Source organism: Camelus dromedarius, chromosome 27 (genome assembly GCF_036321535.1).
Source record: "Camelus dromedarius isolate mCamDro1 chromosome 27, mCamDro1.pat, whole genome shotgun sequence".
In the NCBI taxonomy this organism is placed as follows: domain Eukaryota; kingdom Metazoa; phylum Chordata; class Mammalia; order Artiodactyla; family Camelidae; genus Camelus; species Camelus dromedarius.
Window position 1 is genome coordinate 6,966,527 of NC_087462.1, and position 119,859 is coordinate 7,086,385.

General features: G+C 41.5%; 6 protein-coding genes across 16 annotated transcripts in view; 5 read left to right on the forward strand and 1 right to left on the reverse strand.

The window, feature by feature from the left end:
- Positions 1 to 722: 722 nt before the first annotated feature.
- Positions 723 to 15,034, reverse strand: LOC105104074 (zinc finger protein 14). 2 transcript variants are annotated; one of them, XM_064479874.1, is made up of 4 exons: positions 14,901 to 15,034; positions 3,068 to 3,194; positions 2,810 to 2,870; positions 723 to 2,426 (listed from the first exon to the last, which is right to left on the reverse strand). In XM_064479874.1, exons 1-4 carry the CDS (start codon positions 14,901 to 14,903, stop codon positions 821 to 823), a joined length of 1,797 nt encoding a protein of 598 aa, XP_064335944.1. In that variant the 5' UTR covers positions 14,904 to 15,034; the 3' UTR covers positions 723 to 820. The 2 variants fall into 2 exon arrangements, with proteins under 2 accessions (XP_064335944.1, XP_064335943.1); XM_064479873.1 differs by lacking the exon at positions 14,901 to 15,034 and adding an exon at positions 9,714 to 9,847.
- Positions 15,035 to 25,683: 10,649 nt separating this feature from the next.
- On the forward strand, positions 25,684 to 38,631 carry LOC105104073 (zinc finger protein 709-like). Its single transcript, XM_031437350.2, has 4 exons — positions 25,684 to 25,857; positions 33,870 to 33,996; positions 34,201 to 34,261; positions 34,654 to 38,631. Exons 1-4 carry the CDS (start codon positions 25,855 to 25,857, stop codon positions 36,206 to 36,208), a joined length of 1,746 nt encoding a protein of 581 aa, XP_031293210.1. The 5' UTR covers positions 25,684 to 25,854; the 3' UTR covers positions 36,209 to 38,631.
- A 1,906-nt stretch (positions 38,632 to 40,537) lies between these two features.
- LOC105104071 (zinc finger protein 709) lies at positions 40,538 to 49,357 on the forward strand. Its single transcript, XM_010997747.3, has 5 exons — positions 40,538 to 40,640; positions 44,865 to 44,996; positions 45,841 to 45,967; positions 46,183 to 46,243; positions 48,344 to 49,357. The coding sequence occupies exons 2-5, from the start codon at positions 44,982 to 44,984 to the stop codon at positions 49,245 to 49,247; spliced, it is 1,107 nt and encodes a 368-aa protein (XP_010996049.2). The 5' UTR covers positions 40,538 to 40,640; positions 44,865 to 44,981; the 3' UTR covers positions 49,248 to 49,357.
- A 5,414-nt stretch (positions 49,358 to 54,771) lies between these two features.
- LOC105104072 (zinc finger protein 709) lies at positions 54,772 to 88,144 on the forward strand. 9 transcript variants are annotated; one of them, XM_064479879.1, is made up of 7 exons: positions 64,215 to 64,398; positions 70,845 to 70,971; positions 71,160 to 71,220; positions 71,632 to 73,098; positions 75,025 to 75,070; positions 76,809 to 80,998; positions 86,769 to 86,903. In XM_064479879.1, the coding sequence occupies exons 1-6, from the start codon at positions 64,396 to 64,398 to the stop codon at positions 76,827 to 76,829; spliced, it is 1,725 nt and encodes a 574-aa protein (XP_064335949.1). In that variant the 5' UTR covers positions 64,215 to 64,395; the 3' UTR covers positions 76,830 to 80,998; positions 86,769 to 86,903. The 9 variants fall into 9 exon arrangements, with proteins under 9 accessions (XP_064335946.1, XP_064335949.1, XP_064335945.1 ...); XM_064479876.1 differs by lacking the exons at positions 64,215 to 64,398; positions 76,809 to 80,998 and adding an exon at positions 54,772 to 54,891 and having other exon boundaries at positions 86,774 to 88,144; XM_064479875.1 differs by lacking the exon at positions 76,809 to 80,998 and having other exon boundaries at positions 86,774 to 88,144.
- Positions 88,145 to 88,907: 763 nt separating this feature from the next.
- On the forward strand, positions 88,908 to 95,096 carry LOC116148417 (zinc finger protein 709-like). The gene is given in 2 exon segments (XM_031437359.2): positions 88,908 to 89,893; positions 89,895 to 95,096. Coding segments are annotated over 2 exon segments (1,002 nt in total). The 5' UTR covers positions 88,908 to 89,117; the 3' UTR covers positions 90,121 to 95,096.
- An 11,272-nt stretch (positions 95,097 to 106,368) lies between these two features.
- LOC116148418 (zinc finger protein 791) overlaps positions 106,369 to 119,859 on the forward strand; it is a 25,477-nt gene continuing 11,986 nt past the window's right edge. The window contains exon 1 of one of the 2 annotated variants that reach the window (XR_004131909.2): positions 106,369 to 106,729. Coding sequence is in view for 1 of the 2 variants with exons in the window: in XM_031437361.2 (XP_031293221.1) it covers positions 115,359 to 115,361 (3 nt within the window). In the remaining variant the exon portion in view is untranslated. Of the gene's footprint in view, positions 106,730 to 114,940; positions 115,362 to 119,859 lie in introns of those variants that run through there. The other variant, XM_031437361.2, reaches the window with a different exon arrangement.

Here is a 119,859-nt window from a genome sequence, read left to right on the forward strand (position 1 = left end):
ATTCTAACATGGAATCATAAAGGGGATGAATTCTATAAAATTTAATTTCTAACATTACCCACAGGGTCAGATAGCTGATCCATCACAGCTCTCTCTCTTAAAATCTATTCACCAAATACCAGTCAGAGGAAGGACAACAAGCAAAGGCGGAAATATGAAAATAATACTTCACATGAACCTCCAAAAAAGGAACTTTGTCATTAAGAAAGGTAGAATATATATAATAGACCAGATATCCAGGCAAAGCCAGAAGGAAAATTCCAGTAAGTACCATATTTTCCAACTCCCCCTTAACACAGAATGAAACTATAAAAAAGAAAAACCTGACTGCACATTAGAAATACATTTCAATTCACCCATGGATCCAACAGACTTCAAAATGGAGAGAGAAAATATTAACTGATTCAAGGAAAAAACATTACACATTAATCTCATGTACTATTGTTGAAAGACGACTTACAAAACTATCTCACCTCAATATTCATTTATGAAACTAATTAGTAGAAATCCACACTCCAATGATGTACTTTAAGAGGCTTGAGTAATGGAAGAGAATCTGAAAAAAAATCTATATATGTATATGTATAAGTGAATCACTTTGCTGTATGCATGAAACTAAAATTGTACATCAACACTTCAATAAAAATAAGAATTTAAAAATGAAAGAGGCTTGATAAACACAACATACTTACAACTTAATAACAATTCTTTCATGTTGAAAGTTTTCCAGAATATTGCACATGGATTAATTTTCATCAAGCTTTCTCATCTTACATTTATATTTATTTCTGGTGGGAGTGTTAACATGTAAGGATGAAGGTCAACTAAAGTCTTTCCCACGCTGTTTACATTCAAATGATTTTATCCTGCGAGTCCTTTCATGCCTTCGGAAGGAAGTGGGATGATTGAAGGCTTTCCCACATTCTTTACATTCATAGGGCTTCTCTCCAGTGTGAGTTCTTTCATGTCTTCGAAAACTCTGATACCACCTGAAAGCTTTTCCGCATTGCTGGCACGCATAGGGTTTCTCTCCTGTGTGAGTCCTCTCATGTGTCTGCAAGGAACTGTAACCTCTGTAGGCTTTACCACATTGTTTACACTCATAGGGCTTTTCTCTAGTGTGAGTTCTTTCATGTGTTCGAAGGTAACTCAGACACCTGAAGGCTTTACTACATTTTTTACATTCAAAGGGTTTTTCTCCAGTGTGATTCCTCTCATGTCTCCGAAAACTCTGATAACATCTGAAGGCTTTTCCACACTGTTTACATTCATAGAGTTTCTCTCCAGTGTGTGTTCTTTCATGTATTCGAAGCAAAGCTGAACAACTACAAGCCCTTCCACACTCCTGACACTCATACGGTTTCTCTCCAGTGTGACTCCTTTGATGTATTTGAAATGAGCTGGGAGAGATAAATGCTTTCTCACACTGCTTACATTTATAAGGTCCAATGCCAGTGTGGGTGATCGTGTGCGCTCGGAGGCTCGCGAGAGCTCTAAGGGCTTTCCCACACTCCTTACATTCATACGGTTTTTCCCCAGTGTGAGTTCTTTCATGTTTTCGAAAAGAACTGGGACAACTGAAGGCTTTACTACATTTTCTGCATTCATAGGGTTTTTCTCCAGCGTGATTTCTTTCATGTATTTGGAAACCTATGTTAGAACTGAAAGTTTTACCACATGGCTTACACTCATAGGGTTTCTCCCCGGTATGAACTCTTTCGTGTGTCTGGAAGGACGGATAGTATCTGAAGGTTTTACCACATTGTTTACACTCATAAGGTTTCTTTCCAGTGTGAGTTCTTTCATGTATTCGAAGAGAACTGGGACAACTGAAGGCTTTATCACATTTTTTACACTCACAGGACTTCTCTCCTGTGTGAGTCCTCTCATGAGTCTGGAAAGTCTGGAGATGTCCATAGGGTTTTCCACAGTGTTTACATTTATAGGGCTTCTCTCCAGTGTGGGCTCTTCCGTGTACCTGAAGTGAAGTTGAAGAACTGAAGGTTTTTCCACAATCCTTACACTTACAAGAGGCAGCTCCAGTATGTGTTACCATGTGTCTTCGAAAAGTTTTGAGCCACATGAAGGCTTTCCCACACTCGTTACATTTATAGATTTTCTCTCCTTTGTGATTTCTTTCATGTTTTTCAAAACACTGCAGATAACTAAAGCCCTTCCCACATACCGTGCATTTATATGGCTTCTCTCCGTATTTCTGATACCCATATGGCTTGCGTCCAGTGCGACTCCTGGTGTACCCATTATGGGATGGATGATCCATGAAGACTTTTCCACTCACTTTGTGTTCCCATTGTCTCACTCTGATAAGAGTTTTCTTCTTCAGACTGAGGTTTGGAATAAGGCTCAAGTTTTCTTCATATGGACTATCTTCTTTCTCTTCACAGATTCTCCCAACCTTACAACTTCTGTAAAACCAAGAAGGAATTATTAATGATTTCTTTATTAATGATTTCATCCTTATTAGAATATGTCAGCTACACTTTTATGATTTATAGCAAAAGTACAGGTTTTTCCTGTCTCTCATCTGAATTATTCAAAATTGAATACACTGAATGCAAAAGGACTCATCAAAACAGTAATACTCATATATACGGTTTATTAGAACTATTTCCAAGGGAATTATTTTGCAAACAGTGAACATCTATGTCACATATAAGAAAGTATTTGGAAGGAAATTTTCTGGGAGGCAATAAATGTAAAGCAGGGATTGTTTTGTTTCTTTCTAAAATTTGGAACCATAATGTAATTCTCACACGCGACACTGCTTTCTACTGTGAGCATCACTTACCTTAGTTTTCTCCCCTGGTGTTTGTACTGGTCTTCAATGACATGATCTTTCCATGTTTCCCCTAGAATGCAGACCCAAAAAAATGATTCCAAAGTTTTAGAAGTTGTATTATTAGACTCAAGTTCTCCAGTGAAGTGCAACCACGCCTAGCTTATTCCCCAGTGTCCTCCCTTCCACATCGCACCTCCTAGAACAACACTGATGGGCAGAAAAACTTGTCTTCTGAATGACAAGGTAAAGGGAAGTTGTCATCCTTACCTAATGAGGCCAGGTTCCTGAAGGTTTCCCCCATCACATCTCTGTAGAGTTTCTTCTGTGAGAAATCCAGTAAAGCCCACTCCTCCAGGGTGAAGTTCACAGCCACGTCTTCAAAGGCCACTGGGTCCTAAAACATCCCAAATATGTGTATGGTAGGGTAAGACAGACAGACAGCACTGGACACCTATACGCCACTTATAGGATTGTTATACATGATTCTGTTATCCCTAGACATCTATCCCAACTTGATCAACACAAACATACTCTCTGTCCACACTTACTTTCTCATAAACTTAACAGCATCATGAACACATGGAAATTATTTACATAGTTTTTACTGTGATCACATTACATCTCATTGTTCTCTAATGGGAGAGTCCAGAGTATGCTGGGAAATGACAAAAATGCTACATAAGCAAAATAAATACTATCTATTTAAGACCACTGATTCCTTGTGAGAAAACTCTTTCCTCTCCTTCCTTATTACCCACCATTTATGGCACTCTGAGGCAGAGGGACAAATCTGCATGAGCTTAAAATGAATAAAAACATAGTGAAGAACTATAAGCTTTTTGTTCTATTCTGATTACCAAACATGAGAGTTCAGGAGGCCTGTGGCATCCAACTTTTCACAAGGTCCAGCTGGCCATATTTTCCTAAGTTCTCTAAGTCACTGGAAGTAACCAGATGCAGATAACTGAAGGAAAATATTCTTGTGGAAAAGTATAGCTTTCACCTTGTGTAACTTTTATCACAGACTCAGTTTTTTCTTGTTCTCTCTGTTCAATTTGATGGGTTAGAAGGTTACTTGTAACTTACAGCTCAAACATGGGAAAGAAGGCATGAAAACCGAAGATTACAAAATCCCTACACTTGCGTATCTCAGAACTGTTGCCAGCCAATTTCTGGTGTGCATGTGCTCACATGTGTGCATATACACACCGACAAACACACACACACTGAGATAATAATATACCAGAAGGCTGCTTTCCTGCAGAACTGTTAACAGTGTATCCTGAGCCCTACTGACTTTTTTTTTTAAAAGTTAAGAGGCTGCACATCGCAAGAGAGTCCACTCTAGTCCACAATGGTTTGATGGTGAATTTGCCCACGATTATAAAATATGTAAAGGTGTCAGCAGTGCCTTCCTCCAAACGAACATAAAATCGCCATTCTCCAATCAGGCGGAGGTGTTCCCTGACCAGCCCCTCCAGAGGCTGCCCTCCTATGTTGTCATAGCCCGACTCCCCCAGGGAATGAAGGAGCATCACAGCTCAATCCCTGAGCTTAGGGATTCCTCAAGTGATGACATCACACACATCCAACATGGCTAGAAAAGGTTTATTCCTCCAAAATCGAGATCTCTGGGGACAAATAAGGTAGGTCTCTCAAGCAGGCATGAAAGCTTTAAGAACAAGGAAAGGTGCATGGACTCGGGTTTTACTGAGGTAGGGGTGGGCTAGGGTGAGAGTTCACACACAAGGACAGGAGCGTGCATTGATTCAATCTCCTGCAACTGCCAAAGGAAGGAGCGTGCAGATTTTCTTCCTGCCTTGGGTACAGGTGCATCAGAAAGGTAAGGAGGAATGGTGTGTGGTCTGAGGTGTTTGCATGACCAGCGACACGGTACAGTGTTCCTTGACAGAGGATGTGGCTGAGCTGTAAGAGTACACAGGAAACTCAAGGGCAAGCACTCAAAAAGTTCAAACATATATGTAATAGATATACTAAGAGAGGAGCAAAAAAAAATAAGAATAAAGTAAAATGCCAGAGAAGGCAGGAAAAAAGGGGAAAGATAAAAAGAAACAAAGGACAGGGGTAACAAATAGAAAAGAGTGAGAGGTGTGGTAGATACTAATCCAACTGTACTACCCACCACTTTCATCATCAGTGATCTCAGGACAACTGAAACATACTGTAATAACAGATTTTTAAAATCACACTTAAGTCATATGTTGATGAGAAACCTACTTTAAATAGAAACATAAATGAAAGTTAAAAGTATTGAGAAAAATGTCACATGCCAACACCAATTAAAAGGAAGCTGTCTGGAATAAGTATATGAATTTATGACAATGCAGATTTCAGATCATAAATTATAAATTCTAGCAGGCAGAAGATTAGGAAAGACAGCTGAAATCAACAGGCACCGCGGAACAACTGGATTTAACTGTAATCTATGCAAATCACATTCTTCTCAAATTCTTTTTTTTCCCCTCCTTTTTCAGTTTTATTAGGTAGAATTACTAGTTCAACTGCACATACACATTATATTGCATGTAAATACATATATTCAGTATATTGCACTTTTTTTGTTTACATGTATATACTAATTATTATTTTTAAGAACAGATTAGATCTTTAGTTTTTTTAAACTTACAAGTTTCTAAGGAACAGTTACCAAAATAGAACACATTCTGGGACATAAAACATGTGTTAACAAATTTGAAAGAACAGAAGTCATATAAAATATGATCTCATACCACACAGGCATTAATCCAGAAATCAGTAACAGGAAGATAGTTGAAAACCCTCCAAAATATATGTGGATTCAACAAGACATTCCTAAATAATACATGGGGTCAAAAAAGAAATCTCAAGAGAATTAAAAAATTATTCTAAAGTAAATGAAAATACAACTTATCAAAGGCTGTGGGATGCAGCAAAAGCAACAATGCCTAAAGGGAAATTTATACCACGGAACAAATACATTAGAAAAAAAGAAAAATCTATAATCAGCAATGTAAACATCTACCTCAGGAAGGAAAAGAGAAAATTAAACCCAAAGTAAATAGAATAAAATAATAAAAATTGGGGGGGGGAATCAATGGAGTATATTAAAAGAAAAAAAGCTGGCTCTTTGACAAGATTAATAAAACTGATAAACATCTGGTGAACATAACTAAGAGAAGAGAGAGACAGAAGTTACAAGGTCAGGCTTGTGGGTAACAACCCCAGGAGGTGTGGGAGGTGGGTGCCGAAGCCTTTATGGTGAAGGAGTCTCTGAGGACACTACTGGGTGTGCCCGTTATGGCAAATTAAACAGCCTTGAGCCTTTTATGGTAGGGGTGCCCATTCGAGGGGGGCCAATCTGCAAGTTAACAACATAAATGGACCCCAGTGCAAACAAGGGATGTGTTGCCTCCCAAACATCACAAGAATCTAGACCATGCTGCAGGTGCTGAGAGGAACGATCACTATTTCTTCCTGGTGTCAGCAGCCGCTCACAGAGCAGAAGCCTCCAGGCTCTCTCACCAGCCTGGCCAGGTAAGAGGCACTAGGGGGAAAGGGAGGGGCGAAGCTTAACTTTCAGCAGTCAGACATCAAATACGTGGACCCCTGACCGTCCATTATAAGAAATCCAGCAAGAAAAAAAGGCATTCCCACTGGCTTCTTTTTACATAAAGAAACACAAACGAAATGATCTAGAAGTATTTCAGGGTGGCTGGAGTAAGAGCCGAGGAGGAGAGCAGAATATGTGGGTTAGTTTTCTATCTTAGGAATTTTTTTAAAAATTCAACCTTTCCATGCACTACTTACTGAAAATGAGGAGAGAAATTTACAAATGCTGTATATTCCTACGATTAATCATTATTTTTAATTAGCTTTTGCTTTCTAAAATTCATTTAAACTTTTCTACATAGGAAACCACTTCAAGATTTAATCCTTTAAATACTAACAGATATGAAACTGCAGACTGTAAAAAACTGGACAAATCCCTTTCTACCTCAAAGAACAAGGGAGTTACCAAGATAGGCCCAACTTGCAATGCTTCAACTTGTGATTTTTCGACTTTACTATGGTGTGAAAGCAACGTGAATTGAGCAGAAACTGTACTTCCAAGTTTGAATTTCACTCTTCCCAGGCTAGTGAAATGCCTAACAATACCCTGTGGTGATGCTGGGCAGCAGCCATGGGCACAGCTCCCAGTCTGCCGGATACAACTACAACCATCCTGTGCCCAGACAGCCATTCTGTTTTTCATATTCAGTACAGTACTCAATAAAGTACATCAGATATTCAACACTTTATTATAGAACAGGCTTTGTGTTAGATGACTTTTCCCAACTATAGACTAATGCAAGCGTTCTGAGCACGTTTAAAGTAGACTAGGCTAACCTATGATGCTCAGTAGGTTAGGTGTATTAAATGCATTTTCAACTATCAATATTTTAAATCTACAATGGGATTATTGAGATGTAATCCCATCATAAATAGAGTAAGATCTGTAATAGTTCCTCCCTCCACTATATTTAACAGAAAATATTTTCAGTATGAGTAGCATATGATAATACATTAGGGGTTTCAATTAAGCCCTGAAATGTACTAGGAATTTCAAAGATTCCCATAAGCTTTGAGGTGAATTAAATAGAAATTCCCTCCTATGAATGAAAATAGAAATTCAACTGCTTTTTCCTCACATCCGTTAAAATAGGAATTCATTTGCCTGAGGAATAGTACAGACTCTAAAAAGTCAAAGTCAAGCACTGACCTAAAAATGGAAAAGGCACCCGAGAACTTAAACACCAAGATCACACATCTTGAGGTTCTCTTGCCTAAATGGAGCCAAAATTCTATTCGGTTCCACAATTTCCTTATCTTATACTGTATGTATCAATCAACTTACTTATTATAACCCCAAGTGCCAATGCAAACTAGTTTCAAAGGGCTACAATAGTCAATGGACAAAGGAATCCAAAGGAAAGAAGCACAAATATTGGAATCAAAACAGATATGCAGCATGCTTCTCTACAACTCAGGGGGGAAAAAACCCCAAACCCCACATTCAGAAAGCTGAACGTAATTGCAACTTGAGGTCTAAAGACTCCCGGTTGAGATGTAACACCTGGAGTGGGTCGGTCCCTGGTGAAAGAGGGTCGGACACCTGAGCAGCCACAGGAAAAGAACTCCAGGAGCTCCCCTACTCTCCCCTGTCTTGTAAGTATAGAAGCGCTCTCTTTAGGCTTCTGTTCTCACAAGTGAGGAAACTCTCAGCCAGATTCTGCTTAAGGTTCTGACCCAAATGAACTCCCAAAGTCATAAACCCTTTGTCCGTGAGACAAAAGAGCTGATCTTCAGGCTTTCTCAATGTACACCAATTACAGTCTGAACGCAAAACTCAAACATAAGGTCTAAAAGTGTCTAGACCTAAGGAACCACAACTAAAAACTCAGAAATAGCATCACTATGCCACCCCCACCCCTCCAAACACACACACCTCCACCCCGTGTGCACATGAAACCTCAGCATTCCAGGGTCTAGTAGCTTTCCTCGGTATAAAGGACTCCCGGAGGTAAGCAGGAAGGACACCTGCAGAAGGGGGCTCCCCAGGAAGGATACACAAGGCCTTCAGGTACTGCCCCATGCAGGCAAGGGGAGCCAAGCTTGTGTCAGCGACCACAGCTTCTGCTCCACTGTGCAGCGGCTTTAGAACACGGTTAACACTTTAAATGACACAAACCCAGTGTGTGAACAATCCAAAAAAGTCATTCAAACCCAGCATTTATGCAGAAACAAGGGGATAAAATTGTAAGGCACTTTGACCAGTTCAAATATCTATTCCTTTCAGAAAAAGGTGTCACGTAAGTATTGTCTCCAGTGAAAGAAATTGGTTCATAAATAACTAATTATACTGGAAGACTTCTCTGCAATTCTAAGCCTGAAAATTTACTTGTAAACACACAAAAGTAGAGAACAGGCCTCAGAAACTTCCTTTACATGCTCAGGGAAATAGAGTGAAAGAATCCCAAATAAATGGAACGTAATACTGGGATAGATTATTTTTTCTCAAATTCACCTCTTTCTTGCCTGTTTGGAACTATTTTGTACTGTCTTTCAAGCTCTATTGATTAAATACATTTTACCGCTATAGAAAAACTGAGACTTAAATTAGTGGAAAAAAACCTTCCCGAGGTGAAAAATTCAGGGAAGACTAGTGCTGACAGGACAAAACACTCAGGGAAAATTTCCAAAGAAGAATCTCCACCCAAAGCACTTTCCATAAGATGTGTGTCCAGGAAAGATCCTAGGGAGTAGAGTCAAAGGGATTTGATGCAACCTAGTTCCAGATGGTTATTCTCCGCTTTCCTCTCACAAAAACAGCCATAAGCAAATATAAATCTTTTTAAAAAGGGCATTCGACGGCTCTGGAACAAAAAAAGGTAAAATACTGGATCTGTCTGACATGCTGCGGGAGGACAAATAGTTGATTCCAACGTTGTGAATTAGAGAGGGGAAGTTGGCTTTGGGAAGGAGGTGAGGAATCTGAACATTAAGTGATTTATTATTAGTCCTAGGACGAGCTAGGGTCGGGTGACAGGAGCGTGGATTTGAGCCCCTGCTTTCCAACTATTTGGAAAACTCAAGAGAAAACAGGAGACCCCTAAGAGAAGAGAGGGACCAGGAATCCCACAAACTACAGCTCCTCCCACGCACGAACCCGACACCGAGGCCTGACTGTCACTAATTAGCCGCCCCGTGGTCGCAGCACAGCCTGGGGAGACGCGGGGATGCGGGCACAGGGGCCGGTCGCCGCTCAGTGACGTGACAAGACGCCCGGGGCCTCGGCGGCGGGCCCGCCCCACGCTACGAGCTGGTTGGGACTGAGATTCGAGTCCCGCCCCGCCTCCTGGGGCAGCACACTCACCATTTCTAGGTTTCCCGAGTCTCCCCGAGTCCTTCCTCTGTCTCCCAAGACCAGCGCAGATCACAATGCAACTCAGACCGCAACCGACTCACCAGGATCCGTGAACCACCGGTGACACACGACCCAAAGCTAGCCTGGAGCCAGTAAAGAAGTCCCCGCCCGTGCGGTGCGTCGCCCCCACCCACCCGCACCAGCGGCGCCCCTGATTGGGTAGCCTCAAATGCCACGCCCCCTCAGCTTGCCTGACAGCTGGAGGTCGGACACTCGGCTCAATCGAACCACCTTTCGCCAGTGGTTGGGAACATGACCCAGCCAGGCTTATATGTATTGAGAAAAAACTTTCTCCTGGCCTGAGGCTGCCTCTACAGTTTTCTCCCAGCTCTTTCTCCCATGTGGGCACAGCTGTTTACAGGTAATTCTTGGCTCAGTTTTCATAAAACTAGCACAGAGCACGAGGGTGCCCTAGGCCACGCAAGAACAGAAGAATCTTGTCTCTAGGGCTCAAGGGCTTGGCTTGGCGTAGGGCTATCCGGCTATTCACGGAACTGTGACCCTTGTTTAGCAACACAAGGTGACCTCACCATTTATAATAAAGAACCCGGCTCCATTTATCTTGATCCTTGCAAGAGCAGAGCCTTACACCGATTCCTTTCCCACTCTCCACTCATTTGGTACTTAAGTGAAAGAAACCCAGTGCACCTGGCACGGTGGGAAGATCGAACCCAGCAGCCCCAGCCTGGACGCAAGGACTCAGACTAACCACAGGATATGAGATGTGTTCGTTAGACTATCAGGTGATGAAATAAAAATTTGTATTCTAAGGCAAGAGAGGGAAAATTTAAACACTTTTCCTCTGCCCTTTGGCCTCCTCCCTCCCCTCTACTTGGCACTGTGTATCTGCATTATGCATCGACCAAACCTCCCCAATGGCAGAAATACCTAAACCTAAAGAGCAACATTCTCCTATCATCAAAAAGATAACTTCTTAGGAGATAACCTTCCTGCTTAACCCTGTATGGGGCCACAATGACCCACAACCTACTATTCATACTTGCTTTGTACAGGCAGAGCTGGATTGTGTAAACTGTCAGTAATATGTCATTTAATGTACACCCCCTGTCTCAAAACCTTTGGCCTCTAATGGGCAAAACAGTTCTCACAGCTTTCTGAGGGTCTGTTTCCAGGTTATAATCCTCAGTTTGCCTTGAATAAAATTTTCCACTTCTTTCTTAAATCTACTGATTACCCTTTTCATCAACACAGGTTTCATTAAATTTACATTTTACACTGGAAGGAAATTTAGATCAGATTTTGCCTGTGTTTCTAGAGAACCTTGAAATGTGCATGGCTATGATATTCCTAAGGCAACTGATTCAGATTTTCACTGATAGAAAAATAGTAAGTCTTTATGTAAGCAGGGGAAGTATCTGGAAATCCCCCTCCCCACCAGCTTTACTGAGGTATAACTAACTAATAAAACTGTCTGTATTTAGAGATTACAATGTGATGATTTAATGTATCCTACATTGTATACTTGAAGTCAGATAAGACAGTGGATTAAGTGATCTCACCACACACACAAAAAAGTAAACATGTGTGGTGATGATGGATGTTAATGAATCTGGAAACCTATATGTCTACAAGATTGAACTGCAAAACTCTTAATGTATCTATTTATATGAACACATTTTTGAGACATAATGTACATACCATACAGTACATCACATTGAAAAGTACAATTCGAAGGTTTTCAGTATATTCCCAGATATGTACAATCATTCCCACAGTCAACTTTTAAAGATTTTCATCACTTCAAAAAGAAATTCCTCTACACTTTTTCACTCCCATTATCCCATCTTCCTCCTCCAATATTCAGTCTTAGGAAATCTTAACCTACTATGTTTCCATGATTTCCTTATTCAGAGCTCTCAAATAAATGGAATTATATAATATATGGGTTTTGTGATTGATTCCATTCACTCAGCATAATTGTTTTCAAGGTATATCCATGTTGTAGCGCTGATCAATACTTTATTCAATTTTATGGCCAAAGAATATTCCATTAGAAGAATGAAATGTTTTGTTTATCCTTTCATCTGTTAATAGATATTAAGATTATTTCCACTTTTTTGGCTACTATGAGTAACACTGCTATAAACTTAATGTACAAATTTCTGTTTGACCATGTTTTCATGGAGAGTTAAGAGCTGCAATATTCAATATACACAGGTATATACAGGGAAAGAAATGCAAATATTTGAGTCAAGTGAGATAAGCAGTCGGTTTCCCCTAGTTCAGAAGAAAACCCAGATTCCCAACTAGCAGCCCAGTCTCCCCATGTTGGGCTACAATCCCTGGAGTCAGTTCCTGGTGATGGAGGATTGGGGGTACAGGGGAACACCTGAGCAGCTATAGGAAAGAACTCTGTGAACTCCACACACTCTCTTCTCAGGGTATAATGAAAATACTCCCTCTCTCTAAGCCTAAGGCTTCAGTTCTCACAAGTGAGAAAACTCTGGGCTGGATTCAGTTTAAGGTTGTGATCCAAATTGTTGCTAGCAATTGGGTTCTTGTCTCACACAAAGAATTCAGAGAATAGACACAGAGGTTAAGAAAGTAAACGAAGGATTTATTAAGGGATAGACAGTACACTCTCAAGAGGAGAGTGGGCAGGCTCAGGTGAGCTTTCTTCAGCAAGATGGTTACATAGGGTGTAAAAATGAATGGGCGGAATATTCATTGGGGAGGGAGGGGTTTGTGGTCATATCCCCGATTTTCATCCCAGCTCCACCTTTCTGAGGGGATGAGGGATTTTCATCCTTATTTCATCTGGATGGGAAGTGTCATGGCATCAGTGCATGACAGGCTCATTTTACTGTAATGAGGACATAATGAACAAAAGGTCATATTCGGACACTAGAGTATTCCCGCCTTTCTCCACCTTTCTTTGCCTGCCTCCAGGACACTTGCAACCCAAAATGTGTGGTTTCTTATCAGTCCAGAGGTTCCTGCTTTTCTTCTGCCTAAGGACCCCTGTTGTTCATATGCTGTACGGTTTCCTGCCATTTGGCCCGTGCCCCTCCTTTCTCTGCTCATATCTAACTACCTGTCTGCTCTAACAAAATGAACTCCCCAATTCATAAAACTTTTATCCAGAAGACAGAATTCCTGACCTTCACAGACTCTCTCAAGGTACTCAAATTACTCTGAGCGCACCTATGCTGTGGATGCAAAGCTCAAGCCCACCTCTCCCATAGTTACAACCTCAGAAAGGGTGTCACCTCCCCACCCCCTACACACCTTCCCATGTGCATCCCCAGTTGCCAGGGCTCTGTAGCTTCTCTCAGTATAGAGGCTACTTTCCATGGTGGGTGTGAACAAGTAGGACACTACAAGTGGAGGCTCCTCAGGAAGAAACAAGGCCTTCAAGTACTTTTCTCTGCAGGCTCAGGGGCGCTTTAGCTGGGAGACACTGACCTCAGGCTTCTCTTTCCACCTAGTTGCTCTGGACCGCTACTGGTACTTTAAATTGAGAAACCTAGTGTTTGAACAATCCAGAAAAATCATTCAATCCAATGTTTATGTGTAAAGCATGGAAGATAGATGTAAGGTAATTTTCTAGTTCAAAAACCCCCACAAATATCTATTCCATTCAGAAAATAAATATGTCAGTTAACTATTTCCATGCTAAGAAATTGTTTGGAAATAGTGTATGATTGCACTTAAACATGGAATCTAAAACACAAAACAAATGAACAAACATAACAAAACAGAAACAGACTCATAGACACAGATTACTGGTTGCCAGAAGGGAGGGGGATGGGAGATGAGTGAAACAGGTGAGGGAGATCAAGAGATACAAACTTCCAGTTATAAAACATATTAGTCATGGAAATACAGCAGAGAGAATATAGTCAATAATACTGTAATTACTCTGTATGAAGACAGACTGTAATTAGACTTACCTTGATCACTTTGTGATATATACAAAGTATCAAATCACTATGTTGTAAACTTGAAACCAATATAATTTTGTAAGTCACTTATACTTCAATAAAAAAGAAAGAAAAAAGAAATTGTTTGGAAAACAATCATATTGAACACACTTCTAGGTGTTGCAAGTCTAAGTCCTGATACTGTATTTGAAATCACCCAAAAGAAATGGCTAGATCTCAGAATATTCCTACGCTGTTCATGAGGAGGAAAAAAAAAAGAAAGAAACAAAAGTATTAACAAGTGGAATGTAATAATAAAATATTTACTTTTTCTTATATTCACGACTCTCTTGGCTCTTTAGAAATATTTCATATTTTCTATCAAGATCTATGATTAAATATTTAAATATTTATTTTAAAAAAAAGAGTTTAAAGAGTAAGTGACAAACTCATGCAGGGACAGTGCTGATATGGAACTGTCAGGAAAGGACACATCACTCATGAAAGTCACTAAAGACGAACCTCTACCCAAAGGACTCCCATAGGATGTCTGTACCCAGGGAGATTCTGGGGACAGAGACACTAGACCTTTATACAACATAGCTGAGGTGGTAAATCTCTGATTCCCCCTCATGTAAAATATCCACAGGTGAAAAATAAATCTGTGAAAAGAAGATTCATGGCCCTGTGGAGAAGTGATAATTAAAATACTGCCTGCATACTTAAAAAAAAAAATGCACCACAGAGGATAGTTAAAAATGAAGCTATGAACTGGAGAGGGGAAGATGGTGTTTGTGAATGTGGGGAAACACCTGGAAATTTAGGTATTTATTGCCAGCCCTAGGAAGAGCTAGGTGGGAGAACAGGCTCGTGGATTTGTGACCCTGTTTCTCAAACATTTGGAAAAGTGAAGGGGAAAAGAGTCCACCCCTGGGGAGAAAGGAGACACTGATGGCCCCACAGACCACAGCCCCTCCACCTCAGGTACCCCGAACACTGAGTCACAAATGTCGCCTGATAACCCTCTCCGTGGTCACCGCACAATCTGGAGCAGACACGGCCGCAGCAGCGAGCGGAGAGGCCGCCCTGCGTCCCGACTGCCGGCCGAGCCCGCACAATCCGTGCCGCGCCCCTGGCGGACTCGGGTCCGCTGGACTCGGGTCCGTTGACCGCAGGGAGGCCCGGGTCCCACCGTGGCCAGTTCCAGCCAGTCCCTCCGCCCCGGTCTCCCAACACTCGGCCCCCAACTCACCATTTTTCGTCTTCTCGATCATCCACCTCACGACTGCCAAGGCAAGCGCAGGTCACAGCGACAGAAGATGCCGCGGAGCCACCGTAAGCCTTTAAATGCATAATCCAGCGGCGCGGAGCGAGGCCGGACGCAGCAGCAACTGAGCCCACAATCCGTTAGAGCGTAGCCCACACACGTACGTAACCAGCGACCCCCTTGATTGGACAATTTGCAAGGCCCCGCCCTTCCGTCCCCGAGTGACAGCAAGGTGGAGGGCGTGTCTCTGAGCCAACCTTGTTGGGTCAGTGGGCGGAAACCGTCCCCATCACAGACACAGCTTTGGAACAGAAGTCCGCCAGTCAGGATACCGTGACCCTTCTTCACAAACATGGACACGTAAAAGTGACCTCGCCATACATAATAAGGAATCCAGATCCATTTTCCTCTTTGACCATTTCCTGTGAGGCCTCAGATGCTAGAATGTGTGACACACTCAGACAGAGAAACCACCGGAAGACCTTTCCAATGACATTCCATTAGTACTCACTTGTTGAAAGTTCAAGGTGGGAAAACTGAAGGAACACTGATGAGTGAAAAAGAATAGATGGTAAAGGTATGAAGACTAGACAAGGAATATCAGTGGACTATCACTGCCCAGGCCATTTATGAATTTTGATGATTCCAAGGACACGTGTATTGTTATTACCAAATCTTACCATAAAACATGTTGTACATTCTTTTCTGAGTGTTTTTAATGATAAAACTTTTAAGAAGTAATTAAGGTTAGAAACAACATAATTTACATAAGTTTGTTTGTCCTGTAATGTGGCAATCTGAGTTTTCGTTCACGGTTTTGGCAGCAGAAATTGTTAACAAGTCGAGGGTCTATTAAGAAAGAATGGGTTGCATAAATTCATCATCTACTTTTTAAAAACGAAGGGTATTGAAAAGATCTGGTGGATTTATCAATAAAACAAATAAGCAAAGTGTATTCATATATATATAAAATATTCAATATCACTAATTATCAGAGAAATGCAAATCAAAACTACAATGAGGTATCACCTCACACCATTCAGAATGGCCATCATTCAAAAATCCACAAATGACAAATGTTGGAGAGGCTGTGGAGAAAAGGGAACCCTCCTACGCTGCTGGTGGGAATGCAGTTTGGTACAGCCACCATGGAAAACAGCATGGAGATTCCTCAAAAGACTAGGAATAGACTTACCATATGACCCAGGAATCCCGCTCCTGGGCATATATCTAGAAGGAACCCTACTTCAAAATGACACGTACACCCCAATATTCATAGCAGCACTAATTACAATAGTCAAGACATGAAAAGAGCCTAAATGTCCATCAACAGATGACTGGATAAAGAAGATGTGGTATATTTATACAATGGAATACTATTCAGCCATAAAAACTGACAACATAACGCCATTTGCAGCAATATGGATGTTACTGGAAAATGTCATTCTAAGTGAAGTAAGCCAGAAAGAGAAAGAAAAATACCATATGAGATCACTCATATGTGGAATCTAAAAAAACAAACACATAAATACAAAACAGAAACAGACTCATAGATATAGAATACAAATTTGTGGTTGCCAGGGGACAGAGGGTGGGAAGGGACTGGGATTTCAAAATGTAGAATAGATAAACAAGATTGTACTGTGTAGCACAGGGAAATACATACAGGATCTTGTGGTGGCTCACAGCAAAAGAGAATGTGACAATGAATGTATGTATGTTCATGTATAACTGAAAAATTGTGCTCTACACTGGAATTTGACACAACATTGTAATATAACTATAACTCAATAAAACAAAATGTTACCAAAAAAACGAAGGGTATTGAAAAGATCTGGTGGATTTATCAATAAAACAAGCAAAGTGCATTCATATATATCTCATGTTAGCTTTTCTATTTCCTTCATAGACAGTTGGAACCTTGACCCCCCCCTCCCTCCAAGCGTTGGTTGAGTATTGGAGACACACACACTCACAAGGAATGTAAGAAAGGGTTAATTACTTCTATAAATGAGGTCTCTGGAGTGAGCAGTGCAGGCCTCCCAAACAGGTGAGAAATGCCTTCAGAGAGCAAGGAAAGGAGCCTGGTCTGCATTTTTTATTGAGGTTAGAGGGTGGCCTAGGATGGGAGTTCACAAGCACAGTGGGGAGTTCCTGGATAAATCTCATTCCAGGACCAAAGCAATGAGCAAAGAGATTTTCATACCCCCTGTACAGATGTGGGGCCCAAGGGGAAGAATGAGGAGTAAGACTTTAAAGTTGTCAGCTATCAGATAATAAAATTATATATACTGGTCTTTGTCCCCAGTTCATAGCACAGAGTTATTATAACTCTCGTGAACTCCTAAGGGATGAGATCATAGGAGCATTTCTTGTTCTAATATTTGGTGTTTGACCCTGTCCCTAACACAGAGCTTCTGATACCCTTATGAATTTCAAAGTGATAAGAGCAGTAGGAGCATCTTTTTACTGAAGCAAGTCTGGTTAGCCTCCTGGATGGGGCTGGTCACCAGGAAAACCAAGCCACGATTAGGAGCTTGGAATTTTCAGCCCAATCCCCCTTCCTCCAGACAAGGGAGAGGGGCTGCAAATGAAGTTCAAAACTGATCACGCCTATGTGAGGGAGCCTCCATAAAATCCTAACACTATGGGGTAGAGAGAGCTTCAGGTTGGTCAGCACGTCCACGTACGAGGAGGGTGATGCGCCCCAACTCCACAGGGACCCTCCCCGACCTCACCCTGTGGGTCACTTCATCTGGTTGTTCACCTACATCCTTCACCACACCCTTTAATAAACTGGTGAATGTAAGTTAAGTGATTCCCTGAGTTCTCCGAGCTGATCTAGCAAATTAATCAAACCCAAGGCGGGCGTTGTGGGATCCTCTGGTTTGTAGCCAAGTCAAGAGAAGTTGTGAGTAACCTGGGGACCTCCTCCTGTGACTGGCATCTGAAGTGGGGATGTGGGGGTGGGGGGGTGGGCAGCCTTGCAGGGCTGAGCCCTTAACCTGTTGGATATGGTGCCACCTCCAGGTAGTAGCGTCAGGATGGAGTTAAGTTGTAGGACACCCGCTGGTGTCACAAAGAATTACTTGTGGGGAAAAACCCTCACACATTTGGTGATCAGCAGTGTCAGAAGTGAAGTGTTCTGGGTGACAGTAAAGGAGACACACAGGAGGGAAGAACTGGGTTTTCTCTACTCGGGGACAATACAGAGTTTTCCCAACACATCGGCAGTCGAACATTTGAAAATGGTGTCAGAGAACTCTGGTTTCCAGTCTGGCAGATAAGGAGCTTAGATGGTAACAGTCCCATCCTCACTATAAAAAAGCAAACAAACTTAAAGTCAATGACTCTTCTTAGATCTCTCAAAGAATGCAGATCACGGGGCAAACCACTGTCTCCAAAACTGGAAAGAGACAGAAAAATAGCCATTTTGAAATATGCCCACCATATTCTGCTCTTCTAAACAAGTCCTGTCCTCAAAAGTTTCTGTTTCGCCAGAGCCTAAATGACTGGGATTTTTCCAGCACCTCACTGATATGACGGGTGAGAAACTGGCAAGCTGGGTCCCCTCTGGCCTTTCTACCTGACCTAAGTCTGGTAACACTTTGTTCAATGTCATAATAGGAACAACATGTTCATAGCTCTAAGCTTATAGATATGTGAAATGAACAACAGCAATGTTATGAGGGCAGGGGGAGGAGTGGGAATGCTCTGTTGCAAGGAACCTGCACATCCACTGAGTGGTAGAATGTTACTTTGGAGAGGACGTGGGTTAGTTGTAGATGTATACTGCAAAATCGTCCAACTACTTTAAAAAGTATAATAATGTGCAGATGAGGAGAAAAAACAGAATCAGTAGAATGCTCCATAAAAAGCAGAGAAGGTGGAAGAAATGTGGAAGACAAAAAGGAAACAAAGAACAAAGGAAACAAATAGCGAACAGTAAAAATGCAGTAAATGGTAACCCAACTATATCAGTAATAACTAAACATCAAAGGTCTAATTACAACAAGTGAAAAAAACCCTGCCACATTGGATAATAAAATAACAATTATATGTTGTCTACAAGATCCACACTTTAGATTTAGAGACACAGATTGACTAAAAGTTCAGGGATGGAGAAAGACATATCATGTCAACACTAAACAAAAGAAAACTGGCATAGCTATGTTAATCAGACAAAGCAGACTGCAGAGCAAGGACAATTCACAGAGATAAAGAACATTATTACATAATTATAAAGGCAACAGTTCTCCAAGAGGACATAGCAATACTTAGGGTGGACATGCATAACAGCAGAGGGACAAAATATAGGAGGGAAAAATGATTAAACAACAAGGAAAACAGATAAATCCACTATAAGAGTAGGGGACTTTAACCTCTGGCCCCATCAGTAATTAAGAGTTCCAGCAGGCAGAAAATCAGGAAGGACACAATGAAATTAAACAGCACCATTAAACAAGTGGATTCAAATGAAATCTATGCAACACTCCATCCAAACACAGCAGAACACACATTCTTCTCAGGTTCGCATGGAACATTCACGAAGATTGACCATGTTTCAGGACATAAATCACACCTTAACAAATTTGCCAAAAAGAAGTCATGCAAGATATGCTTTGGAGACCACAATGGTATTAATCTGGAAATCAATAACAGAACGATAGTTGGAAACCCCCCAAATACTTGGAGATTAAACCACACACTTCTGAAAAACACGTTAATAAAAGTGTGACGTCAGCAAAAAGGTGGAATAAGAGTTTTCTGCTGTCATATCCCCACAGAGTACTGATTCTGACAGCTACCCAAGGACAAGATGCCTCTGTGGAAGTCTGGGAGTCCAGAGGAGAAGTTCCAGCACACCACTGGAGCAAAAAATATAAAAATAGACACCATGAGAAAGGTAAAAAAAACAGTTCACTTCACCCCAAAGGTGGCAGAGCTCACTGCCAAGAAAGATGCTCTCAGCTCATGACTCCCCCCATGGGAAAAGTGAGAGCATACTGTTTTCAGCATTTGGATTCCCCAGTGATGTGGGTCACTGCCCAAGAGGCTCACCACTTTCTTGTCCCACTAAGAATACAAAGATCAGCACAGCTGAGCGGCTGGAAGGCTGGAAGCACGCAAGAGCTTTAAGGACCCAAAGCAGCCAGAGCTCAGAACTCAACAAATGGTTGCAGATCCTACTAACTACTGGCATAGCTCATCAGGAGGCTTGCACTTCAGCCACTTGGGATGCAGTACCTGCAGACACTCGCAATTGGGCACACCCAATGCTCTGCACACCTCACTCCATCACCCTCCTACCCAACAGCCAGTCCCCCATGCATGCCCCAGACAGCAAATGAAGCCCCGCTGATATCCTGTGAGCATGCGCATTCTGCAAAGGGCTTGCACCATTCAGTGGATAAAATTCAAAGGAAAGAAACAAATATTGGAATCAGCACAAGTAAGCAGACAGCACCTCATGGGACAGAAGAAGCCACTTTCAGAAAGTTTAACACATGCTAGGTTCTCCGGGTTGAGACAGAACCACTGGACAGGGTCAGTCCCTGGTGAAGGAGGGCAGGGACACCTGAGCAGCCCAGGAATGACCTCTGGGAGCTCCACTGTCCTCCTCACCCTGGGGAACAATGGAACCGCACCCTCTCTCAGGCTTCCATTCTCCCAGTGAGAAAACTCTCAGCAGGACTCAGTGATTAAAATAAGCTCTGAAATTCATAACCTTTAACACAGGACTCAGTGCTTGGAGATACTGACCGCGGGCCTCTGCTCCCAGTCACACTGCTACTGACTGACCACCACTGATATTTTAACAAACCCAGTGTTTGAAGAATCCAGCAAAATCATTTAATCCCAGTGTTTATGTGTAAAGGAGGGAAAGAAACTGTAAGGCATTTTGCTAGTTCAACAAGGAAAACAGTAAGAATCGATTACTTTCAGAAAATAATGATATTATTTCCATGGCATGAAACTGTTTCGTGAACCACCAATCATACTTGAACACTTCTGGTATTCAAGTTTAAGATTTGAAATTCTATTTGAACCACCCCCAACTGCCCCAAAAGAACAATCTCAGAATATTACTACACAAGCTCAGGGGAGGAAAAAGGGAAACAAGAATTTTTAAGACAGTCAATGTCATTCTAAAATGTATTCTTTCTTCTGATATTCACCTATTTCTCGCCTCTTTGGAAATATTTTATACTGGCTTTCAAGCTCTTGTGATTACATAAATTTTCAATTTTTGAAAAATTGAGATTCAAATAAGTGAATAAATCTTTTCAAAGTGACAAACCCAACGAAAGTCAGTGCTGCCAGGACAGATCACCAAGTTTCCAAAGAGGAAACTCCCCCCAAAGGACTTCCGGTAGGATGTCTGTGCCCTAGAAAAGATGCTGGGGTAAGAGGCACAAGGATTTCATACATGCAGTTCCAGGTGGTTATTTTCCGCTTTTCCTCTCAGGTAAGATATCCAAACAAAAATCAAGCCTTGTAAAAAGAGCCCTCGAGGACTCAGTGGGAAAAGAATAAACAATATATTGGATTTGTTTGAAATGCATCACGGAGGATGAATAGATGCTGTGAATCGGCGGGGATGCTGGCGTTTAGGAATGTAGAAAAGATCTGGAAATTTGGAAATCCCCCCCCCCCTCCGGAAGAGCTAGGCTGGCGGGACGGAGGGCGGGGAGGGAGGATTTGAGACACTGTTCCCCGAACATTTGGAAAACTCAGGAGAAAACGGCGCCTCCCTGAGGATAAAGGAGGGACTGGGGACCCCACAGTCTACAAGATCCTGCCACGCACGAACCTGGGACACCCATCAGGATGAACACTTCCATACCCTCCCCGTGGTCACCGCACAACGTGGAGCAGACGCACCCGCAGCGGTGGGCAGAGGGGATGCTCGGGATCCCACCAGCAAGCCCAGGCCCCACTTCGAGCCAGAGGGGACTGTGGCGCTCAGGCCGACTCAGGTCGCAGACGCCGGAGCTGACCATCCGGAGGCTGGGGTCGCGCCACTGCCGATTCCGACCAACCCCTCGTCTCCATCTCGGGACGCCCGGCGCAGCACACTCACCGCTTCCCAGCGCTCGCCGGCGTCATCGGTGACCCTGGTCACAGGTGCAGGTGACAGCGAGATTCCGCCTCCAGCAGAGACACCTGAGCCTGAGACCCGCTGGAGAGAGCGGAAAAAAGGCTCCACATGGTTTCCGAGAGTCGCCCCACCCACCTGCCCCTGATGCGCCCGATTGGCCGCAAGCCCTGCCCCCTTCCCAGAGTGACAACTGGGCAGGAGGTCACATGACTGAGAAGTACCAGCTTTTGCTGGTGGGCGGAAACCAGTCCTCTCCAAGGATATTTGCTTTTGTATTTTTTAAAACATTTGGGGAGAGAGAGAGGTAATTAGGTTTACTTTTAATTTAACGGGGGTACCCAGGATCAAACCCATGACCTCATGCAAGCTAAGCATGCGCTCTGTCACTGAGCTATCTCCGCCGACGGTTGCTTATAAACAAAACTTGTTACAGGCCGTAGAGGAATAGTGGTTTCGTCCTGCAGCTCCTTCTGAGCCGAGGGACACAGGTGTGCGGAGGGAATCCCACAATCGGTTTGTGGATGGTCCGACGCCCTTGTCCAAAGCAAGTGGGCTCCCAGGTCAGGCCAGCTGGGATTAGAGGGTCTGATGTCCTCGCCTGGTCAGGGGCTGGCATAGGCTGCAAGGCGACTCATGATACTGTGACCCTTGTTTACAAACACACTTAAAAATGACCTCAACACGTGACTCCCTTTTGATCTTTGTTAGCAGTGTTGAGGCTTTCTTCTCCATCTCCATACAGGTGGTACTTTAGCTAAAGAATTGCACGTCCTTCCAAGCACTTAGATCTGGTGGGAAGTTTGGATCCGGCAGCCCTAACCTGGGCACAGGGATTCTTCTCTGACCAATCATAAGCTATGAGATGTGTTCAGTAAAACTCTCAAGTGTACATTTTACACTACAGGGAAATTTCCTTTAGATAGTTTTTGGGTGTGTCCTTGGAGATTTTGAAATTGAAATGGCTTATAATATCGCTAAGGCAACTGAATTCCTATTTCACCAATATAAGAAAAAAAAAAGAAAATGTTATGAAAATGCGGGGTATACCTGAAAACCCTTAAGATATTTAACAGATTGGTTCAAAACTCTTAATGAATTATTTATTTGAATAGTTTTATTGAAATGAAAATATCATACCATACACTGCATTCTTCAACTGTGTACAATTCAGTAGTTTTCCACATATTCACAGGTACCTGCAATCATCACCACAATTTTTGAACATTTTTATTGCCTCAAAAACAGCCCCTGTACCCTTTAGATATCACTTCCCTGTCTTCCCATCCCCCTGCACCAAGAAACAATCCTAGGTAACTTTTAATCTTTTTGTCCCCTATAGATTTCAAGATTGTTTTGGCTATTTTGGTTGCCTTTTCAATCCTACATGAATTTTTGAAACAGCTTGCCAATGTCTATAAAGAAGTCAGCTGAGATTCTAATAGAAATGATATTGAACCTGTAGTTCATTTTCAAGAGTATTTCCGTCTCAAAAATGTTAAGCCTTTTGATGCATGTACATGAAAGGTTATTCAATGTATTTCGATCTTTATTAATTTCACTCAAAAATATTTTGTAGATTTCAGAACTTTTGTTTGGTTTCTCTTTTGTTAAATTTATTCCTACTTATTTTACTCCTTTTGATGCTTTTGTAATTTGATTTGTTTTCTAAATTAAATTTTTATTTTGTTCACTGCAAGTATGTAGAAATATACTTGATTTTTATGTACTGATCCTGTATCCTTCTAATACTTTTATCAATTCTAATAGTTTTTTAAAAAATCAATTATTAGTTGATTATCAATCTTTAGCTAAATTAACGCAGAGAAAAATAGGGTGAGCAGAGAGGATGCTTGAGGTCCTGCCTACAAGTGCTGACCCCACACTGCAAGCCAGGGGTGGGGGCCAACTCAGGGCCGACTAAGGTCCTCAGAGGCTGGAATTAACTAGTCTGTAGATACCTTAGGTGTACTACATGGTGCACAGTAAGAAATGTTTGAATGTTTAGATAGCAAGTGAGAAAGGAAAAATCTTTTTGCTCCTGGAAGGTCTTGTCTCCTTCCTGGTGGCTACTGATCAGGGTGGTGGTTGCTGAAAGCTGGAGAGCTGTAACAATTTCTTAAAATAAGACAACAATGAAGTTTGCTGCATCAGTGCACTCTTCCTTTCAAGAACGATTTCTATGTGGCATGCAATGCTGTTGGGTAACATTTTAGATACAGTAGAACTTCTTTCAGAATTGGAGTCAATTTGTTGTCAAACCCAAGTCCATGTGCCTGACACACAGTGAGGCCAAGCAAACCAAAACACTGGAGTCTGGAGCACAGAGAGGTTCATTGCGTGGGCCAAGTAAGGAGAATGGGCAGCTCCCGCTCAAAAGACCAGAACTCCCCAGTGGTTTTCAGGGCAAAGTTTCTAAAGGCAACATTTGTGGTGAGAGTTGCAGGGTGTATGACTTTCTTCTGATTGGTTGGTGGTGAAGTAACTGGAATCTCAATCATCAACCTTCTGGTTCTGATTGGCCTGGGGTCTCAGCATGTAGTCATCCTCTCCCCCTGGGCGGGGTCTTAGTTTCTGCATTAACAACTGGAAGATATGCATCAGATTGTTACATACATACCTTGAGGAGGAACTAGATACTCTGTTTTATCTCTGAACTATTGTTTCTTGATTGCTTTTCCTTTGTTTCTGCATTCCCTCACTTCTCTAATTAGTTCCTACTTATGTATATCTTGCTCTTGGAAAGGTTTAGGAGACTAAAGTATTTTTCTACAAACGAGAAACGGGGAACACGGAAAGTCTTTTGTATCCCGGAGAGTCATGCAGGGTCTTGCTCAGTTTCAAATCCTCTCAAACCCTGCCAATGCTTTATTAACTACATTTATGTAACATTCTAAACCTTCTGTCGTAATTTAACATACTCCACAGCATCTTCCCCAAGAGCAGATTGCATTTCAAGAAACAAGTTTCTTTGCTCATCCATAAGAAGCAACTGTTCATCTTTTAAAGTTTCATCATGAGATTTCAGCAATTCAGTCACATCTTTAGGCTCCACTTCTAATTCTAACTCTCTTGCTATTTCCACCACATCTGCAATTACTTCCTCCACTGAAGTCCTGAATCCCTCAAAGTCATCCATGAGGACTGGCAGCATCTTCCAAATTCCTGTTAACGCTGATCCTTTGGCCTCTTCCCATGAATCATGAATGTTCTTAATGACATTTAAAATGGTGAATCCTTTTCAGACGTTTTCAATTTTCTTTGAACAGATCCATCAGTTCACATTTGAAGTGTCTGCATTTCTTAACAAGAAGCACAGTTCCATGACTGGCCGCATAGCCTCACATCAAGCCCTTGACCCTCTAGGACATAAGATAGTCTTGTTTCAGGCAGATCTGGCCTGGGCCATCCTCTTAACTATACTTGCTCTTAACTATACTGTGAAACTGAATTAGAAATCCCTGTGCACGAGGAGCTGCGGAAGACAATCCCAGGCCAGGAAAAAGTTCTGTTACAAACCAAAGTGGCAGGCGGGGACAGGTCCCATATCCTACCTGCGGAAAGTGGCTCTGCTGAGCCAGGCTTGCTCCTGAAGGTTGTCATTCAGCCACCAGAGGGGCGGGTATTGGAATCTGTCCAATCAGGAGGCCGCTGAGGCAGGTGGGTGGGGCGAGGCGCCGAGCCGGCGTGGACGTCCTTTCTCCTTCCCGCCGCGCTCGCGGTTCGTGTTGCTTACCCTTCGGGGTCCGTGGTTGCTCCTCCGTATCTTCTGTGGCGCCCTGAGCTGCCCTTGTCGTTGGAGTCGAGGGAAGGACGCAGAAAGACCTAGGAAACCTCGCAATGGTGAGTGTGAGAGGGAGACGTGGCGGAGAGACTGACTGGTCGGAACCGCCTGGAGCCGGCCTCCTCATGGTCAACTCCGGAGCCTGCAGACCCGAGTCCCCCAGGGGGCGACGCTCAGACCTCAGTCCCATCGGGTTCGCAGCCTGGGGGCCGAGCCAGCAGCCTGAATCCCGGGCGTCCTGTCCGATCACTGCGGGTGGCGTCTTCCCCTCGACTCCGGAGCCTCTCCGGGCAGCTCTGCGCGCGCAGCGCGCTGTCTCTGCCAGATTGTGCGGTGACCTCCGGAGGGTCATTAGGAGACAATTGTGTTTACTGTAGCAACGGGACGAACTATAACGTCCCTTATCCCTTCAGTTTGAAAGAGGGTTTTCATTTTTTATGGATTGCAATTTTATAATCATTACTGTTTAAAGGATCAGATCTTGTGGTTGTGTCCTTTGTAGATAAGTTTAAATTAAACTCATAAGGAAGAAAAATAACTTAAGACTCCCTGCCCGCATATCCTCCTTCACGCCTCTGCTCTTAACTCCAGCCACACACTGTTACAGAAGAATTAGCCCGGCGGGAAGCGACAGAAGGCACTCACTCGGAGGATCAGAAAAGACTGGTTTATTCCGCACCGGTGCTGGCTCAGCGGAGTCACCTCCAAAGGCTGAGCACCCGGCTCGGGGTCTGATTGTCTTTTATACATGTCAAGCTTCCAGGTATTGTGTATTCAAAGCGGGGCTAGGAGCAGTAAGTTTTCCTCTTTCCCACTGCTGGGGGATGCAAGCAAAGCAAGCATAAGGGGTTTGTCCCTTCTTGATTTCCTTTGTCACCTCAAATAACCAGTTTTGATTACTACTTCATTATCCCTTTAGTGTTTCCTTACATAAAAACAAGCCACTGGGAATGTCTGATTTTCTTACAGTTTTTGTTATTGCAACGATTATTTGGGATCCACATGTTTGATGTCTGACTGCTGAAAGTTAAGCCTCGCCCCTCCCTTTCCCCCTAGTGCTTCTTACCTGGACAGGCTGATAAGAAAGCCCGGAGGCTCCTGCTTCGTGAGCGGCTGCTGCTGGGGCGCGTTTCCTGTGTGCTGTGCTGCCCTGAGTTGTGTTGTTGACCCCTCCGAGCCTGGGTTCTGTATATGGAGGACCCAGAGTTGGCAGTTTCTGTTAATTCCTTGTACTCTGGGAGCAGGAGTGTGAGAAGGGGGCCCTCCTCCAAGTAGTCCTGGGTGGATGTCTCAGCTGGAACCTATGTGCGTTTACAGTGAAGGGGTAACTGAGGCTGGGTTTGCCCAGACAATGCTGGGGGGGGGGGGAGCACGATTATACCCTGTGAATGAGGTGAACCCAAAAGATAGTACTTTAAAAAAAGCAATTATATCAGGGAATGTGAAAGAGAATAGGTGGTGAGATAGCAGAAGGATCACCAAAACTTTTAAGTAACTCTGAGGCTGTTGTCCCTGCATCTGTTGCAACAAAGATCCTTATGCTCTGGGTTAGGGTGGACAACACCCACAGTCCCAATTTGGCACAGCAAAGGGATTAGTTCCAACCCAACTTAAGCTCAAGGTCCTTAAATTCTATAAAGCGATCGGTGTCATGAAGCATCCTCTCACCCTGCAGGCAGGGATTGGAGGCTGTCTGGACAAGGGTGTTAATTTATCCATAGGCTTCTGATGCAAGGCACTGCCCCAGGCCCCATGGTAATATGCCATTAAAGCTGTGGTTATCCCCATGTGCTGGGTTCTCTAGAAAATAGAGACCTCTCCTAAGCACTGATCCTATGGAGGTGCTGTCATGGCTCTGGCCCTGGAGAAGGCAGCCCAGCAGCTCAGCTTGGCTACTGATACCTGCTTGTGATGTGGAGCCACACCTTGGCCCTTTGGCCCAAGCCTCTCGTTGGAGAGATGATGTTTCTTTCTTCAGTCCTTTGAGAGATGCTGTGGTGCTGGAGGAGGCACCCTTCTCCAACACCTTGGTTCCCTGGGTAGCTGCTTGGCATTAACTGAATGCACAGCTCTGGGGACTGCATAGACTACGGATGACAACACACCCTGGTACCTGATGGAGCTCAGTGGAGAGTTACTGCCCTTCACCCCTTAATTGGGACATTCTTGATGAAGAAGTAACCCTGGGAGTCACCACACCTAATGAAAACTCAGGCAGTCCACAGGGGTGAGCTGTACTGCTCTGTCTTCATCTTTTATATACACATACAGAGAGAGAGAGGTGGGGGGGACCAGCTTTAAAAAATTTTTTTTTATTGAAGTCTAGTCAGTTTACAATGTTGTGTCAATTTCTGGTATACAGAATGTTTTGGTCATAATATACATACATATATTCCTTTTCATATTCTTTTTCACTATAGGTTACTGCAAGATATTGAATATAGTTTCTTGTGCTAGACAGTAGAAACTTGTTGTGTATCTATTTTATATATAGTAGTTGGTATCTGCAAATTCCCCAATTTATCCCTTCCCACCCCCTTCCCCCCCCCATGGTAACCATAGTTTGTTTTCTGTCTATGAATCTGTTTCTGTTTTGTAAATAAATTCATTTGGGTCTTTTATTATTTTTTTTAAGATTCTACAGGTGAGTGATAATCATATGGTATTTTTCTTTCTCTTTCTGGCTTACTTCACTTAGAATGACAATCTCCAGGTCCATCCATGTTGTTGCAAATGGCTGAATAATATTTCATTCTTTTTTATGGCTGAATAATATTCCATTGTATATATACCACAACTCCTTTATCCAGTCATCTGTTGATGGACATTTAGGTTGTTTCCCTGTCTTGGCTATTGTAAATAGTGCTGTTGTGAACATTGGGGTGCATGTATCTTCTCGAATTACCATTCCCCCCAGATACATGCCCAGGAGTGGGATTGCTGGATCATATGGTAATAGACTTCAGCTTTTTTATAGCAGTCTTAGGTTTACAGAAAAATGGATCAGAAATTATAGAGAGTTCTCACAAAACCCATCTCCATCCACACAGCATTCACAATTTTTAAAATCTTGTATGACATGTCCATTTGTTCCAATTGCTGAACCATTACTGATGATTAAAGTGCAGAGAGTACATTAACTTGGACTTTTTTTATTGTATGATATGTGTGTATAATGTATAGGTTTGGGAAATATATAAAAATGTCTATCATTTATGCACATGTAGTGAATTTTAATTCCCTCAAAATCCTCTGTGCTTCACCTATTGATTCATCTCTTTCTCCAACCCCCAAATCCTTCAAAACCAAAGATCTTTTTATTGTCTCATGTTTTTGCCTTTTCCAGAAAATCATATACAATATATCATTCATATAGCCTTCTTTTACTTAGCAATATGCTTTCAAGCTTCCTCCACATGTTTTCATGGCTTGATAAACTCATTTTTTTTATCACTGAATAGTATTTCATCATATGGATATACCACTGATTATGTTTATTGGGCCCTTGAAAGATATCTTTCTTAACTCTAACTCTTGCCAATTATGAATAAAGCCCCTATAGCTATTTTTGTACAGGTTTTCTGGGAACATAAGATTTCAACTCATTTGGACAAATAGCAAGGAGTGTGATTGCTGGATCTTACTATACATAGTAAGAATAAATATATATATATATATATTTTTTTTAAAGAAAGCCACTGTCTTGCATTGTTGGGGTACCAAGTTCCTTTCCCCTCAAGCACTGAATGAGGATTATATTCACATCTCCACCAAAATTTGGTGCTCTGAGAGTTTTGAAATTTAGCCTTTGATAAATGTGTAGTGATACCTCATTGTGTTGTATTTTCCATTTCCTACTGACATTTGATGTTAAGTGTATTTTCCTGTAGCTTGGTTCTTTTTGGTATATCTTCTTTGGGGAGCTGTTTGTTCAGATCTTTTGCCCATTTTTAATTAGGTTGTTTTCTTTCTTACGGTTAAAGTTTTAGGAGTTCTTTGGATATGCTGGATACCAGTCATTTACCAGACAAGTGTTTTGCTAAGATTTTCTCCTACTCTCTGACTTGTCTTTTCATTCTCTTAACGCTGTCTTTCTCAGAGCAGGGGTTTTTTCATTTCCAAGAAGTGAAATTCTATTTTATTTTTTCTTTTCCAGACCTTGCATTTGGTGTTATCTTTGAAAATTCATCATTAAACTCAAAGTCACCTACATTTCCTTCTATGTTATTTTCTAGGAGTTTATTACTTTTGCATTTTATATTTAAATCTGTGATAATTTTTGTGAAATATATAAGACCTGTGTCTACATTTCTTGTGTGTCTATGTGTGTGCAGGTGTTTTATGTGGATATCCATTAATTGCAGCACTATTTGTTTAATAAAAGATTTCCTTTTCATTTGAATTGTCTTTCCTTCTTTGTCTAAGATCAGTTGAGTATATTTGTGTGGGTCTATGGGAAAGCAATTGGTTAACCTTCAGTCTTAGTCTCTTATTAATTCCAGGAATTATCTCTATTGTTATGGATTCTTTCAGATGTGTCACAGGGAGACTCATGTTATACAAACAAATGTTACCACTTAAGCTACAGGACTCATGAAGGTATTCTTTCTAAAGAAGTGAAAGTTCCCTCTATTACTAGTTTTTTTTTCTTAAGTGGATGTTAGATTTTATCAAATCCTTTTTAGTTTTCATTTTCCCCTCTGTTCCTTTCTGATATTAGTACTTTGTCTTCCCTCTATTTTTAGTTATCTTGACTAGATATTTGTCAGTGTTATTAATCTTGTCAAAGAACCAGAGTTAAATTTTTTCTCCTTTGATATCTCACAATTATGTTCATTTTTTCTTATTTACATTAGTTCTTTTGTTCTGCGTATTTACATTTTATATGCTCTTCTTTTTTATTGCTTCCTAAGGTAGATGCTTACATTAAGGTTTATACTTGATGTTTTTCCAGTGTACTTGTTTGATGGCATAAATTTCCCTCTACACACTGCTTTTGCTGCATCCCATATCCTTTGATACATTGTGTTTTCATTTCATTTCATTGAAATAAATTTTACTTTTTGATCTTACGTACTATTTAGAAATGTGTTGTGGAGTCTCCACCTAACGGGGTGTTTTCCTACTCTCTTGCTGTGACCGATTTCTAGATTAATGCCTGTGAGGTCTAAGAGCATAGTCTGTATGATTTTTGTTCTTCCAGATTTATGAAGGTATGTTTTACATCCCAGAATGTGTTCTGTCTTAGTGAATATTCCATGTGAACTTGTGAAGAATGTGTGTAGATTCCTTGTTGCATAAAGCATTCCATAGACCACAGTTAAATCGAGTTGTTTCACAGTGCTTGTTCAGTTCAGCTGTCTTTCCTGATCTTCTGCCTGCTGAAATGTACAGCTCGTGAGAAGGGAATGTGACTGTCTGCAGCTATAGGTGTGGATTCATGTATTTCTCCTTGCATTATTTGTGGTCTTGCTTTATGTATTTTGCCCCATTGTTGTTATGCACGTACACATGAAGGATTGTTATGCCTTCTTGGATCTTTTTGTCATTCTGTAAAGCCCCTTTATCTCTTGAGTTTTCCTTGGTCTGAAATCTCCATTGTCTGAAATTCACACATCCCTGGCAGCTTTCTTTTGATTAGTTTCGGCATGGTGCATTTTTCTCTGTCCTTTTACCTTTCATCTGTCTGTGTCTTCATATGTAAAAAGGAGTTTTCATAGACGAAATAGAATTACAATTTTTACAATCTCATACTATTATATTTGTCTTTCATTTGTATTGAGAGCATTGGTGATTGAAATAGTGATTCATACAGTGGGATTAATATCTATCACACCTTCTATTGTTTCTATTGGTTGCCCTTGTTTAGTCTTTCTTTGGTCTTCCCCCTTTTTTTCTGCCTTCTCTGGCTTTAACTGAGCATTTACCTGAGTCTTCAGTTTATCCTCTCTTAGCCTATCAATTACACATTAAGAAAAAAAAAAACCTTTTTAGTGGCTGCCCTTGAGTTTTCAGTATACATTTAGAACTAACCCACATCCTCTGTCAAGTAACACTATATCTCTTCAGTGGTTGTGTGGTTACCTCATACTACACTGTCCCAATTCCCCCAATTCTATCCCTTTTTACATGGATGTCATTTATTTCACTTATCCACAAAATTATCATTACCAATGTCATTTTGCTAATATTATTTTACACAAAGTGACACGTGTTACATGTGATAATTTAAAAGATGTTTATCTTTATTTATTCCTCTTATAACCCACCATCATCTGTATTCTTTCTTACGAATTTTGCAAGTTTTTTCAAAGTTGGTTGACTAATGACAAATTCCCTGAATTTTTGTCACAGAACGTCCGTATTTCTTCTTTATTATTAAGGATAATTGTGCTTTATATATAATTCTGAGCATGGTTTTTAAATTACCTTTAAGTATTTCAATCCACTGCATTCTTGTTTGTTTGTTTTCTGAAAAAAAGTCTGATTTAATTCAATTTGTTTTTCCAAAACTGAGGTCTGTTTCCTTCTTTGGTTTCTTAAAATATATTCTTTTTGCCCTTGATTTTTCTCTAGTTTTAATATGATATACTTTGGTCTCTATTTTCAGCATTTTCATGTTAGTGTTCACTGAGATTCGTGGATTTACAGTTGTTGTCTATCATTAAATTTAGGAAAACCTCAGTGCTTTTTTTCTTGTGTCATCTTTTTCTTTCTTTCCCTTCAGTTATTTTCATTACGTGTATTTCAAATCTTGTGCTAAGGAAGGTTATGCCAGGGTTCATGGATATTGTGTTGTATCTTTTTTGTTCCTTTTGTCCATGCATTAGACTCTAGTGAAACTTTTTTTTTTCTTTTTAGTACAGGCCTTAAGAACAGAATATTTGGGGCATATTTCAAAAAGTCTTTATTTTCTCTTTTCCAGTTTTGGAGACATCACTTTGCCCTTTGCAGTCAGTGGTCTCATGGCTCTAGGAAGACCTGTTTATTTCAAGTTTTTTTCATTCTCTTCTTTGAGATCAAGAATCACGGCTTGTAAATTCATAAATTCCAGACTAGATGTTGGCCCGGCAGCAGCTAGAGTGGCTGCTCAGGAAACACAACATCCTGAAATTGCAGAATTGAGACTTTATGTTGTTTTGGAGGAAACCACTGATGCAAACTTTACATATTGCATAATCATGGACAAATTCACCATCAAATCACATGGACTCCAGTGAACTCCCTTGCAAGGTGTAGCTCTTAACCTGTTCCTCAAGGGAACAGGGTTTGACCAACCAGAAAGAGCTATTCTGGCACAGTGTCTCACTATGTTTTCTAAACTTTGACTGGAAGAAACCCTGAGGCACAAGAGTGTAGGGATTTTGTGATCTAAGTTGTTACTCCTTTTTCCTCGGGTCTGAGCTCTAAGTTTAAATAACTTTCTAGCTGCATAAAATTACCTATATAAAGAAAGGAAGAAAAGAGTCTGTGATAATTATTATACAACTTAAAATCAGTGCTTCCCCAGAAGAATATTTATATTCAGTCAGGTGCATCTGATTCCTTCTAAAGAGCTGGAGGACTTTGGAACAATGTGTTCAGCTGGGCTTTAAAAATTTGATTTCTACAGGCCCCGTGGCCTCTCATGTTTGGTGATAAGAATGTGGGGGGGAGCTTTCAGTTCTTCTCAGGAAACTCGTTCACTAAAAACTCATGCAGACTTGACCCTCTGCCTCATGGAGTGCTGTGAATGGTGGATAATAAGGAAGAAGATGAAAGAACTTTTCTCATACGAAATCATTGTTCTTAAAAGGATATCTGTTTCACTTGTATGGCATTTCTGTCGGTTCCTAACAATCTCTGGGCTCTGCTGTTAATGAGGTATAAGGTATAATGTGATCACAGAAATAATGTATAATTAATTTCCATGTGCCCATGATGCTGTTAAATTTATGAGGAAGCATGGAGAGAGTTAAGTTTCTGATGACTGAGTCATACGGAGTCATGTGTAATCTTCCTGTAAGTGGAGTATAGATGTATAGTTCTGTCAGTCCCATGCATCTTACCCTACATATTTGGGATGTTTTAGGACTCACTGGCCACTGAGGATGTGGCTGTGAACTTCACCCTGGAGGAGTGGGCTTTATTGGATCCTTCACAAAAGAAACTCTACAGAGATGTGATGCAGGAAATCTTTTGGAACCTGACCTCAGTGGGTAAGAATGATGACTTTCCCTCACCTCCTCAATTAGAGAACAAATGCTTCGTGGTTACTGACACCATTCAAAGATGTGGAATTGGGGAAGGGAGGTTGTTGTTACATAAATTGAGCATGGTCACAGTTAACCATGTACATAGAATCAAAAAATTTGTATTAATTTCTAGTATTTTTGAATAATTTTTCTGGGTCTGCATTTTAGGAAAAACATGGGAAGGTCATGACATTGGAGATCAGTACAAAAGCCAGGTGCAAAAACTAAGGTAAGTCACACTCAGAATAGAAAGCGTTGTCTCATGTGAGGCTCCTGGTAAATTATGAAATTTTAAAAACAAGCAAACGAAACAAACAGCTCTGTCTTCAAATTTAGTACTTCTTAGAAAATTCCTACCAAAAACATTTTCTTAAGTGTGACAAAAATATTAGGTGTTTGCAAAATAGGTTCACTTGCAAAGAGTATTTAATAAACTCTGTATTTGAATATCACTTTTTACTAGTAGAAAGGGTGAAGTCCCATTGCAGTGCACAGTATATTCACTTTCTAATAATTCACAGAAGGTGGAAAACCTATCCTATTCCTATAAATCATAATAAATACAATAAATGTAAGATCAATAAGAAAATCATTAAAAATGTGCTTCTCATTTTTTTATAGAAGTCACATGGTAGAGAGACTCTCTGAAAGTAAAGATAGTAGTCTATGTGGAGAAAACATCAACCTCATTCCAACTCTCAATCTAAACAAGAAAACTCCTGGATTAAAACCATGGGAATGCAGTGCATGTGCAACAGTCTTCACGGATCAATCATCTCTTATTAAACACATGAGCTGTCACATTGAACATAAACCAGAAGAGTTTCAAAAATACGATGACAAGCTATATAAATGTAAGGAAGGTGGTAAAGCCTCTAATTATTTTACTTCCTTCCTAGTGCACAAAAGAAGTCACACTGGAGAGAAACTGTATGAATGTAAAACGTGCTCTAAAGCATTGAGTACTCTCAGTGCTTTTCGGAAACATGAAAGAACCCACACTGGAGAAAAACCATATAAGTGTAAGGAATGTGGGAAAGCCTTCACATGGCTCATAACCTTTCAGAAACACATGATTACACACACTGGAGATGGACTTTATAAATGTAAGGAATGTGAAAAGGTCTTCATTAGTTCCTATGCTCTTAAAGTACACCAGAGAAGTCACACTGGAGAGAAACCCCATCAGTGTAAACAATGTGGCAAAGCCTTCAGGTATCACAGTTCTCTTCGAACGCATGAAAGGTCTCACACTGGAGAGAACCCCTATCAGTGTAAACAGTGTGGAAAAGCCTTTCGATGGAAACAAACCTTTCGAGCACATGAAAAGAGCCACAGAGGAGAGAAACCCTATGAATGTAAGCAGTGTGGCAAAGGCTTCGGTTATTTCAGTTCCTTCCGATTGCACATGCTGCATCACACTGGAGTGAAACCGTATGCGTGTAAGACATGTTCTAAAGCACTGAGTAGTCCCCATTCGCTTCGAAATCACGAAAGGACCCACACTGGTGAAAAACCCTACGAGTGTAAGGAATGTGGAAAAGCCTTCACATGGTATCAAACCTTGCAAGATCACATGATAACACACACAAGAGATGGGCCTTATAAATGTAAAGAACGTGAGAAAGCCTTCATTAATCCCAGTTCTCTTAAAATACATGAAAGGAGTCACACTGGAGAGAGACCCTATCAATGTAAACAATGTGGAAAACGCTTTAGATCTAAAAAAGGTTTCCAACATCATGAAAGAAATCACACTGGAGAAAAACTGTATGAATGTAAGGAAAATGGGAAAGCATTGATTTTTACCAGTTCTCTTCAAACATGTGGACGCTCTCACACAGGAGAGAAACCGTATGTGTGTAAAACATGTTCTAAAGTGTTTAGTACTCCCAGACCTCTTCGGGATCGTGAAGGAACCCACACTGGAGAAAACTCCTGTGAGTGTAACATATGTGGGAAAGCCTTCAGTTTCACTTATGCTCCAGTGCATGAGAGAACTCACACTGGAGAGAAACCCTATGAGTGTCACGAATGTGGAAAAACCTACATTTGTCTCTCAAGCATCCGAAGGCACATGAGAGTGCACACTGGAGAGAAACCGTATAAATGTGAAGAATGTGGGAAAGCCTTCTCTTATCGCTTTGCTTTACGAAAGCATGAAAGGATTCACTAGATAAAACTTCTTGTTTGTAAACAGCCTGGGAAAGACTTCAATAGGCCCACATCATTACATATGAAAACTCCCATGAAGAAGAAGTGTAAGTGTAACATGAGACAACTTGATGGAAAGTAATCCACGCCTTATGTTCCAGAAGACCTTCAATATGAAAGAGTTGTTTTAAAAGTTTATAAATATGTTGTGTTTATTAAGGATCTTAAAGTGCATCCTTGGGTGGTTGATTTCTGCTATTTTCAGGAATGAATATTAATGTGAGTTAAATCTGTCAGTTGTCTTTCAACAGTTGTACATAAGGTTTAAAGGTAGTGATTTTTTTTGTTTAATCAAATAATGATTTTTTTTTCTCTTTCTGTTTTGAAGCCTGTTGGATCCATGGTTGAATTAAAGTGTAATTCTAATATGCAGTTAGGCTTAAATTTTTATAATATTCTATTTATTCTCAGATAAAGGGCCATAGAAAATAGCAGTTTGGTATTTGTTGGGATTTTCCTACTGGCCTTGGGTGGCATTTCCCAGATATTCTAATCTTTTATATATATGGTACCTTTTCTACTGAGAAAGATCATTTTTTGGAGGTGGTGGCTTTGGGGCCTTTTTCCATTTTCCTTTCTGTTTAGACACTTGGAATCCATTTTTATGTATGACAAGGTTATCAGAGAGTACACTTTTATGTAAATTATGATTTTCCCATTTGCTTTTTGTCTTTCCTTCTGACTGGCATTTGGTGAATAGAATTTGAATTAAGAGGAGAGACTTGTGATAGAAGAAAGAAGTCTAGAGTTGCAGATATCTTGGGGGAGAGTATAGCTCAGTGGTAGAGCGCATGCTTAGCATACACAAGGTCCTGGGTTCAATCCTCAGTACCTCCATTTTAAAAATAAAAATAAATAAACCTAATTATCTACCTGCTCCCCCCAAAATACACTGAAAGAGTTGGAGATATCTTGTCTGTGAATAAGGTTAGGACCTAGATTTTTCCAGAATTCACCCCCTATGTGGTTCATGTTAGAATTCACAAAGAGTGCCCCTTGAGTTGGGTTGAAAAGCAGATGGGGAGGTGTTCTTCAGACTTTGAAGCCACCACACTGGGAGAAGGCAGATGCATAGGAGATTCAAGGACGCCATCTTCCAGCTTACTTTACAGGTTCAGTACTCTTGTAGTTAAGAGTATCCTCAACCCACCAACAAATGGTTGATTTCCATTTGCTTAGAGGTGTAGTTTTCCCCTGCTGTCTTCCCAACTTCCACATCAAAGATCTGTCTGAGATTGAATTTTTCTGTAAGGTTTCTTGTGTGCCCTCGGAAGGTAATTTGGAGTTTCATGGTTGGGAGTATTGCCTGATTACCCTCTTCTGTAGATTATATCTTTACATTACCCTCTTCTGTAGGCTATATCTTTACAATGTCTAATTTGTGTAGGAAACACCTTATGCCATTAATAGTGCTATTGAGTATGTTTTCCTGATTTACTGTGACGTTTACAATGGTGCAGCCAAAAAGAATGACACAGGAGCTTGTTTCTCTGCTGTAGTGTGTTGTGGCTGCCTTGACCCGGTCCTTCCATGTGGGAATCAGCACCTTCCACGTTCCACATATCAGGAAGATGCTGGGCACTTTCTTTTACTTCTAGCTGAACATAATCCCTCTATGTTTACAATTATATTTGATTGAATGTGATTAAAAGTACATGTATTTTTTTAAATATGTGAATTTTTTAAGTATGTGCATTTTTGTGAAGCAAAAGTTTCTATAGTTGTTTCAGAGAAATAGTTTATCAACTCTTTTTGAAGCTTACACATGCTAACAAGTATTGTGGTTTTCATTTCCTAAGAGAATATATTAAAATGCTCATTATAATTATGGATATTCAAATAAACCTTGCAGTTTTCTTCATTTATTCATTATATATTATGAGTCAGTATTATCATGGGCATACAAATCTGTTTTTCCCTCAGACAAATTTGATTTTTTATTCTTTTTTCATTGTAACTTTTGTCATGAAACTAATTTCTTATTCACTAGCCCTACCAAAAGCTTATAGCAGATTTTTCAGCACCCTCACCAGTGACCCACAGGGTCACACTGGTGGTCAAAGAGGGGATGCAATGAATTCTAATAAAAATGACTGCAGACTTTAAAGGGCTGTGAGGTATAAGAGTAATGCGCTGCTGAAATAGACTTCTTATAGGATTGTGGCTTTTGTTAGAGGATGTGGTTGCTATTTAAGCGAGCTAGACGTTTTTCTGTATTGAATGATGTGAGGAGATAAAGTTATCCTCTCATTGGTGATCATAGTTGTTGCTTGCTAGAAGGCAAAAACTATGATTTTTATCTTAATTATGTTACTTGTTTCACATGGCTTTTCAATTAATATTCAAATTCATGTAAATGAGATGTGGCATCATTGAGTCTATAAACCTCAGGCGTGAACTGTAATAAAGAAATCCTTTTTTTTTTTTTTTTTTGATATTTGACTCCTAAGGCTTTAGGTACCTGCTCACTTGCCTGGACTACAATGGATAACTAAGTTAGGAAGGTTGACACATGCTCCTTTTCTTTTTGTGCCAGTGGGTAGGAGAGTCAAACCTTGAAATCCTGCAGCCTCCACTCCTATACACGTTAAAGGCCAACCCATTTGCACAAGCCACCTGAACTAGCTTACCCTTACACTACCCTCCTTAGAAAGTACCCTTGAGTAATAAACATCTTTGATGCCCATGACAAAATCATGGCCTAATTCCCTTTTAGGTGAACTGTTAATCCTGCTCTGAAAAGAGCAATGATAAAACAGAAGGTAATGCATGGAAAATGGCTTTAGAGTGACAAACAGGTATTCAGGGTAGGGAATTTTCAGAAGTGAGGAAAGAAATTCAAATGCAGTGATCCAAGCATGATCATAGAAGAAAAACTTTGAAACTACTGACATGTTCACTAGCAGAGGAATGAATACGTGAAAACAATGTATAGTCTTATAAGGGAAACACAACTGAATGGATGGTTCCTGCTCTGATATGTAAAGATCTCTGAGTGATCACTGTTATCTTCACAACTAGGGAAAAAAAGTAAACAACCTGAAAGGCAACACCTATTCCTAGACACATGAGAGATTTGAGATTACATGACCAAACTGTGCTCCCAGAATCAGAGAAAATACAGAGAATTGTCCCTTACCTGGAGGTGAAACATCTGGAGCCCACAGCCTCCAGGAACACGTAAACTGGTGACTTGAATTTGCTAGAGGCAAGCTGTTTCATAGTTTTATAAGGAATTGCAAGGGACCTAAATAGCCCAATCATTCTTGAAAACAAAAAACAAAGTAGTAGGGCTAACATGTCTTGCTTTCAAAAACTTTAAGCAGAGGTACTCAAGGTAGTGTGGGACCTACACAAGGAGAGACATAACAGTTCTATGTACAGATTGAGATTTGAAAAATAAACTCCTACATTTAAGGCCAACTGATCTTTGATAAAGGTTCCGAAAATGGGGAAAGAATATTCTTTTCATAAATTGGTGCCGGGTGAACTGGATGGCCATATGTAAAAGAAAGAAGTTCTACTCACGTCACACCACATACAATAATCTATTAGTAAGGAGGAAAGACGTAAACATAAGAAGGAAACTATAATAAACTTAGATAAAATATAGGAAAAAATTTCCTGAACTTGGATTTGGTGGAAGAAGTTGTTATATTGACATCGAGAGCAATTACACGGGGAAAAAAAAATGGGTAATTTTAACTTCAACAAATTAATGACTTCTGTGCTTCAAAGGACACCATCCAGAAAGTGAAAACATCCTTTGAAATCCTTGCACATTGTTGCTAGGAATAGAAATTGCACTGTCGGCATGAAAAACAACATGGCAGTTCCTCAAAAAATTAGGTACCGAGTTACCATCTGATCTAGCAATCCTACTTCTGGGTAAATACTATAATTTACAGTGGTCTGAAAGTCTCAAGCCAAGCCCTTGACCCTCCTGTTTCAGGGTCACCTGGTCTGGGCCATCCTCGTGTGCTGTACTTACTTGATTCATTTGGCCATTCAATCAGCATTTCCCCGTGCTTCCGCGTTCATAAAGAACTGGGCGAAAAGAGCACAGGCAATCCAGGAAAAAATTCCGTTTAAATGCAAAAATCCATCGCGGAGTCTGCTCACCGCCCAGCAGCTAGGAATTGCTCCCCAGAGCCATCGGATCCTCCTGCCCTGCTGTCACTCAAGCGTGAGGGGCGTGGCCTTTCAAACTGTCCAATCAAGAACCCCGCTGGGGAAGGTGGGTGGGGAGACGCACTGCAGCGGCGCAGACGGCTCTACTCGCTCCCAATCTCGTGTCCGTAGCGGTCTCTGGCTGCTTTACCGCAGTGTCTCTCGCGCTGCGGTCTGCGGTGGTTGTGGGAGTCATAGGAGGGACTCAAGGAAACCTCGATATGGTGAGTGTGCTTCCCCTCGATGTGGAGACGGGTGGTGGGACCTGGGTTTGCGCGCAGTCGACTCTGGAGTCTGCGGACGCGAGCACGCGGGTGTCGCCGCCCGGACCTCAGTCCCCTCGGGTTTGCAACGGCGGGGCTGGTGGCCGGTCCCGTCAGCGCGCGCGGCGGCGACTTCGACCCCGGAGCCTCTCTGGGTAGCTCTGCGCCCGCAGTCCTACATCTCCCCAGAGTGTGTGTGACCGACCACAGGGCAGATCATCAGGGGACTGTCGTGACTAGGTCTCCGGGGATCGTGCGTGGGAGGGGCTGTGCTCTGTGGAGTCCACAGTGTCTCCTTTCTCCTCGGAGGGACTCGTTTTCTTCTGAGTTTTAAAAGTGTTTTTGTTTTTGGAGCAGGGTCTCAAATCCACAACTCCGTGCCCCCAGCCTAGCGCTTCCTAGGACTGGCAATAAATGCCTCAGTTTCCAGATCCCTCCCCACATTCTCAAAGCCAGCTTCCCCTCTCCGATTCCCAGCATCACCATCAACTATTTAAAATTTAAAATTGCTCAGTGAATATTGATACATTATTGTACATTAAAGTGTACAGTTTACAGATACATTAAAGTGTACAGTGTTAAAAGGTCTGTGGGTTTTGGCAAGTGTTTAATGACGTGTATCTTTCTTTTCTTTTCATTTCTGTATCCTATAGGATAGTTTCATTTCCCTAAAAATTATTTATGCTCAACCTATTCATTAATTCTTCCCTCGAACCATCAAATCCTTCACAGAGATCTTTTCCTTGGCTCATAGTTTTGTCTTTTCCAGATTGTCATATACTTGGAATCATACAATGTGTAGCCTTGTGAGACTGGCTTCTTTCAGTTAGCAATAGACTTTTAAGTTTCTTCCGTATATTTTCATGGCATCATACCTCCTTTCCTTCTGTATCCTTCAACCTTGCTACACTCTTACTAATTCCAGGAGTTATCTCTGTTGCGGATTCTTTCAGATATTTTACATAGACAGTCATGTCATGTAGAACAAAGACAGTTTTATTTCTTGCTTCCCAATCTGTGTATCTTTTATTTCCTTTTTTTTTTTTTTTTCTTACTGCATTGACTAGCTCTTCCAGTACAATGTTGAATAGGAGCAGTGAGAGGAATCTTCTTGCTCTGTTCAGTAAAGCATCTAGTTTCCCACAACTAAGTACAGTATTAGCTACAGGTGTCATGTAAATGTTCTTCCTCAAAAAGAGTTCCCCTCTGTTACTAGTTTGTCATCATAAATGGATATTAGATGGTATCAAATCCTTTTTTTAGATGGCTGAGTAGAAATGTTGGTAGCCAAGGCACCCCATTTGTGTCTGGCATCTGAAGTACGAACGTTGTCTAGGACTGAACTCTTCATGTATAGAGTGTGATGTATGTGAGTTAGTGTTAGAATTGAATTGACCTGTTGGACATCTGTTTGGTGGCGGACAGTTGGAGAAGTGGCATTGGAGCACCACATATTCGTTGTCAGGATGGGGGAAAATCTATTATCTTTAGAAATGCCCCACCTTTGAGAGCAGAAAATGCTAAAATGGACTCAGGTTGACTATTTCCCTACCCCCAGATCAACTAGGCTCTGGCCAAAGCCCAGTCAATTAAGCACTTGTGAAATAGATTGTTTTCAGGACAGTCTTTGGTAAAAGAAGAGACTATCCTGGTGTATTTTTAAACGGCTACTTTTTTTGCCTCTGTTTCTAATTTGGAGACTGCAATTTACCCTGTGACCTCAATTCTCTGATGGAAGGGTTGTTGCTCTTAACTTGCTTGGCTTTTTTTTCTTCCGAGGACAAGTAGGTACTAGAAGGTGACTTCTAAACTCCTTTCGTACCAGACCATAGACAAGAAGTCTCCAACTCCTTTTTTGGGGTGTCTGACTGCTGATAGCTTTAAACCTTACATACTCTTTCATCTACTGGTGCCCACATCTGTACAGGGAGCTAAGAAAGCTTAAGTGTTCCTCCCTTTGGTTCTGGCAAGTGATTGAATTCACAGAAAGCCTTGTTCCTATACTTGAATTCTCACCCTGGCCCCTTCCGTAGGCTCCATAAAAAACTTGGGCCAGGCCCCTTTCCTTGATGTCGCAAGATATTTTTCACCTTCTCTAGAGGCTTGCTTTCCCTTTCCCAAATGTTTCCATCATAGAAGTAATAAACCTTTTCATGCTCTTCAGGCCCATATATGTTATCATCAGCACAGACACCTGAACTAAATCTCAGGCGAGGCTCCACCTGCCTGTACAGGAGACCATAGCAGTTATAGAACAGGTACCATCCTGCACTTTTTGCAGAACTCTTTGCTTTATTGTTCTGTTGATAAAACTTTCAGATCTTTTTAAAAAAAAATTTTATTGAAGTGTAATTGATTTACAATGTTAGTTTCACGTGTATAGCAAAGTGATTCAGTTATACATATACATACATACATATATTCTTTTCAGATTCTTTTCCATTATATGTTACTATAAGAAATTGAATATAGTTCCCTGTGTTATACAGTATGTCCTTATTGTTTGTTGTATATATATAGTAGTGTGTGTCTGTTAATCCCTGGCTCCTAATTTATCCCTCCCTGTCCTTTTCCCTCTGGTAACCATAGTTTGTTTTCTATGTCCATGAGTCTAAAATCTTCAGATATTTTGATATTAGTATATGTCACCTGTATATTTGTCTCCAAGTCAACTACGCAATAAATTCTGTGGACATTGTTGGAAAATTGCTGGGCTGTAAATAGTGATCAAGTTCAGACTCACAGGAAATAGCAGTGGAGTGTATGATTTGGTTGTTCCTCCATTTGTGCATAATATAATGATTTTTTTTCTTCACAATGGTCTTCAACACTTGGGATTATTAAATTAAATAGTTTTTGTTCACTGTGAAATGGGATTTACTGGACATTTTAGTGCCCTATTACCCAGTTGCCAAGGTGATGGATTTTTTTTTCGTATGTTATCCTTTTCATATCTGTTAAATATGTTTTGCTTCTTTTTTCCATTTTAAAATTATATCTGTTCATTTTAACTCTGCCAAAGTAGCCCTTTTATGTTCTTATGTCTGTGTGCATTGCAGATGTTTTTCTTCCCTTTTTTATGTATCTTCTAACTACCTTAATTTTAATTTTTTTGGATTTGTCTCTGGCTTTATGGCTCATTCTTTTTCTTCTATGAGAGGTATTCTTTCTATTCTTCTATCAATAAAACATTAACATGTGACTTCTAAAAGTGGCCTAGTTTTATTTTTCACATTTGAATCTACAATGAGTTGGCTATTATGTATGGAATGAAGGGAAATATGATGTCTTTTTCCAATCGGATAACAGTTTATCCCTGCCTTATGTAGTCAAGTGTTCGTGATGTTTGTGAGTACTCTCCTGCACTGTCCTTGAACAACTTTTTGTATTAAATGCTGGCCTATGGAAGACATTTTTCCTTTCCTTTGTTCTGTTTTTCTCTCTGCCAATACTCTCCTGTCTGAATTATCACAGAGCTGTGTTAGGTAGACTGCCATAGAAAACTTTGTCCATTTTTGGACATTCTTTCTTCCTATTATGTTTGGAGGAGTAGTTTTTATTGAGTCTTAAAAACTGTTTTAGGTATTTGTAAAATTTAATAAATACGTCATTTGGGAGAGGTGACATCTGAGTGACGCTGATTTCTTTCTAAGAACACATGCCCTCTTTACTTATTTCAGTCTACTTTGACATTACCCAATAATTTAAAAAATTTTTCCATGAGGGCCATTAAATATTTTGTAATAGTCTCATTTAGTATTGAATTAAGTTTGGTCTGGAGGAAGCCAGGAGCAAGCTTTCAAATGTTGTCCCTTGGTGTAATCCGATCGGATGGGCTCAGTTCTCCAAGTAACAGATTGTGAGTGTACACGTGTGTTGTTGTCTACCCAGGAAGGTCTGTAGAGACTCAGGGCCCAGAGTTGTTTTGGAGGGCTGATTGGGTAGGTACCATCGCTGAACATGAAACAAAATTACAGTCTCTCCAAAGGAAAATAGGAGCTTACCATATACCATATTGTTGGCATAAACATTTAGCACACTGAGGCACTTTTGTCTCTAAGGTTGGTGAGTTTACTCTCAAAATCACAGATCCAAGATACTAGTGAAAGATGAAATCTGTGAGCAAGCATTTCTAAGGATAAGCAGTCCTGGGCCTGCTAATGTTCACTGTGTTTTGCACACTAGGTAGCTGGACTTTGTTACAAGCAAGTGCTACTGTTGCAGTAGAAAGAGCCAGTAGGGCTGCCCTAGGCAGCTGCTCCTACTCCCTGGACCCACAACAAGAGAAGTGTTCCCACACTGATGTTGCTCTGCCAAGTAAGTGAATTCTAGCCTCAGAATGGGTGGATACGTGCCTTTTCTCTGTTCCCTCCACATGGACATCAGTGGGTAATTGATCTCTTTTAGGCACCAGCATTTAGGAAATTATGCCGCTGGGGGGTTCCTGTGGCTGGGGTGGGCTGTCATGGTGCTGTGCCTCACATGGGAGCTCAGAAGAGAGAAGGGTGGCTGGTCAGGTATCACTTGCTGCTGAAATGAGAGAAAGGCTATTTTAGGTTTTTTTGAGTAAAGCACTGTTGAACTCGTTGTGTATTTTGTAAATTTGTGCAAATTCACCATGAAACCATTGTAGATTTTAATGAAGCCCTTGCAAATTCCAAGTCTTAACCTGTTCCACAAGGTCACCAAGGCCCAGGTTATAGTTTTATGATTCTGCGGAAAAGAGGTCTTCTGTGATCGTACCATTTCAGAATGGGTGACTCTATGTCCTAAAAATCGTACAGAAGCCATCCTGAGGCCCCTGAACGTGGGGATTTAGTGGAGGTGAGACTTGTCACACTTTCCTCCTCATGCCTGGGCTCTAACTCTCAGCAACTTCCTAGTCCCATGAGATGGGGTAGAGAAAGAGAGGCAAATTGAGTACGTGGTAAAGATTATACAAATTTTAATCTGTTCTCCTCCACAAGAATATTTTTATTTAGCCACCTGGATCTGACCACTTCCATTGACCTGGAGGTGATTGTCATCACAGAGTAAGAGTCCCAATGACAAAATGTTTGGAGACCACAGAGTCATATGTGAACTTCCTGTGAGTTGAGTATAAATTGCCGTTGCTCTTCCTCCTTCCCATCCTCCCACATACGTATTTGGGGTGTTTCAGGACTCAGTGACCTTTGAGGATGTGAGTGTGAAGTTCAGCACGGAGGAGTGGGCTTTGCTGGATCTATCCCAGAAGAAACTCTACAGAGATGTGATGCAGGAAACCTGCAGGAACCTGACCTCAATAGGTAGGGATGACAACATTCTTACTTAATTACTTAGTCCGCTAGAGAACCAGTGTTTTTTGCTCATCAAATCTTTCAAGAGGTTGAATGTGGAAAGGGATTACATTGGTAAATAAACGAGGCAGGGTCATAGCTCATCATGGACCTGTCATGTAATAATTTTTCTATAATCTTTTGCAATTTATAATGATTTCTGTTGTTGTTGTTCTGCATTTTAGAAGAAAAGTTGAAAGACCCTGACATTGAAGATCAGTGTGAAAATCATGGGACAAATCTAAGGTGAGCGACACTCACATAGGAAAGCAATTTCCCATGACAGGATGTTAGTATGCCATGACATTTTATTTATTTAAAGTATAGTTGATTTACAATGTTGTGTTAGTTTCAGGTGTACAGCAAAGTGATTCAGTGAGATAAATATATATATCTCCATTCTTTTTCAGATCCTTTTCCATTATAGTTTATTACAAGATATTTAATATAATTCCATCTGCTATACAGTGGGTTCTCCTTGTATATTGTATATATAGGAGTAAGTATCTGTTAATCTCAAACTCCAAATTTATCCCTCCCCTCTCCTTTCTCCTTTGGTAACCCTAAGTTTGTTTTCTATGTCTGGGTCTGTTTCTGTTTTGCAAATAAATTCATTTGTATCATTTTTTTTAGATTCCACATATAAGTGGTATCATATATTTGTCTTTCTTAGTCTGACTTACTTCACTTAGTATGGTCATCTCTAGGTCCATCTGTGTTGCTGCAAATGGCATTATTTCATTCTTTTTATGGCTGAGTATTATTCCATTGTGTATATATATCATATCTTCTTTATCCAGTCATCTGTTGATGGACATTTTAGGTTGCTTCCATGTCTTGGCTATTGTAAATAGTGCTGCTATGAACTTTGGGGTGCATGTATCTTTTCAAATTCAAGTTTTCATCTTTTCTGGAGGCAGGCCCAGGAGTGGGATCGCTGGATCATCTGGTAACTCTATTTTCACTTTTTCATAGAACCTCCAAACTGTTCTCTATAGTGGCTGCACCAAATTACATTTCCACCAACAGTGTAAGAGAGTTCCCTTTTCTCCACACCCTCTCCAGCATTTATTATTTGTAGACTTTTTGATAATGGCCATTCTGACTGGTGTTAGGTGGTACCTCATCGTGGTTTTGATTTGCATTTCTTTAATAATTAGTGATGTGGAGCATCTTTTTGTGTGCCTGTTGGCCATCTGTATGTCTTCTTTGGAGAAATGTCTATTTAGATCTTCTGCCCATTTTTTCATTGGGTTGTTTGGTCTTTGATACTGAGTTATATGAGCTGTTTGTATATTTTGGAAATTAATCCCTTGTCTGTGTTTTGTTGTTGGTTTCCTTTGTTGTGCAAGAGCTTTTAAGTTTAATTAGGTCCCATTTGTTTATTTTTGCTTATATTTCCATTACTGTAGGAGACAGATCCAAAGAAATACTGCTGCAATTCATGTCAAAGAATGTTCTGCCTATGTTTTCCTCCAGGAATTTTGGAGTATCTGGTCTTATATTTAGGTCTTTAATCCATTTTGAGTTTATTTTCAAATATGGTGTTAAAGAATTTCCTAATTTCACTCTTTTACATGTAGCATTCCAGTTTTCCCAGCACCCCTTATTGAAGAGACTGTCTTTTCTCCATTGCATATTTTTGCCTCCGTTGTCACAGATTAATTGACCACAAGTACGTGGGTTTATTTCTGGGCTTTCTACCCTGTTCCACTGATCTGTGTGTCTGTTTTTGTTCCAGCACACACTGTGTTGATTATTGTAGCTTTGTCGTATTAGTATAGCCTGAAGTCAGGGATCCTGATTCCTCCAGCTGCATTCTTCTTTCTCAAGATTGTTTATGCTATGACATTTTAAAAGAAGGAAATAAATCAGCCCAGCCTTAAAATGAATGTGTCTTAGGATTTTTCCATCAAATCCTTTTTCTCAGCTGTGTCCTTAATGTTGAGTGTTTGAAAAATAGTACACTTAAAGTCAGTGTTCAGAATCACCATTTGTGAATATCACTGTTTTGATCATTGCTCTGATTGTGCTCTCTTGTAGAGCTTTAGAATATTCAATTTCAATCAGGATGTGCAGAAAACTCACACTTTCTTTGAAAATGGTAAAAATTTCATTGTCATAACTGTTAATAAATATAATTAATGAACAATTCATTAAAAATATGCTTCTTACTTTTTACAGTAGTTGTATGGTAGAGATACTTTGTAAAAATAAAGAAGGTAGTCAGTATGAGAAACCTTTAGCCAGATTTCAAATCATAATCAGAAAAAAATCAACTGGAATGAAACTATGTGAACTCACTGTGTTAGGATGTGTCTTCATGCATCATTTATCCTTTACTAGGCACATGACATCTCACAGTACACCCAACCCATATGAGTATCTGGGATATGAAGAGAAGCCATATAAATGCAAGGAATGTGGGAAAGGCTTCAAGCATCGTCAGTCCAGACATATGCATGAAAAGATTCACACTGGAGAGAAACCCTTTAATTGTAAGGAATGTGGGAAGGCCTTCAAGCTTCGCCAGTCCATTCAAAGGCATGAAAGGATTCACACTGGAGAGAAACCCTATGAATGTAAAAGATGTGGAAAAGCCTTCAGGTACTACCACAACTTTCAAAAACACGAACAAACTCACAATGGAGAAAAACCCTATAGATGTAAGCACTGTGGTAAAGCCCTCAGTTCTCTCAGATACTGTCGAATTCATGAAATAATGCACACTGGAGAAAAACCTTATAAATGTAAGCAATGTGGTAAAGCTTTCAATTGTCGCAGTTACTCTATAAAACATGAGAGAACTCATAGTGGATTGAAACCGTATGAATGTAAGCAATGTGGTAAACCCTTCAGCTGTGCCAGTTACATTCGAAGACATGAAAGGACACACACTGGAGAAAAGCCTTATGAATGTAAGGAGTGTGGTAAAGCTTTTAGTTGTTCAAGTTCCTTTCGAAAACATGAGAGAACCCATACCGGAGAGAAACCCTATGAATGTAAGCAATGTGGTAAAGCCTTCAGTTATTCCAGATCCTTTCGAAGCCATGAAAGGAGACACAGTGGAGAAAAACCCTATAAATGTAAAACTTGTGGTAAAGCTTTCACTTGTCCAAATTCCTGTCGAAAACATGAGAGAATTCATTCTGGACAGAAACCCTATGTATGTAAGGAATGTGGGAAAGCCTTCAGTTCTCTTACCAAATTTCAGACACATAATGAAGCACACTGGAGATGGACCTTATGAATGTAAAGAGTGTGGGAAAGTCTTTGATTGTTCCAATTATTTTCATTGTCATGAAAGGACTCACAGTGGAGAAAAGCCATATAAATGTAAGGAATGTGGTAAGGCCTTCAGGTTTCCTTGTTGTCGTCAAATACATGAAAGAAGCCATACTGGAGAGAGGCCCTGTGAATGTAGGCAGTTTGGTAAAGCCTTCACTTACCTCAGTTCCATTCAAAAACATGAAAGAAGTCATAGTGGAGAGAAACCCTATGAATGTAAGGAATGTGGAAAAGCCTTCATTTATCCCTCAAATGTCCAAAGACACATGATAACGCATACTGGTGATGGACCTTGCACATGTAAAGAGTGTGGGAAAGCCTTTAAGTGTCCCAGTTCATTACGAACACATGAGAACACTCACTCTGGAGAGAAGCCCTACCAATGCAGAACTTGTAGTAAAGCCTTCAGTTGTCCCAGTTACCTTCAAAACCATGAAAAAACTCATAATGGAGAATAGCACTATGAATATGAGGAATGTGTGGAGGCGTTTATTCTAGTTCATTCCAAATAGGTAAAAGAGCCTACGTTGGAGTTTGATAGCACAAGGGTTGGTTAGCAGTACTTGACAGGGGTGTTTCCAGTGAGGTTAAAGAGAGTTCTTCTGGAGGTGTCTTCAAATAAATGAAATCTCCATGTTGTAAGATGTGATCCTTAAGGTCTTCATTTCCTGAGGGTACCCTGTGAAAAGACTTTTTCCAAAACATGGTTACTTTTAATAGAAGCAGTTAAGCCTTTGCAACGTTGGAGTATCTCCCCTTTTATCAGTTGTCAGAAGAAGCTGTAGTCAAGTGCACTGTGTGTCCTGTGACTATGTCAAAGGGTGAGAGTTTATGAGGTCCAAGTGGGGTGGGTCTGAGATATGGAAGGACTAATGGCAATGCTTCTGGCCAAGGTATTTGTAGGGCCTCTACAAATTCTGCCAATCGAGTCTTAATTGCCATTCGTGCATTTGACTAAACCAGAGGATTGAGGGTCAGCCTGGTGATAGTGTTGTAAAACCAGTCATACAGCAGAGACTTGGCAAACACCTGGCCAGTAAAGCGGGTTCCCTGATCACTGTGAAATTTGAGAGGAGTTCCCTGGTAGGGATGATCTTTCCAAAAAGGACTTTAGCCACTGCAAGGGAGGGCTTCAGTCCAGTGTCTAAGCCTACAGACCATGATGACTAAAACGTGTTTCTATCCATTAGACCGAGGAAGTTGAGTGAAATCATTTGGCAGACCTCACATGCCCCATTAGGCAGTTGTAAATGTTCAGGAGCAGTACAGACAGGCTTCCCTGGGCTATATTTTGTGGCTTTGTTAATGTTTCTCCAGCAATACTGATTTATGAAGGACATCATTTCATCAGTTGACCAGTGGTTTAGTGCATGTATGCTGGTGAGGAGTGGGAATTTTAGAATCTCTGGTAGGACTGGGTTGGTATTTGACCCAAACAAGAACTTTCTCTTTTTATCAGACCAAAAGTTACTGAATTTCTAATCTTGTTTTTCCTTTTCTGAGGCCAATTGTTGGACCTCTCCAGCCCTTTTTCCTAAATAATTTGGGCAAATATCCCTTTGGTTATGACAGAGGTTTGGCTGCTGTAGATCCCTTTAAGTGCAGCATTCCTTGCAGAAGTATCAGCAAGATGATTTCTCCCACCTTCCAGAGAATCAAGTTAAAAATGCTTATTAGGAAGATGCAGAACTCTTTTGCAGGAGTTGATTTGCTCCACTCCTGAAATAAGTTGATTTGCAGACAACTAATGACATTTTATTTTTCAACATCCTATCTGATAAATGTGATCAGACAATTTGGTTTTTTTTTTTCTTTAAATTAAGTTCCTTTTTTTGATGTAAAAAAATGTTTAGGAATCTTAATAATAGCTAAAGTGGCAGGTGGAAGTATTGCCTGAACATGGGGGCCATTTTAAACTTTATTTCCACTGGAAGGAAATTAGCTGGAGCACCGCTTGTAACTGAAGAGAGTCTTTTAGCCTTTTGTGGTAGGGGTACCCACACAAGGTGGCAAATTTGCAAAAAACAACAAAAATGGGCTCAGGTAAAACTTGTAAACAAGGAATATGTTGCCATCAGAATGTGAAAAAACCATTTAGATGTTGCAGGTGCTGGTGGGGGCGGGGGGGAACAATAGCTATTTCTTTATGGTGTCTGGGAAGGAGGGGGCCTCAGCTTGTCAAATGATTTCCAGAAATTTAACAAAGTTGTCAGTTGACTCATTATATGCATGGCCCTATCCAAAAGAACCCCGTGGGAGTTTGCTCTCTCCTGCCCTGTGCAGTGACTGCTCTAAGTCCTTCTCAGTGGGAATCAGCACCTTCCTCATACCAGGCAGACTCCAGATTATTTCCTTCCAGCTGAGTGTAATCCCTGAATATGTTTTCCACTATGTCTGATTGTATGTGATTAAAAGTGTTGTGCTTTTTTTTCTCTAATGAGTGCTTTTGTAGTTTTTTTCTTAGAAATTTTTTTTTACCATTTTCCAAGCACTGTATGCTAAGAAATATTACTGTGTTTTTCATGTCCTGAGAGTATATATTAAAATATCCCACGTTAATGATGGATCTTCAGGTCAACTTTGTAATTTTCTTCATTTAATCATCATACATTCCGAGTCCTCATACATGGATGGTACAAATGAAAAATAGTGCAGCCACTTTAGAAAACAGTCTGGCAGTTACTCAAAAATTAAACCTAGAATTACCACATGATATATCAGTTTCTCTCCTACCTTTATGTTCAAGTGAAATAAAATACATATTCAAAAAAAACTCATACATTAATTTTTTATTTTTTAATTTTTATTGAAGTATATTTGATTTAGAGTGTTTCAGGTGTTTAGCAAAGTAATTCAGTTATACATAAATATATGTATTTTTCAGATTCTTTTCCATTATGGGTTATTACAAGATATTGAATATAGTTCCCTGTGCTATACAGTAGGTCCTTGTTTATTTTATATATGGTTGTATGTGTCTATTAATCCCAAATTTTGCCTTCCCCCACTTTCCCCTTTGGTAACCATAAGTTTGTTCTCTATGTCTATGAGTCTCTTTCTGTTCTGTAAATGTTTATTTGTGTCACTTTTTTTAGATTCCACATATAAGTGATATATGATATTTGTCTTTCTCTGACTTACTTAGTAGGATAAGCTCTAGGTTCATCCATGTTCCTGCAAATTTCATTATTTCATTCCTTTTATGGCTGAGTAGTATTCCATTGTGTATATATACCACATTTTCTTTATCCGTTCAGCTGTCGATGGACATTTAGGTTGCTTCTGTGTGTTGGCTATCATAAATAGTGCTGCTATGTACATTTGGGGTGCACATGTCTTTTCAAGTTAGAGTACATGAATTTTACACCAACATTATTCATAGCAGCCAAAGGTAGAAACATTCCAAATGTACATTAATGAGTGAAGAGATAAATGCAATGGGTTTTATCCATCCAGTGGAATATTATTTGGCCATAAAAATGAATGAAGTTTTGATACATGCTACAACATGACATTACCTTGAAAAATTATGCTAAGTGACTGAAGTCAATCCCAAAGACCATATATTGTATTATTCCATTCATATGAAAGCCTTGAGTAGGGAAATCTCAGTGAGAGATTAGTGGTTGTGTAGGCCTGGGAACTCGAGAAGGAAGTTGAGAGATGGTAAATGATAGCTAAAGAGCAATGGAGTTTCTTTTTGAGGGGAGGAAACTGTTCAGAAATTGGCTGTGGTGGTGATTGCATCTACCTGTGAAAATACTGACGCCACTGAGCAAGGGTTCGGGTGCCCACAGCACAGAAAGCCAAGCTCCGACGGCGGGTGTTTGGAGCAAAGTATGGGTTTTATCTGCAGGGTGCCAAGCAAAGGAATGGGAGACAAGTCTCAGATCCACTCCAACTTGGTCTTTGAGTTAGGGTTTTTGTTTTTTTTTTAAGGGGAAAAACAAAGAGGCTGGGATTAATCATCATCTTGGGACATTTCTGTGACATTTCTTAATCATAGTTTTGGAAGTCAGGATGTCTCTAGGTTATGATTCTCAGCCCAGGTGATCCATGACTTAGGGGTCTGTTAGCTTACCTTGCCCTGGAGAAACGACCTGAGTTTGTACATTAATGATAATCTCCATAATAATAGCAATTTTAGTACATTAACAATGTTATTGACAACAGCAATTTTAGCCATCTGACTAGTTAATTAGTATTCAGTTAGTACAGGATTGAGGGAACAAGAAAGGGAACAAAGTTTTGGATAGAGTAATCATAAACTCAGTAAGGGAACTCTGTTTTAGGAGGATTCAGTTTCACTGAAAATCAGTGAGTTGTAGGCATTAAAGGGGTCCATTGTATAGTATGTGTGTTGTATCTCAAAAAGTGTTCAAATAAGTGAATAAATGCATTAGAGTTTTGCAATGCGAAAGAGTTCTGCAGTTCAGGCACTTAGACATCTAAGGGTTTCCGGGTTATTTAACACATCCATCACCTCAAATTGTTATTGGGTGTGTATGTGCATGTGTGCGTGAGTTGAGAACTCAAAATCCACTCTCAGCAAATTTCATTCACACAATACAGTATAAGTATCTCATCATATTGTCATCCTTAAATATAGACCATTTTTATTAGTCAGTGATACTCAGCTTGCGGTTGGGGTAGTTTCCAGGTGCATCCCATATTTACGTTATGATTTGTTTTTTGTTATATTAGTGAAAATAGGAATTCGTTTGCTTTAGGGACCTTATAGCTGTTTACATTTAAAAGTTCTCTAGGGACACATGCTAGCACTGATCTAAAATAAGTTTCCTTCCAGTGTAAAATGTTAATTTAATGAAACCTGGTGGTTTGATGACATATCTCATACCCTCAGCTTAGAGAAGAGTCCCTGCCCCCAGCTAGGGTTGCGGGGTTCAAACCCCACTGGAGCCCAGTGCTCTGGGATTCTTTCTCTTAAGTACCAAATGAGAGGGGGTGGGGAAGAGATGGGTAGAAGGCTCAACGCTGCCAGATTTCAAAGATTAAAATGGAGCCTGCCTCTATTACAGATAGTGATGTCACCTTTAAGTAGCTGCGTTTCTAAACAAGGGTCACAGTTCCAGCAGTGGCTTCACAGCCTAAAACCAAGCCCTCTTGTTGCAGTCTATCCTGGTCTGAGCACCCTCTTGTTTATACTTGCGTCATCTTGAAACTGAATCAGGAATTCCCTGTGCACACCTGTGACCTCGCGTTCGGACCACGCTGCGTGGAAGACTACAGAGTCAGCCCTAGGACAGGAACAAATTCCGTTTAAATGCGAACGTTCCCGCGGGTACAGGTTGCGGCCAACGGCTGAAGCCAGTTCGCCTGAGCCTTGCGTCCTCCGGCCCCGCTGTCACTCAGGCACGAGGGGGCGCGTTGGAAACTGTCCATTCGGGGGCGTCGCTGGGCCCGGTGGGTGGGGCGACGCGCCTCAGGGGGCGGGGACGTAGCTAGTCGCGTGGGCGTGGCTCTGGATACTGAGCGTCTGCGCCTGAAGGTCTATTTCCTGCGCCGCAGGCTCTGTCGACCTGTGACCCGCACTGGTCTTGGGAGTCGTAGGGAGCCTTCAGGGAGACCCAGGAAACCTAGAAATGGTGAGTGTGCTTCCCCGTGTGGGTGCGGAGACGGAGAAGAGAGGCCGGTTGGAACCGGCCGCAAATGGCCGTGGCGGGCTCCGAGCCTCCCCGCGTTCGACTCCGGAGTCCGCTGACCGGAGTCCACCCGGGGCTCCAGTAGGACCTCAGTCCCTCCGGCTCGCGGCGCGGGGGCGGGGCCGGCAGCGGGGACCCGCGGGCGTCCTGTCCGGTCACTGCGCGTGGTGACTTCGGTTCCGACTCCAGAGCCTCTCTGGGCAGCTCTGCTCCCGCCGCCCCGTATCTCCCTCATGGTGCGTTGACCACGGGGAGAGTCATTAGACTCTGTGTCTGGGCTTTATGCGTAGGAGGAGCTGTGCTGTGTGGGGTCCCCAGTCCCTCATTTTTCCTTAAGGGATTCCCTTTAATCTTGAGTTTTTCCAATTCCAACACGACCCTGTTGCATCAGCGTAGCTCTTCCTAGGGCTGGCGATAAATCCCTAAATTTCCAAATCCCTTTCCTGTTCCCAAACGTCAACTTTCCCTCTCTGATTCACACATTTTCTACTATTTGTCCTCCGTAGTGCATTTCAAACAGCTCTAATATTTTAAGTGTTTAGCCTTTTTCAGTAGAGCCACAGATGGCTATTTAGTTTGTGTCTATTTTACACGAGAGAAAAGCCGAGAATGACCACCTGGAACTAAGTTGTGTGAAATCCTTGTGCCTCTCCTCCCAGGATCTTTCTTGGGCACAAACATCCTATGGAAAATCGCTTGGTTGGAGATTCCTTTTTGAAACTTTTTTGGGTGATCTATCAGCCTTGCCCTCGTTGTTTTTATTAACTGAAAGATTCATTGCTTTATTTAAGTGTCTATTTTTCAGTAGGGGTAAATACATTATTTACTTAATCAATAGGCACAAAAGACAGCATAAACCATTTCCAAAGAGACAAGAAAGAGGTGAATTTCAGGAGGGAAAAAAAGAGGTTCCAGTATTGCATTCCATTTAAGATCCTGGTTTCACTCTTTCTTGCTCTGACTGTAGTTGTTTCTGAGGGCTGTTGATTACTTTTAGATGATTTCAAATGAAATTCCAGGCTTTAGTCTTGCAGACCAGAAGTGTTCAAGTATGATTAATTGCTTACAAGTCTTGCCATGGAAATAATAATTTACAGACATCTTTTTTTGCTGAAAGGAATATATATTTGGGATTTTCTGGTTGAACTAATAAAGTGCATTCTAGTTTTCTTTCCTCCTTTCCACATAAACACTGAATTTGAGTGAATCTGCTGGGTTGTTCAGTGTGTTTGTGAGATTAAAATGTAGTAGTCGTGCCAAGAGACTCTAGTGGGAGTATGGCCTGTGGTTTGTGACCCAAACTAAGCTCCCCCCACCCCACTCTGAGCCTGCAAAGGGAAATAGAAATGAAAGCCCATTGGTTCTTCCTGGGGAACCTTACCCTGCGGATCCCAGAAGAAGCCTTTATGCTGAAAGAAGAAACACAGCCCTGGAAAGCTGGGGAAGCAAGTGCACCTGGGTGGGGGGACGAGGCGATTCGGTAATTCTCTTTCTGAGGTTGTAATTGTGGTTTCTTTAGGTGTAGACGTATGTTTGAGTGTTGCATCCATAATGTAGGTGCACTTAGTGTAATTTGTGCACAGAGAAGTCTGTGAACATCAGCTCTTCTTTCTCCTTGACGGAGTGTTTATGATTGTGGGAGTTCATTTGGGTCGGAACCTGCTGAGAAATTCCTCGCTGGTGAGAGTGGAAGCCTGGGGGAGGAGGGGCTTGCACACCGTCAGGCAAGAGGACAGTACCTGCAGCTGCCAGAGTTCATTTGGAGGGGGGCCCTACCCTTCTTCACTGGGGACTGACTCACTTCTAGGGGTCCTGTTTCCGTCAGGAGTGTCTGCACCACAATTTTAAGAATGTGTTTAACTTTCTGAATGTGGGTTTTCCTTTTGAACTATAGGGAAGCGGTCTGCTTATGTCAGCTGATTCCTATACTTGCTTTTCCTTCCTTTGGATTCCTTTATCTGTTGAGCATTGTGTTCCTGTAATTCTTCTTTTCCTTAGTAGTTCCCACCTGACCCCTCTGCGTCCACACAGTTTGCACTATTTTATACATTTTGTATTACTGCGATACATTTGTTAGAATTACTGAACCAATATTGATGCATTAAAATCCACAGTTTTCATTATCAATGGCTTTGTGTTGTAGGGTCTGTGGGTTTTGGTAAATGCTTAAGGACACGTATCCATCATCTCTGTATCATATATGGTAGTTTCACTTCTCTCAAGATCCCTTAGGCTCCACCTGTTCATTCACCTCTACCTTCAGGACCAAAGATCTTTTTACTGGCTCATAATACTATCTTTTCCAGAATGTCATATACTTGGAACCTTGTGTAGCCTTTCCAGATTGGCTCTACTTAGCAATGTACTTTTAAGTTTCCTTCATGTGTTTTCACAGGTTGATGCCTCATTTCATTTTTTCACTGAACAATATTTCATCTTATTACAGTGGTAATGACCCCGATTATCCATTTGACTCTATCCATCTGCTGATGGACATTTAGGTTGCTTCCATCTCTTGGCTATTGTAAATAGTGCTGCTATGAACGTTGAGGTGTGTATCTTTTCAAATTAGCAATTTCTCCATATATATGCCCAGGAGTGGGATTACTGGATCATATGGTAACTCTGTTTTTAGATTTTTTAAGGAATCTCCATACTGTTTTCCATAATGGCTGCACCGAATTATATTCCCACCAACAGTGTGGGAGGGTTCCCTTTTCTCCACACACCCTCTCCAACATTTATTGTTTGTGGATTTTTTAATGATGGCCATTCTGACCAGTGTGAGGTGATACCTCATTATAGTTTTGATACCTCATTATAGTTTTGATTGTATCAAATCTTTTTATGTTTATTTCCCCCTCCTTTCATTTCTGATATTAGTAATTTCTGTTTCGCCTTCTCTTCTCAGTTATCTTGACTAGATGTTAATCAATTTTATTATAATTAATATTTTCTAAGGATCAGCTTTTGGTTTTGAAAAGTAGAGTGTTTTTTTCCTTTCAAAAATTTAAATATTTCACTCTGCTCTCTCCCTGATTGCATCATTTCTGAAAAGAGGTCTGATTTAATTCGTCTTTTTTCTCTATAAGTAAGGTAGATATTCCCCTCTAGCTTTTTTTCAATATGTTCTGTTTGTCTTTGATTTTTCTCTAGAGTATGATATACATCATATGCATTTTGATGTTTAGTCTTCTCTGAGCTTTTCGGATCCACAGCATGCCATTTATGATTAATTTCAGGAAAATCAGTGATTATTCCTTCACTAATTTTTTAGCTTCCTTTCTGTGAATCTTTTCTTTCAGTTATTCCCATTTTGTGTATTTTAAACCTTCTGTCATCACTGCAGTTCATGGATTTTGTGTTCTTTCTTGATTTTTTTGTTTGTTTTTTGTTTTGGGGGGTTTTTTGCCTTTGTATTAGCCTCTGGAGAAATAGATTGTTTTCAGTACAAGCCTTGTGAAGAACAGATTTTGTTTTTGTTTTTGTTTTGTTTTTAATGGAAAGAGCAGGGTTTTATTCACAACTCGAACAATGAAGCAAGAAATACAGCAGGGACATGATTTGTGTCTGCATTGGCAATATTCCTGGCAACCCAGCCAGAAATCACAGTAACAGAGCAGCAGAGTTTTGAGCCCCCGATTTACATCTGAATGGGGCCACGACCAGTATCCCATTCAGGACCTTCCCTCGGTGGATACAGTCAAGCCATGTGGTCATAATGTCTTCCTGACTCATGGCCTTGCTTCTGCAGCATTTGCACCAGCTCCCTCCTATACTGGGTGTGAGGTGCTGGGTCTCTGAGGCTCATGCCCCAAGATTTCTTTTGCAGGAGGATCCTGAGCAGATCATGACCCAGCAGCAGGCTCTGGTCCCTCAGGGAGATGTGAGGAGCTGTCCCCAATAGGAATGGGCTGGAGGGCTTCAGGCTCTTCTTGCTCGTGAAGTGACCAGTGGCCCACAGGTTGCCCCGCAGGTGCACTCAGATCTTGCTGGCGGGACTTGGGACTCCGGGAGATCCCAGGGCAGCGCCCCCGGCCGGCAGGGTCCTGGCTGGACCCCCACCACACCTCTGCTCCAGCACACTTGGCAGTGGCTCGCATCCACGGCTCCCAGTGCTTATTTTTAAATGCCACCTTTATTTTCCCTTTTTCAGTTTTGGAGAGAGTGTTTTATCTGTGACCTCAATGCTTTGATGGGTTTAAGAAGAGTTGTTCAAGTTTTTTTCACTGTTTTCTTTTAGGCCAGGAATGATGACTTCTAAGTTTTTTAAATGCCAGACTAGAACCTGGAAGTCTCCAGCTTCAGTTTTGGATACTTGATGCTGACTGCTTTAAAACCTCATCTGTCCTCTTTTCCCTTTTACCCACATCTATGCAAAGTGATCAGAAAGCCTTGGTCCTCCTTCCTTTGGCAGTATCAAGAGATGCAATCCTCTTAAGACCCTGCTCTTGTGTGTGAACCCTCACCCTAACCCAGCCCCTAACTTTAATTTTTAGAAGGTCCAGATACCTTTCCTTGCTTGGTGAAGCCATGTGCTGGAGAGGCCTGCCTTACTTTCTTCAGATACATCGATTATTTAAGAAACAAACCCTTTCATACACTATTGGCAATGTGTGCTGTCATCAGCTAAGGGATTCTTATGCCCAGGGGTCAAACTGTCACGTTCCCTGTTTACCTTGTGGGAGCTTGGAATTAGGGAGACTGGCAGGGCAGCCTGTAGAATGGCTGATCAGGAAACACTTCCTCCTGCAATTTGAAAATGGAGATTTTATGTTCTTTAGGAGGAAAGCACTGCCGAAGGCTTCATGTATTTTATATTCATGAGCAGGTTCACCATCAAACCCTTGTGATTTTCAGTGAACACACTTGTAATCTGCAGCTCTCAACCTGTTCCTCGGAGTTAGAAAGGCATGGGCACAGTGTTCTAGATCTGCCATCAAAAGCTCTCCTGACGTATCGTCTCCCTCTGTGCCCTGGCGGCCCTGTGGTCCCCAAGTGTAGGGATTTCGTGGGCTGTTTTCATGCCATCTTCCTAGTGTCTGAACTCTAAGCTCCAGTTAGCTTTCTAGTGCATCACATCACACAGAGAAAAAGGAAAAACTGAGTCTGTGATAAATATTACACAAGTGAAAAGCAATACTTGCCCACAAGAATATTTCCATTCCATCATCTACATCTGACTATTTCTAACGGCCTAGAGACCTTTAGGGCCAAATCAGCCAGCTGGAGCTTATTAAAATTTTTACAGCTTTCCTGGACTCTCGGTTTTGGTGATAGGAATGGAAGAAAAGGCTTCTTCACTGTGTTCTTATTCATGAAACATTGTGCAGATTTAACCCTCTGCCTCATAAGTGCTATGCATGGTGGGTAAAAAGGAAGGAGATGAAAGAGATTTTTCTTCACAAAATATTTTTTGATGGTCTTAAAATGGTAACATTTGTATCATTTGTATAGCATTTCTCATTTCCCAACGTGCTCCAGACCCTACTATTAGTAAGAAGTAAGATGTAATGTGATCGCAGTAATTATCTCCACATTAAACACACTGGAGTTGGACCTCATCCATGCAAGAAATGTGGGAAGGCTTTCGATTGTCCCAGTTTATTACGAAACCATGAAAGAACTCACGCTGGAGAGAAACCATATGAATGTAAACATTGTAGTAAAGCCTTTAGTCTCCTGCGTTCTTTACAAAACCATGAAAGAACTCATATTGGAGAGTAGCCCTATGAATGTGAGAAATGTGCGAAAGCCTTTGGTTCTAACACCAAATTTTGAAGACGTGATGAAGCACACTGGAGAGGGACCTTATAAATGTAAGGAATGTGGGAACGCCTTTGATTGTCTCAGTTCATTATGAAATTGTAAAAGAACTCAGAGAGAAACTTTATGAATGTAAAAATAATAGTAAAGATTTCGATTGTCCCAGTTCTTCTGTTCAAAACCATGCAAACGCTCATAATGGAAAGGAGGCCTATGAATGTAAGGAATGTAGGACAATCTTATGCTGTAAGCCAGAAATTGACACAGCATTGTAAACTGACTATACTAAGGACAGTTTAAGAGACCTCTGAGACAACATCAAGTGTACTAATCATTATAGGGGTTCTCATTATAGGGGTCCCAGAAGGAAGGGTGAGAAAACGGGCAGAAAACATATTTGAAGACCTAACAGCTGAGAACTTCCCTAACCTGGGAAAGGAAACAGACATCCAGGTTCAGGAATCACAGAGTCCCAACAGGATCAATCCCAAGAGGACTGCACCAAGACATACAGTAATTAAAATGGCAAAAATTAAAGGAACAATATTAAAAGCAGCAAGGGAAAAGCAACAAGTTATGTACAAGGGAACTCTCATAAGGCTATCAGCTGACTTCTCAGCAGAAACTTGGCAGGCCAGAAGGGACAATACCCAAGATAGGGGAGCAATCTAAGTGTCCATCAGCAGATGAATGGATAAAGATGTGGTGTATATATAAATACATGTTTAGGAATATTACTCAACCATAAAAAAGAATGAAATCTTGCCATTTGCAACAACATGATGGACCTAGAAGGTATTATGCTAAGTGAAATAAGTCAAAGACAGGTATTGTATTTCACTTATTTGTGGACTCCAAACAAATGAGCAAACATAATGAAACAGAAACAGGGTGACAGATACCGAGTCCAACAGGTAGTTGGCAGAGAAGGGAGAGGTGAGTGAGGAAAGAAATAGGTGAGGGAGATTAAGAGATACAAACTTAGAATCACAAAATGAGTCACAGGTATGAAATATGTAGTGTGGGAAATAGTCAATAATTACATGTTACATCTTTGGTGACAGATCATAACTAGTCTTATATTAGTGATCATTTTGAAATGTATAGAAATATTGAAACACTATGTTGGGTAACAGAAACTAACATAATGTTGTAGGTCAGTTATTTTTCATAAACTCATAAGAAGAGATCAAATTTGTGATTATCAGAGATAGGGTGTTGGGTAAGGGGGAATTGGATGAAGGCAGTCAAAAGGTACAAACTTTCTGTTATAAGATAATTAGTACTAGGGATGTAATGTACAACATGATAAATGTAACACCACTGTTACACTGTATCTTACATATCAAAGTTGTTAAAAAAGAGTAAGTCCTAAGAGTTCTCATCAAAAGGAAAAATTTTTTTCTATTTCTTTAATGTTGTATCTTTAAGAGATGATGGATATTCACTAAACTTATAATAATTTCATGATGTATATAAGTTAAATCATTATGCTGTACACCTTAAATTTACACTGTGCGATATGTCAGTTATATCTCAATAAAACTGGAAAAAAAGAGTATCCTCAAAACCACCACAGACTAACTTCTATCTGATTCGAGCTATAGGTTTCAAATGTTTTCCAATGGGTATGGAGTTGCAGTTTGGGAAGACAAAAACAGTTCTGGAGATTGGTTTCACAATGTTAAAAATGATGAGAATGTAAATTTTTTATTGCACATATATTAATGCAATTAAAAGTAAACATTTTAAGGCAAGAGAGTGTACACAACCCACAGACTGGAAGAATTTTGGAAATTACATATATCATGAGGAACTTATATCAAAAATACTTAAAGACTTCTTATAACTTAATCATAAAAAGTCAACTCAATTTAAATATAGCAAAGAAACTGAATTCACATTTTTCCAAGGAAGACAGACAAATGGTCCAGAGTATATGGCAAGATGCTGGACATCAGTAGTCATCAAGGAAATGGAAATCAAAACCACAATGGGCTACTGCTCTACAATGAGGATGGCTAGAATGAAAACATAAGGTACTTAGTTTTGTTGAAGATATATGGAGAAATTTAAACTCTCATACACTGGTGGTGGATATATAAAATGGTGTAGCCACTCTGGGAAAGGTTCTAGGAGTTCATAAATAATTAAACCTAGGTTGACCAGTTATCCATCTATGAAACTACCCCCAAATGAAAACATATGCTTGAAGAAAACTTGTACATGAATTTTATAAAAATTACTCAAATACAATGGAATACTATTCAGCCATAAAAACCGACAACATAATGCCATTTACAGCAACATGGATGTTCCTGGAGAATGTCATTCTAAGGGAAGTAAGCCAGAAAGAGAAAGAAAAATACCATGAGATCGCTCATATGTGGAATCTAAAATAAATAAATAAATAAATAAATAAATAAATAAATAAATAAATAAATAAATAAATAAATAAAAAACAGAAACAGACTCACAGACATAGAATACAAACTTGTGGTTGCCAAGGGGGCAGGGGGTGGGAAGGGACAGACTGGGATTTCAAAATGTAGAACAGATAAACAAGATTATATGCTATAGCACAGGAAAATATATACAAGATCTTGTGGTAGCTCACAGCAAAAAAAAAAAGTGACAATGAATATATGTATGTTCATGTATAACTGAAAAATTGTGCTCTACACTGGAATTTGACAACACTGTAAAATGACTAGAACTCAAAAAAAAAAGTTAAAAAAAAGTATAGGTAATTGGGGAAAAAAAAGTTACTCAAAGCAGCCAAGAAATGGAAACAAACCAAATGTCCATTAATGGATGAATAGATAATAGACTATTATTTGGCCACAAAAATGAGTAAAGTATTAATAATATATGCTACAATATGGTTGTCCCTTGAAAAAAAATTATGGTTAAGTTACTGAAGTCAATCACAAAGACCATATATAATATAATTCCATTCATATGAAAGCCCCAAATAGGGAAATCTAGAGATAGAAAGGAGATCAGTAGTTCCCTAGGGCTAGAGTTGGAAGAAGACGTTGGGAATAGTGGGAGTGATAGCTAAAGGGCAGAGGAGTTTCTTTTCAAGGTTTCATTTGAGGGGAATTTTCAAAAATTGGCTGTGGTGATGACTGCCAATACACTGAGAACCATAAAATGTACACTTTAACTGGGTGCATAACATCTTAATCAAGTTGCTCAGATAAATTAATAATGCAACAAGGGTTCTGCAACCCAAAAGAGTTTTGCAATCCAGCCTCTTAGGCATATAAGAATTTCCAAGTTAATCGGTACATCCATCACCTCACATGGAGTTCCCAGTGCCCAAAGAGCTGCGGGAAGATATCAGAGCAGACCAGGAAAGAAAAAGTTCTGTTTAAAATCAAACGTGCCAGGCGGCGACAGTCTCTGCTTACTGGTCACAGAGAAACGCCTTCTCCAGCAGGCTGTCACTCAAGCGCGAGGGGGCGGGGTATATTCTGTCCAATCAGGCGCGCCGCTGGGGCAGGTGGGTGGTGTGACGCACGTCCCGGCGTGGACGTTGCCTCCCGCTCAGGCTGACCTCTAGGGTCACTAACGTGCGCTTCACCATCGCAAGTGGCTCTGCCCGTGTCGCGCTGTGTCCTGCGCGGGTCGTGGGAGTCGTTAGGAGGGACTCAGACAAACCCAGGAAACCTAGAAATGGTGAGTGTGATGCCCCAGGGTGCGGAAACGGAGAGAAACGGGGCTGGTTGGAACCAGCCGGAACCGGCCGTGGAGGGACCGGACCCCCACGCGGTCAGCGCTCTCGAGTCTGCGGACCCGTGGGGGGGACGCCGCTTGGACCTCAGTCCCCTCCGGCTCGCAGCTTCGGGGCGAGGCCGGCAGCCGGGGCCCCGGGCGTCCTGTCCCGTCACTGTGCGCGGTGATTTCGGCCCCGGAGCCTCTCTGGGCAGCTCTGCGCCGGCAGCCTCGCGTCTCCTCCACATTGTGTGGTGACCGCGGGGGAGGGTCATCAGGGAACAGTCGTTGACTCGGGCTACGGGGTTCGTGCGTGGAAGGATCTGTGTTATCAACCCCTCCTTTTTACCCAGCGGGGACCACTTTTCTCCTGAGTTTTCCAAATGTTTGGGAAACAGAGTCTTAAATCCACGAGCTTGTCCCTTAGAGTAGTTCTCTGTAGGGCTGGTAATAAATGACTGAATTTCCAGATCGCTCCCCGCATTTCCAGAGCACTCTTTCCCACACTGATTCACAACATCCTTATCAACTATTCGTCTTCCGGGGTTCATTTCAAAAAGGCTCAGGATCTTAACTACTTACCCTTTTCCAGAGAGAGCCATGGATGGCTTGTCTTTTTTTTTTTTCTTTTTTCTTTTTTCCTCCTTTTTTTGTTGTTTTGGTCTGTGGATATTTTACGTGAGAAAAAAGCAGAGAATAACCACCCGGAATATATCGTATGAAATCTTTTCTCTTCCAAGTTTATTTCCTGGAAACAGACACCCTATGGGAAGTCCTTTGGTGGAGGCTCTTCTTTGAAACTTTCCAGGGTGATCTGTCCTGTAAGCACTGCCCCCTCTGGGTTTGTCACCTTGAAAAGATTTATTCACTTATTTAAGTGTCTGTTTTTCAATAGAGGTAAAATGTATTTAACTAATAGAGCTTGAAATGCAGTATAAGTTATTTCCAAAGGGACAAAAAAGAGTGAATTTCAGCAAAAATAAAATATTCCAATGTTACATTCCATTTGTTAAGAATTTTTTCTTCTAAGAATGTGTAGGAAGTTTCTGAGACGTGTACTCTCCTTTTGGATGATTTCAATAGAAATTCCAGGGCTTAGACTTGAAAATCAAAAGTGTTCAAATGTGATTAATTATTTACAGTGTGTTACCGTGAAAATAATAATTAACTGACATCTTCTTTTACGGATAAATAGATATTTGGGGTTTGCTTGTTGAACTAGTAGAAGTGCCTTACAGTCTTCCGTCCTTTCCGAATAAATACTGGGTTTGAATGATTTTGCTGGATTGTCAAACACTGGGCTTGTGTCATTTAAAATACTATAGTAGATCCCAAATAACTCTAGTGGAGTGTGGAGGACTATGGTCAGTGACCCAAGTTAAGGTCCTCTTGAGCCTGCAAAGGGAAGTACTTGGAGGCCCCGATGGTTCTTCTTGGGGCGCCTCCCCCCGCAACCTGGTCACCTTCACCATGGAAGGGGGTGAAACTACAGAGCCCTGGAAAGCTGGGGAACCAAGTGCACATGGGGCTTAGAGGGTTGTAGTTACGGTTCCTTAGTCTTGGACGTTTTTAAGCAGTATGTTTGAGTGTTGCATCTATAAAGGAGGTGCACTTAGTGTAATTTGTGCACAGAGAAGTCTGTGACCATCAGCTCTTCTTTCTCCTTAACAGGGTGTTTATGATTGTGGGAGTTCATTTGGGTCGGAACCTGTTGAGAAATTCCTCACTGGTGAGAGTGGAAGCCTGGGGGAGGAGGGGCTTGCTCACCGTCGGGGAGGAGGGGCTTGCTCACCGTCAGGCAAGAGGACAGTACCTGCAGCTGCCAGAGTTCATTTGGGGGGCCCTACCCTTCTTCACCGGGGACTGACTCGCTTCTAGGATTTCCGTCTCCCTAGAAGAGACACAACATCAGGAGTGTCTGCACCACAATTTTCAGAATATGTTTAACTTTCTGAATGTGGGTTTTCCTTTTGAACTGTAGGAAGCGGTCTGCTTGTCTCAGCCAATTAGTGTATTTGCTTTCCTTTCCTTTGGATTCCTTTATCTGTTGAACATTGTGGTCCTGTAATTCTTTTCCTTAGTACTTCCCACCCAACCCCTCTGCATCCACACAGTTTGCACTACTTTTTATATCTCATGTTACTCCAGTACATTTTTAACAGTTGCTGAACCAATATTGATGTGTTAAAGTCTGCAGTTTTACATTATGCTTGACTATTTCTGTTATATTACCTATGGGTTTGCAAACATTTAATGGCATATATCCATCATTTCTGTATTATACAGAGTAGTTTCACTTCCATCAAATCCCTTATGCTCCACCTATTCATTCATCCATCCCCCAAATGCCTATCAACCAAGATCTTTTACTAGCTCATAATTTTGTCTTTTTCAGAATGTCTTACATTTGAAATCATACAGAATGTAGCCATGTCGATGGGCTTCTTTCACTTAGTGATATGCTTTTATGATTCCTCTATGTGCTTTCATGGCGTGATACCTCATTTCATTTTTTTTAACTGAACAATAGTTTATCATATTGATATGCCACTGATTGTTATCCATTCAACTCTTAAATAGTATCTTGCTTAGCTCTAATTCTTGCCAATTATGAATAAAGCACAGGCAAACATTCGTGTGCAGGTTTTTTGCAAACACAAGGTTTCAGCTCATTTAGGTCAATACCAAGGAGTGTGATTGCTGGATCTTACTATATATGTATGAGTATAATTAATTTTGACATGAAATTCCTGTCTGCCATTGTAGGCTTACCAAATTATGTTCCCTCTAGCAGTGAACGAGGGTCACCTGCAGCTTCACATCTAATAGCCATTTAGTAAGTGTGTAGCGACAGCTCTTTCCTTCTGTCCTGAGTGTGCTTTCATATTGCTTATTTCCCATTTGTATATCTTCTTTAGTGAGGTGTCTGTTCAGATCTATTTTAATTGGGTTGTTGGTGTTTTTACTCTTGAGTGTAAGAGTTCTTTGTATATTTGGGATACCAGTCATTTATGAAACTTTGTCAAAAAAAAAAAAAAACCAAAACTTTGTCTTACAGAGATTTTAGCCTTGTCTGTGACTTGTCTTTCCCAGGGCACGAGTTTTTCATATTAATGAAGTAAAACATCATTTTTTTCCTTCATGGATTCTTTTCTTCTTTTGGTGTTGTATCTGAAAATTCATCACTAAAGACAAGGTCACCTAGATTTTCTATCCTGTTATATCTAGGAGTTTTTACTTTTGCATTTTACGTTTCGATCAGTGATCTATTTTGAGTTAATTTTTATGAAAGACTTATGTTTACCTCCCCTTTGTGTGTATGTGTGTGAGTGTGTGTGTGTATGTGTATGTGTTTTGTATGTGGCTATTACTTCAAGCAATATTTTTTTTAAGATTTTCTTTTGTCCATTGAATTGCCTTTACTTCTTTGTCAGAGATCAGTTGAATACATTTTGTGTGTGTTTATAGCAAAGCAGTTGACATTTGTATCCTTCGACCTTGCCGTAGGATATGTACACTCTTACTGATTCCTGGAGTTGTCTGGTGGTGTGGATGCTCCAGATGTTTTACATAGACAGTCATGTCCCATAGAACAAAGACAGTTTTCTTTCTTGCTTACCAGTCTGCGTACCTTTTATTTCTTTTTCATCTATTACTGCAGTGGCTAGAGCTTCCAGTGCAACATTGAATAGGTGCTTCCTTGTCCTGTTACATTCCCAGTGAAGCATCCAGATTCTCACCATTAAGTATGATGTTAGCTACAGGTGTCCTGTAGCTTTTTTTTTTTTTTTCAAGAACAGAGTTCCCTTCTATTGTTAGTTTATTATCATTGTGAATGTTGGCTTGTATCAAATCCTTTTTCATTTTTTATCTCCCTTTCCTTTCACTTCTGATATTAATAATTTGTGTCTTCCCTCTTTGCTCAGTTATCTTGACTAGATGTTTATCAGTTTTATTAACCCTTCCAAGAACCAGGCATAATGCTATTGCACGCTTAGCAGACTACAGTACGGTGTTAACATAACTTTTATATGTGCTGGGAGACCAAAAACTTCATGTGACTTGCTTTATGGCCCTATTCACTTTATTGTGGCAGTCTGGAAACAAACCCAAAATAACTTCAAGGTATGTGTGTACCACTATACCACTTCACTGGTTGTGCAAGTTCCTCATACCACACTGTTCCCAATTCCCCCCTCCCATCCCTGTCACATTGCTGTCATTTATTTCACTTATCTATAATATTATTACCAAATACGTTGTTGCTAACATTACTTTAAACAAAGTGCCATCTGCTATATTAAATACTAAAGATATTTCACCATAATTTATTCCTTTTCTAATCCTCCACCTTTATCATTTACATTCTTTATGATAAATTTTTGAACATTCATTCAAAGTAGGTGTACTAATGATAAATTCCCTCAATTTTTGTCTCAGAAAGTCCTTATTTATTCTTTACTTTTGAAGGATAATTTTGCTTGACCCAGAATTCTAGGTAAATTTTTTTTAATTTCATAACTTTAAATATTTCACTCCACTCTGTTCTTGTTTGCACAGTGTCTGAAAAGAAGTCCGATTAATTCAAATCTTTGTTTCTCTATATCTAAGATGTATTTTGCCCTCTGGCTTCTTTCAATATATTCTCTTTGTCTTTGATTTTTCACTTGTTTGAATATGATACACAGTCGTCCCGTGGTGTCCTTGGGGGATTGATTCCAGAACCTGTCATGGACACCAAAATCCACAGATGCTCAAGCTCCATAGCTGGCCCTCGTATATGTGGGATCCTCATTCGTGGATATGGAGGGCTGACTGCGTATTTATTGAAAAAAATCCACGTATAGATGGACCCATGCTGTTCAATCCATGTAGTTCAACGGTCACCTGTAGTTGGGTGTGCAGTTTTGATGTTTTCAAGTTTATAGTGTTCACTGAGCTTCCTGTATTTATAGTTTGAAGTCTACCATTAATTTTAGGAAATTTTGGTGTTTATTAATTCACTTATTTTTACTATTTGTTTCTGATTTTTCCTTTATGTGTTACCATTATGTGTATTTTAAAGATTCTGTTGAAGAACATTGTCCTGGGGTTCATGGATATTTTATTCTGTCTTTTTGTTATTTTTTGACTTTGCATTAGACTCTGGTAAAATAGATTTTTTTTGAGTATAGGCTTTGTTAAGAACAGAATATTTAGGGAATATTTCAGAATTCCCTCTTCCTTTTCTCCTTCCCAATTTTGGAGACACTGGTCTGCCCTTTGATCTCAGTGCATTCATGGATCTAAGAAAAACTGTTCTTTTCAAGTTTTTTCATTTTCTTCTTGTGAGAGAAGAATGATGGCTTCTAAGTTCCCGACATTCCAGACCAGAAGTTGGCAGGGCACCATCTACAATAGCTTCTTCTTGAAATTGGAGACGGAGGTTTTATATTCTTTTGGAGGAAAGTGCTCCTGACACTTTTATGTATTTTATAATCATGGACTCATTCTCCATCAAAACCATCGTGGACTTCAGTGAACTCTTTGCAATCTGCAGCTCTTAACATGTTCCTCAAGTGCAGCCAGGCCCAGGGTGCACTATTAGGGACTGACAGGAAAGAGCTCTTTGGGCACATTATTTCACTGTGTGTTCTAAAAAAAAATGGCTGGAAGCAGCCTGAGGCAGGTGAGTATTGGGATTTTTTTTCCTAAATTGCCATGCCCTTTCCTCGTGTCTGAGCTCTGGGTTCCAAATAATGTTCTAAATCAGTCATATCAGAAGAAGAAGGAAAGACTTATGTCTGTGATAAACATTACACAAGTTAAAAGCAAGGCTTCCCCCTAGGAATATATACATTTAGGGAGCTGCATCTGATCACTTCTGATAGCCTGGGGGACTTCAGGACAATGTAGCCAGCAGGGCTTTGTTAAAAGTTTGATTATAACAGGCCTCCTGGACTCTAACGTTGGGTAACAGGACTAGAAGAATAAAACTTCCAGTTCTTCACTGTTTTTATTCATTGAAACCTTATACAGATTTGACCTTTGGCCTCTTGGAGTGCTGTAACAGATGGATAATAAGGAAGAAGATGAAAGAATTTTTCTCACAAAGAATTATTGGTCTTAAAATGATATTTGTTTCATTTGTATAGCATTTCCATCATTCCCCAACATGCTGTGCACTCTGCTATTAGACAGGAATAAGGTGTAGTAAGACAACTCTAAAAGTGTGTAAATAATTTGCATGTGTTCGTGATGCTGTTAATCTTATGAAGAAGTAAGTGGATAGAGTAAGTTTTTGATGATCAAATCATAGATAAATGTTTGGGGAAGACAGACTTAGACATAACCCTCCTGTAAATGCAGTACAGATGTCCAGTGCTGTCAGTCTCACTCATCCTGCTGTATACATGTGTGGGATGTTTTAGGACTCAGTGACTTTTGAGGATGTGGCTGTGAACTTCACCATGGAGGAGTGGACTTTACTGGGTCCTTCACAGAAGAAACTCTACAGAGATGTGATGCGGGAAACCTTCAGGAATCTGGCCTCAGTAGGTAAGGACAACAACATTTCTTCACCTTATCAATTCGAGAATGAATTGTTCTTGCTCAGTGAGGTGTGGGATGTGGAAAAGGAAAAATATTGGTAAGGAAATTAGGCATGGTCACAGCTCTAGGCATGGACCTAGAATCTAATAGTTTTTCTAAACCTTCGGAATTATTTTTCTGGGTCTACATTTTAGGAAAAACATGGGAAGATCATGACACTGAAGATCAATACAAAAACCAGGAGAGAAAACTAAGGTGAGTTGCACTCACAATAAGAAGTAGTGTCTCATGTGAGATTCCTAGTGTGTTACAAAATTTTAAAAAGAAGCAAACAACAAATGATCCATGCTTCAGTGTTTATGAGAAATTTTTCAAAAAACAAAAAAAGGAAAATTTCCCCCCAAATACTTCCTGAAATGTGACATAGTTGTTCAGTGTTTGCAAAATAGTTCACTTGGAAACAGTGTTAGTAAACCCTGCATGTGAATATTGCTGTTTAAATGGTAGCAAGGGTGATGTCCTCTTGCAGAGCATTCAGTATATTCAACTTAAACAATTCAGGCTGGGGGAAACTTACACTGTCCCTATAAATCATAATAAATATAATAAATGTAAAATCATTAATAAAGAAATCACTAATAATGTGCTTCTCATTATTTACAAAAGTTATATGGTTGAGGCACACTGTGAAAATAAAGAGGGTAATCAGTGTGGAGAAGACTTCAGCCTTATTCCAAATCTCAGTCTGAACAAGGAAACTACTGGAGTAAAACCATGTGAATGCAGTGCATGTGGAGAAGTCTTCCTGCATCATTCATCCCTTAATAGACACATCCACTGTCACACGGCACACAAACCATGTGAGCATCAGAAATACAGAGAGAAGCCATGGAAATGTCAGGACTGTGGGGAAGTTTTTATGTGTCTCGGAACCCTGCAAAGACACATGATAATGCACACTGGAGATGCTCCTTATAAATGTAAGGAATGTGGGAAAGCCTTCACTTGTTCTAGTTCACTTGGAATACATGAAAGAACTCACACTGAAAAGAAACCCTATCACTGTGAACAATCTGGAAGAATCTGCAGATACCAGACACATGGCAGGACTAGCACAGGAGAGAAACTCTATGAATGTAAGCCTTGTGGTAAGACTTACATCTCCCTTCAGGGCTTAAAAATACATGAAAGAAATCACACTGGAGAGAAACCCTTTGAATGTAAGGAGTGTGGTAAAACTTTCCGTTCTCATGTAGGTTTCAAAATGCATGAAAGAAATCACAGTGGAGAGAAACTGTACGAATGTAAAAAATGTACCAAAGCATTCAGTTACCCCAGTTCTCTTCGAAGACATGAAAGAACTCACACTGGAGAGAAACCCTACCAATGTAAGGAATGTGGGAAAGTCTACAGAGATCACGGTTCCTTTCAAACACACGAAAGGACTCACAGAGGAGAGAAACCCTATGAATGTAATGAATGCAGGAAAACTTTTCTTTCTCTTTCAAGCTTCCGAGCACACATGATCACTCACTCTGGAAATGGACCTTATAAATGTAAGGAATGTGAGAAAACATTCTTTTCTCCCAGTTCATTTCGAATACATGAAAGAAGTCACACTGGAGAGAAACCCTATGAATGTAAACAGTGTGGTAAAGCCTTCGGTTATTACTGTTCCTTACGAGCACACGGAAGAACTCACACTGGAGAGAAACCCTATGAATGTAAACAATGTGGTAAAACCTTCAGTTACTGCTATTCCTTACAAGTCCACAGAAGAATTCACACAGGAGAGAAACCCTATGTATGTAAAATTTGTGGTAAAGGCTTCAGGTGTTCTAGTCATGTTCAGGTACATGAAAGAACTCACACTGGAGAGAAACCCTTTGTATGTAATGAATGTGGGAAAGCCTTCATTTGTCATGAATACTTCCGAACCCACATGAGACTGCACACTGGAGAGAAACCATATAGATGTGAAGAATGCGAGAAAGCCTTTAGTCGTCTCAGTTCCTTCCGAAAGCATGAAATGAGTCATTGGATAAATACTCTTGAATGTAAAACGGCATTAGAAAGACTTCAATTGGCCCACCTCTTTACATGGAAAAACTCTCATGGAAAAGAAATAAAAATGTAAGTAACATTACAAAGCTCGATGGAAATTAATCTATGTATAATGTTTGAGAAAACTTTCAATGTGAAAGAATTATAGAAATTTAAATATTATGCATGCTAAGCCTCTTTAAGTATATCGTTGGATTGTAGATTTTTACCAGTTATTTTGATTGTTTTTATTTTAGTTTTTGTTGAAGTATAGTTACTGTACAATATAATAAGTTACAGGTGTACAGTATAGTGATTGACAATTCTTAAAGGTTATACTCCATTTGTAGTTAAAATAAAATATTGGCTATATTCCTGTGTTATACCATATACCCTTGGAGCTTATTTTATACCTACCCCACTTTTAGAAATGAAGATTGAAGTGAGGTAACTCTGCAAGTTGCCTTTCAACAATAATACATGATAATAATAGGTAGTTCTTTTTTGTTAAATGAGTTAATGATATATTCTCATTCTATTTTGAAGCCTTTGGGGTTCATGGGTAAATTAAAGTGTATTTATAATGTGCGGTTAGGCTTACTTTTTTTAATAACATTTTATTTGTTCTGTTAAGTGGTCATTGAAAACTGACAGTGTGGTATTTGTTGAGTATCTCCTACTGGCCTTGTGAACATTCCTTGATATCTCTACTTTATTATATATATTCTATCTTTCTTACTGATGAAGCTCCTTTTTTAGGATGACAAGTATAAGAAACTTTTTCCATCTCCCATGCTAGTAAGCAGTTGAATAAATATTTACATATGCCTCATTTACAAAAGAATATAGATCCTTGTGAATTACTATTTTCATATTTGGACCTTTGCTTTATGTCTTTCCTTCTGATTGTAATTTGGTGAATAGACTTTGAATTAAGAGTGGTCTGTGCTAGGACAGATAATCTAGAGTTGGAGGTATCTTCCCTGTGAGTAATGTGACAAAGTAGATTTTCCAGAATCTATCCTCTTTATGGTCCCATGTCAGAATTCACTAGTAGCCTCACTTGCGTGAGATTTGGAAGGAAGGAGCGAAGAAAGCATTACTGAAATTCTGTAGCCACCATACTCAGGGAGAGACGGATGCATAGGAGCTTTGAGGAAGCATATCTTCTAGCCCCTTTTCCAGATTCTTTGTCCTTCCACTGAAGTGTATACTCAAAACCATGACCAACTGTTTCATTTCCATTTTCTTAGAGGTGTAGGTTTCCACAGATGTCTTCACTAGTTCCACCTCAAAGGTTCATGAGAGTTTGGATTTTTTTGGAAGGCCTTACGTGTCCACCAGGAAACTAGTTCAGGCTTCCGTGGTTGGGAGTATTCTGTTTACCCTCCTCTCTAGATTGTATCTCTGTAAGGTCTCACTTGTATAGGGAACACTTCATGCTGTTAATAGCGAGTATGTTTTCCTGATTCACCGTGATGTTCATAATGATGTGGCCAAAAAGAGTGACAGGGTGTTTGTTTCTCTGCCACATCGTGCAGTGTCTGCCTTGACCTGGTCCTTCACGTGAGAATAAGCACCTTCTATGTGTCAGGAAGACTGTGGGTGTTTTGTGTTACTTGCAGCTGAATGTGTTGCCTCAGTCTGTTTTCAGTTATGATTCGGTTGTATGTGATTAAAAGTATGTGCATTTTTTTGGTCAAACAAATGCTTCTGTAGTTGTTTCATAGAAATATTTTATAAACTATTTCCTAAGCCATAGTATGTGAACAGGTTTTCATTCCTGAGAGAATATATTAATATATCTCATTGTAATTATAGATTTTGAAGTGATCTTTGCATTTTCTTCATCTAATCATCATACATTATGAGTCAACTTTACCATAGACATACAAGTTCAGGGTTTTTTTCCCTCAGGAAAATTTTATTTTTTTCTTCTCTTATAGTTATTTTTATCATGAAACTGATTTCTTATCCATTCTTAATACCAAAAACTTAAATCCTGGTTTTTTTCAGTGCCATCCTGCCAGTGATCCTCAGGGTCATACCTGAAGTCAAAGAGGTGGGTGTAATGAATTCTAATGATAGAATGACCACAAGTATACACGACGTGGGGTGTAACATACTAGGTGGCTGAGACTTCCATAGGGTTTGGCTTGCATTAGATGATTTGATTGCTGTTCAAGGTACCAAGATTTTTTGTGTGTGTTGAGTGCTGTGAGGAGGTAAACTTTTTTTGTCATTGGTAATCATAAACCTTTCTAGAAGGCAAAAACAATGTTTTAGAGCTAAACTTAATTCATAAGAAGCCCCATCCCTCAAATTAGCAAGAAGAGGGGAATAGTGGTCATTTCTATAATTTGTAATTGTCACTTTTATCATTTTTAGCGACATGGTTACAAAATGCCCTTCTTCTCATCATGATTTATCACAGTCACTGTGTACTTGGTCTCTTCAGCAGGGTGAGACCAGGCCTTGCGGTGAATGCAGGCCAGCTCCCGGGCCTCTGGAACAACTTTTGCCTTTCCTGCTTGTTATCTAAACACTGATATATTTCCCGCAGTGTGTTACACACCATTTACGATACGGTATCTCAGTTAAAACATATGTCCACTTCTTAGTATACTACATGGTAATTTTAATACCTCCTTTATGACTCAATTAAGGCCATGAGTTTAGGTAAATTGTGAGAGAACACAAACCTAGCAAGGCTAGAAAGGCAGGGCCACTGTTCCAATAAGGTCTTCTCTTCTCAGAGACTATCTCGGACTTTCTCAGAGACGCTACTCTTGATAGTTTCAACATCCCTCATTGCCATGCACTTTAGAATCAACGCACCCCACTTAGCGTAAATCAAGGCACGTAGGATTTGGTTATAGTGGCGTAAGACCAACAAGTTCTTGCAGTCCTGAGGCCTATATTTTTGTGGGAAAAAAAGAGATGGTTAACAAATGGTAAAGCTTTGATTTGTAAGATAGAAGTAAGAGCTTTGAAGGAAAGTAGAAAATGAGACGCTATAAAAGAGGTGTGTATATAGCTTTTCTATGCAGGTAGGAGGCTCAGTAAACGAAGATGTCATAAATCACTTCTATTTTTGCCATGTTATGTATATGAAACACTCTCCAGGAACTGGTTGAGTGTGGAAGTAGAAGGTGGGACATAGAACATCCTGCCTTCCTTGATTAACAGTAAAGATTCCCCATAAAGATAAAGACATGGATATGGTTCATTTTCATGTTTACGGTTGTTAGAATTTTTGTTTGTATAATGTGTGGTCATGAGTTTGGACATTGTTATCTGAGACTGGAGACTTCCTGTTGATTTGGGCACACGTATTTCCGCCGTCTAGTCTGGGTTAGGGTCAGGGTTGTATTTAACATCATTTGAGAAGATTTTCATTTTTATATAAATATTCAAAATATTATACTGTTTGGCATTTTCATTTTACTGCTGTACAGATTAACACAGTGTATACCCCCCATTAAAGCATGGGGTTCCTCCCGGTTGGAGAAAGAGTTACCTTTATCTGCAGTGTTGTAGCCCATCCTGAGTTAGTTCTATGAGTAGGTTTCCCCTGTAGTTCTCAATGGAAACACCAAAAAAAGACATGCTTGTTTAGAGGAAATCATTCAGTGTATAATTGAGGTGACCTGCAGAAAGAGGACGTATCATTTTGAGTAATATACTAATTGAGTATAAAAGGAGAAATGGGCAATTTTCAGTATCTCTTCGTTGCAGGAGCAGCTGGGATTCTCTTGTTTCAGTGATCCATAATCCATAGCCTGTTTTGCTGTTCACAGGTTTCGTTTCCATATGCTTAAACTTTCAGCATATGTTGTGGAAAAATGGAAAACAACAGTGAGAGTTTTAAAGTTTAAATCAGCAAGTGAAATTCAGTCTTTTCCTTTTTTTCCCCTCCTTTTTTTCATTCTTTCTGTTTTTTTTGTTTTTTTTTTTTTTCAGTAGTCGTACCTTATGTATTGGAGTGGTTTCATTTCCCTGCTGAGGGCAATAAATTTACTTGGTTTTCTGACCACATTCTTGTGCCTGAGAGGTAATGGTGTTAAATCTGACCTGTGAGTGCATGTAATCCATAACCATTTATTGGCATCTAATCTAAATGTTAGGCAAAATTCAAGGGACTTCTCTCCTCTGTCACAGCTAATTGAGTGTCTGACCAGTGCGCCAAAGATTAAAAAAACACACTGGTAATATAGTCGATGGACTTACTTTTCAGACCAAGGAGGAGCCCCTACAGCTATTGGCAAATAGACTTTATAGGGCCCCTCAGTCCCTCTGTTGGCTGCATCTTATTCTTTCACCACCACCAAAATGCAAGGAAGACACATTAGAAATTACTGATATTATCACTTGGATTCTGGGAACACCCCACACTGGGTTCTTGAAAACGGCATTCAGAGGACCTCTCGTGATGAGCTCAGGTTACAAGCCTCACAGATGGCCCAACGGCTAATACCTTGCTTCCCTGTAGATAAGTCTTCCTGCAGTTGGAGCATTAATTAGATTCAGTCACCAGTCTCTGTGGCCTATTTCTTTGTCCTGTTCACCAGGACTACTGGCACTGGATTACAAGTAAAACCTTCCCATACTAGGTGTTTCTGTTAGAGTGGTCACTCCTGCAGGTCTTTGTTTTATTGTAGTAGTGTACCCAGGCCCCCACACTTTATCCCACTCCGAGGCCCCCCTCCTGACATCACCTGTAGTCTGTGTACCCTGAGTGTCATATTTGATTTTGGGACTCCATCAAAGCCCTCCAGCTTACCCAGCACAAATTGCTGTTTTCCTCATTTGCACTCACATGCTGATTGTCATGGGAGTCCCTGGTACTTACCTGTGCACACATGATCTCTTTCCACAAATACATCATCAATGCCAATCATGAAATGTCCAAAACACTTAAAATACACGTAGCATACAGCTCATTGCAGGAAATGGGGGAAAAACATTTTGACAGATACATAGAAAGCATTCTTTTTCCTGTAAATTAGGCCATCCCTCAAGGAAAACTAGTTTGCCACAGCCTTATCAGACTGGGGAAGGAGCAGTCGGACAACTCCCTGACCCTTCGAGTTTTTTCTGTGACAGAAAGTGAGGACTAAAAGCCAGGAGCCTCTTCTGACGTGCGTAGTCCAGGGATTTTGTCCCATGAAAACATTTAACAGGTTTAATCACATAACAGAACATTTTCCCACCACACACCTGACTACTGTGTGAACAGGGCTCCAGTATAAAACCAGTGAAATAAAGCAGATATAGGGCACAGACTCTATTTTCAAATGAATTTCAAGGGATATCCAAACACAGCAGGGAGATAACAAGAACCCTGGAGGATGTTGAAGCCCTTGGCACTCACCACTACAGCAAATATTAAACTAATTCCTAGTCAGGGAAACATGAAACGTTACACTGAGGGCCTATTTACCTCAGATCTTACTGTGAAAATACATAAATAATTGGAATTTATAGAACACATATGCTTCCCGGTTTCACTTGGTTAAAATTATTGTTTTGTTTTAATTTTTCCATAAGCAAGCATTTTGGGTATTTTCCGTAGTCTCACGGTCCCTCATCAAGTATTAGCCAACCTTGGGAATTTTGAGCAGAAAACAGGTAAGTGTTGGACTTCAGAGCATTAAGGACAGATATCTTTATATGTACATGCACATTTGAAGGGGAAATACGTTTCTTGGTGTTTCAAACACTGTACAAATCAGATTAACTGCAAAAATAAAAACATGGATTGGAAGGTGGATCAAAAGGCAGAGTAGGAGGATGTGAAACTCACCTCCCCCCACAAACATATTAAAAATACATCTACATGTGGAACAATTAGCAACTGGAAACTGGCAGATCTCTTATACAACCAAAGCTTCAAAAAGGTCCCCACATAACCAAGTAGGAAGGGGACAAAATATGGACATGGGACAGGACCGGCACCCCTAGGAGGGATCTGTGAGTGAGGGAGGGTCAGCACAGGCACGTCTTCACCCTGTAAAGCCCCCCTGCTTGCTGGGCTGGGTAGAGGGGCTGGCACGTGCTGGCTTGCCAGCAATCAGGTCAGAGAGACTGATGGCAAGGGCTGCCACCTCCCCGTACTCCCCAGCCCATGTACCTCTCTTTCAACCCTAGTTTACAGCCTGCGTGGGGTATCTTAATGCCTACTTAAAGTTTGCTTGCTTTTTTTTTTTAACTCCCTTTTAAAAATTTATTTATTTTAATGGAGGTACTGGGAGTTGAACCCAGGAGTTTTGCAATCCAGTCTCTTAGGCATATTAGAGTTTCCAGGTTAACACATCCATCAGCTCACATTGTGTGTGTGTGTGTGTGTGTGTGTGTGTGTGTGTGTGTGTGTGTTGGGATGAGGAGGGGAGGTGAGAACTCTTAATCCACTGTTTTAGCAAATTTCAGGTATACAATATAGTATTTGTATATCAAATCACATTGTAATCTTTAAATATAGACGATTTTATTAATCAGTTATACCTCAACAAATCTGGGAGGAGTGTGATGGAAAGAGGTTCCAGGTACATCCCAAGTTTATGTAATGATTTAGTTTTCTTAATTAGTGAAAACAGGAATCAGTTGTCTTAGATATATAGCTGTTTACATTTCACAATTCTCTAGGGACAAAGGCAAAAACTGATCGAAAATAAATTTCCTTCCAATATAAAATGTACACCGGAGAATTTAATGAACATGTCTCACATCCTGTGGTTAGACTGAAAAGAGTCCTTGAGCCCAGCTGAGGGCTGTAGGGTTCAAACTTCCCACCAGAGCCAAGGGCTTAGGATCCTTTCTCTTAAGTATAAATGAGCAAGGTTGGAGCAGGGGTGGATGGAAGGCTCAACGCTGTCAAGTATCAAAGATTAAAACAGAGCCAGACTCCATTACAGATGGTGAGGTCACATTTTAATTTCTGTGTTTCTAAAAGAAAGGGAGTCACAGTTCCACGCATGGCCTCCCAGCTTTACACCAAACCCTTGACCCCTAGAGGACATAGACCCTCTTATTCCAGTGTGGCCTGGTGTTGGGCTGCACCCTGCAGATTTGCAAGCCTTGTAATTGCCCAGCCTCAAGACCAGAGAAAGACAAGAATCAGTGACAGACATCAGTGGTTTAATGGAGAGAGGAGCTTGCTTGTCCGAAGCAAAAAGGTCCTGGAGCTACACCCTACTGTGGGCAGCAGATGGCTGGCAGGACAAGGCAGCAGTCAATGCTGGGGGGAGTTTACCAATTATAAAGGAAATTGACCTCAGGTTGGCTACTCAGTTACCAGGGAAACCAGCAGAGGAGCACACCCCTCACCGCCCCTTGGATAAACTGGCAGTGGAGACATTCTGATCTAGAGATTAGAACAAACACTAGCCAGGGCAAGTTTACTGATTGGGCTCTGTGATTAAGAGAGCGGGTCAGTCATGTGAGTAGGGTATAGATGAAGCAGGGACTGGTAGGGCCCTGGATGCACAGAGAGCAAGAGAACAGCCGTCTTGGGTGGCCTGATCATACACCTCCCTGGGCGACCCTCATGTTCTTTCTTGCTCCACTTGGAAACGCAATCAGAAATTCCCTGTGTTCATGGGCTCACAAAGAGCTGAGCAAATACAAGGTGGGTAGCCCCAGGCCTGGATAAAGTTCTGTTTCATCGCAAACGTGTCAGGCTGTGTCAGGCTCCCCCTCCTGACGGAAGTTGGTTTCCAGGAGCTACGCGTCCTCCCGCCTAGCTGTCACTTAAGCACTAAGGCTGCCCTGCTAACTGTACAATCAGGGACGCCGCTTGGGCAAGTGGGTGGGGCGACGCACCGCCCCGGCGTGGACGTTCTTACTCCGTTAGGCCGGGCTAACGAGCCGGTTTTCTACCGTTAAACTGCGCTGGAGGCGCTGCTTCAGCCTTGTGGCGCTGTGACCCGCGCTGGTCGTGGGAGTCGTAGGGACAGAGGTAGTTCAGGGAGACCCAGGAAACCCAGAAATGGTGAGTGTGTATTTCCGGGGTGCGAAGACGGAGAGGAGGGGAAGAGGCGGTTGGTTGGAATCTACCCGAATCGGCTGCGGGCCTCCCCGCGGTCAGCTCAGGCTGCGGGCCCGGGTGCGCGGGGGGCGCCGCTCGGACCTCAGTCCCCTCCGGCCCGCAGCGTTGGGGCGGCGCCGGCAGCCGGGACCCCTGGCGTCCTGTCCCGTCTCTGCGCCTGGTGACTTCGGCCCCGGCGCTTCTGGCCAGCTCTGCGCCCCCAGCCCCGCGTCCGCCCCAGGTTGTGCGGTGACCACTGGGAGCGTCGTCGGGAAACAGTCGTGACTCGGACTTCGAGGTTCGTGCGTGGGAGCAGCTGTGGCCTTTGGGGTCCCCAGTCCCTACTATCTTCCATGGGGCATCTGTTTTTTGAGTTTTCCTGTTATTTGAGTAGCAGACTCAAATCCACGACTCTGTCCTCTCAGCCTAGCTCTTTCTAGGGCTGGCAATAAATCCCTAAATGCGCAGATCCCACCCCACGTTCCCAGAGCCAACTTTCCCTTCCTGATTCACGGCATCGTTATCAACTATTTATCCTCCGTGGTGCATTTCAGACGGACCCAGTATTTGAACTGTTTATCATTTTCTCTCAGAGCTCTGGATGGCTCTAAAATTTCATTTTTATCCATGGATATTTTCCATGAGAGAATGCAGGGAATAACCGCCTGGAACTGTGTTGCAGGAAATCCTTGTGTCTCTCCTCCCAGAAACACCTGGGCACAGACTTCCTATAGGTGGAGGTTCCTCTTTAAACTTTCCTGGGTGATGTGTCCTGTCAGCGTTTGCCCTCCCTGGGATTGTCACCTTTAAAAGCTTTATTCACGTGTTTAAATGCCTATTTTTTCGAAAACAGTAAAATGTAAAATCAATACAGCTTCAAAGACTATAAAATATTTCCAAAGAGCCGAAAGTGGCGAATTTCAGGGGGGAAAAATTCCAGGATTATATTCCATTAAAAGAAAATTCTTGCTTTGCTTTTTTTCTTTCCCTAAGTGTGTGTCATAAGTCTCTGAGGAATATTCCTTGCTTTGGGGTGATTTCAAGTGAAATTCACAGATCATGCAGTGTCTGCTTCAACTTGCAAACCAAATGGTCAAGTGTGATTAATTATTTGCAAACCAGTTTCTTACATCTTTTTTTCTGAAAATAGTAGATATTTGAAGGTTTTGAACTAGTCACAATGACTTACAGTTTTCATACCTCCTTTATAGACAGTGGATTTCAGTTATTTTACTGGATTGCTCAAACACCAGGTTTGTGTAAGTTAAAACATCAACCCTGTTCCAGTGCAACTCCAGTGCAGAGCAGAGGCCTGGAGTCAGTGATTCATGCAAAGGCCCCCTTGAAACTGTAAAGAGAAGTACTCACAGACCCAGGTGTTCTTCCAGGGGAGCCTTCCCCTTCGGGTGTCCTCCCTGCTCACACACACCACGGAAGGAGCCTTGAAGCTGAGAGAAGCTATGGAGCCCTGGAAACTGGGGACACACATGCACTTGCGGGGATGGGGCTGGGAGGGAGAGGGGGTGAATGGGGAGGTGATTCCCTTTCTAAGGTGGTAGTTGTGGTTCCTTAGGCCTAGACAGCTCTGGACGTTATGTTTGAGTTTTGCATCCACAGTGTAGGTGCACTTGGTACAATCTGTGCACACTGAAAGAGTCTGTCACGATTACTTGTTCTGGCTCGTGGACAAAGGGTTTATGAATTTGGGTCAGAACCTGAAACTGAATCAGGCTGACAGTTTCCTCACTTGTGAGACTAAAGTCTAGTGGAGGCAGAGCTTCCATGCTTACAGGACAGGGGAGGGCGGGTGGAGCTCCCAGAGTTCATCCCTGTGGCTCCTCAGGTGTACCCACCCTCCTTCTCCAGCCACTAGCCCACTCTAGGGGTGGTATCCCACCAGGAGTGTTTAGAACCCAAGTCTGGGAATTTGGTTATCTTTCTGGAAGCGGGGTTTTCTTCTGAACTGTAGCAAGTAGGCTGCTGATCTGTTTTGATTCCAGTATTTGTGTTTCTTTCTTTGGATTCCTTTCTCAACTGAAGATTGCAATCCTTTGATTCTAGTTTCTATTCACTTTGGGGTTTCTAATATGTAAGTTGATTGAGAGATAAGTGTGAGTAAAGCAAGAAAATTGTGGAACCAACTAGAATTTTGTTCCATGTAGGCAAAAGAACCTCAGTATGAGATGGATGTGTTTAAGTGCTCAGGTGCTTTTTCCATTAAATTTTTTAAACTTTTACTTACGTATTTTTATATAATTTTTAAAAGTTACATTCCATTTACAGTTATTACAAAACATTGGCTCTATTCTCCGTGTTGTACAATACATCCTTATAGCCCATCTTACACCCAGTAGTTTGTCCCTCACACTCCCGACCCCTACATTGCCCCTCCCTCCCCCTTCCCCACTGGTAACTACTAGTTGCTTCTCTGTATCTGTGAGTCCACTTTTTATTTTTTTTGTTATATTCACTAATTTGTTGTATTTCTTAGATTCCACATAGAAGTGGTATCATACAATATTTGTCTTTCTCTGTCTGATTTATTTCACTTAGCATAATGCCCTCCTGCCCATAGAGAACTTTGGCATTTAAAAGGCTGTACTGTTCCTAAAGCAAATGATTCTTATTTTAAATGATGTGAGGAAAAAGCCATTGAATTTATATTTTTGTTGATATGAAGAAAACACTTCAAAGCTTCTATACGTCTTTTAAATTCCTAGTCTATTTCAGGGTTTAATTGCAAACCCTAATATTTTTATATTACGCTGCTCATTTCCTGTGACGTGTCATGGAGGGACAAACTATAATGTTCTTGTCAGAAAGTTTTGTAAATTTTTTACAGTGTGCAGTTTTATATCTGTTAGCATTTAAAGGATTAAATCTTGGAGTGATTTCCTATGTAGGAAAGTTAAAATTAATTTTTAAAAGCAAAGATTAATTTAAAATAATTATTAAGCATAGGAAAATATGATGTACATAAATTTCTCTCCTGGTTTTAAATAAATAATGCATGTGAAAGGTTAAAATATTCTTAAGATGAGAAACTTAAGACTCCCTACCCACATACCTTCCTTCACACCTGAGCTCTTACTCTGTCCACCCTCAAATAACCAGTTTTTTAAAATATATATTCCTTTTCATATTCATCTTTATTATAAGCTATTATAAGATATTGAATATAGTTCCCTGTGCTATACAGTAGGACCTTTTTGCTTATCTATTTTATATATAGTAGTTAGTATCTGCAAATCCTGAACTCCCAATTTATCCATCCACCCCCTGTTTCCCCTCTGGTAACCATAAGTTTTTTTTCTAACACCTTTATTTCAGAGGTGCAATGTGATGGATTTTGATAGATGTATACACCAATGAAACCACCACCACAATCAAGATGGCTAACATTTCCATCACTCCCCATGAGGTGCAGTTTTTGAATTCCTGATTTATCTCTTGCCACCTCCTTTACCTTCTGGTAACCATAAGTTTGTTCTCTGTCTGTGAGTCTGTTTCTGTTTTGTAGATAAGTTCATTTGTGTCCTTTTTTTAAGATTCCACATATAAGCGGTATCATATGTCATTTTTCTTTCTCTGCTGGCTTTACTTAGTATGATAATCTCTAGGTCCATCCATGTTGCTGCAAATGGCATTATTTCATTCTTTTTTATGGCTGAGTAGTATTCCATTATATACATATATACTACATCTTTAACCAGTCATCTGTTGATGGACACTTAGGTTGCTTCCGTGTGTTGGCTGTTGTAAATAGTGCTGCTGTGAACATTGGGTACATGTATCTATCCAAATTAGAGCCTTTGTCTTTTCGGGATATATGCCCAGGAGTGGGATTGCTGGATCACATGGTAACTATTTTTAGTTTTTAAAGGAACCTCCATATTGCTCTCCATAGTGACTGCATCAATTTACATTCCCACCAGCAGTGTAGGAGGGTTCCCTTTTCTCCACACCCTCTCCAGCACTTACGGTCAGATAACTAGTTTTGATTACTTCTTGATCATCCTATGTTTCTTTATATAAAAACAAGCCTTGCAAAAGCATATTTTTCTTACGTGGGTTTGTTCTTGTAATGAGTAGACAGGATCCACATGTTTGATGTCTCACTGCTGAAAGTTAAGCCTCGCCCCTCCCTTTCCCCCTAGTTCTTCTTACCTGGCCAGGCTGATAAAGCCCGGAGGCTCTTGCTCTGTGAGCAGCTGCTGCTGCTGCTGGGCTGCGTTTCCTGTGCGCTGTGCTGCCCTGAGTTGCGTTGTTGACCCCTCCGAGCCTGGGTTCTGTATATGGAGGACCCAGAGCCGGCAGTTTAGGTCATTCCTTGTCCTTTAGGAGCAGGCGTGTGAGAAGGGGGCCCTCCTCCCAGTGGTCCTGGGTCCATGTCTGGATGGAATCTGTCTGTGTGTTTAGAATGAAGGTGTGACTGAGGCTGGATTCACCCAGACCTTGCGGGGGGAGGATCTTCAGGGGTATGAGAATGACTATACCCTGTGGATGAGATGAGCCACTCCATAAAGAGCAGATGGTCTCTCCCTCCATAAAGAACAGTTATTTCAGAGAGAAAAAGAGAGGGTAAAGGCAGCCCTTAAGTGGCAGGCTGAGCCCACTCTCCTAATACAGAAAGCTCCCCAGGAGCTGTAAGTCCCTCTGCTGCTGCAGCCCCTGCCTCTGCTGCAGCTAAGATCCTGGCCCTCTGAGTTATGGGGGATGTCGACTGAAATAAATGTGCAGCCTAGAAGTTGAGAGTTATGTTTTATTTGGTGGGAGAACTCAAGCCGGGGTGACAGCCTCTCAGATCGCTCTGTTCAGTTAAATGAAAGGTGTCCTGTTTCAGTCAGTTATCAGTATATATAGATACACACACACACACACACACACCATATATATAATGGAATACTACTCAGCCATAAAAAAAATTTTAAATGCCATTTGTAGCATTATGGATGGACCTGGATAATCATTCTGAGTGAAGTAAGCCAGAAAGAGAAAGAAAAATGACATATGACATCGCTTATATGTGGAATCTTAAAAAAAAAAAGGACACAAATGAACTCATCTACAAATCAGAAACAGACTCAAAGACATAAGAACAAATTTATGGTTACCGTGGGTAAAGAGGGTGGGAAGGGATAAATTGGGAGTTTGCAATGTGCACCCCTTGGGGAGCGATGGCAATGTTCGCTCTTGATTGTGGTAGTGGTTTCATGGGTGTCGACACCTATCAAAATTCATCACATTGCACATCTAAAATACGTGTAGTTTACTGTACAGGAACCATATCACAGTAAGGGTGTTTTAAAAATAGGAGGAAAAAAACAGATTATTTAGGATATATTTTTAAATGCCATCTCTTTCTCAGTTTTGGAAACAGTGCTTTTCCTGTAACTTCAGTGCTTTGATGGTCTAAGAAGAGTTGTTGATTTCTCACGTTTTCACTTTTTTCTGTGAGGTTAGGAATGATGAGGTTAGGAATGATCCAAGTTCCTTAACTACCAGACCAGAAACTAGAGTTCTCTGACTCCAGTTTTTGATGCTTGACTGCTGACAGCTTTAAAGTCTCATTCCCCCTCATTCCCCTTTGACCCTCAAGTCAAAAGAGTGATAAAAGTGCCTTGGTGCTCCTTCCTTTGGCAATCACAAGACATTCAGGCCTCAGAAGATCCTGTTCTAGCGTGTGAACCTTCACCCAAACCTACCCTCTAACCTTTTTTTTTTTTTTTTAAAGTCCAGGTACCTCTCCTTTCTCTCTCAAGCCATTTCATGACCGCTGGAGAAATATGCCAAACTTTCCCCCCAGAGACCTCAATTATGGAAGTAAACCCTTCCATACGCTACTCGCAGTGTGTGGTGTCACCAGCTGAGGGATTTGTGCATTCGGTGGTCAAGCCATCATGCTTCCGTAGACCACATGGAAGTTTGGGGATTAGAGAAACTGGGAGAACACCCTCTGGAATGGCCGGTGGGGAAACACTTCCTCCTGCAGTTTGAAAATGGAGGGTTTAGGGTCATGTGGAGGAAAGCACTGCTGAATCCTTCATATATTTTATGGGCAAATTAGCCACTAATCCACTGTGATTTTCAGTGAGCACACTTGCCATCTGCAGCTCTTAACCTGTTTGGCAAGGTCAGCAAGACCTGGGGCACAGTGTTCTGCTTCCCCGTAAAGAGCTATTCTGGCATCTTATCACACTTTGTGTGCCTGTGTGTTCCTCTCCCCAAGGCACACGAGTATAGGGCTTCGTGGTCTAAGCTGTGATGCCTTCTTCCTAGTGTCTGAACTCGAAGTTCCAGGTAACTTCCTAGCCCATCAAATCAGACAGAGAGAGAAAGGGAAAACTGCGTGTGTGATAAACATTACACAAGTTAAAAGCAAAACTTCCTGACAAGGACATTCTCGTTCTACGTGCCGCATCACCTACTTCTAAAGGCCTGGCCTACTCTGGGGACGAAGTAGCCGGCTGGACCTTATTACAAGCTGGATTTCTACAGGTGTCCTGGACTCTCATGTTTGGTGACAGGGACAGCAGTACAAACTTTTAGTTCTTCACTCTGTTTTTATTTAGTAAAACCTCACGCAGATTTGACCCCCTGCCTCACCGAGTGCTGTAATGCTGGGCGATAAGAAGGGAGAAGGAAGAGCTTTCCTCACAAGGAATCCATGATCTTAAAATGATAATATTTATTTCATATTTGTAGCATTTCTGTCATTTTCCAACATGTTTTGGACCTTGCAATTAGAGATAAATAAAATGTAGTGAGATCACAATAAAAGTGTGTAAATAATTTCTCTGTGTTCATGATACTGTTAAGCTTATGAGGAAGTAAGTGTGGACAGAGAGTTTCTGACCATCAAATCGTAGAATAAAGGTTTGGAGAAGACAGAATCATACATAACCTTCCTCTCAATGGAGTCAAGATGTCCAATCCTGTCAGTCTCACACATCCTACTCTACACATATTTGGGATGTTTTAGGACTCAGTGGCCATTGAGGATGTGGCTGTGAACTTCATCCTGGAGGAGTGGGCTTTACTGGATCCTTCACAGAAGAAACTCTACAGAGATGTGATGCGGGAAACCTTGAGGAACCTGGCCTCAGTAGGTAGGGATGGCCCCTTCCTTCACTTTGTCAATTAGAGAACGAGTGTTTCTTGCTCATTAACACTGTTCCAAGATGTCAAATGTGGAAATGCAGGACGCTGGTAAATAAACTAGGCAAGGTCACAGCCAACAATGGACTTCGAACCTAATAATTTTTCTATAACTTCTAATGTTTCGCACTGATTTTTCTCGGTCGATAACTTAGGGAGGAAATCGGAAGATCATGATATTGAAGATCAGTACAAAAACCAGGGGAGAAAGCTAAGGTGAGTCACACCCACAATATAAAGTAGTGGCTCATGTGAGTAGCCCTTTATGTTATGCAATTTTAACAGAAGGAAATAAAAGAAATCATGCATGCTCTAAGTTTAGTTATTCTTAGAAAATCTTCACCAAAATTAGCTTCTTATGTGATGTAGATGTTCAGTATTTGTAAAATACTTTACCACTGTTAATAAACTGTGTGTGAATATCACCATTTTGATATATCTTGCAGCTCATTCTTATTTTCAACTTGAAACCACTCAGACAAGGCAGGAAACCTACACTGTTGCTGTAAGGATAAAAATGTACTTGAAATACATTTATGAAATATAAGCTTGTTAAGGAAGAGCTCATTAATAATGTACTCCTTTTTTAATTTTTTTTGACGGAAGTCATGTGGCAGAGAGAGACTGTGAGAGTAGAGGGCAGTCAGTGTGGAGAAAACTTCAGCCTTATTCCAAACGTCAGTCTGGAGAAGAAAACTACCAGAGTGAAACCACGTGAATGCAGCGCACGTGGCAAAGTCTTTCCCTGTCATTCATCCCTTAACAGACATGTGAGATGTCACCCTGAGCGTAAACCATGTGAGTATGAGGACTGTGGAGAGAAGCTGTACAAATGTAAGGACTGTGGCAAAGCCTTTAGGTGTCGCCAGTTTTGCGAGGCACATGAGAAAAATCACAATAGAGAGAAAAAATATAAATGTAAGTCATGTGGGGGAAAGCATTCTATTGTCGCGCATCCTTTCGGGCACACGAGAGGATCCACACGGGAGAGAAGCCCTATGAGTGTGAGGAATGCGGGGACGCCTTCAGGTGGAGCACAGCCTTTCGAAGGCACGTGAGAACGCACGTGGGATGAGCCCCGGGTACGTGTCAGGAGTGCGGGAAAGCCTTTCACTGCTCCTCTTCACTGCGAACACACGCAGCCACTCACAGCGGAGAGAAACCCTATCAGTGTAAACAGTGTGGGAGATCCCTTAGGGATTATCACACTTTTCAAAGATACGGAAGGACTCACACAGGGGAGAAACCCTATAAATGCAAGCAGTGCGGCAAAGCCTTCAGTTGTCCCAGTTCTTTTCGAAAACATGGAAGAATTCACACTGGGGAAAAGCCTTATGAATGTAAGGAGTGTGGGAAAGCCTTTAGAGGGATCTCAAACCTCCGAGCGCACACGATCACCCACACTGGAGATGGACCTTATAAATGTAAGGAATGTGCGAGAGCCTTCATCTCTCCTAGCTCCTTTCGGATACATCAGAGGATTCACACCGGAGAGAAACCCTACAAATGTACACAGTGTGGTAAAGCCTTCAGTTATTACAATTCCTTACAGTCACACAGGAGAACTCACACTGGAGAGGAACCCTATGAATGCAAGGAATGTGGGAAGGCCCTCTCCCATCACCAAACCTTAAAAATTCACATGAGACTGCACACCGGCGAGAAGCCCTATGAGTGTACACAGTGCAGCAAAGCCTTCAGTTATTAGTTCCTTACAGTCCCACGGAAGAACTCACACCGGAGAGAAACCCTATGAATGCAAGGAGTGTGGGAAGGCCCTGCCCCATCACCAGACTTTAAAAGTTCACGTGAGACTGCACACCGGCGAGAAGCCCTGTGAGTGTGATTGGTGTGGTCGGGCCTTCAGGTATTACACTTCCTTCCAAAAACACAGAAGAGTTCACACTGAGAAGGAATTCTGTGAATAAAGTACATGGAAAAGCCTTTAATAGTAAATCAACTTCACTTTGAAAACATGAAGGAAGCCACACTGGAGAGAAAGCCTGTCCGTGTAAACAGTGTAGGAAAGTCCTTGGATGTGCTCTAAGTTTGCAAACACGTGAAAGGACTCACATAGAAGAGAAACCTTACAGATGGCAGCAACGCAGTAAATCCCGCCCAGGCTGCACTTCCTTAGAAACACGGCAAAGAACTCGTGCTGAAGAGAAAGCCTGTGACTGTAAGGGATGTGGAAAAGCCTTCAGGTGTTATCAGAGTTTTTTCTGAAGACATGAAAAAAAACCACAGTGGAAGGAATGTGGGAAAGCTTTCACTTGTCACACAACCATTTGAAGACACGTGAGTCCGCCCACGGCAGAGACACCATGTGAATGTAAAGAATGTCAGAAGACCTTCAGTCATCCCAGTTCCAGACGGATGAAAGGACTCACTGAATAAAACCTCCTGGGTTAAGCAGCCCGGGGAAGACTTCAGTGGGCCCACATCTTTACATGTGAAAACTCCCACTGGAAAAAAATGTAAATGTAAGTAACATGAGAAAGCTTGATGGAAATTAATCTATGTGTAGTGTTCCAGAAAACTTCCAGCAGGAAAGAGTCGTTATGAACGTTGTAAATATGTTGTGTTTATCGAGCCTCTTTCTGAAAGTGTATCACTGGACTGTGGGTTTCCAGTAATTACTCTCAGAAATGAATACTGAGATGAGCTTATTCACACACTTTTGATCGGGAAACAAATAGCTCTAGTACTTTTCTCACTGACAGCCGGTTCATTCATGTCTCCCTCCCCACATGCCTTTGCTATAAATAGGCTTTGGCAGCCTCCTGTTAATTATCCTAGAGTTTTTCAACCACCCATGGTGGATTTAAGCCCCTGCTGCACACAATTAGAGAAGCCACAGTTAGCAACTGACAGCCTTTTTGTAAAAGGAGTTGATCCTCCAAAGTCAGCTTTTCATTTGTCCTTGGGTCATGAATGCAGGACCCCTCAGGCTTCCTAACCAGAAGCCTCTTCACTGAGCATAAATCGGTACTTACAGAACAGAGCCAAGAATGGCTCCTCCAGCATGGCCCACCTGAGGAGGATGTGTGCTCCCCTGTTCGCTGACTGATGCATCCCGTTCTGGAAGAGGTCATCTTTCTAGACATATTGGCCACTTTGGGAATCACTCAGAGTCAGCACATGAGTTACCAGGGAGTTCACATTTTTACGGACATTGTGCTGCAACTGAATCTGATGGAGTCCATGTCAGAGATGCTGTGTTCTGTCTTTATTTTTGTTTGTTCTGGGGCTTTTTTTCTTACCACTTTAATTATTTGAGGTGGGTAAATTAGGTTTATTTATTTCTTACTATTGTTGTTGTTGTTGTTATTTAATGGAAGTACAGGGGATTGAACCCAAGCATGCACTCTGCCACTGAGCTATACCCTCCCCCAACTGTGTTCTGTCTTTAGATCAAACAGGCAGCTCTGATCAAAAACTGGACCCAATTTGACTAATATGGATTAGTCAAATTCCAGGCCATTGTGCTAGCACTAGAGAATTCCCTGGCCAGGAATCAGACTCATCTGCACACTGTTACAGATCTTTGGCCATTGACAATGACCTAGTTGTCTCATTCATCCAATAGCAACAACTTACCCAAGGTCGCCCTTTTTAGCAAAAAGAACTCTGGAAATATCTTGCCTCAAATACTCAAGTACAAATCAAGGTCACTCCTTACTGTAGACATATTACCTCAATCTGCAGAGGCTCATTTCATTGTTCAGGGTGGTCAGTCGACCGGAATTTCTGAGATGTATCTATACCTGAGATCTGACGGTATAAATCTTGGCCCTGTGAGCTCACGTAATATATAACCATTTAGAGGTTTCTAGCGTAAAGTTTAGGCAAAATTCAGGGAACTTCCCTCTTCCATAGCTAATTTATGACTGACCAATGCACCTGATGTATGAAAAGTCACCACTGCTAATATACTGTGTGCCTACTGTCCAGGCTGAGGAAGTGGTCCCTACAGCTGGCACCCCCTCTGCTGGACTACATGCTATGAGGGGACCATTTAAGTTACTCATATAGACAAATTACTCATTCTGTTATAAATAACCCTGCTGAAGTCAAAATGCAAGGACTCACCAAAACACTCTAGAAAATATTGACAGTATCAACTCATTTTTCAAAGTACAAAGCACTGGGCTCTTAAAAAAGGTATCCAGTGCGGCTTTGTACCTCTCTTCTGACCCCCAGCTACCCCCTCGGAGGATGGCCTGATGGCTTACCTAGACAAACCTTGCTCTCTTCTAAATAGGTCTTTCTGCTCTTTGAGGCTTTAGTTAGATTCAATCCCCAGTCTCTCGGGCCAGTGACTTCGTCCAGATCATTAAGTCTTACTGGCACCTTGTAAGTCAGGTAGAGGCCATTCTATACTAGACACTTCTGTCAGAATGGTCACTGCTGCTGGTCTCTGGTGTACTGTAGTAGTACACTCGGATCCCGCTCCCCACATTACCTGTATCTGTGTGCCCTGCGTGTCAGCATTTCATTTTGGGCGCCCTCCTTCAAAACTCCAGCCTGTCCAACACAAGTGTGCTGTTTTCTCTCCATTTGCACTCAACGTGCTTGCTGTCACAGGAGTCACTGGTACGGACCTGCGCACACATGATGACAAACATTATTAATGCCAATCATGAAATGTCCAAAATACATGTAGCAGAGAGCTAATATTTGAGGTGTTTTCCATGAAGGACAGCCCTCTGGCAGCCATGGTAGCTGATGACCACTTAGCTTTGGACTATTTATTAGCCAGAGAGAATTCTGTTCTCCTAAAAGGTCTGCATGCACCATGTGGGCAGGCTACACTGGCAAGGTGCCGCCGACAGCACAGGAAGTGAGACAACAAATTAGACAATAGCGTCATGAAAATATTTGAACATAGTTCCAGAATCATACTTACACGTTCCTGGATCTCTCCAACCCCCCGGGATGGACTGGATTCAAACGTGTTTTTGAAGCTTCATCATCCTAATTATAATACGTACTTGTGCTTTACATGTGGCTTTTTAACTAATATTCAGATTCAAAGTCATTCAAATGAGATGTGGCATCATTCAGTCAACAAACCTAAGAGTGAACTTTAATTAAGACATTGACCGCATTTTTGGTATGTGACCCTTAATCGGCTTCAGATGCCTGCTCACCCTGCCTGGCCCACAATGGGTAAAGTTAGGTTGGGTTATTTTAGTTATTTTTGTCAGTGGGTAGGAGGGTCAAACCTTGAAGACCTGCAGCCTCTACCCCTACACACCTCAAAGGGCCAAGCTATTAACCTTTGCACAAGCCACTTCAACCCACTAACCCTTGCCCTACGCTCCTTAGTGAGTACCTTTGAGTAACAAACATGTTTCTATTACCTTGATGCTTGTGGTGACATTTTCGGTAGGATATTAATCCTGCCCCCATTTTATCCATTGATAAACCCATGGAAAATGTCTTTATTGATGCAGAGAATTTTGAGACGATGAGGATAAGACATCCAAATGCAGACATCTGTCTCAGTGTGATCATGTTTTTGGATGCAGTGGTCACAAAAGAAAACTTTGAGACCGCCCGCATGGTCACCAGGAGGACAATCAATATGTGAAAATGCTATCGTCTCACAGGGGAAAAATACAGAGCAACACAAGTGAATGGATGGTTTCTGTTCTAATAAGACCCTGGAGTCAACATTCCCGTCTTCAAAACAAGAAAAAGATGCTGAAGAAACTGAAAATCAACACCTCTTCATATATCCATGAGCTATTTGAGGTTATATGGCAAGCCCGTGCTCCAAAAATAAGAGATTGGTGGACATAGAGAATTGCTGTTTACTGAGAAGACACTGGAGCAGCATCCTCTTGGGACACATATAAGATGAATTGCTGGAAACGGTATGAACTAGCTTGAGCTCTAACTGGAGGCAGTTAAGGACCACCTGCCCCCTGCAAAATTTGTGAATTTTTCTCGCAGGAGTCCAACCGGGTTCTCCCGAGAAGACTGGCAAACCGCCTCATGCAGGAATTGGGGGGAAGCATTTTGATATACAACAAAGCATTCTGTTCTCTGTAACTTAGGCCATTCCCTCAAAGGAAACTGATTTGCCAGAGCCTTATCTGACTGGGGAAGGAGCAGACAGCTCCCTGACCCTTGGGGTTTCTTCCCTGACCAAAGCGCTGTAAGAATAAACGCTAAGAATCTGTTCTGAAGTTCATAGTCCGGGGATTCTATCCCGCCAAAACATTACAGGTTTAATCCTGACATAAAAGAACATTATCCCATCTACATACCTTCCCACCATATCAACAAGGCTCCAGTAGAAAAACAGTGGGTTAAAACAGACTCCACTTACAAATGAGTTTCCAAGGATACCCAAATGCAGCAGGGGAGAAAAACACAAGGACCCTGGAGGACAGTAAAGGCCCTGACACCTACGGTGACAGCAAACATGAAACATGATCTAACTTCTAGTCAAGAAAACATGAAATGTCACACTGAAGGCCTATTTACCTCAAATCTTATTGTGAAAATTCAGAAATATGTGGAAGTGAAATAACATTTGCTCCCTGGTTTCACTTCTTTGTTAAAATTGTCTCGGTTTTGTTTTTCCATAAACCAAGTGCATTTGGGGTATTTTCCATAGTTTCAAGTTACCGGATCAGGTATCATCCACACCTTGGGAACTTCAACCAGAAAACAGGTAAGTGTTGGATTTGAGAACATTGAGGATAGACATTTTATAAGTACATCTGCATTTGAAGAGAGAACTGTATTTATGCTTCAAACACAAAAGCAGATAAACTGCAAAAATAAAAGCCTGGGACAAAATTCAAAATTGTAAGAATAATTAAACTTACTTCTCATACTGTAAAAATTAACAACAGCAATGTGCAGTTTTTCATCAAAACCTTATGTGGATGTTTCTTAGAAATATTCTGTTAGCTGCATTTTCAAACGACTGGTGTTCTAAAAACTAGTATCTTTATTTTTCACTTACTGGGAACATTTATTAAAATATCCCTTTACAATTATGGATTTTAATGTCCACTCTGATTTTCTTCACTTAATCGTTATACATTCTGAGTCAATATTAGCATGTAATGTGAGTTTGGGGAATTCATTCTCAGGCAAATTTAATTTTTATTCTTTTATAGTTTCAATTTTTGTGATTAACCTAACTTCTCATTCACTCATAATGCCACACACATGTTTCTGTCAGTACTCTCTTGCCAAAGAACACCAGGACGCACCTGTAGTCATATAGAAGTGGTGTATTTACTGGTTAATAATCATGCCCACAAGTGATGAATGACTGTGGGCATATAAGTAAGAGGGTGTGCAAAAGGACTCCTTAGAGAATTTGGGCTGATGGGAGGTGATTTGATATTTGATGAAGCAAGACGTTGCTCTCTGTTGGTTGCTGTGAGGGGGTAAATGTAATTCTGTGATTCGTGATCATAATCATTTGGAATTTGGTTATCTTTGTTGTTTGGACTGTGATCTATTTTACCATTTTTAGAGGCATGATCTTGTTTTTTTTCTTTGTTTCCTTAATCTTGTTTTTTTTTTTCTTTGTTAATTGCAATATAGTCAGTTTACAGTGTGTTAATTTCCGGTGTACAGCATAGTGATTCAGTTACCTACATAGACTTGATCTTGTTATGATCCATCACAGTCACCAAACAGCATTGCCTGATGGTGGAGGTCTGTGACATTCTCCCCTTCGACAGAATGTCTTGGTTTACTGCTGAGTGGGCCAGTGCTCACTCAGCAGTAAACCAAGTGCTGTCTTTCCTTCATCACTTATTATCTAAACATTTAAACATTTCCTTCTGTGTAGTTGACATTCTTAAAGTGTTTCCATACGGTAGCTTAGTTATAATATACAAGTGCATTCACTCCTTAGTAGACTCTGTAATACTTTCATTATCTATTTTGTGGAAATAAATTTCTAGGCCTCATTTGGAGCTGCTCCCGCCTGGGGAACCATATCAATAAACCAAAACTTAGATAACTTTCCTTTTCCTATAAATGCTCTGCCTGACCAGAAATACATTGTATCCAGCCAGCCGATCTCTAACTGCCAAGAATCGGTAATGACTTCTTTGTTCCGTATAAGGTCAGGTGTGCAGCCCCAGCTGGTGAACTGAAGCCACATCCTCCTCCCTTATTCCCCGAATGCCTTCCTCTACAAAAGCTCACAGCCTTGCTCCTTGGTCTGCACTTCTCTGGACTCTTAAGAGTGGAAACTGCCTATTTCATGAGGTTTGAAATAAACTTGCTTAGATCAATGAAACTGTTCTCTTTGGTTATTTTAACACTGTCAACTGAGGCATATATGTTTAGATAAAATGTCAGACATACATCCTAGCAAGGAACAAAGACAGACCACCATTCAAATCAGGTCTTTCTTGCTGAGGGACCTAGTTGGTTTTGTTTTCTTTTGTTTTGTTTAGATATAGTTGATTTACAGTATTATATTCGTTTCAGGTGTACAGCATAGTGATTCACAGATTTACAGATTATACTCCATTAATTATTACAAGATAATGGTTATAATTCCCTCTGCTATATGATATATCATTGTTGCTTATCTACTTTATATGTAGTAGTCTATATCTCTTAATCCCATACCCCTAATCTCCCCCTCCCCCCTCTCCTCCCCACTCCAGTAACCAGTAGTTTGTTTTCTATATCTGTGAGTCTGTTTCTGTGTTGCTGTATACGTTCATTTGCATTATTTCTTAGATTCTGTATGTAAGTGATACCATACAGTATTTGTCTTTCTTTGTCTGACTTACTTCACTAAGCATAATATTCTCTAGGCCCACCTGCATTGCTGCAAATGGCAGGGTTTTATTCTTTTTTGTGGCTGAGTATTATTTCATTTATACACACACACACACACACACACACACACACCCCTTCTTTATCCATTCATCCATTGATGGACACTTGGGTTGCTTCTGTATCTCGGCTACTGTAAATAGTGCTGCTATAACTTTGGGTTGCATGTATCTTTTCAGATTAATATTTTTCTTTTTTTTCTGGATATATAACCAGGAGTGGAATTGCTGGATCATATGGTAGTTCTATCTTTAGCTTTTATGAGGATCCTCCATACTGTTTTCCACAGTGGCTGCACCAATTTGCATTCCAACCAACAGTGTACGAGGGTTCCCTTTTTTCCACATTCTTTGTTATTTGTAGACTTTATGGTGATAGCCATTCTGAAAGAGATGATGTGATATCTCATTTTGTTTTTGATTTGCATTTCTCTAATAATGAGTGATGCTGAGTATCTTTTCATGTGCCTATTAACCACCTGTATGTCTGCTTGGGAAAAAAATGTCTGTTCAGGTCTCCTGCCCATTTTTTGATTGGGTTGTTTGGTTTTTTGATATTGGATTGTATGAGTTATTTATATTTGGGATATTAACCCCTTGTTGGTCATATCGTTTGCAAATATTTTCTCCCATTCCGTAGGTTATCTTCTCGTTTTATCGATGGTTTCCTTTGCTGTGCAAAAGCTTTTAAGTTTAATTAGGATTTTAATGCAGACTGAAGTGCCCTATGCTCGAAAAAAAAAATTACCCCAAAGGACATTAGTGAGGAGGAGAAGCAAGCACTAGGGTTTATGGCAGGAAGGGATAGGCTCACGCTACTGTTTTGTGCAAATGCAGTTGGGTTTATGATCAGGACTGCCTTTATCCCATAAAGCTGTTGACCCCAAGCCTTGAAGGGTAGAGAAACACCACCTGCCAGTCTTTTGGATACACAATAAGAAGGCCTGGACAAGGAGAACTCTTTTTCTGGAGTGTTTCCATTGATGCTTTGTCCCTCAATTCTGGAAGTACCTTGCCAGTAAGGGACCACCTTTTAAAGTTCTTTTGAAGGGAACCCTCCTACAGGTGTTGGTGGGAATGTAAGTCGGTGTGGCCACTATGGAGAACAGTATGGAGGTTCCTTTAAAAACTAAAAATAGAGTTACATATAATCCTGCAATCCCAATCCTGGGCATATATCTAGAAAAGATGACAACTCTAATTCAAAAAGATACATGCACCCCAATGTTCATAACAGAACTAAGTACAATAGCCAAGATTTGGAGCAACCTAAATATCCTTCAACAGATGACTGGATAAAGAAGATGTGGTCTATATACATATACAGTGGAATACTACTCAGCCATAAAAAAGAATGAAGTAATGCCATTTGCTGCAACATGGATGGACCTGGAGATCATCATTCTAAGTGAAATAAGCCAGAAAGAGAAAGACAAATATCATATGATATCACTTCTCTGTGGAATCTAAAAATGTTGTGTGATGAACTTATTTATAAAACAGAAACAGACTCACAGACATAGAAAACAAACTTATGGTTACCAAAGGGGAAAAGGGAGAGGGATAAATTTGGGGTCTGGAAACTACTATATATAAAATAGATAAGCAATAGGGACCTACTGTATAGCACAGGGAACTATATTCAATGTCTTGTAATAACCTATAATGGAAAAGAATCTGGGAAAAATATACATCTGAATCACTTTGCTGTACGTCTGAAACTAACACAACATTTTAAATCAATGATACTTCAATAAAAAATGAAGTTCTTTTGATATTGGACAAAGCCCCTGGCCACCCAGAACCCCATGAGCTCAACATTGAAGGCATCAAAGTGGTATACTTGCCCCTCAAACACCACATCCCAGTTCAGCCTCTAGATCAGGCCATCATAAGGACCTTTAAGTCTCATTATACATGGCACTCTATGGAAAGGGTTGTCAGTGCTATGAAGAGAATCCCAGTAGGGAGAACATCATGAAAGTCTGGAAGGATTGCACCATCAAAGGTGCCACCATTGTTATAGAGAAAACCATGGAAGCCACCAAGCCCAAAACAATACATTCCTGCTGGAGAAAACTCCAAATGTTGTGCATGGCTTCACAGGATTTATGACACAGCAAATCAAGGAAATCATGAGAGATTGTGGGTATGGCAAAAAAAAAAGTTGGGAGGTGAAAGATTTCAAGATATGGATCTGGGGTAGGAGAGGATATAGCTCAGTGGTAGAGCATGTGCTTAGCATACACAAGATCCTGGGGTCAATCCCTACTACCTCCATTAAAAAATAAATATATGGATCTCCAGTAAACTCAAGAGTGAAGAGTCACCACATCAGAGGAATTAACAGAAGATGACATAATGGAGATGAGTGGGTTCAAACCAGTGCCATATCACGAGGAAGAAGATGTAGAACTGGTGCCAGAAACAAGCTGACGTTAGACAATCTAAGAGTTTTGGTTATTCAAGATGGCTTTTGACTTCTTTTGTGACACGGACCCTTTTGTGATATGGGCATTGAAACTGGTGGAAGCAAAATGTGGAAAAGAATTGGAAGCAAATGGTGGAAGAGGAATTGGTACTATAAAGAAACATTTTTAGAGAAATGCATAAGCAAATGAGTCAGACAGAAATTATAATGTATTTCCATAAAATTAACACCTCTCCTTCCTCCCCTTCCGCCTCCTCCGCCTCCTCCACCTGTGCCACCCCTGAGAGCAAGCCCACCCCCTCCTGTGCCTCCTCCTCTTCAGCGACTCAGTGTGAAGACAAGGATGAAGACTTTTATGGTGACCCACTTCCACTTCCTGAATAGTAAATAATCCTCATGCCACACAGCTAATCAGCTTACCTGCTGTGTATGTGTGTGAATGTCTTCATGTGAAACTCTGATAACTGTGTGGCGAGAACTATATGAGATGTTTTTGTGTCATCATCGCCCAAGTATTCATCATATGCAAGGCTTATATTGAAGTGGTAGCCTATCCTTACATAGGTATGAGTGATGTTTAATATAAAATTAATGTGTTAGTTTTCCTACCGTTTTATAACTTTGCTTTCAGAGAATTACTTTACCATACAGTATGCCGCTCTCTCATTATTGGAGAAAATTTGGAAATACTGCCTATCAGCCTATGATCACAAATAGGTGTTTTTTTTTTTTAAAAGTAACAATGTAACACTGTATTATGAATATGGCTATAATACTGTATGCCATAAAAATTTTATAATGATTCATTCATTCGTGTATAGGCTAGGCTTGGAAGAGGAAGATGGGAAGATAGGGAAGTGACACCTAAAAGTTACCAGGGTTTCTTTTAGAGGTGGCAGAAACGTTCAAGAACTGTGCTGCTGATTGCACATTAGTTGCGAGTATACTGAAAACCACTGAACTGCGCACATTAAAGGGATGCATTGTATGCTATGTGTATTTTATCTCAATGAAACTATTCAGATAAATAAATGCATTATAAGTTTTGAACCAGTGTGTAACTGTATTAAGAGTTTTCAGGTACATCCCAATTTCCATAACATTTTCATTGTTTTTTTCTTACATTAGTGAAAACACTAATTGGGTATTACTTAGGGATACCATAGCCATTTCAAAATCTCTAGACACACACCCAAAAAACTAAAATATATTTCCTTCTGGTGTAAAATGTATACCTAAGATTATTATTGAACATATCTCAGTGGAGGGTCTAGCTCAGAGGTAGAGTGCGTGCTTAGCATGCACAAGGCCCTGGGTTCAACCCCCAGTACCTCCACTAAAAGAACAACAACAAAAACAAACAAACAAACAAAAACCAAGAACACATCTCACAACTTCTGCTTGGTGGGAGAAGAGTTCCTGTTCCCAGGCACGGGGTGCAGGCTTCAAACTTCCCACCAGAGCCAAGTGCTTGGGAGGCCATGGGATTCTTTAGCCAAAGTACCACATGTGTGGAGCGTGAAAAGGGATGGATGGAAGCCTCAACGCTGTCAACAAAGATAAAAATGGAGCCAGACTCTTTACTGCATATGTTGAGGTCATCTTTCAGTGTGTTTATAACAAAGGATCACAGTACCACAAGTGGCCTGGGGGCCTGTGCCAACTACTGCCCCTTGCGGGGCGTAGGGGGTGTGTGTCTTTAAACCTCCTTGTCCCAGTTGACCTGACCTGGGCGCTCCTCTTGCTCTGCACAAGGACTCCGGTTCTTCTGGAAACTGACAGTGGAATTCCCGTGCACACCTGTGTCCCTGCTTTGTTCTGAAGGCTGTAAAGAAGACGCCACTGGCCCTTTAGAGCCAGAAACAAGTGTTGTTTAAAAGCAAATGTCGAAAAAAGATTGAAAAGTAAATGCAAACGTGGGGAAAAGTACAAGTTCACGAGGAACCCTGAAAGCCGGTTCGTCTCAATCCTGTGACCTCCTGACCCGCTGTCACTCAGGAAGAGGGGGCGGGTGCTTGCCAACCGTCCAATCAGGGGCGCAGCAGTAGAAGGTGGGTGGGGCGACGCTCGGCAAACCACGTGGACGCTCCCGGCCACGCTCGCAATCGAGCCTCAGTTGCGCTTGAACCGCGCAGGTTTGCTGGCTGCGGCGTCCGGCGGGCTGCGAGCTGCCCGGGCCGCGGGAGTCCACGTACGACGCCGGAGGACCCCAGGAGCCAGGAAACGGTGAGTGTGCTGGGCCAGGTGTCCCAGGACAGAGAGGAGGGATGGTCGGAACCGGCCGGGGCGGGACCAGAGTCTCCCTGCGCTGGCAGCTGCGAAGCCTGCGGAGGAGAAGCCGTAGGGGACGCCGCTCGGACCTCAGGCCCCTCCAGTTCGCAGGGTAGGGCTGGGCCGACAGCTGGGACTCCGGGCGTCCAGTCTGGTCACTGCAGTTGGTGACTTAAGCCCTGAGCCTCTCTGGGCAGCTCTGCGCCCGCAGCCCCGCGTCTCCCCCAGAATGCGTGGTGACCACGGGGTGGGTCACCAAGAGACAACTGTGACTCAGCCGCTGTGGTTTGTGCGTGGGAGGATCTGTGATCTCTGGGCTTCCCAGTCCCTCCTTTCTTCCCAGGGGGACCACTTTTCTCTTGAGTTTTCCAAACGTTTGGAGAACAGGGTCTCAAATCCAGGAGCTTGCCTCCCCAGCTTAACTCTTCCTAAGACTGGTAATAAATCTCTAAATTTCCAGATCACTCCCTCATTCCCAAAGCCAACTTTCTCTCTTCATTTCACGGCATCATTATCAGCTGTTTGTCCTCTGTGGCGCATTTGAAACAGACCCAATATTTTAGTTGTTTATCCTTTTTCTAAAGAGTCATGGGTAGCTTTTTTTTTTTTTAATTGAAGTATAGTTGATTTAGAATGTTGTGTTAGTTTCTGGTGTACAGCATAATGATTCAATGATGGATATATATATAATTTTTCATTATAGATTATTACAAGGTATTGAATATAGGTCCCTGTGCTATACAGTAGAACCTTGTTTATTTATTTTATATGTGGTAGTGTGTATCTATAAATCCTGAACTCCCAATTTACCCCATCCCCACTGCCTTTCCCCAGTGGTAACCGTAACTTTGTTTTCTATGTCTGTGAGTCTGTTTCTGTTTTGTAAATAAGTTTATTTGTGTCATTTTTTAGATTCTACATATAACTGATATCTTATGATATTTTTCTTTCTGGCTTACTGAACTTTAGTATGACCATCTCCAGGTCCTTCCATGTTGCTGTAAATGGCATTATTATTCTTTTTATGGCTGAGTAGTATTCCATTGTGTATATACCACAACTTCTTTATCCATTCATATGTTGATGGACATTTAGGTTGATTCCATATCTTGGCTATTATAAAGTGCTGGTATGAACATTGGTGTGCATGTATCTTTTCAAATTAGGGTTTCCTCCAGATATATGCCCAGGAGTGGGATTGCTCATATGGTAAGTCTATTTTCAGTTTTTTAAGGAATCTCCATACTGTTTTACATAATGGCTGCACCAAACTATATTCCCACCAACAGCGTAGGAAGGTTCCCTTTTCTCCATACCATCTCCAGCATTTATCATTTGTGGACTTTTTAATGATGGCCCTTGGACCGGTGTGAGGTAATACTTCATTGTAGTTTTTATTTGCGTTTCTCTGATACTTAGCGATATTGAGCATTTTTTCATGTGCCTATTGGCCATTTGAATGTCTTCACTGGAGAAATGGTTGTTTAGGTCTTCTGCCCATTTTTGGACTGGGTTGTTTGTTTTTTTGTTATTGAGTAGGTATGAGCTGTTTGTATATTCTGGAAATTAACCCCTTGTCAGTGGCATCATTTGCAAATATTTTCTTCCATTCCATAGGTTGTTTTTTTAATTCTATTTATGGCTTCCTTTGCTGTGCAAAAGCTTATAAGTTTATTTAGGTCCCATTTGTTTATCTTTGCTTTTATTTCTATGGTCTTGGTAGACTGTCCTAGGAAAACATTGCTACGATTTGTGTCACACAGTGTTTTGCCTATGTTCTCTTCTAGGGGTTTTATGGTGTCATGTCTTGTATTTAAATCTTCAAGCCATTTTAAGTTTTTTTTTTGTGTATTGCATGAGGGTTCTAATTTCACTGATTTACATGCAGCTGTTCAGCCTTCCCAAAAACACTTATTGAAGACACTGTCTTTTCTCCTTTGTATATTCTTTCCTCCTTTGTCAAAGATTAATTGACCGTAGGTGTGTGGGTTTATTTCTGGACTCTATAATCTGTTCCATTGATCCACATGTCTGTTTTGTGCCAATACCACGCTGTTTTGATTACTGTAGTTCTCTAGTATTGTCTGAAGTCTGGGAGGGTTATGCCTCCAATTTCGTTCTTTTTCTTCAGTATTGCTTTGGCAATTCCAGGTCTTTTGTGATTCCATATAATTTTAGGATTATTTCTTCTAGTTCTGTGAGAAATGTCATGGGTAGTTTGACAGGGATCACATTAAATCCGTGATTACTCTGGGTAGTATGGCCATTTTAACAATGTTAATTCTTCCAATCCAAGAGCATGGGATATCTTTCCATTTCTTTATCATCTTTAATTTCCTTAATGTTTTATAGTTCTCTGCATATAAATCTTTCATCTCCTTGATCAGGTTTATTCCTAAGTATTTTTGATGCAATTTTAGAGGAGTTTTTTTGTTTTGTTTTGTTTTGTTTTACTTTTCTGGTATTTAATTGTTAGTGTAAAGAAATGCAACAGATTTCCATGCGTTGACCTTGCATCCTGCTGCTTTGCTGAATTTATCAGCTCTGGTAGTTTTTATGTGGAGCCTTTAGGGTTTTCTATATATAGTATTATGTCATCCACATGTATAGTGACAATTTTACTTCTTCTCTTTCAATTTGGATCCCTTTTATTTCTTCTTCTTATCTGATTGCTATGATTAGGACTTCCAATACTATGCTGAATAGAAGTGGTGAGAATGGGCATCCTTGTCTTGGTCTAGACTTTAGTGGGAAGGCTTTCAACTTTTCACCGTTGAGTATTATGTTGGCTGTGGGTTTGTCATAAATGGCTTTTATTACATCAAGGTATGTTCCCTCTGTACTCACTTTGGTAAGAATTTTTATCATAAATGGGTGTTGAATTTTATCAGATGCTTTTTCTGTATCTATTGAGATGGACATATGGTTTTTGTCTTCTCTTTTGTTGATGTGGTGTATCACATTGATTTGCGTATGTTGAACCATCCTTGTGTCCCTGGGATGAATCCAACTTGATCATAGTGTATGATCTTTTTTATGGGTTGTTGGATTCTGTTTGCTAATATTTTGTTGAGAATTTTTGTATTTATATTCATGAAAGATATTGGCATGTAATTTTCTTTTTTGATAGTGTCTTTGTCTGGTTTTGGTATCAGGGTGACGGTGTTTCATAGAATGAGTTTGGGATGCCAAACTCCTCCCTATGTGTAGAAACAGGCCAGGGGAACCACAGTTACAACCTCAAGAGGGCATAACCACACCATCTCTCCACAGTCTTTTGGAAGAGTTTGAGAAGGATTGGCGTAAGTTTTTCTTTGTGTGATTGGTAGAATTTAGGTGGCTCTTTTTAAAAAGATTTCTGTTTGCTGTGGATATTTTCCAGGAGAGGAAAGCTGAGAATAACCACCTAGAACTGCATTGTTGCATGAAATCCTTGCGCCTCTCCTCCCACGATCTTTCCTGGGCACAGACATCCTGTGAGAAGTCCTTTGAGTTTCTCTTTTGGAAACGTTCCTAGGTGATCTCTCCTATCAGCACTGCCCCTCCGTGGGCCTGTCACCCTGGAAAGATGTATTCATTTATTTGAGCCTCAGTTATTCAAAAAATTAAAACCTCTGTAGTCAGTAGAGCTTGAAAGATGGTGTAAAATATTTCCAAAGAGGCAAGAAATAGGTGAATTTCAGAAAAAAGAATATATTCTCGTATTACACTGAATGTGTTAAAAATTCTTTCTTCCCTTTTCTTCCTCCCCTGAGCAGGTGTAGTACTATTCTGAGGTCTGTTCTTTTTGTTTTGGGGGTCTTCTTTAGGGGGCAGTGTTCAAATGCAATTCCAGGGCTTAGACTTGAGCTGTTTAAATATAATACTTGTTTATAAAACAATTTCTTACTATGAAAATAATAATTAATTAATACTAATTTCTGCAAGTAATAGATACTCACAGGTTTTCCTGTTGCACTAGAAAAATGCCTTACCATTTTCTTCCCTTCTTTCTACATAAACATAAGATTTGTGTGAGTTGCTGGATTCTTCCATCACTGGGTTTGTGTCATTTAAAATATCATCAATGTAGTCCAAAGCAGTGCGACTGGCAGCAGAGGCGGAGGTCTCTGACCAAGCTAAGGCCCCTTGAGGCTGCAAAGGGAAGTACTTTAAGACCCAGTTGGTTCTTTCTGGGGAGCCTCCCCCTGCAGATGCCCCACCTGCTCACACCCTCTGGGAGGAGCCTCTATGCTGAGAGAAGGTACAGAGACCGGGACAGCTGGGGAGACGCGTGCGCGGGGCAGGAGGGGTTTGTGGGGCGATGGTGTGGTGCTGCCCTCTTGTGGTTGTGACTGTGGCTCCCCCGCCTGTTTCTAGGCATAGGTTGGCGTTTTGCATCCACAGTGTAGCTGCGCTCAGAGTGTAATTTGCTCACATTGAGAAAGTCCGTGACAGTCAGGCGTTCTGTGTCCTGGGTTAGGATTCATGCATTTGGGACTTCATTTGGGTCAGAACCTTAAACTGAGTCCCGCTAGAGTTTTCTCACTGTGAGAATAGGGGCCTGAGAGAGGGCGCGGTTCCGTTACTCCCCGGGGAGAGGAGGAGGACAGGTTCCTGGGCTGCTCAGGTGTCCCTGTCCCCCCTTCACCAGGGCCTGACCCTGTCCAACAGTTCTGTCTCAACGGGAGAGCCTAGCGTGTGTCAAACTTTCTGAAAGTGGCTGCTTCTGTCCCATGGGACGCCGGCCACTTATCTGTGCTGATTCCAGTATTTGTGTTTCTCTCCTCTCGGTTCTTTTATCCACTGAATAGTGCAGCCATTTGGCTCTAGTTTCCCTTCGCACTTTGTAACTAATGCCCTGCGTGAGAAATAACCGTTTTTATTTCTTGGGTTTAAAAATGTAAGTTGATTGAGAGAAATGATATCAGTAGGCAAGAAAGTTGTAGAACTAACTAGAATTTTTGTTCCTTTTAGGCAAGAAAACCTCAAGATATGAGATGAATGTGTTTACGTTTTCAGGTACATGTTTCATTTTTACATCACTGTGTGTGCATGTCCTTAGAGAATATTGAAATTTAAACGGCTAAAAGCAGTTGAATTCCTATTTTAATTGATGTGAGGAAAGCTAATTAAAGCTTATGTAAATCTTTGAAAATTCTACAGCATTTAAAAAACTAAACCCAAACCCCTGTTGCATTATAGTGTTCTATTTATTCCTGAAAATACCCCTCCCCACGTGAGATACAGGGGAAGGACAAACTTGGATGTACCCTGTCACTTTAGTTAGGATTTGAAATGTTTTCATTTTGTATGCTTTATACTTTGGCAACCATTAGTGTTTAAAGGAATTAAATCTTACCAGTGGTTTCCTGTGCACAAAAGTTAAAATTAAAGAAAGACTATTAAATAGTAAAATATGGCATATATATTTTTTCTCTGCTTATTTTCAACAAACCAATGCGATACGAAAGCCTAACTTAGGAAAAGTCACTGCCCACATTACCCTGGTCCCCTCCAGAGCTGTTACTCCAGCCACCTGCCAATACACAGATTTGATCCTTTCTTGAGCTTCCTGTTAGTGTTTCTTTACATAAAAACAAGCCATCATGAATGCATGTTTTTCGATCCCATGTTTGTCCTTGTAAAGAGGAGTCGGACTCCGTGTTTTCTGATGTTTGCTGACAGCTTGTGCCTCACCTCTCCCTCCCCCTTATGTCCACACAGGACAAGCTGATGAGAAGGTCCGTAGTTTGCTTTCACATTCCAGTCAGACAAGTCCCAGTCCGTGTGCAGAACTCTTGCCCTGGCCCCACCCCCACCAATGATTCTCTGCTTGATCCAACTTGAGTCAGGCTCCTGAACCTTGTCCTGGTCCCATCTGTGTAGTTCCTGGTAAAATCCAGTTTTAGCAGAAATCCTGCTAAGTCAGTTAAACCAGAGTCCCTGACCTCCCCTATATCTGATGCCCTTGTGTACCTGATCGGGTTCCTACACCCGCACCATCCCTCAGGTGATGTGAGATCACCCTGGTCTGACTGCAGCAAGAATCCTGTTAGGTCAGTTTATCCAGACCCACTAACCCCAGATTTTTCTCTTAGTAATTTTCCATGTTTTATTTATTTTTTATTTTTTAATTGATGTATAGTCAGTTTACAGTGTTAGTTTCTGGAGCACAGCATAGTGATTCTGTTATATATATTAATATAAATAGATATAAATGTATATTTCTTTTCATGTTCTTTTTCAGTATAGGTTACTACAAGATATTTAATACAATTCCCTGTGCCACACAGTAGGACCTTGTTTCTCTATTTGATATATTGTAGTTTGTATCTGCTAATCCCAAACTCCTAATTTATCCCCCTTTGCTTCCCTCTGTAGTAGCCACAAGTTTGTTTTCTATGTCTGTGAGTCTCTTTCTGTTCAGTAAATAAATTCATTTGTGTTACTTTTTTAGATTCTGCATGTGAGTGATATATGATTTGTCTTTCTCTGACTTACTTCACTTAGTATGATAATCTCCAAGTCCATCCATGTTGCTGCAAATGGCATTATTTTATTCTTTTTTTATTGACGTATAGTCAGTTTACAATGTTGTATCAATTTCTGGCGTACGGCATGTTTCAGTCATACATATACATACATATGTTCCTTTTTATATTCTTTTTCATTATAGGATACTACAAGATATTGAATATAATTCCCTATGCTATATAGTAGAAACTTGTTCATCTATTTTACATATAGTAGTTTGTATCTGCAAATCTTGAATTCCCATTTTATCCCTTCCCAGCCCCTTTCCCTGCTGGTAGCCATTAATTTGTTTTCTATGTCTGTGAGTCTCTTTGTTTTGTAAATAAGTTTCATTTGTATCTTTTTTTTTTTTTTTTTTTTTTTTTTTTAGATTCCACATATGAGTGAGACCCTATGTATTTTTCTTTCTCTTTCTGGCTTACTGCACTTAGAATGATGATGTCCAGGTCCTTCCGTGTTGTTGCACATGGCATTATTTTATTCTTTTTTATAGCTGAGCAGTATTCCCTTGTATACATACACCACAGTGTCTTTATCCGGTCCTCTGCTGATGGACGTTTATGTCACTTCCACATCTTGGCTGCTGTGAGCGTTGGGGCGCATGTCCAGCCATTATTTCTTTAAAATAAGCTCTCTTTTCTCCTCTGGGGTTTCTGTAATGCATACATTATTTCTTTTGCTGGGGTGCCCTAAGCCCTATAAGCTTTCTTCATTCCTTTTCATCCTTTTTCCTTCTTCCCCTCCTCTAACTGAATAATTTCAAGTGAACACTCCTCAGACTCACAGGTTATTTCATCTGATTCATCAGGTCAGCACTTGAAACTCTACTCCATTTTTCGGTTCATTTACTGTCTTCTTCAGCACCACAATTTCTGTTTGGTTCTTTATGATTTCTGTCTGTCAGTCGAACATCTCAGTTTGTTCATGTATTGTTTGTTTGTTTGTTTGTTTTAATTTTGTTGCGCTGACCATCTGTATTCTTAGGAAGCTTCCTGAGCTTCCTAGAACAATTATTTTAAATTCTTTGTCAGGCAGTTTGTAGATCTCCATCTCTGGGATAGGTTAGTGGGAAATTACTGCGTTTCCTTGCTGGTGTCATTTTTCTGTATGTGTGTGCTTGCGTGTGTTCCTTGCACTGCTGTGCTCACATTGGAAGGAGCAGTCACTTCCTCCGCTGACTGGCCTTGGGAAAGAAACAGTTTAACGGGTCAGCCCAGCTGGGAATTCTGAGACTGTCAGACCTTACTTATGACCGCCTGCCCACAACTCTTGCTCCCTCCTTAGCAAGAATTCCTAAGATCATGTGCCTTCTTTTGATCCCTCGCAACCAGGCGGGGCACTGAGAGCCCCCGTTTGTTTTCCTGAGAGGTCGTCTCCGGAGACACTCAGGACTTCCAGTCCCGCTGAGTTGAGCCAGCTGAGTGCACGTGTTTGCAGGACACTGGAGAGGCTTGCGCGCGCCTTCTGGAGCACATCCTTGGCGCTGCCCGGGGGTGGGAGGGCGGGGGAGTGAGGTGTGCAGAGCATTGGGTGTGCCTGTGCACCAGCTGGAGCATCTGCAGACACCCCATCCCGAGTGGCTGAAATGCAAGCCCCTGAGGGAGCCTGTGGGTGGCTGGCTCGTTGAGCTCTGAGCCTCGGCTGCTGCGGGTCCTTGCAGCCCTCCCCTGCTCCCAGCCTTCCAGCCGCTCAGCTGTCCCGATCCCCTTCGTATTCTCAGTGAGCCGAGAAATCACCAAGCCTGGGGGCAGCGTCCCACCCCACTGGGGAAGCCAGGTGCTCACTCACCACGCTCTCCCTTTCCCCAGGGGAGGAATCCCGGGCCCAGGGGAGCTCGTGGGCTTGAGCTCTGCCACCTTTGCGAGGAGTGAAACTGTTCTTCCCCTTCTTGTATCTGTTCCTGGATTTTCTGCCCCGGTGGTGTGCTCAGACTTCTCCACTGGGCTCCCTGACTTCCAGAGTCACTTTCTTCCTTGGCTGATAGTCTGAATCAGTGCACTGTGGGGAGATGACAGTAGAAAATTGCTATTTCACAGTCTTGCTGACGTCACTCCCTTACTGACCCACGTGTGATTTAAAAGGATGTTATTTAATCTCCAAGTACTTGGGCATTTTCCAACTCTGTTACTGATTTCTAAATATTAATACCATTGTGGTCTGTGAGCATATCTTATAAGATCGCTCTTTTTCAAATGTAAGGTGAATTTTACGTCCCAGAATGTGGTCTGTCTTGGTGAGTGTTCCATGTGACCTGGGGAAGAATGTGTGTTCTGCTGTGTTTGGATAAAGTAGTGCATGGATTTCAATTAAATGCACTTGCTTGATGGCGCTGTTTCATTTCGCTGTGTGCTTCCTGACTTTCTGCCTGCTGGTGAGGGCAGAGGTGGAAGTCTCCAGCTGTCAGGGTGGATTCATCTGTTTCTCCATGCAGTTCTAGTATTTTTTCCCTCGTGTATTTTGCTTATGTGTTGTTATGCATGTAGACGCTAAGTATTGCATGTCTTCTTGGAAAGTTGGCACTTTCGTCATTATGTAATGTTCCTCTTTATCGGTGTGGGTTTTCCTTGCTCTGAAGTCGGCTTTATCTGAAATTAATACAGCTGTACCAGCTTTCTTTTGTTTGGTGTTGTCTTGGTGTATCTTTCACCATCCTTTACTTCTCACTTACCTGTGTCTTTGTATCTAAAATGATGGTTGTAGGCAGCGCACCGCCGTTACTTTGTTACCACTTGACAGTTGCTGTCTTTCATGTGCTGTGTGTAGACCTTTGATGTTTAAAGTGCTTGTTGATACAGTGGATTAACATCTAACACATTGCTGCTCTTTTCTGTTTGTTCCCTTTGTTCTTTGTTCTTTTTAATCCTTTTCCACCTTTCTTCTGCCTTCTCTACCTTTTATTGAGCGTTTTACGTGATACCGTTAGTTCTCTTTTAGCTTATTACACACTTTTCAGTAGTTGCCCATGAGTTTGCAACATATATGGACAACTCACCTCGTCCTCTCTGAAGAAACAGTCTGTCATCACTTCAGTGGGTGTGCAGGTTCCTCAGAACAGAGGGTTCCAGTTCCTGCCCCCACCCCTGTAACACTGCTGCCGTTCACTGCACTTATCCATAAGCTGGAGTGACTGAGTATGTAGTGGCCAGCGGGCCCTTAGCGTGTTGATCCCGGTTCCTTCAGATCTGGTCTGATAATTCCAACATATCTGCTACGTCTGAATCAGGTTCCTTTCCATGTCCTACCTCCTAAAGATGTGTTTTTTTAAGCCTTTTATTGTGCCTTTGAATATTTTGCTGCATACTGGACATGTACTGTGAAAAGGAACTGAGGTAAACAGGCCTTTAGCGTGAGGTTTCATGTTGACCTGACTAGCATTTGGGCTATGCGGACTATTTGCTGTGGCTGTCAGAGGTAAGATATCTCCAAGTGTCCTTGCTTTTGTCTCCCATGTCACCTCTGGGGTACTTTTGAGACATATAAATAAGTTCTGAGACATACAGCTTTTCCAGTGTTTCACACTGTCGTTAAACACGAGTCTCCTTGGTGCACTGGTATGTTGAGGGTGGAGGAAATGTTCTTTCGTCCCATGACTGGGTCTCAGTATTTCAGTGAGCCTGTGTCCCTGAGCTGTGACCTTCTGTGGTATAATAAGAAAAACGTCTGGTCTTTGTCCATGGTTCTCAGCAAAGACTTCCTAAAGCCCTTGGGCTTTCCGAGTGATAAGGGGGATGGGAGCATCTTATGTTCTGATGAGGCAACTGCTCAAGGCCCCTAGAGGGCTTCAGGATGGAGGCTGGTCGCCAGGAAGACCAAGCTTTGATTAGAGGCATAGAACTTCCAGCCCAGTTCCCAGCTTCTGGGGAGGGGAAAGGGGCGGGAGCCTGAGTTACTCACCAGTGGTCAAAGGTTTAATCAGTCAGGCCTACCTAAGGAAACTCCACTGAAACCCCAAAACCTTGAGAGTCAGAAGGATCTGACTTGGTAACCCCACCAGTGTGCTGGGAGACTGCTCCCTGCCCCCAACTTCGCCCTGTGCACACTTTCCATTTGGCTGTTCCTGACTCGTGTCTTTTACAATAAACCGGTAATAATAAAGTGCTTTCCTTAATTCTGATAGTTGTTCCAGCCAATTAACAAACATGAGGTGTTGTGCAGGGAACCTCGGAATTTGTCGTGAGCCATGCAGAAATGTGCGCAGCCGGCCCCACCCCGCATTTGCAGCTGCGCTGGGCACGGGGACAGTCTGGAAGGACTGAACTTTAAGCTGCGGAGTCTGGTGTTAACTCTGGCCAGTTTGTGTTAGAACTGAACTGAACTGCAGGACACTTGGGTGGTGGTGGAGAGTTGGGATAGTTTTGGAAAGCATACCGCGTATTTGCTGTGAGGTCGGGCAGAAGGGCCAGAAGGGACTCAAGCTGGCTACTTCCCTCCCACCGTGTCACACAGGCGCTGGTAAAATCCCAGCTGGTTAGTCTCTAATGGAAGAGTCTTTTGAGGACAGGACTTGTTAAGAGCAGAATATTGTGGGCATGTTTCAAAATGGCTACTCTTCTGTCAGTTTCCAATTTTGGAGACAGTGGTTTGCCCTGTGACCTCAGTTCTTTGATAGATCTAAGAAGAGTCACTGATTTTAAGTTTGTTTTCTTTTTATTGTTGAGGATGGGATTGTTACCATCTAAGCTCCTTATCTGCCAGACTGGAAACCAGAGGTCTCTGACTCCATTTTTAAATGTTTGACTGATGATGTGTTGGGAAAACTCTGTATTGTCCCCGAGTAGAGAAAACCCAGTTCTTCCCTCCTGTGTGTCTCCTTTACTGTCACCCAGAACACTCTGGCACTGCTGGTCACCAAATGTGTGAGGGTTTTTCCCCACAACAAGTAATTCTTTGTGACACCAGCGAGTGTCCTACAACTTAACTCCATCCTGACGCTACTACCTGGAGGTGGCACCATATCCAACAGGTTAAGGGCTCAGCCCTGCAAGGCTGCCCACCCCCCCACCCCCACATCCCCACTTCAGATGCCAGTCACAGGAGGAGGTCCCCAGGTTACTCACAACTTCTCTTGACTTGGCTACAAACCAGAGGATCCCACAACCCCTGCCTTGGGTTTGATTAATTTGCTAGATCAGCTCGGAGAACTCAGGGAATCACTTAACTTACATTCACCAGTTTATTAAAGGGTGTGGTGAAGGATGCAGGTGAACAGCCAGATGAAGTGACCCACAGGGTGAGGTCGGGGAGGGTCCCTGTGGAGTTGGGGCGCATCACCCTCCTCGTACGTGGATGTGCTGACCAACCTGAAGCTCCCTACCCTGTAGTGTTAGGATTTTATGGAGGCTTCCTCACATAGGCGTGATCAGTTTTGAACTCCATTTGCAGCCCCTCTCCCCTGTCTGGAGGAGGAGAGATTGGGCTGAAAATTCCACGCTCCTAACCATGGCTTGGTCTTCCTGGTGACCAGCCCCCATCCAGGAGCCCAACCAGAGTTGCTTCAAAAAAAATACATGCTCTTTGTGCTCTTATCACTTAGGAGTTCATGAGGGTATCAGGAGCTCTGTGTCAGGGACAGGGTCAAACACCAAATATTAGAACAAGAAATGCTCCTATGATCTCATCCCTTAGGAGTTCATGCGGGTTTTAGGAGCTCTGTGCCAGGAACAGGGGGCAGAGACCAGTGTATGTATTTTTATTATCTGACAGCTGACAACTTTAAAGTTTTACCCCGCTTCTTCCCCTTGGGCCCCACATTTGTACAAGATGATAAGAAAGGCTGTGCTTGTGAACTCCCACCCTAGCCCCACTCCTAACCTCAATTTAAAAAACCCAGGCCAGCCTCTATTCCTTGCTCTCAAGCCTTTTCCCACCTGCTGGAGAGGCCTGCCCTCCTCTCCACAGAGACCTCAGTTAGGGAAGTAATTAACCCTTTCATACATTCCTGGTGGGTGTGTGTATGTCTCCACTACTCAGCTACACCTTGGATGGGGGTCAAGGTTCCACCTGTCTCTGCAGATTATAGAAAAGGTAGCATGATAAGTATATTGCAATACATTTATTTGCTTTATTGGTAAATCCTCCAGATTTTTTCATAGCAGTACCCTTTGTTTTTAAAAACTACATATAATGAATTTATGTAACCCATTCTTTCTGAGTATTTGCTGCCAAAACCGTGAATGAAAACTCAGATTGCCACATTATAGGAAAAACTAACACATACAAAATATGTTCTTTTCCAGCCTTAATTACTTTTTACAATTTTTATCAGCAAATATATTCAGAAAGGAGTATACAAAATGTTTCCTGGTAAATTTAGTAATAGAAACATCCTCGGAATCATCGTGAAGATTCATAAACGCCTGTGGGCAGCGGTGAGAGTGTCCTGATGTTCCTGTCGGTGACTCACCTCCGTCCTGCCCCATACGTGACCTCGGTTGCTTACCTTCACACCTTCACCACCTCTTTTTCACTCAGTGTTCTTTCAGTTTTTTCTTTGACCTTTCAACAGATGCTAAAGGAATTACATTGAAAGGTTTTCTGGTCGTTTCTCTGCCTCAGTGTTTCACACGTGTCAGTATCTGAGGCTTCAGCCCTGGTGAGGCGGCGGGACTTTAAAGTACCAAGTGAGTGGGGGTGGGAGGGATGGGCAGATGTCTCCCACAGGAAATAATCAGAGATCAAAGTGGAGCCAGACTCATCATTACGTATGGCGGGGTTACTTTTAAGTGTCCGTGTTTGTGAAGAAGGGTCGCGGTTCCCTGAGGGTCTCACGGACTTCTGTTCCAAAGTTGTGTCTGTGGTGGGGACAGCTCCCGCCCACTGCCCCGACAAGGTTGGTGCGGAGTCGCGCCCTCCGCCTTGCTGTCACTCAGGCACGGGAGGGCGGGGCCTAGCAAGCTGCCCAATCAGGGGAGTCGCCAGTTACGTACGTGTGGGCGACGTTCCAATGACGGGCGTGGATGGCGTGGACGCGCTTATCTCCCCTCGCTCCCAGCGTCCGCGCTGCAGATCGGCTCTCGGTGCCCTTAGAGGCCTGCGGTGGCTCCGCGGCATCCTCTGTCGCTGTGACCTGCGCTTGCCGCGGCAGTTGTGGGGTGGATGACCGAGAAGCCGAAAAATGGTGAGTTGGGGGGCCGGATGTTGGGAGACTGGGGCGGAGGAACTGGCTGGAACTGGCCACGGTGGGACCCGGGCCTCCCTGCGGTCAACGGACCCGAGTCCAGTGGACCCGAGTCCGCCAGGGGCGCGGCACGGATTGTGCGGGCTCGGCCGGCAGTCGAGACTCAGGGCGGCCTCTCCGCTCGCTGCTGCGGCCGTGTCTGCTCCAGATTGTGCGGTGACCACGGAGAGGGTTATCAGGGGACATTCGTGACTCAGTGTCCAGGGTACCTGAGGTGGAGGGGCTGTGGTCTGTGGGGTCGTCAGTCCCTCCTTTCTTCCCAGGGTGGGGAGTGGGGGGGGCTCCTTGTCCCCTCACTTTTCCAAATGTTTGAGGAACAGGGTCACAAATCCACGAGCCTGTTCTCCCACCTAGCTCTTCCTAGGGCTCACAATAAATGCCTAAATTTCCAGCTCTTTCCCCACATTCCCAAACGCCATCTTCCCCTCTTCAGTTCATAGCTTCATCATTAACTGTTTGTCCTCCGTGGTGCACGTCAAACTGCGCAGTATTTTGTTTATCATTCCTCCACAGAGCCATAGATGGCTCTTTTTAAAGATTTAATTTTTTTGTCTATGTATATTTTCCATGAAAGGAAATCAGATTAACCACCTGGAACTACACTGTATAGAAGTCCTGTGCCTTTTCCCCCAGGACTTTTCCTGGGCACAGATACCCTGTTTGAGTCCTTTGGGTGGCGGTTCCCCTTTGGAGACTGCTACATGATCTGTATTTTCATCATAGTTCCAGGTTGGCCCTGCCCCTCCTTAAGTTTGTGACTTTATTCACTGTAAGTCTCCATTTTTCAATGACTGTAAATGTACTGCATCAATAGATCATGAAAGAGTATAAAGTATTTCCCAAGGGGAAGAAAGGTGAATTTCAGAAAAAAAATTCTATTATACCATTCCATTTGTTAACACTTTTGTTTCCTTTTTTCTACCCATAAGTGACTGTAACATTTGAGATCTGTTTTTTTCTTTTCTTCATTTATGATTGTTTCCAAACAATTTCTTGCCGTGGAAATAATTAACTGACATTCACTTTCTGAAAGAAATAGATATTTGTGTTTTCTTCTTGAACTAGAAAAATGCCTTACAATTGTCTTCCCTCCTTTACACATAAATACTGGGTTAGAGTGGTTGTGCTGGATTATTCAAACACTAGGTTTGTGTCATTTAAAATGTCAATGGTGTGGTGTCCTGGCGACTCCAGTGGGTAGCAAAGACCTGTGGTCAGTATTTCTAAGCTGAGGCCCCCTTGAGTCTGCAAAGGGAAGTACTTGGAGGACCAGCTGTTTTGTTCTTCCTGGGGAGCCGCCCCCTGCAGTTGTCCTCCCCTGTTCGCACCCACCACCGAAGGAGCCTTCATAGTGAAAGAAGATCCAGAGCCCTGTGACGCTGGGGAGGCACCTGTGATGGTGGGTGAGGGATGGGGAGTGGTGCCCTTTCTGAGGTTGTAACTGTGGTTTCTTTGGGCCTGTTTCCAAACATGGGCTTGAGCTTTGCATCCACAGGGTAGGTGCACTCAGAGTAAACTGAGTACGTTGAGAAAGTCTTTGAAGGTCAGGAGTTCTTTCTCCTGGACAAGGGTTATGAATTTGGAAGTACATTTAAGTTAGAACTTTAAATTGAGTCTGGCCGGGGGTTTTCTCACTTGTAAGAATCGAAGCCTTAGAGAAGGAGTATTTGCATTATGTTGGAGCCTCCAGAGTTCGTTTCTGTGGCTGCTCAGGTGTCCCTACCCACCATCACCAGGGACTGGCCCGCTCCAGGGGTTGTATCCTTACAGGGGCATCTGGACCTCAAGTCTGGGAAGGTGGGTTTTCCTCTGGACTGTGGGGAAGCAGGCTGCTTGTCTCACTGATTCAAGTATTTGCATTTCTTTCCTTGTATATGTTTATATATTTAATATTGCAGCTCTTAACTCTATTTTTCCATAATAGTATGTGATATTATTTCCTGTGTGAGTATATAAAATTGATAGTTTTCAGGGTTTAAATGTATGTTGATTGAGAGTAAAGCAAGAAATTCTGGAAGCAGACTATTTGTTCCTTTTTGGCAAGGAGAGCCTCAAGATACGAGATGGATGTCTTTGAGTTCTCAGGTGGCTTTTACCTTTGTAGGTTAATTTTTGTATGTGCATGTTCTTAGAGAGCCTTGAAATTTTAAGTGCTATAATATTGCTTAAGCAAATGAATTCATTTAATTGATAAGAGGAAAACTATTCAAAACAACATAAATTATTGAAAATTCTAGTACATTTAATGGATTAGACCCAAATTCCTACTGCATTCTATGTTACTTACGTCTCTTTTTCTTTTTTCTTCTTTTTTTTTTTTTTTTTTTTTTTTTTGAGACTGAAGCAGCTTTATTCAATGGCCAAAGAATGGCGAAGCAGGAACCTAGTTTACAAGTCACCTTCTCCTAAACGTTCTATTTCTGAAATAACCCCCAGAGCGAGCTATAAGGGGAAACTATAATGCCTCTCTTGTTATTTTAGTTAGAAAGAGATTTGAAACTTTTCATTTTTTTTATGGCTTAAACTTTTATAAGCATTAGTGTTTAAAGGAGTAAATCTTAGAATGGTTTCCTCTGTAAAAGTAAAAAATAAATTTAAAATTAAAAATTTAAAAGCAAAAGTAAATTAATTAAAAATAAAGACTATTAAATAGAAAAATATGGTTTATGCAAATTACTGTTAATTTTAAATAATACATGCACAAGTTAGCAAAACTCTGTTAAGAGAAGATGTGTAAATCTAAAGTAGACTCACTCCAGGACATCCTTGTCCCTCAAGTGCTCTTGCTTCAGCCACCCCTAGATAACCAGTGTTCATCATTTCTTGAGCATTTTGATTTTAGTGTTTATCGTAAAAGAAGCAAATGTGTATTTTTCTTTCCCACCTTTGTCCTTGTAATGAGTACTCACACTGCACATTTTTTGATGTTTGCTCACAGTGTAAGCATCTGTTAAATCTGTTAAATAAGAAAAATTCAACCAAATACATTTTAAAGGGCTAATTGGCTTTATTGATTGGTGAGTCAGCATCGCATCTAGCAAGCAGAGAGCTGTACGAATGGAGCGCTTGTATCAGCAGGCGGGGGAAGGGATAAGGAAAGAGTGGACTGTCTCCTCTTCCTTTGAGGGGGTAGAAAAACCCCATGTGGCCGATTACTCACTGGTGCGGACCAGAAACTTCACGGCTGGTTAAGATTACATTTCTGGAGGAGGCTGTAACTGCAGTTAGGTCAGGTGTTAAGTCTTGGTTTGGTGACATGGGCCTACACACCATGACTCCATCTGGGGCCTATTGTTTCTTTTTCATCTCCCTCTTCCCCTTGTACCTCCACCTGGACAAGCTGAGAAGTCTGGGCCTTCTCCGCTCCACAGATGGCAACACAAACCAGCCATACAAGCCCCTGCCCTTGGACAAGAATTTTTGCCTCAGTCCCATCCCCCAGCCACCGTGAGCACCCAGGGCAGGCTCCCTTTCTAGATTCTGAAGCCATTTCAGAGCTGGTTGAGAGGCCGGCTCTGCTGTTCCCTGAGACGTCTGAGTCACAGCCCTTGTCCTCCCCTCTCAGTGGGTGTCTGTGCTGCATGGGCAGCAGCCTCAGCCACCCCTCTGCAGATGCCCAGAGCAGCTGGCACCGTGAGCAGCGTGTCCAGACATGACCACCACCCACGGGTCTGTCCTCTGGCTCTGACTCGCTCACCTGTCTGATGGGTGCCGGTGCTGCGGGCTGCTGGGTGCTGGGGAGCTCGAGTTGTGAGCTCTGCTGGCCTGTGTTGCACTGTTTACCTACCAGGCCTCAGTTCTGTGTTCAGCTGGCCAGAATTGTCAGTTTTAAGAACTCTTAGGCATTTGGGAGCAGCAGTATGAGGTTGGAGCGCCCCTTAAGTTAGTCCTGGGTCCATGCGTTTGCTGGGATTCATCTGCATGTTAGAGAGAAACGGTGATGATGCCTGGATTGGACTCAGCATCAGCGCACACAGGAGAGGCAGGCCGCAGCCCATGCAGGAGCTGGGCCAGTTGGGTGCTAGTTCCTCACACAGCAGTTACTTTAAAGGAGAAGAGAGAGGGGGAAAGGCAGTCATCAGATGGCAGCTGAGTCCCTACCCCTAATTCCAGAGCTCCCTGGGGCCCTTAAAGGTTTCTGCTGCTGCTGTCTTTATTGCAGCAAAGATCCTGACCTTCGAGGTTACAGGGGACAATGCCTTGGCACCCCTGTGGCAGAGCCAAGGGATTACTTCAGACCTGACTTAAGCCCAGGTTCTTCGTACTTTATAAAGGAGCCAGATGTCATGGAGGGGGCCTCTCACCCTGACGGCACTGATTTGAGGCTCTCTGGAAGTACAGCTTGTAAATACCAGCAGATACCTCCATGCCTGAAGTATATCCAGTGACCGAAAAAACAAAACAGGGAAGGACAGGAGGGAGAGGACAAATGAAAAGG

Coding starts and splice junctions, on each gene's coding strand:
- LOC105104072 (XM_064479876.1), top strand. Junction 71,221..71,631: donor AACCAGGAGAGAAAACTAAG/GTGAGTTGCACT, acceptor TATTTACAAAAG/TTATATGGTTGAGGCACACT. Junction 73,099..75,024: donor CATGGAAAAGAAATAAAAAT/GTAAGTAACATT, acceptor GGTTTTTTTCAG/TGCCATCCTGCCAGTGATCC.
- LOC105104071 (XM_010997747.3), top strand. Junction 45,968..46,182: donor CAGGAACCTGACCTCAATAG/GTAGGGATGACA, acceptor TCTGCATTTTAG/AAGAAAAGTTGAAAGACCCT. Junction 46,244..48,343: donor AATCATGGGACAAATCTAAG/GTGAGCGACACT, acceptor ATCCTTTACTAG/GCACATGACATCTCACAGTA.
- LOC105104073 (XM_031437350.2), top strand. Junction 33,997..34,200: donor TTGGAACCTGACCTCAGTGG/GTAAGAATGATG, acceptor TCTGCATTTTAG/GAAAAACATGGGAAGGTCAT. Junction 34,262..34,653: donor AGCCAGGTGCAAAAACTAAG/GTAAGTCACACT, acceptor ATTTTTTTATAG/AAGTCACATGGTAGAGAGAC.
- LOC105104074 (XM_064479874.1), bottom strand. Junction 2,871..3,067: donor CAGGAACCTGGCCTCATTAG/GTAAGGATGACA, acceptor TCTGCATTCTAG/GGGAAACATGGAAAGATCAT. Junction 2,427..2,809: donor CACCAGGGGAGAAAACTAAG/GTAAGTGATGCT, acceptor TTGGTTTTACAG/AAGTTGTAAGGTTGGGAGAA.